Here is a 144179-nt window from a genome sequence, read left to right on the forward strand (position 1 = left end):
TCCTGTGTCACCTGCTCCAGGTGACCCTGCCTTGGCAGAGGGGTTTGGACTAAACAATATCCAGAGGTCCCTTCCAACCCTACGGATTCTGTGATTGTTTTCTAGGATGACACGGAAGGCAGGCAGCCGGTGCTGCCCGCACTGGCCGCTGCGTGCCAGGCACCGAGCCTAAGGCCAGGCTGGGTGAGCAACCACTGCCCGAGAACCAAAGGGGCAAAGGCTCCATCCAGGGCCGGGGCTGCTCCGACACTGGCGCCAGGCGGTGATTCCAGCGGCGTCGGGTTTCCGTGGCTGCCGCGGGAAGGGACAATGAGGAGCGGGGGCGGCCCCGACCCGGCCGGGGACGAGCAGCCGCTCCCCGCGACCCTGCGCGGGGGTACGGAGGTTGTTGCCGATTTTAGGAGCTCTCAAAACACGGAAACAGAGTCTAGTTTGGAAAAGAGACATTATTTGTTCTGCCCAGCGTGTAAGGTGAAAGTTTCCCCAGCTCAGGCACGCCAAGGGGTAAAAAGTCGCACCACTTATACAGTGAAATTCACATAATCCCGCCTATCTAATACATATTCCCCGCCTACCTAATGCATATTTATTTGGGTGATGTAATCTTACGCAATGCCCGAAACACAAGGTTCTTTCCTTCCTTAAGCAACTCCTATTGTAGAAGTTATCTGACGACATCGGTTACGTTTACAGAAGGTGAGAAAATCCCTCCTGGGGACAGCCAATTCAGCTCGAAGGCACCAAGGTGACCCCGGCTCGGGAGGCGGGCGGGGAGCGGCGCGAATGCACATCCGGGTGAGGAGCGCCGGGACCGCCGGGAGGGGCAGCGGGAATCGCCCCCCGCCGCCTCCGCGGGGGCCGCCCGCCAGCCCGGACCGGGGCAGGCGCTGCTCCCGGCGGGATCCCCGCCCTGCCCGCCCCGGCGATGCGGGAACGGAGCTGGGGGCGTGCAGCGGGCGGTACAGCCCGGCCGGAGAGGGGGTGCGGGTGGTCCCGGCCAGGTCCGACTTCACTTGCCTTCACTTGCCTTCACTTGCCTTCCCCTGCCTTCCCCTGCCATCACCTACCTCACCCTCCTTCACCTGCCTTCACTTGCCTCCACCTGCCTCCCCCTACCGTCTGCCTTCACCTGCTTTCCCCTGCCTTTACCTTCCTCCATCCTCCTCCACCTGCCTTCTCCTGCCTTCACTTGCCTGAGTCCTCCTCCAAGCCCCTCCCTGTGCCACAGCACAGATACCCATGTGCGGTGGTGGCTGTTCTTAGTGATGTGGCGTAAGGGTCACTGCAAAAGGGGATTTTAGAAGTAGTTTAGAGGAGTAGCAGGGGCCTGCCTGCTTTCCCTGCACCAGAAAACTGGTATCCCTGTCAACAGGAAGGTGAACCCTGTGATTAGTTCTCTAGCCCAGAGGTTGGGAAGTCCTGGCTGTGAGTTCTCTGTTTCTTCGCTTTCCGAGACTGAAGTGTACATGGCCAAGTTTTCAAACATTGCCCAGAATCATTAATTGTGGTGAACTATCTAGTCTGATTTTTCAGAGACGCCTAATATCTGTTACTATAAATGAAGTTAGGTGTTGAAGTATTCCTGAAGATCTCTCTGAATCTTCAGGCACCTAAAACACTTTCTACAAATCTGGTCTTTAAACAGATTAATTTTTGAGGCTTCTGATATGTATGGTAGGGTGGACTGTGTCTTCCTGATACCTCAGCACCTGAGGAGAGGCTTCAGTGGGATACTCTTGAACTCTTACTGCAGCTTTGGTTCTTCTCAGGATGCTACAGTTTATAAGCAATTTTCCTTTCCTGTCTTAGCAATTCCTTTTTGCCTATGAACTGCACATTGTGAGTGCATCTTTTGGCACCTCACTGCAGTATTTTAATGGAGCTTTGGGTAGTTTTTGTCACAGTGCTTGAACACCTCTCTCAATAGACTTGCTTAATTATTTTTGCTCTCGTTGCTTTCTGGTCATTTTGCTTTTTGGCTGTTTTTCTTTCTGCTCTTCCATGTACATTTTTTAAACCTGTGACTTTGTTCTGAGTACCTCCACATCCATGGATTGAATGTCTAAAGTAAATGTTGGTGCTGTTGTTGTAAATACTTCACTGTCGGTTCCTCAGTCCCTAATGGTCTGCTGACCATTCTCACACAGTTTGCAGGACAGGCAATGTCTGTTAAGTGCAGTGGTGATCTTCCTGCTGGTAGGACTTGAAATAACAAAATCACAGTACTGTTCAAATAGGTGATGCCTGAATGCTCAATGGATAGTAGATAATCCCAGAGCCTTTTTCAGAACCTCTTAAGGAGATTCTTGAGAGTCTGGTGCTATTTTGAAAGGGAGAAAATTAAATACAGGAGACTAGGAGATTAATCTATGTGCTCTGTGCCTCAACACGTCCTTGTGAAGAACTGCACCAATAATGCCTTCTGCTGTTAGCCTGGGACATTACCTTAAAGCTGAGAGGGTGTCTTACTGTAGCTGAGTTTAGGAGGTGGATGGATTGTGTACACACCACGTCGAGACGAGCATCAAAATAGGATCTGTCACCTTTGGATATGTTTTTATCCAAATCGTTAACTGATCATTGCTATAGTTAAGTTTAAGGCTTCTTTCAAGTTTCATTCTACCTAGAATTATTGAAAACTGAGCATACCTGGGGACACATTTGCTTCTGTTGTGGTCATACATAAACTTCCTCAAGGCCCTTGAGAGGAAGCCGTGTGAGGAGCAGCTGAGGGCACTTGGTCTGTTCAGCTGGAGAAGAGGAGACTGAGGGTAGAGCTCACTGCAGTTACAACTTCCTTCTGAGGGGAAGTGGAGGGGCAGGCACTGAGCTCTGGTCTGTGTGGACCAGTGACAGAACATGAGGGAATGGTCTGAAGTTGGGTCAGGGGAGGTTTAAGTTGGATATTAGAAAAAGGTTCTTCCCCCAGTGGGTGGCTGGGCACTGAACAGGCTCCCCAGGGCAGTGGGCACAGCACCAAGGCTGACAGAGCTAAAGGAGTGTTTGAACAATACTCTCAGGCACATGGTGGGATTGTCGGGGATGGTCCTGTGGAGAGTCAGGAGCTGGACTTGATGATCCTTGTGGGTCTTTTCCAACTCAGGATATTCTCTGATTTTGTGATTTGGAGACATTGATCAGTCCATGCCCCACTAGAACTCTCAGTGCAGTTCAAGTTCTTTATATTAATTACAGGCTCCTTCACTGTTTTCTGCATGTCTTTGACACCAGGGACTGTCAGGCCAACTTTATGTTTCTTTCCAAGTGACACAACTACTGCCAGAGTTTGGTGAAGAATCTTGCTGCCTAGACGCTGTTGGCTGTTTCTGTGGTGTCAGGCTGATGATAGCTACATTGATTTGGAAGTGCCAAAATAGAGTTATGCTGGAAAGCATACTTCTGGTCCAGAGGAATTGCAATCTTAAGGGCGATAACTGGCATTCTCCAAATGTTTACAGAACTGCTGAGACATCTAAGTATGGTGTCTATCTGAGCAGTTGGCTGGGTTCCTCCTGGCTTACTGAAACCCCAACTTCCAGGAAAGCTTGCAACACCAAATGGAAAAAAGTTTGTGGTATGATGGAAACAAGCTTTTCGTGAATCTTTAAATGTAAAGTTCACACCACCTTCTTGTTCATGTTCATTTGAGTCCATCCAGGTACACGAGGTTTGTGTCTGATATGCTTGGGTGTGTTTTGTAATCTGCTGTTGTCCAGTTGTGCAGTGTTTGATGCTTGAATGCCCTTTACAAGAAAGTTCTTTCTGCTTATGTAAAACTGATTTGATCATAATAATGAAGGGGAAAAAAAATCTTCTTAAACCAATCTTGATATGTTTTCAGCTATGTTTTTTCTTCTGTGTTGGGCTTTTCCCCCAGCACACTTGAGGTTTTGGGCTGCAGACTAAATTTTAAGTCATGCAGACTTAAAACATTAGACACTTAAGACATTTAAGTGCAGTGTAAGTGGCAGATTATCTAAGTGTTGCAGGGTAACTTTCAGATGTATTTTATCACATTACCCTTCTTTACTTTGTTACTTTGATATTTATAATTGTAAAAATGCACCAGAAATTCAAAGTGCAGGGGTTGTTTTTCTGTTTTGTCTCTCTCGTACTTCTAAGGACTTAAGATTTATGTGGAAATAATCTTTGCTTGTGTTAGTAAAAATAAATACCTTAAATTTGAGGGATGGATTTAGCTTTTCTGATAAGTCCTATTGCAACCCCAGTCTTCCCTTATCTCTTTGCATCCCTTAAGCAAAGATACCTGCTCTCCAGACCTGAGTCCCCAAAAGTGGTGCTACTTTTACAGATGGGAATTAAATGAATTCTGGGAGTTCTGTCCAATCTTTCAATGAAACCATTAAACCATTAAAAATGTAAATTCCATCATAGGGTATGCTAGAAGAAGCAGAATTACCCATAAATTTCTTTCTAAGCAATCATAGAGGACCTTTCGAATTAAGAAAAAAGTGAATTGATTTTTTTACTTTACATGTACAAGTGGTGATGGATATTTCTAAAGATATTTTTAGGGATGTCATTTTCATTGAACTCTTCTGCAGTTTTCCAGCAGCTGGATGTGGCATCTGTGTCTACCTTAAGTTTGTTTGCATACATGACACTAATATTTCCTGTGATCACATTGTTACAGACACTGTCTAGTAAACTTTCCAATCCTTTGAATCAGAGCTAGATAAATGGGCATAATATTTATAAAGCCATTTTGAATCCTCAGAAAGAGAAATATTTATCCTACCTGTATAATGCCAATAAAAGACAAACAGGTCATTTGTCATTGAAGTGATAAAAATTCAGGTTTTGTGTATCTTTCAGAGAAGAACTGGGAAATGACATGAGTTTAAGTTGTTGATTTCAGTCAGTATAAAATGTCTCTTCTATTATATTTGCACAAAGTTTTAAGAAAATCAAGCATGTCTAAACTACAGTGCTAACTTAGTACAAATAAAAAGATCTGAAGTCTCAGGCATTTTATGGAACTCTGAGGTCTTTAAAAACCGTCACTTATCGAAAATTATATAAGGTTAAATTCTGATTTTTAGGGTTCCCACTAGCAACTCTGGTAATAGTTTTCACCTCTTTAGCACTTTTCTTGACCAAAGAACCAAATTTGAATGTTTTACCTAATCTTTCTGAATCTCCCTATCTGACCATAATACTCAAATATTAACTAGTTAGGTACGTTTGCAGTTGCAGTGAAATGTTGGTCAAGTCTTGACCAATTTTTCCACCTTCAAATAGACTCCAGGAATATTGCCTCTCATTTTAGTGCAGCCCTTTTAGAAAAGATGGCAAATTTCTGTGCATATATAAAAACTGATTTTAGGTGACTATGCAACAGAAATGTTTGGGCCTTTTTGTTTGTTTGTTTTAGGAAAAAAGTAATTAAAATAATTATGCTGGTTTAAGGGGTGGTTCCAAATTTTGACTTTTGCTTCTATTCATCTTTCCTTTGGATTATAAGGCTGTAGCAGATGTGTACAGGACAAAGCAATCTGTACAGAAGGGTGGATTACTTGTAATCCATGGAATACAGTTGGAATCTGGCACTAAGGGCTGACAGCATTTAAAACTATTTTCTTTGGAGAGTAAGGATATAGGGTGTGCAAGCTCAAAGGTACAAAACATCCAAACTCAAATTATTCCAGTAGTAATTGTAGCCTTGGATCTGTTACTAGAGCTGTTGATTTTACTCCAACAAAGGGGTTTAATGTGCTATGTTTTTTCTAGAAGAGCAGTTCACAGTGGCATCACTATCAATGTTTGAATATGCTGACTGGTTGTGTTTCAGGTTTTGTATATATTGAAAAAATTGTACTCTGATTATGAAGTATTGCATTCTTGAGAGCTCTTGTGTGACAGCACAGCCATACCAAGGCACTGTAGTCTTTTAATCTGAATAAAAGCAGAAAAATACACAGTTTGCAGTCATCTCATTCAAGTAACAATAAATATGTATGAAAATGGAGTGAAAATTTTGTGTTTATTTCAGTATGATCATTATGAGCTGAAAGGCATGTGCTATGAGGAGCAGTCAAGGACTTTGGGTTTGTCCACTCTGGAGAAAGGGAGGCTGAGGGGTGCCCTCCTTGCTCTCGACATCTTCCTGAGGCGGAAAAATGGGCAAAGTGGTGCTGGTCTCTTCTCCAGGATATCCAGTGACAGGATGTGTGGGAATGGCTCTAAGCTGCGTCAGGGGAGTTTTAGAATGAACATTAGGAAGCATTTCTGTACTGAGAGGGTGGTCAGACACTGGAACAGGCTCCCAGAGAGGTGGTCAATGCCTTGGGCCTGTCAGTGTTCCAGCGGCGTTTAGACAATGCCCTTCATGTACTCTAACTTTTTCTGAGCCCTGAAGGGCTCAGGCAGTTGGACCAGATGATTGTTGTGGGTCCCTTCTTGCTGTAATTGTTCTGTTCTATGAACACTCTGGAGAAGAGATGCAGCTGTGGGTGAGGACACTGAATACGTACGAGCTGAAAGGGTTGACAGATACTTGCCCTAAACTATTTTCAAGAAAATGACTACTGTAGATGTGTTTGCTGTTGCACATGTCCTTTTGTGCAAACTGAGTGAGGGCAGAAGAAATATGTAAGAAGATGGGCAGGTTTAGAGATGCTTCATCTGTTGTTACATACCCAGAATAGGTACTTGCTTTCTGGGGAAGCCTCATTAATCCCTGCTGAGGGCTTTTTGTCATGTACAAGGGGGTCTCTCTGTCAGGAACAGCTACTTTTAAAGTTCTGGAAACTGCTCAGGGATTGCCCTATGCCTTCATTGGGCAAAGCATATTCTTCAAGATTATGGCATGTAGGTGCCTCCCACAAATGAAGAATTGGGCTTCTGAATTCTCCATCCACATGAGATGTGTCTGCTGCAGTGCTGATGAAAGCTTTGGAAATGTCAATGGATAAGTGGGCTTTCTTTTGGCTTTTAGGTCAGCATTTAACGGAATGGTAACATGAAGTCAACACAATTCTGCAGTACATAATTATATAAACTGATCCCAGTTTGATTCAAGCTATAGGGTAAAGCATTAGGTAAAATTTAAAGGAGGCAATTTTTTTTTTCTCCCACACAAATACATTCTGAGATAAGCTGACTCCATTTTAGAAATGGGTTGTGGAGTCCCACAGAGTCAGTAGTTGTTTCCTGAGACTCTGGTGGATCTCAGTTTTCAGTTTGTTAGTGTAGAATGTGCACTTTCTGTCAGTGTTCCCAGTATGCTTTGCTAATGTGTTTATGTATCATTAGTGTTACTACTAATAAAGTAATGAAATGTTAAATCAAAAAATGTAAATTTTTTATTATTTTTTATTAAATTTTATATTTTTTTAACTAAACATAAAAAAAGAAAAAAGTAAATTTAAAAATATTTAGCCAGTTGACTGTCTTGTTAAAACTTACAGGACCACTTATGTTATAGAGAAGCAGGATATGGACTGTAATTTGCTTTTAACTGCCTGTGGAGATACAAGAAAGCATTAGTAGGATCATATCATCATTGAGGAAAGGCTGAGAGAACTGAGATTGTTCATCCTGGAAAAGAGAAGGCTTCAGGGTGACCTAATTGTGGCCTTCCAGTACCTGAAGGGAGCCCACAAGGAAGATGGAGAGAGACTATTTCCAGGGGCCTGGAGTGACAGAACAAAGGGGAATGACTTCACACTGACAGAGAGCAGGTTTAGATTGGATATTAGGAAGAAATTCTTCCCTGTGAGGGTGGGGAGGCCCTGGCACAGGTTACCCAGAGAAGCTGTGGCTGCCCCATCCCTGGAAGTGTCCAAGGCCAGTTTGGATGGGGCTCTGAGCAACCTGGGATAGTGGAAGGTGTCCCTGCCTGTGGCAGAGGGTTGGAAAGAGATGATCTTTAAGGTCCCTTCCAACCCAAACCATTCTGTGATTCCATGACTGAAATTGTTCTAAGAGACTTTGTTTTTTAAGTTTATTTTTTTCTATTTTTGATGCTCATCAAGTTTTTATAATATGGTTGTAATGAAAATGTTCACAATATTAAAAACCAGATAAATGTTGCTGCAGAAGGTATAAATATCTCTCAATCAAATAGAAGTTCTCTTTTTATGGAATAGAATGAATAATTTGCTATTGGTTAAATATAAAGGAAATGGTTAAATGTAAACAAAATAGTTAAATATAAGTTAAACAATATAAACAAATATTTTATGCATAAGATGAGAACAGATTATACTATGATTTTATAATTAGATTTCCAGATTGGGTTGTGTCTGTTGTTGAGACAGTTCTTTATTTTCTTGTAAGTGTATACCTTTTGTCTTGTTTGGTTCATTAGCCCTTGTTTGGAACACCTGGATTTCAGAAGGGCAGTGTTTTTCCCTCAGATCTTTGAAAGTCAGTTTTTGTTCCTTTTCCATATTAGATTTGCAATTACTGTGTGAGTAGTAGTAAAAAAACGGAAAGGATTTGATCTCTGGTGTGGTAGGAATTTGTGGCCAATGACAGTCCTGTTATAAAAATGCCAGTCTTCTGTGTGGCAAGGAAAACTTTCTATGCTTCACTTCTAGGGGAATTACAAACTGACTTTAGAGAAGTGTTTGCTAAGATGAATTTAGAAAATATACTCACTATTGACAGCTTATTTTTTTTGATGACTTTTTCAGTAAGATAAAGATCCTGTGTCATCAAGCATGGATCAAAGAAAAGTATGAGGACAGTTGGTACCTCTTTGAAATGTGTTTTATGCCTTTCTATTCTCTAAACAGCAGCAGTCTTCATGTTTGGTTAATGGTGGCTACTCTTAAATCAACTGCAAAAAGTGAATATAATTCCCTACAGTGAAGCAGGTTGCTTAACCTCACCTTAAAAATAGTTTAACATTTAAAAAATAAACTGAACAAACCCCATTCATCTGAGAAGCAGAAACTAACCATGCCTTGTAGCAACTCATAAACAGTTTGCACTCAATAGACAAGATTATGAAAGGATTCTCTGTAACAATGTTACTAGCCTTAAAATTAGAATTTCATAAGTATTTTTTTTTGTCTCCTTCCCTTGGGTTTTTATTCGATTGAAGTAATTCAGCATTAAATTTGAAGATTCAAAATACAAAAGTTCCAAAGGTTTGGAAATGGTTTTGTGATGCCAGGTTGTTGTAGATAGCTGAGGGACCAAATTTGAACTTCAAACAGGGAACATAAAAATAGTACTTATTCATTGCTAGTCAATTCTTTTCTCTTCCAGGCCTGCAAAAGGGCAGCTTTTTATACAGTGGAAAAGAACACTGACTGTGATTTTCTGTTAATATTTCTGAAAACCCTCTGAGATAATTTGTACCTAGAGGTTATTTAGTGGTCATTCATATGATAGCAAGTCCTTAACTTGGTTTGCAGTGGAAAACTTAGATTAAAGTGCAGAACTGCTAAACCAAAACTGAAGTGTTTTGAACATTGATTTAGAAGCCCAGATTAACAATACACTTTTGAAATTGCCTTGATGTCTATGTAAATATGTATAGATCCCCTTGATAAGTAAAAATAAATGCTAAATTCACTCTTAAGCCACTCCTGTCCTGCTTTCTGTTAGAGGTCCTATGGAATGGTTTATTTTTTAATGTTTCAGAGCCAAAGAAGACAGTAGACAACTTGTATGCAGCGTTTGTTCCTAATTGTATTTACTTTCGTTTTTGCTACAGTAATGTCTTGCACAGAATTGGCTGTTTGGTAAATAAGAAGGTGGTTTTGAACCATGATGCCAATGAGAGAGCCTTTTATTTAGAAGAAGTATTTGGCTGTAAATTAGTTTCAAAGACAACAAATTGTGAGGAGAAGAATAAGAAAGAACCATCTTTTCTTATTTTAACTACAGTTGACATCTTCATAGAATGAGGGACACTAATAAATATATGTAAAAAAATAATTAGAAAAAGTTTGATCTGTTTGAAACCTGTCATCTAATGCCATGAAGACATTTGGTTGCTGACAAAGCTTTCTGTACATGCTCTAGATTTTGAACTTCTCTTAGCTTGTAAATAAGTAAATATAAGTTCATTCTGTGTCTCCCTAAGGTTTCTGAAATAGGTGAACAAAGGTAAAAGCTACCCAATATTCTGTGCATTGCTGCCAAAACTTGGTCTTGTAGTTCTTTACAGCTGAAATTTTTCCTCATTAAATACTTTGCCAGAACACACTGCTAAAATTGATTTATCTTGAGGTGGGCTCGAGAGAAATATTGGAATTGTATTACTTTGGACTTGTTTTAGTATCCATTTATATTAAATACCTACATTTTTACTTAAATATCTTTCATTTATTGCAGAACACAGGATAGGGATGTTTGGGATTTTTTTTAAATTTCTGAGGAAAAGAGATCTACAGTCAACTTCTTTGTGCTAGGCTTGCTTTTCTCAAAACTTTAACAACACTTTACTATGTTACCATTCCTGAGCTTAGTGTGTGTGTATAGAGAGAAATAAACTGGAAATCCTGTCTCTGAGGATTGGAATTTAGTGTAGTTTTAGATGGAAAACAAAATATTTTAGCATACATTTGCCAGTTAAGCTTTTGAAAGGACTTTCCATGGGGTGCAACTTCTGAAATAGTATAATAATGAGCTTCTGAAGAGGTTTCCATGTGATGTATGCCACAGTCGACTTGCTTTTAGTTTATAAGCTGCCAGAGTGAAAAATCAGTATCTTGGCCTGATCAACCATAGATTGAAGAACAGTTGTACTTGGTTTGAAATCACGGAGTTGTTAGGGTTGGAAAAGACCTCTAAGATTGTTGAGTGCAGCTGTTAACCCAGCACTGCCATGTTCACCACTAAACCATGTCCCTGAGTGCCACATCTACATGTCTTTTAAATACCTCCCAGGCTGGTGAGTGCCCCGGGCAGTCAGTGCTTGACAATGCTTTTGTAGAATAATTTTTTTCCCCTAATATCCAACACAAACCTCCCCTGGGGCAACTTGAGACCATTTCCTCTTGTCCTGTCACTTCTTACCTGGGAGAGGAGCCTGATCCCCACCTGGCTACAACCTCCTGTCAGGGAGTTGTAGAGAGTGTTGTCACCCCTGAGCCTTCTTTTCTCCAGGCTAAGCATTCTCAGTTCCCTCAGCCACTCCATTCACTGGCATTTTGGGCCCAGCCATCCAGGCAGTTCCTTTACCCAGCAAAGAGTGCACCTGTCCAAGCCATGAGCAGCCAGTTTCTCCAGGAGAATGCTGTGGGAAATGGTGTGAATGATGTTACTAGAGCCCAGGTAAACATCCACAGCCTTTCCCTCATCCACTAAGGGGGTCACCTTGTCACAGAAAGAGATCCCTACTTTTAGATGGGAGGTACATTTGCTGATGTCCAGTTAACATGTTAAAAGCTTAATTAGCATAATTACCTAGTACTGCTGATAAGTGATTGAAAGTGGCTCTGTGAGCTCTTTCACCAGCTTCCTCAGTACCCACAGGTGGATCCCATGCAGCCCCATAGACTCGTGTGTGTCTAAGTGGCATAGCAGGTCACTGACCATTCTTTTAGATTGTGGGGGTTTCATTCTGCTTCCTTTCCCTGTCTTCCACCTGAGGGGGCTGCGTACCCTGAGGACAACTAGTGTTGCTATTGAAGACTGGGGCAGAGAAGGCATGAAGCACCTCAGCCTTTTCCTCATCCCTTGTCACTATGTTTCCTCCTGCATCTGATAAAAGATGGAGATTTAGCCCTCCTTTCGTTGCTGATGTGTTTATAAAATCCTTTTTGTATTGTCTTTTATGGCAGCAGCCAGATTAAGTTCTAGTTGGGCTTTGGCCCTCCTATATTCCTCCCAGTAGAACCTCATGACATCCTTGTAGTCCTCCTGAGGCCTGTCTCTTCTTCCAAAGTTTATAAACTCTCTTTTTTTTTCTCCCTCAGTTCCAGTTAAAGCTCCCTGTTCAGCCAGGCTGCTCTTCTTCCCCAGCAACTCATCTTTTGGCACACGGGGATGGCCTGTTCCTGTGCCTTTAGGGTTTTGCTCATGAAAAATGTCCAGCCTTCCTGGTCTCCTTCACCCTTTAGGACTGCCTCCCAAGGGACTCTGTCAACCAGGCTCCTAAACAGGCCAAAGCCTGCCCTCAGGAAGCCCATGGCGGCAGTTCTGCTGGCATCCCTCCTAGCTTCTCCAAGGATTGAGAACTCTGTCATTTCTTGCTGTGCCTCCAACCATCACATCTCCCACCAGTTCTCTGTTCACGAACAGCAGGTCCAGTGGGGTGTCTTCCCTAATTGGCTCCCTCACCAGTTGTGTCAGGAAGTTCCCTTCCACATGCTCTAGGAACCTCCTGGACTGTTTCCTTTCTACTGCATAGTATTTCCAGTATTTACCACTTACACCTGGTAAGCTGAAGTCCCTCACGAGAATGTTGGCAAGATGGTGAGACTTCTCCCAGTCCTTTATAGAGTATTTCATCTGCCTCTTCGTCCTGGCTGGGTGGGCTATAAGAGACTCCCACCAGGATATCTGCCTTGTTGACCTTCCCTCCAATTCTTACCCAAAACACTCAACCCTATCACAGAATCATGGAGCTGTAGACAATCTGACATACAGGGCTACCCCAACACCTCTCCTGCCATCCCCGTCCCTTATGATGAGTTTGTAGCCATCCATTGCAGCCCTCCACATGTGTGAGAAATCCTGGTTTTCAGTAAAGTCTTGTGCCCTATGATGTGTTCTGCTTGTGGGTTCTCATGGGAAAGTTTGGTTTACTTCTTTTCAGGTTTTGGGGTTTTCTCTATTTTTTCTATTTTCTTCCTGGACATTTGATTAGCACTGATGTACAGCAGCGTTGTAAATTGACTGTGGAAAGGGTCTCAGAAACCGAGTTTAGAACCACTTTTGTTTAATCCACTTAGAAATGATTCCTACAGAAATGTAGTATTATGAATGATAAAATGAGATGTTTATACTCCAGGATCAGATTAATTTTGTCATTAGAAAATAAAAAATAGTTTCTGCTTTAGGATTTTTGGGAATACATTTTTTTCTAGTTATTGGGTGCTTACAGCCATATAACTTTATTGATATTGAAGGTACCTGAGATTTGATGAAGTTATCCTTATAAATGAATTCATGAACTGCCTTTAATGTTTATAAAGAGGCCTGACTTGCCCTTTATTGGGGTTGAAAGAGTAATATTGGTTTAAGAATCACATTTTCTTTAAAAGGATAACAGACAGCAATTAATGTGGTTGAAAATTCAGAAACGTAGGCAAATTGGCAAATTGCATTTATTTTTTGGAAGCTATTAAATTTAAATTGACTGTATGCCCTGAAGACTTTGCTATACATAGATCCTTTTTGTTTTACTATCTAAATGTAAGTGCATGCTTCTCTCTTAATATATATATATATATGTACATACACATATGTTGCCCTAGTGCTGTGTGCACTGCTGAACAAAGAAGTTGACTTTTGGGTTTTGTTTTGTGTTTGATTTTCTCTCTTTTTTTAATTATAGCAGGCAGAAATGAGGTAGTATAAATGCTTAGTATTTTCAGTGTACACTTTCAGGAGTAAACCACCTTTGTCATGCATTTGAAAGGGGCCAAGGGAACACTGTTAGAACATGAACTTATCAATAAAAGGATTCAAAATGTTTTTACGAGGGTAAAGATATTGACCTGCTAGAGTGCCATAATGTATTTAGGAAGATTCTGTGTTTAGGAAGGATTTAGTAGGTTACTTTATCTAGTTCTTGTGATGTGAACCGTATTAAAGACATGTTTTTAGTAAAATGGATGAATACTGAGAAGCGAGAATGCTCAAATATAGTTTTAAAAAAATTCAGTCACTTTTTATTACTGCTGATCTACATGGTATATGTAAAACACAGTCAGAAACTGAGTGATTCTCTTTCTAACATATTTGAATATTTTTTATTAAAAAAAGAAAAAAGTTAACAAAGTTCTTGCAAAAGCAGAATGCATTTTAGTTTTAAATGGTCATCTTCTGGTAACAGCTGTGCTTAAATTGTTCAGATTTCCTCGTAGTGTAAAATACACTGTGATCTGACTACAGTGCCTAGTTTAGAAGTCTAGATAAAAAATAAGAGTTTTTATTTTTAAAAAAGTATTTTTTAATTTTAAATTTTATGTCAGCGTTGAATCCCGTGGAAAAATGAGCACATGTGCATTTAACCTGGTTTAACTCTCCATGACCATGGAACACATGGAGTTAGTAACTGATAAGGACAGAACACTGACAGTGTCTTTCTTACAGCAGGGGCTACTTATTAATCCTGTCCTGGTTCCTCCATTAGGTTTGAACTATAGAACCACGCAGTAAATAAAAAAGTGAGGGAAGGGTGAAAGAAGACCAAAAGTTTACAGAGTTGAATTTAGTTCTAAGTCTTCAGGCAGACTGCACCTCCCGTTCAGGATCCTGGTGCCACCAAGCCAGGCTTGGATTTCTTAAAATTAATTTGGCATTTTGTATTAAAAGAAGGGTTTTCTTTGTTCCTATTTAGTTTTATGTTTTATGATAGTAATTTTCTGTATAAGTTGTGCAGTCAGCAATATTTGTCCTGGAGACAATAATAATTTGATTATAGGAGTAATCTAACACGCTACTCGTATGTGACGGAAGATGTGATTGTTTCTGTTGGGTTTTTTTTAATAATTGTATATTTTGGAAGGTGACTGGATCAGCTGAAGTTGTTAATTCACATAGATTTTTTTTTCCTAATTGTATATTTTGGAAGGTGACTGGATCAGCTGAAGTTGTCCATTCACACAGATTTTTTTTTTCCTCAAAGTCTCTACAGAAAATTATAGTTATCACCTGAAACTTTTAATTGCCAAATGCTATTTTTTAATTGCTATTGAGTGTAAGTGTAGGGTATTAACAGTTATTGTTCAAATATTCAAGTTTTTTCTTGCTGACTTCAGCCAAGCAAAAGTTGCTTTCGTTGGGAATTTTGCTGACTGAGGACTGTGTAATTGCACAGTAATTAATGTAGTTAAAAGATATCACTCTACATGTAGCTTACACTGTGAAGCCTGAATGTTCTCCTGGTTTTCTCAGCACTGCCAGAAGGGATACTTTTGCATAGTGATTTCTGGATAAATTTCAGTAGTTCTTTTTAAACAGTGCTGGTTTCAAAAGCCATTAAGCTCTGTGAATATATAAGGCCCTTGTTACCTTAAATAATTCCATGCATTCTCAAATATATTATATCCAATTTCACTATGTGCATATATAAATAAGTAAATGTCCTCCCCAGTTTGTTATTATTTTGTTCTTTTAAATGTATCCTACATGCATAGCAGTTTTATACTCTAGGATGGATATCTGTTAGTCATATACATTTATTTCCAGTTTAACAAATGTCTTGGAGGGTATGAAAAATTGTGATTTAGAATAAATTGCAAGGGAGAAGGAACAATTGGTTTCTGTTAGACTGGGAAGACATGGGGCATTTTGAATTAGGCCCAGCCTGATGGCATATGGTGCCTACCTTCATAAACTTTGTGCATCCAATTTGTTCTGCATCTTAGCCATGAGGCAGTGTATGTTTTATGAATTATTTCAGGCTTTTGGGGTGTGTGCATGGTACTGCAATATGGGGATGGACGTTCTTACTCATCCAGACCCCACTTTGCCATCAATGCCATCATTGCTGCACAGAGCAGTTCCTGGAGAAGGCAGCGGCACTTTGGAGTTGATCAGTGTCTGCTTAATGACATAGCAGAATATGGGCATTTTTTTCCTATTTCTGGAAGGATCTGCTTGCTAAGCCTTGTTATATGATGATACTGTAACTGATAATAAAATTGAGGAGAAGTTGTGCAGATCCTGGAAAAAAATTGTTGCTTCTACAGCATGCTCGGCATGTTCCCTGCCTGGTCTGTAGGCCAGCTGGGGAAGGATACAAAATTAAAGGGATGATAGAATGGGTGGAGAATCTGGCTGGTACCTTGTTGTCTGTTTGTTTGGGAGTGTGGGGAGTTTAACTCTTTTTGAATGAGAAAAAACTTTTTCTTGATTGTTAACTGATGTGTAATATCCTTGATATCAGTGCCCTCCTCACATATTTGGTGCTGGTAACTTGCTTGGACCTCTTAGAAAGTGTCTTCCTCTTTCTGAAATGGGCGTGGTAGTGCTTACTGGTCCTTGTCAGAAGCTTTAGGACTAGAGGAAGAATATTCCAGAAATGCGTAGTAGGTATAAAGAATCAGCCTGGAGAAAGAAATTATTTTAAAGCATTGTGTTCTGATTAAAAGAAAAGGATTTAGGTGTTGAGCCCTAATCCCATTTTCATGCTGACCTGATCTGGGATCCCTGCTCCCAGCTTCCTCAGTGTATAACAAAGGCATAGGTGGCAATCAGCCTTTTCTGTGAGAAGTAAATATTTGGTGTTTTTTTATTGCAGCAGACATATAATTATGATAACATCTGTTTGGTCAAAGGTCACGTGATGAAAGTGTTGTGCTGCAAGCTTAGGAGTAGACCAAAAATGAAGAAGAAAAAAAAGAAAAGTAATGTGCACAGACATTCTGGCAGTAATGTTTTATGTTGGGAAGCACATTAGCATTTTTATTTTACTTGTTTATGAGTTGGGAGTTGGGCAATGTAAAACCTTTTCAATTTGCTTCATAAGAACCATATGGAAATGCATTTCAAATCACATCTTGAGTTGGTTCTCCATGAATTGAACCATATCTTCAGGAGAGTATGAAAAAATCAAATTAATCTGCTCAATATGCGAACAAAAAGTCGTAAGTCTTCTTTTTAAGTATTAGTAAAGGGAGAAAAAAGTGCAGCGATGGTGCATTCTTCTTTCTGCATGGGATGGATAATGCCTGGTCTTTTCTGCTTCTAACAGTATGTCCAGAGCTTGCAGAACAAAGGATTAGAAGGGTTTTTTAAATGACCAGTCATGTTTTATTTAGTTTTTCAGATTTAACTTTCACAGAATCTGATTTTCTAGTGGGTGATTGATGGGAAACAAATATTATTATGGTTATTTAAGGTGTTCTGTTTCAAGACTAGAACTGAGTCATAAAATCACTAAGGTTTGTAAATCTGAGACATAATCTTATTAATTTTGATAATATCATCTCACCTCAGAGAAATAGCTTAATATCTTTTTTCCTGCCTCAAATTAGTACCATGTCCCTGTGAGATCTACTGTACTTTCAGGGTTTGGAGGAAGTGAGGGGAGCAGTTTTCTTAATTGGAAAAGTGAGTCTTCCTCTCCATTAGGAGACACACAGTAATAATAAAGGAATGGTGTATATTTTTACTGAGTGTAATTGCTATCACATCCTGTTTTGTTTGATAGAGGTACCATGTGCAACTAGTTTTTTTGGAATTTTTGTTTGGGTTTTTTTCCCCCCCAAGTGTCCGTGGTCACCTCTCACCATTTTTAACATGAAGTTAGAATAATATGCTACAAACTGACATTTTGCAGTTTTTGCAAACTATCTATACACAAGTTAAAGGAAAAAAAAGTCTTTTTCATAATATTTTACTATCAGGTCTACTGAACATCCTTTATCATTGGACCTTTACTATTTTATTTTCTTTTTAATTAAGGGAAAGATTCTTTTTCTGGTGGTGTTGATTTTTAGCATTAGTGATTCACTCAGCACCAGATTTTCCTAGGCAGTGCATCATGCCAAACCCCTGGTATTATCCCGTGCTTTGTTTAGTTGGGTTTTCTAATTCTTCTTTTCCTATAAAGAATATATTTCTTCTTAATATGAAAGGTCTTGGACGCTCTTTTAATAACATTAATGACATTTTTTAGTGCAAGTTACCACACATCCATATGAGCATGTATTCAAAGACTTATGTTTTTGTTTGACATGTTGTTATATATTAAATTGTGTTGCTATGATGCTCTTACTGTTACTAAGATTGTGTCAAACTTTCTATTTTCACATACCTGTTCTGTGACAAAGTTCCCTTGAGGCAGAACTTGGTGGCCTTTGCTCTTGTAAAGCTTCTGTCTTGTACAGACACCTCTTTTTATGTTCTGTTAAAACACATTACAGTGATTTGCAGGTAAAAAGAATTAATTACATTTAGTAACATTGGATATTAACAGAAAAAAATGGAGAAGCAGAAATATTTCAGTTGTTAGTCTGAATTCTTGAAGCTTAATAATATTTTAAATGGGAATGCATTTCAAATACCTGTGATGCTTCTATTTTACTTTTAAACCCTCAGTTTCTTAAGTTTATCAAACATGAACTTTAGAAGAAAGACCACTGTTTTACCTAGTATTCCCAAATCCTTAACAGTAGGTGTTTCTGTGCCATTTATCTATTTGCTTCTAAGTAAAAAGATTGTGTTTATGAATAAGCACTGTACAAAAATTAAGCATATAGTTGGAGGACTCACTTGCATGAACTGCTTGGAACTGATATCTAGCTCTTCTCATGAGAGGGAAGCAATAAATAGCGAAGCAATAAATAGCAAAGCACTGTAACTATCAAGGCAAAGAGGAAGATACAGACTGAGGCTACTGAAGCTGTCTCAAAGAGCCATTCATTCATTATGAAATGTTAGACTTTTCTCTTTGAAAAAAAATTGTTATTTGTAGATATCCTCGTATATTCACAGTCAAATTGTGCCATTTAATGACTCTTAGGGAGGGTTTTGAATGAATTAACGAAGTATTTTATTACTTCCAAAGAAGAAATATCCCCATGCAGTTTTTTTCTTGTCAAGACTTTTTTAATGCTAGAAGTTCACCTCAGCATTCTTCAAGAAACATTTCTGTTGAGTACAGAGAGTAAAACATTTTTTCTTTTGAAATCAGGATGAAAATATATCATAGAATTATAGAATCAGAGAATGGTTTGGGTTGGAAGGGCCCTCAAAGATCTCATTTCAACCTCCCTGCCATGGGCAGGGACCCCTTCCACTATCTCAGGTTGCTCAGAGCCCCATCCAGCCTGGCCTTCAACACTTCCAGGGATGGGACAGCTACAGCTTCTCTGGGCAACCTGTTCCTCCCCGCCCTCACAGGGAAGAATTTCTTCCTAATATCCAATCTAAACCTCCTCTCTGTCAGTTTGAAGCCATTGTCCCTTGTCCTGTCACTCCAGGCCCTTGTATGTGAATAGTTCCTCTCCATCTTTCTTGTGGGCTCCCTTCAGGTACATTTCACTAGGCTTCTTCTGTTTTGGTCCCTGCAACAGTGAAGATCCTAGAGGTACTCTTTCCCTTTCACGCCTCTCTCTTGAAGTTGGTTCATTTGTCGTTAACAAACCCAATCATAAATGATCTGGGACAGATGTTGGTAGTTCTTAGTACAGTTCAGCTGAAGAACAATCTCAAAGATGGATCACTTGGGTTTTTCTAATTACACCGTTCTAGATAAAACTGAGTCATAGAATCAGCTGGGTTGGAAAGGACCTCGGAGATCATCAAGTCCAACCCTTGATCCAACCCCGCCATGGTTACCAGCCCATGGCACTGATGCCACATCCAGTCTCATCTTAAAAACCTCCAGGGACGGAGAATCCACCATTTCCCTGGGCAGCCCATTCCAATGCCTGATTACTCTCTCTGTGAAGAATTTCTTCCTAACATCCAACCTAAACCTCCCCTGGCAGAGCTTAAGACCATGCCCTCTTGTCTTACTGCTGGTTGCCTGGGAAAAGAGACCAACCCCCACCTGGCTAAAACCTCCTGTCAGGGAGTTGCAGAGAGTGATGAGGTCTCCCCTGAGCCTCCTCTTCTCCAGGCTGAACAGCCCCAGCTCCCTCAGCCTCTCCTCATAGGAGTTGTGCTCGAGTCCCTTCACCAGCCTCCTTGCTCTTCTCTTGACCTGCTCCATTGAAATATCCATGGAAGGGACATTTGGAGGTTTTCTAATCCAAACTTCTGCTTAAAGCAGGTCCGGTTAGAGCAGGTGGCTCAGTGCCCTGTCAAGTTGAATTCTTTCTGATTATCTTCAGGGATGAAGAGTCCACTCTGTCCCTGGGCAGCCTGTTCCAATATCTGGTCAGAATTTTCACTATTCCAATTTCTGTCCTATGGATTTTGTCCTAATCCCTGTGAGATATGAGAACAGCTTGGCTCTGTCTTTTAGAGGATTGTGCTCAATTTATGCTTTCTAATACAATGAGAATACTTAAAATATGAGAGTTTTCACTCTACCAGTGCTCAGGCATTTGCCTTTGTTGTCTGATCTCTCTGACCTAGCATATGACAAGTCATGCTTTTCTTACCTTTTTTTTTTTTTTTTTTCTTTGGGTGTAGAATACAAACACAAACTAATTTCCAGGGCTTCTGATCTGGAACCAGGATTTCAGAGATTGTTGATCTGGACTTGATTAATTATAAGTATTGTCTGGCTGTACATAACAGAAATGTTTAATTCCAGTTTAATTCCAGTTGAATTCAAGCTACTTTCTGAGGTTTTTTTGGAGGTGTATGGAGAGAAGGCTTTGTGAGAGAAGGGGGTTTTCCTCCAAGGCATAATATGTTTGAATTGTATCAGCTTCATCAGAATTCCCACAGTAGTTTATGTACATTTTGTAAGAATGTGTTGCTTTGGAAGTAAAAAGATCTTTGTGATATGGAAAACTTAATGAGGGCCATTAGAGAAATTTAAAAATTAGTTTTCTGTGTGATTATTTTCGTAATGAAGCAAAAACTAGCCTTTCTGTGTTCTGGTCACAAGAAACCAATTATGGTGAAGACTGAAGATGTAGGAAGGACTCTATATAAAATCTTGAGTTAATGCAGTTGTTAGAATTGTCTTGAAAAAGTGTCTATAGATTGTGCAAAAAAAGAAATATGCTGAATAATACCATATTTTTATACTTCTGCTGGAGTTGATAAGATATTATTTGAACTCATCTAGAAAGAAGAAGTTGGCATTTTTTAAGTAGATGATTCTTAAAGTTGTGAGAAGCTGACAAAGAATCATGGGCTAAAATTTAAAAAAGATCCTCAGTCAAGAAGTACATTCATTACTCTAATTACTTATGTCAATAGGTAACCCTCTGAAATTAAATCCGTATTTGTCTTGTTAGAGATTTTATTTTGTTTCTTTCCCCTGGCCATGGATAGATCTCAGTGACTAAAACGTTGGAAGCCAAAGTATACAAACCTTTCCTCTATTCAGCCTTTAAACTGAAAATATGTGCTAAAAGTACCACTGCGATACTTGCAAAGTCTTTCCTGCTGGATGACACTGACGGTTGCACAGGGAATCCCCATGTGGTCCATGGGTTGTGGGCTGGTGGAGAGACGAAAATGGTACATGCATGTGGTGGATTCCCACCTCAGGAAACACTCTGCAGTTGCCCTCTGCAATTATTGCTGAATCACAAGCGGAGCAGCATTTCAGATGTTGGCCTCGGGTTCACACCTGATTATTGATCCAGGAGAAAGCATGTCTCTCCCAGTTTATATTCATTCTTTCCTGTGCATAATTGTACACCATGTGTTTGATGATTTTACATGTACACAGATTTCACAGAACGTGGGTTTTCTAGTTTTATGAGTTAGTTTCTTCTAGGATATCTCTGAGGAGGTGCCAGGTCTTGAACACATTTTCCACACAAGGCTGTGGTGGTGGGGTTTTATTGTTTTTTCTCTCCTGTGTCTGAAGTGAATTTGAATACTGGTACCTGCCTTCCCTGTAGAAGCTCTCAGAGCCCATTTTCCTCTTGTGGGTAGAAGTGGAATTCTTGCTTTCTTTTTTGAATAGCTGTGTCTGAACTACAAAAATGAAGTGGACTTGGAATCTCCACTTTATTGTTTTCTTCCTGATTTAAGCACTGTTTAAAAAAGGCAATAGTGTTTACTGAAGAAGAGCGCCCTCAGCTTCTAAACCACAAATTTTTGTGGCATTGGTTTTGAAGATTATCTTAATACCAGTTTTTGTGGAATTTCTGGGATTTTTTGTCATATTAATTCAGTACTTTTCAGACAAGAATATTATTTGTCAAAATTATTTTTATTCTAATTTCTTTTATAAAGGCTATATACTGCTAAAGAGAAAGGTGTGTTTATTAGTGTTTAATAATATGCTATGATTCTTTGTCCTTTGAAAAAAGGCTTTTTAAAGTAACAGTGTAAAGGCAGTTACAGAAGTCTTACAGATTGCATAAGATGGTCTTGTTACGTGAAATTGGTACAAAGGCCACAGTTTTTGCTGGTACTGTTTTGCTACTTACAACACTGGTATGTAAAAGTAGAGTTAAATTATTTTGAAATTATTGATGGTGTTGAGTGTGGAATATCACCTCATAGGATATAGAATCTTACATGCTTCTTCCAGGTTCTGGATCTTTTGGTCAAGGGGGTGTCTCTTGAGAAAAGGACTAAGTGGTAAAAAAAAAAATGTTGTTATTGGTTTGTTTCTTTTTTGGTTTGGTTTTGTTTTTTTAATTTCAGGTTGGGTTGTGTAAGGTGTCCTGAGGTGCTTTCCAAACTAAATTTATTCTGTGATTTCTTGAATGTTGTATTGGTTTATTTGGACTGGGAAAGAAAATCAGTTACGAAGGGCCAGACTTTCATTTTTCTTAAAAGTACCATAGCTTTCAGTTGAATCAATTGTAATATAAGCAACTACTGCTGTAAAATAGTTGGATTTGCATCTGCTTTCTTTGATTTTATTAGAAAGGTTTTAGTATTATTAGAATTTAGTAAGTGTTTATTAAGTCAGTACTGGCATTGAAATCATAAAATAATTTAGTTTGGAAAAGAACTTTAAGATTATGGAGTCCAACCATTAACCTCACACTGCCAAGCCCACCACTAAGCCATGTCCCCAAGTGCCACATCTACACGTCTTTTAAATACCTCCAGGAATGGTGATTTAACCATGGCCCTGGGCAGCCCCTTCCAATGCCTGACAACCCTTCCAGTGAAGAAATTCTTCCTAATATTTAATCTGAACCTCCTCTGGTGCAACTTGAGGCCATTTCCTCTTATCCTGTCCCTCGTTCCCTGGGAGCAGAGCCCGACCCCCATCTGGCTACAGCCTCCTGTCAGGGAGTTGTAGAGAGCGAGAAGGTCCCCACCTTAGGTCCTTTTCTCCAGGCTAAATGAACCAACCTCACTTCCCAGGAAAAAATCAGTGACATGTTCTGCCTTGTCTTCTTTTTCCCCATAACCTTGAAGTATCTTCCTTCAGTATGTGGTTGGGAATGCTTCTGTCATGTATTCAGGGTTGCTACTTGCCATATCACTGTGCCTTTCACCATGAGAGCTGACATGTTCTAAATTCATTTTAATTTCCATTATGCTCTACATTCATATTCTGGTCTTTCTTGGTCTGTGTAACCTTTGGGATATATGTATGCTGTAATAAAATTTTCTAATTAATGACTTAGTAGCTACTATAAGTTTTTAATATGCCAAATGCTTATCCTGCAGCTGTAATTGATATAGATCAGGAGAAAGGTCTGTATCAGCTGGGTAAAAAGAAGAAAATTTGTACCTGTCTTAAAATTTCTAAGAGGTGCTTGAAGATTTAGTGGAAGACCCATGAGGAAAAGTACATGTAAGCAGGTTAGAACTTGGTGAAACAGAGATTTATCATCTGTTCTACTCTTTATCACAGAGGTATTGCCAGTATACACACTTTCTAAATCACTACTATTTTATTTTATTTTATTTTGTTTTGTTTTGTTTCATTTTGTTTCATTTTTTTTTCATTTTATTTTGTTTAATTTTATTTTACTTCATTTTATTTTATTGTTTTGGTTTGGTTTTTTTATCTCATACTTATCTTGGGTAGACTCTTTGGAGCCTGCAGTTTCAGCCAAAGATTTATTCTTCAAATGCTGTGGTCTATGTCATGTCCAGTGAAGAAACAGCTAATAAGCATCTCCTAGATTGAACACTTTGAATGAAGTATTTAATAAGGATGAACACAGAAGTAAAACTGATAAGTTGTCATAGGTAGGGGTTACCCACCCATGGGCTTTGCCAGAAATGCAAATGCAAATGCCAGCTCCACACACACTGTTCTGACAAAACAAACAGCAATATGCTCTGTAAGTTGTTCCTTTAAAATTCTGCCTGTAAGTTTGCTTCAGACTCAAACTTACAGGCCAGGTGATGCAGCATTCAGTTGATTTTACCTGGAAAAATCAGTTCTTTTTATTACCGAGACAAATTTAGACTTGATTATCAAATAGAAGATCAGGACTTGATTAATTTGATTTCTCACTAACCAGAGGTAGACATGAATGAAGAATTCTACTTAATTCAACATTTGGTCTGTCCGCCACTTTTACCTTTTGGATATAGAGAATACTGGGATTTCTCGTGGGATTACAACATCCCATCTCCCCTTAACAGTTGGAATGGGGAAGAGGGGCTTTTTTTTCCCCAGCTTACATTTTTCTGTCTTATTCCTTGTGAATTGCTCTTGATCTTCCTGCATATAAAAATATGATTTTGGTGTGCCTTTTACATCTCATGATCTGTGTTAAGCTACTGGTCAGGCTTTAGTGACTGCATTTTGCATAGAAAAGCTTGCAGGCTTCCCAAATATGCCCAGCTATCTGAATCCATTCATCATGCAGCCTTACCAGCCATGCAGAGGGAAGTCTTGAGCAACCTCATTTGAATGTGGTGTTGACCCTGCTTTGGGCAGCAGCTTTGGTTGGATGACCTGTTGGTCTGAATTTTGGTATAGATTATCGTTGCACTGTGTGAATACAAACTCGTTGATAAAATCTATGCAAAATGCAGTGTCCTGCCTAGTCATTATCCATGGAAAATTTCCTCCTTTTCACAGAGTGTGACTGGAGATCTCGAGTGTTTTTGGACACAACTGTCTGAGAACTGTAATGTTTTGAAAATGACCTGGGCTGGATGACCTACTGTGCCTTTTCCAACCAGAATTTCTGACTCTGTAATTTTGAGGTTGACTTCTTGTTGCCCAATTTTACAGTTACTTAATTCCAGTATCAGGCATATTTCAAGAGACCACATTTAGTCATGGTAAGACTGTGTGGGTTGTTTTGTCTTCTTCTGTTATTTTTTAAATCCTGAAGATTGTCAGCACTTAATGTATTCTTTCCTATTCCGGTGCCACAAATAATGTTCCAAGTTTGTGAGGAAAGAAAAGTCTGATTACCCATTTTGGAATAGACGATTGATTAAAAGAACTTGCTCCTAAAATTGTTGCAGTGGGGTGTTAGGCTAGTTCTGTTATTTATTCATATCAGAAATGCATTTCCATCATGAGAATAAGGGGTAGAAGAGAGAAATTATGTATTTGGTTGTATTTTCAGGATTGTTAAATTTATCATGTTAAATTTAAAATTAATTATTCAAATATTTTTTAGGTCTAAATGCACATGTGCTTTTGAGGGCTCTGAAAGCATCCCATTTGAAAATAGGCTTGATTCAATTTTTTTTTCAAAACAGTTCTTTTAACATTGGTGTGGCCCTTTTCCCTTCTCCTCGCAGAAGGCACCCTTTTTATGCAAGAAGGTATCATAATTTTGGAAAGACATCTTCTAGTAAGAACTCTTGCGCTAACGCTCTATGGAGAGAACACGTCAACCTTTGAGTTTTTGAAATGCCTTATATTAACATCCCTCAGGATTTAATCTATGCATTCTATCCTAATCTGCTGCCTGCATATTTGTGATACTTGCTAACTTTGCCAGATTCTAGTATTTTTAGATTTCAAATCAAGATTTCATTTTGGTAGAGTAGAAACTGAGCTTTGTCTTTGAAATCAGAGGGGTGTGTACATGAATTAATGTTTGCTATTTGTGTATGTATAGCATTTATAACCTAACTGCTTGAGGATCCCTTAGTCTAGAATTCCTGTGGGATTTCTGAAGAACTGGAAATTGGAGGATTAACAGTTAGGTGTGAAAACACCATTGATACTACAGAGACTTGATTGGAACCTGTTTCTCTTTTGTTCCATTTAAGTGATAGGTGGAATAATTAATAAATTATTCATGTTGTTACAGCCACGAAAAGTCTGTGTTTAAAATTTGTGGAGTAAGGTAATCTGATGTCAAAATAGCCTTGGGATTGTTACCAGACTTATGAAAACTTTGTTTGAAATGCAATAAAAAAGATGATGGATTCAGTAACAGGTTGTTCTCCAGTTTTTCTTCTGCCCTACATCCTTTTTCTCTATCAAAAGTTCTGTTTTATTTATACACAGGTTCTTCTAAATTTTCTTGTAGAGGAAATGGAAATCCTCACAAGTATTTAACATATAGTTTGCTTACAGGGCTTGCTGTCCTTTGTTGCCTTATGTCAGTGTTGTATTTGAAAAAAAATCAAAATAGTTAATCACTTCTTAGAACATAAGTTTTCATATTTTATATTTTTTCCTTCTAAAAATTTTTTGAAGCCTCTCTATCTTAGCATACCTTTCCAAAATTGCTTTGATTCCTGTTGTACTCCTGTAAACTTGCTCCAGTTTGTGTTTTTAAAACACAGTGCTGAATGTATTTTCTCTGGTTGAGACATAACCAGTTCTGAGATGATGGGGATAATGTCTCCTGCGCATTGTGGAGAAAATGTGCTTTGAAGGAACTTTGTGTGGAGCCTGTAAGACCTGTTGATGTGATACATAGTGTATAGATAAAGTACCTGTTTGCCTTTCTAAAGGCTCACTTTCTCCACCTGACTGCTCTGATTGCTACTTGATCACTGTGTTTTGCAGTAATTATATAAATCACCAGCCTGGTTTGGGTGGTATTTAGTGGTAGGTGGCATGAATACATTGACATTCTCAGCTTGTGCATTGCTGTCTGCTTCAGCAGTCATGTTCTGTTTGTACAGCTTCCATCACTATCATTTGTGTACCCAAGTGCTATTTTTTTGAGTTATATGTTAAAGTTCTGAATGTTAATGGAGTGCATGAATGTTTGACCAATTAACCTTAACATTGATGGGAAAAATACCCAACTACCTTCTTTCTCTCTTGAAAAATTTACCAGCACAAAATTCAACCAACACAAAGCCAAAAATTCCTTGTTAGTCCCTAAAAAGATTCTTAACTTTTATACCACATGTAAGTATTGAACAATACTTTTCTTTAATTTGACCAAATCTGTCTGCTAACACAGTGATAGTGATGATTTTTCATAGAATCGTAGAATGGATTGGGTTGGAAGTGACCTGAAAGATCATCTAGTTTCAACTCCTTGCCATGGGCAGGGACACCTTCCACTGTCCCAGGTTGCTCAGAGCCCCATCCAACCTGGCCTTGGACACTTCCAGGGATGGGGCAGCCACAGCTTCTCTGGGCAACCTGTGCCAGGGCCTTACCACCCCCACAGAGAAGAATTTCTTCCTAATATCCAATCTAAACCTTCTCTCTGTCAGTTTGAAGCCATTCCCCCTCGTCCTGTCACTCCAGGCCCTTGGAAATAGTCTCTCTCCATGTTTCTTGTGGGCTCCCTTCAGGTCCTGGAAGGCCACAGTTGGGTCACCCCGAAGCCTTCTAAGTTCATCAGTGAGAACTCGGGAATTAATTAGTTAAGCTTTGGAAGATGTTTGAATTGAAATCAGTCTTGGTAGTTCATTTCAGCAGTGGATGTGAACTGAAAGTGTCCCCTTCTGGCATTCTAATACATCCATTTGGAGATTTCCTCCAGATCCTTTGAATTCTTCTGTTTCTGAGCATGTGTTTTCTTAGTAATAAAAGTTTATGCAACCTATAGTCTGCTTTAACTGAAGTCAATTAGTTTTATAAACATTTTAACATTCTGTAAAGACCATAAAGGTTTTTTGGATCATCCTTCATTCACATATCAGAATTTTATATATATATATATAAGTGTATAGTTAAATATATAATACCTTTCTTTGAAAAGCTTTGTATATCTTGAGTTACTTTCATTAGCTGAGTAACTTAGCCCACATTTTTGTAAAAGGAACTGCAATTTGACTATAAATATATCAAAATGCCACAGAATTCAGGGCTACAAGTCAAAAATGCTGATCAGTTTGTAAAATCTAAATCAGACCCTCCATGAAACCTAGGGAAGGACCTCTGTGGTAGCAGAAGAATTTCCAGAAATTCACCACAGTCTTTTTCCAAGTTGCAGTTTGTTCTGATGTTGCCAGACAGCTAAGAAGAGATGGGAAAGGCAGGAAATCTTTTTGGATTTAATCACAATGCTGATTTGGAAAAGCAACTTCACAATGGAAAATATTTTTATATTTTAAATCAGAAACACAAAATTATACAAGATACATGATAGATCATATTTGCATTAAATCGGATTGTCTTCATCATGAATGAAGATAACCCTTGATTTTGGAATCTGGTGGTCAGAATCCTACTTCCTAGACATTTTTTTTTTAATATATATCCAAACTAGAATATTTGCTGATTTTAGTACCATTTGTTGAGGTCCTGGGAACTTGACTGCTGTACTTGAGATCAATAGATATAGCTTTTAAAGGACCATCTTTCTATTTTCTTATATTAGAAAGCTTTTCCTTCATTTTTGCTTTCAAAAGATGTTTGACAGTGGGCAGTGCTTATGTTTACCCTTGAAGACAGTCGAATTCTATCATAAAATACCCATTGTTTTGCATTTAACTTGATCATTTAAAAAAAAAAACTTCTTAACTGAGATCTTCCAGTTCTAGCCCTTGCATCCTCTGTGTGAAAAAGTTCTTATTTAGGTCCCTTGGTGTGTTGTAGGACTTGTAAATTATGAAGATTTTGGGTAATGTGTGGAGATGAGGACTTGGGTGAAGGACTGTATGCACTTCTAAATGAGTGGATGATGAGGTGGTTATGCAAAGCATATAGATGAGCAAGGTAGCAGTTGGATCCAAGTGAAGGTCTTTTTTCATCTGTCATGTAACTGAAGTACAAATAGATAAATCATTTTGTCTTTTGGCTGCTGGTTGATCATAAAATCAGCACATCTCTCTTACAAGGCTGGCCAGTGAAATATACCCACTTTCCTGCTGTGTGGAACCCTCTATTGCTTCATACTGATGGGCTTTTAGGGTTTGATCACACTGACTTGCTTTACCCAAGTCTGTCCTTTAAAACTAACACCATACCTTTGGTTTTGCAAAGCTTTTATTGCTATTTTACAAGTAAAGGCAATATAGCAACATAATGGTTTTTTTTTTCTCTTTTTAAATCAACATTTCTTCTATATTCTAGTACCAGTTGAAAGATGGATGATGATGACTTTGGAGGATTTGAGGTATGTTATTTGAATTACTTTATTTGGAAAAAAAGCTTATTTTTAACTATTTATATGGAAATTGATTGTAAATGATTGTAAATGTTTTGTAAAATTTTTCTAATCATTTCTTCTTGTTCCTAGGCAGCAGAGAGTTATGAGTTTGGAAATGGTGAAAAGCAGACCACATCCCCTGCTATTGCTTGGGCAGCATTTCCTACAGGTATTGATAAAATCACTGTAAAAAAATCTTAATATTGTATTGCTGTTCTTATGTATTCACTGTAAAAACTAGTGCCCAGAAGGGTGTATATACACAATAAAAGAATAGCCAGAAGTGAAAAGTTGAGCATGAGAATGTTCCTGAGTAATTATTTTGGGCAGCTGCACTTCTCAAAGTAAAGTTTTCTTGAGGAATGAAAGAGAAGTACAGTTTATCCAGCTGAAAAGAAACAGATCTTCTTTATTCAAAGGATATCCTTTACTTTGGTGTGTGGAAGATCTGTTGCAAATTGTGGAAAAAAACCCCAAAAAGTAAACTTGAAAATAGGACTATGATAGAGTCTTCTACGTTCTTTGGGGAAGGAGGGATGGATGAGAATCGTCTTTTTTACTTAAGCAGTTTATAAAGTTAAAAAATATATTACATAACCTTTATCTCAAGAAGAAGTAGAAACATTATGGAGCTACTTGTATTAATTTATACAAATGCCTGTGGCCCATATGAATTTTAAGAAATTAATGTAAGTTCATTGATGTACAGTATCAGTAGAACTAGAAGATTGAGGAGATGTTACTGATTGGCAGTTGATTTTGTTGTGGTCTAGATTTTGCTGTTTTCACAAAGAGAAACATCATTTTAGCAGCATTAGGGTGAAAACCAACACAGTTTATTATTTGTTCAGGAACTAATGATTTGTACCTGCTATTGCATTATTATGCAGAATAAATTAAACAAAGTAAGGCACGAATTTTTCTCAATATGAGTTCTCCATAAGTCATGTTCTTAGAATGTTTTTACTGATTTATTTCTGGCACTACTGGCTTTCATCCATTACAGAATAATTGCCTTTATGTGTCATTGAAATAAAGGAAAACATAATGATGAAACTATATTTTTTCAAATAGCTTTATTATTCATGTTGTCATTTTGACTATTATTACTTCTTAAATTCAATAGCATATTTGGATGTGCTTAGTAAATTAAATCCAATATAACTGTGCAGTGTCTGCCTCATGAAGTCTATTTTAAATCTTATAAGGTGTGTAGAATTCAAATTATTTGTACTAACACAGAAGTTTTTTGTATGATTGTAAGTGACAGAGAAGTCTTAAGGTAAGTTATACCAAGGTATTTTAAGTTTGTCAAAATTAAAAGAAAAACACTTTTATTCAGAATATTTTATTACTGCAAAATCTTTAGATGACTTTTTCATGCAAATGTTGCTGTGAATAAATTAATTTATTGCAAGAGGCAAGATTTTAATAGTCTTGGTCGAAATGCTTCTTAGGCATTGACTTGTAAATTAATGTTTTTAGTAACAGAAATAACTGAATTGTCTGCGCAAGCTATTTATATATGAGATGTTCTTGTCTTACCCCAGAAATTTCTCGGTAAGGTTTGCTGAAAAATTCAAATGTATTATGGTGCTATTGAGATGATTTTGATAAATTCGAGGTGTGATGCCGTTATATACACACAAGATGTTGTGAGCTCTCTGGAAGAGGAGTACATTACTCATCTCATGACTTTCCTACATATCTGATGTTTCTAAGTTGTAAACCAAAGCACTGAAGCCTGTGGCAGTATTTCTCAGTGTGCAGGCAGAAATCAGAGATTATTTCTAAGGCCAGTTTGACCAATGAACAATAAGTTTATTTGGAATTTCCTCAGGACTATCAGACTTTGACTTGCTTACTGAAGAAGTTGGAGGAGATATATCACACCAGGGCAGGGTACTGTGTAAGAGTATTTTGTTGTTATGATCAGAATGACTGTGTGTCACAGCAGTGGAGCAGCACTGAAGAGGAGAGAATCCTTTAAGTGGTTCTGAAAACCCAATAACCATGTTGGATGTGCTTCAGGAGTGTTGTTTCAGAGTGGTGTTAGCCTGGTCCTGTGGGCTTGAGCTCCCAGTAGCTGTTGGGAGTCAATCAGGTAGTTTCATCAGAGGCAAGTTTTTGTTTCAGGGGTTGTGAAACTGTTCCATTTTGGTAACTAAGGTGTGGTGAGCAGGAATGACTTAGGGGTCGTCTCTATAAGCGAATTTTGAGCTGTACTAAAATGCTAATGCAATTCACCAGTATATACACAAGAGGAATGAATTAAGAGAGCTTGAATTACAGCCGTAGCACGTGTAATTCTAGGAATGTCTAATTTACGAATATTTAACATTGCTGAAAAATGAAAAGGATTTGTAAAAAAGATGTTTGATTGATACAATGGAGAGTTGCCACCTTTTCTTGTTTTCTGCAAGGTCATGTATTTAGTTTAAAATTTTAAACCCCGATGTTCAGAGGTGGTCACCACTTGTTACTCCTCATTTCCTAGGCTTCATTTTGACAACTTAAGAGGTGGAGATTTTGTTTCTTTTTTTTCCCGTCAAGTTGCCAAGCATTCATTACTATAACTAGAATCCCTGAAAGCTCAATTTGATTGTAGAAGATTCCAGATTATTACCTGAAAAATGGAGTCTTATGTCTAGTATTGGATACCCGAAAATATGTGAATACCAAAAGTTTTAATTTCAGTGAGTCTCCATTTTTCATATGTACCCAGTCTCAGTTTCTGTTTTCACTTTTGTGATAAATTATTTATATGTGAACTATGCCTGAGCTATGGTGATCCTCACTAAAGGGTGAGCACTGACATCCAAAGGAACAGTGTCATGTCAGATTTCCATGTGAGTTGACAGTTTTAGTAAGAGAATCGCTTGCCTGCTCAGTGAGAAATTGCCTGGTACATTATTTTAGTTGTTTTTCCATCAGATGGGGATTGATTTAAAATTGAGATTCGGGGTATTAAATGATAGCATAAAGCAGAGACTTTAATGTTTGTTTAGAAACAAAAAGATTATCTATGTCACTTCACTGCCACCTGAACTAACTGAGTAGGTAATTGTTATGAGAAGCTGCCTTTAAAAGCAGACATTTGGATTGGGAGGGGAGTTTTACTGATATAGTGCATAAAGGAAGCTGAAAAAGTCCCATTTCCAATTCTGAGGAAGAGTTTTGTGTTAAAGGTGCAGTTGTGTCCCAGATCTGGTTTTTGGTCCTGGTTACTGAAATTGGTTCCTCTTCTGTTTGCTGTACTGTCCTCTAGGCCTTTCAGCCAAGTTTCCATTTTCTGCTGCACTGTGATTTTTTGGGGTTTTTTTTTGGTGTTTCCTTTTTTTTTTTTGGCCATATGTCCCAATCTACTATCACTGCAATTAGCATACTCATATTTTTCTGCCTCACAGTCCATTTTCTTTCTTTTTAGTAGGCGAGGTTTGCATGTTCCTCTATGTTATACCTGAATCCTAGAATTGGAGAGTAAAGAAGATGGGACTGGATCCACAGATTGATGTGTCCTTTTGAATTGTCCTTTAGGCCAATGTTTGTGCTGTGTACTTGTGCAGCATTCAACAGTGATATGAGGAGGTTGAGCCTTGTCCGGGCTAGTGGCATCTTCTACATTTTACCAGAGTTGTATTGATGATGTGAGCTGCTTTTCCTAAAACAATTGCATATACTTTTTTTGCCTTCTGCAAAGGCACACCTGTAGCTGAACATATCAAAGTTTGCAGGACTTTGCTGTTAAATTAAAAATGTATGCCAAGCTTTCTCATCTCCTTTCTGTTTATTTAGTCTATTTAGTTTATGTCCTTCATAAGAGCGCTCAAGTTTCTGTTGTGCTGGGTTGATAATGATGATCCACTGTTCAGGATTTTTATGGCATAACTGGAAATTGGTATGGAAGAGCTCTCAGTCCAGTATTAATTCCACTGAAGTTTTATTAGCTAGAGAGTTATTTACCTCGTTATCTTTTTATATCATATAACATATAAAACTGCTTGGTAAGTTTTTTTTAAGTGTGTCTTGGTTTGTTTGTGTTTTCTAAGACAGTTGAGGATTTTTTAACTTCAGAATTTATGAAACTTAGGAAACTGTAAGCATGGTTTTTACACTTGACTTAGACTGATTAAAGATCATGCGGAAGCTGAAAGGTTGTGTGAATTGAAAGAAACAAAGTTGAAATGGATCCTTTTGATAGCAGTTGTCTTCTAAAACCTCTGTGTAAATTACAAGTCTAAATTTAGGGTGACTACGATTTTGAATGTCCTCAAGTTGATACTACTCAAAACCACAGGCACTTTGTATGGAATTATTCTTCAGTGCAGTTAGATTATATGAGGTACATAACATTACATTAGTATGACTACACTTGTTGCACAGACTCCAGAAACAGTTAATTTTTGAGTGCTTCTTCATATTGTGTGTGCTTTCTATTTCTAGTACCTGAAGTCCACAGATCTCCTGATGTTCTTCTGGAGCACTCTGTGCCTTCTTCCTGCCTGGCTCCTTCTGACTCATTCATTTTATCAAGTGATAATGTGGCAACAGCTGTTCAAACAGCCAACAGTGTGATAAATCCAGCTGTTCTTGAAGAACAGGTAAACCCACAACTTTTGAGCTTCAGTATGGGAACTCACGTATTTAATATGTTAGCATTGTATCTTTTCTGTGCACATTTAGGTTGAAATGCCTTCTAAGGGCAAAAGCTCCTTGGATTTCTGTGACGAAGACTTTGAAGTAAAATAATTTTAAAATTGTTTATAAGACCTACAACTGGGAGACACTGCACTGTACTTTGGTATGAACTGTAAGAGAGACAAGTGTGTTAGAGTTATTAAAACTTACAGGCATGCTGATAGTGCTAGGCATGCATGTAGGAAACAACACCAGGAAGGTTCTTTCAAAAAAGTTTGTTCCTGTTAAAACTGTAAAGATTATAGCTGTACATATATGCTATACTTGTATATTTTCTTGTGATTTTAGGATTAGAGAATTAACATTTAATCTTTACTTATAATTAAATTTATTTTTATTTTATTTTAATTTATTTTTCCCCCATTACTTTTAAAGTTGGTTTTTTTAATATTTTTTTGTGTGATCTGACATTATCCTAGTTGTGCAATCTTAATCTCTCTTTGTGGCTGCACTACTGCTGAAAAATTATCTTTATTTCTTTTTTAGGGGTAAAGGTTTTAGCTTTTGACTAAACTATTAGATGAGCATGGAAGGGAAAAAAAAAGTTTTGCCTGGAGATTAGCAGAGGAATGCTGGATTGCTGCAGATGAGAATTATATAGATTTACCCTCTCAAGTGAATCTTTCATTGCCACTGATTGCAGTGACACCTATTTGAACAAGTTTATTGATTATAAACTTCCTTGTTTCAGGATGTATAGTAGTACATACTTGAATTAGAAAGTACTTTTGCCTCATTGTGAACTAATCAGTACTTTGGGCTAATTTGCAAACCTTCCTTTGTTTCTTATCCTTCAAGTAGTCTCATCAAGTCTAGGGCTACTCATGGTGAAAACTCAATTTCACCGTTAAGTCAGATTTCCATTGTCTGACCATCTATAAGCATTTCTTTAGAACTATACAGAGAACTTGTACAAAATACTTGTTTTGCTTAAACTGAGTCTTTTTTTTTTTTTTCCTTTGAGGAGCATCTGTATGTTTACATTTCCAGAAAGACTGGCTAGTACAGCTCCAATCGTCCAGTCTTAGGAATGAATTAGTTACTGTTTTGTATTTGTTCCCAGCCTAATGTTCTGAGGAAAGCCTATAAAAAGCAAAGAGATGTGCCCAGATGCAAATGATGTCAAAGAAATTTTCTTAGAAATCCAAAAGTTGTGGATTTTTTTCTTGAGAGGGAGGAGTGTTTATTTTATTTTTTTTGACTGATACCAACCACAGTAATTTTCTGTGTTGAAGGCTCTTCTTCTGCCTCTCTGACAGAGTTTGGATCAGTAAATTTCTATTACTGGTAGAATGACCAAGACATGCTTTCCTTTAGCCACCACAGGTCCAAGTCCTACCCTTTTTGATTTTGGCTAACAGTGCATCCTCTCTTGGCTAGCAATTTTAGCTTTTGTGTTCTCTGGAAAGAGCACTTGGGATATTCCAGAATACTAAGATTTATTTTTTAAAACTAAAAATTAACTTACTTGGGTAATCTTAATGAAAAATAAGAAATACACTTTTTTACTTCTGACTATGTATTTGTATAAATTCTAGTTGTAGGCCATGTTTCAGTTTTTCTTGTCTTGTTCTGTTCAGCTACTGACATACCCATGGTTCCATAAAGTCTCTCTTTAGTGCAGGAAGTAGTACAGACTAAAAAATATATTAATAAGTTTTACTAAAGGGAGAAAAGGAGTTCAGAGCATGTCCTTTAACATTATTTTAGAGATCAGACTTTGCACTTAGGATTAAACAAGAAGGAAAACGGTGGGCATAAAATTATAATAAAATATACCTGTTCGAGGGGAATGTTAGGAGAACTGTATTCTTTTATATCTGTATCTCCAGGGACTCTTGAGGTTTCATGTAATAAAAAAGCTTCACCATTTTAGGTTCTACGCTCACAATTTTTGGCGATGCCAAACTCTAATCTTTAGGACTCGGAAATAGAATTAGCACATTTGGCTTCTCTTTGCCAAGGAGAATTCAGAGCACAAACTGCAGTTTCTTATGTGTTCCTGTGCAGTCAAGATCTCAGCTGCTTTTGTTTGTTACTTTCTTTGAATTATTTGAGAGATAGTAATTTATTGAAAAGTCAATACATTATCTGAGTGGGATAAAAGGTGTTAGGGAAGTGGATTAAATCAGATCAATCAAACCTCTCCTTAATAAACACATTGAGATGTTCCTTTTACCACCCTTACCCAAACCTCAAGTGTGTTTGGCTTTCAAATTGTTGAAAAAGTGGTAGCTGAATTAATTTACCAACTTTTTCCTTTGAAGTTCCTTGGCTGCAAAATAAACAAGTTTTTGCCCCCTCCTTTTTATTATTTTTTTTTAAGAGGGAAAATAAAAAGCACTGGGTTTTTTTAATTATACCACAAAGTATTTTGAACCTCACCTAATTTATTTTGTGCTTTTCTGAAAATATAGGCTTATTATCAGTGTTTCATCTGGTTTACATTGTGGATTCTAGAAACCTCTATTTCAGTTCTTGTGCTTCTACGCTTTACTGAAATAGCATTAACTAAATGTTGTAAACATCTCCCAATTACTCTTATTTTGTTAATCTATCCTCAAGATGAGATTAAAAAAACCTTTTATTCCCTTTCTGTGACTGCTGTTTGCAGCCTGCATTGGGTGAAAGCATGGAGTGACTTATCCAAGGAGAGTTTGTTTCCCTGTAAACCTGATGTACTGAAATTACTCACTTTTCTCCTGTGGATTAGATTCAAGCAGATATTCCAGTCGCCTCTTCAAATGTAATTGAGGGCAAGACTTTAGTTACATCAACCACTGCTTTGATTGATGCTGAGACACAGAGAACAAATGAAGCGAAGAGCTGCCTTCAACAAGCTGTTGCAAACCTAGAAATCAAGCTTTGCACTGCTGAAGAAGAAAAATTGAAAATTAAAAAGGTGTGAATAGTTTTTTTTTTTATTAGAACAGTTGGCATTTGTATGGGATTAAAATATGGTTGGAGCTGGCAGAGATTTGAAATTCATTTTTTGGTAGAAATTAGCCAAAATCCAGAGAAATTGACCCAATTTAGACTCATGTAATCATAGAATTATTAAAGTTGGAAAAGACCTCCAAGATCATCGAGTCCAACCTTTAACCAAACACCACCTTGTCAACTAGACCAGAGCACTGAGTGCCAGTTGTTCCTTTACCAACTCCAGGGATGGTGATGCCATCACCCCCCTGGGCAGCCCCTTCCAATGCATGACCACCCTTTCTGTGAGGAAATTCTTCTTAATGTCCAACCTGAACCTCCCCTGGCACAGCTTGAGGCCATTTCCTCTTATCCTGTCACTTGTTCCCTGGGAGCAGAGCCCGACCCCCAGCCTCCTGTCAGGGAGTTGCAGAGAGTGAGAAGGTCCCCCCTGAGCCTCCTTTTCTCCAGGCTGAGTCCCCCCAGCTCCCTCAGCTGCTCCTCACAGCTGACTTGTGCTCCAGACCCTTCCCCAGCTCCATTGCCTGTCCCTGGACACGCTCCAGAGACTGGCCAGAGCTGAACATAGGACTTCCTTTTTTTCATGTCTGGTGTCTATTTTAGGCTAAATTTTTCTAAATTTTCAAGATTTTATTTTTTTTTGTTTGAGGGATAAAAAAATAAAAGAAAAAAAAAACGGACAAGTGTTCTTAGCATGGAGCCATGTGGTTTTGGTTTGTTTGTTTTTTTTTTTTCTGGGAGCTCTGGTAGCTAAATTCTTCATATTCCTTCCAACAGGAATATAATAAGAGCACCAAGCAGTGTTATGTCTGACACATCTGAGTTGGCAAAAGGTCACTGAGGCATGGGAGAGTGAGTTTAGTTTCTGCCATTCTTAATACTGTTTCTTGATAGCTCTCAAGGTTTGCTGGGGAAGGAGGAAACAGCTTGTTGGAAACGACAGTGAGGTTGAGGAACTGGAGCCAAAGATGAGGAGGACTGCAATGGGCTGGTTTTGCTGGGAATTAAGTGTATAGAGGGAAGTTGGGAGGGAAGGATGAATACAGACTGTAAGAGGAGATAGGTTGAGAGCTAAACTCTGAATTGAAGAGGTAATCCATAATCTGTTTCTATCTCTACAGTGGAATCAGAGACTTATAATCTCTTGAACTGTTTTTATGATTTTGTCCCAAAGCAGGGCTGAACTAAGCAGACCTGCTCTTTGTGTCCTACTTATGACCCTCTCAGTTGTGCCTTTGTTTGAATAGCTTTGCTGTGACCTGGCAGGTCGTTTGTTTCTATAGTGGCTTCCTGCACAGCTTCAAGAAGTTGTTCTGGAGCAATTGAAAGGGTGCCAACAACTTATGTATAATAGGAATGAGTTTAGTGGGAACAACGGCTGCATTAAGGAAAAATAGTGAACAATTTTGAAGTTTATTGACAGCAGTGTTATTCTCCTTCCTCTCTCTTGGTTCATGTTGGGCAGGCTTCCAGACTGGCTCTCTGCAAGATACCAGGATATTTTAAGATTTTATTAATTTTGGAGATGTAGATAGAGATCTACATAGGATTTCTGCCTTTTTAGTGAAAACATTTACTAACAGTACATTTAATATGCTGTTTTTGAAGTGTAGAAAGACAGAGCAAGATACTAAAAATGTGGAAATAATTGGACTAGAATAGAATAGTTGCAATGGGAAGGGATCTATAACAACAGGTCCAGCTGCCTGTGCCCTTCAGGGCTGACCAAAAGTTATTGAGGGCATTGTCCAAATGCCTCTGAAACATTTACAGGTTTGGGGCATTGACCACATCTCTGGAACCCTGTTCCAGTGCTTGGCTGCCTGTTGGTAAAGAAATGCTTCACAGTGTTCAGTCTAAAACTCACCTGATGCCACTTTGAGCCATTCCCATACATCCTGTCACTGGATACCAGGGAGAAGAGACCAGCACCTCCCTCTCCACTTCCTCTCCTCAGGAAGCTGTGGAGAGCGAGGAGGACACCCCTTAATCTCCTTCTCTCCCAGACAATCCCAGTGACCTTGGCCACTTCCCACAGGACATTCCTCATACATAGGACATGCCTTGGCTTTTATAAATGCCTTAAACTTCTTTAAAATATTGTCTCAATCTAAAAACTGCAATGAGAGTTTTCTTGCACAACCCTTAATCTCTGTGTAAATTACAATATAAAGTGTCATAACACTTCAGAAATTAAATTAGTTGGAATTATTAACTGAATCTGTGTTTTCACAATCCTCAAATGTTTGTAATTTCATGTATTTTATTTTTCAAACATTATAGGAATTAGAATATTTGCTGGAAAAACATAGTGTTTTAGAAATGGATTTCCTGAAGGAAAAAAAAGAAAAAGTACCACATCAAGATCATTACAAGACACTCCAGGTAATTTCTTTCTTGTAGTATCTTACTTTGTTTTTCAGGGGGGTTTTGTATAGAGTATGTTTATGTCCAACAAATATTTTTTTAAGTATCTATAGTCCTGCTCCAAAGCCCTTTGAATTTAAAGAATTTCTAAGGTTTTAAGATCAGAGTCTGATTCTTGACATTACTGGGAATACAGGTTTAAAACCTCTCTTGCCTAAGTACATTATTGTAACTGGGATCACTCATCCTTCTTATGATATATTTCATAAAATGGATGAAAAGAAAAACACTTTGTATGATGAATGTGTTTAACAGCATGACTTAGGGTGTTCTGAAGTAGCCAATTATTTGTGATGCGTCACCTAATCTGAATATGGACCAGTTTGTGTTGCATAATAAAAACCTGTAAAGTGTCATTAGATGCTAGACAATGCAATTAAAATTGCTTCCATTTTTAAAGTTAACATCATTCATTAAATACATGTGTGAAATCACATACAAGACAGATTTTCCATTGAAGTTTTCAGTCATCTCCCAGTGTTATAGCAGGTCAAACAAAATTTCAACATTTCAGAAATTTCTGTTGGTAATTCAGCTTCACTTAATTTTTTTTTTGCTGCTGGGGATGGTTTTTAATTGCTACTGCATTGTTTCCTTTTTCTACTTTTGGGTTGCTCTAGTAATTTGTATTGAATTCCTGGTGGCAGTACATCTTAGGATTTACAGTAATAAAATCATGTAGTACTGATTTTTCATTTTTTATGTGTAACATCTTACAGAAAGAAATGTTTGCTTAGCTATGATATAAAAGTAAGGTTTGCTTAAAAACCTCCTGATTTGCTTAAAAACCTGCTGATACTGGCTAATGTTTTTGATCATCATGAACAATAGTGGATTTGATGTTTTAATGCTTTTACTCTGCTCTTCAAGCAGAAGTACTTAAATAGTGGAAATGTTACTGAGGTTTACAAGTATCAGTCTGTCATAACTCTTTCAGTCAGGTACTACGGTTTTCAAAAACAGCAATAAAAGAGTCATAACCTTTAATTTACTCTGTAGAAATGCTCAAGCACTTCCTCTTGTTGCCTTCTGGATACAGACAGAATCAAATCAGAGCAGGAAAGTCAGTCATGCTTCTGAGAGCTGACTGTTAAAGTTGCTTTCATGAGACCTGAATATTGGATGTCTTCTTTTAGTACAGCTTGAAGTTTCTTTTGTCTTGCTCCTTTGGCTCCTGCAACACGAGGGTCAGCACCTGTGGCCACACACTGAGCAGATCTGGCAGCTCCCTAGAACAGATGTCTGTCTTGCTGGCTTTTCCTTTCCCAGTAGAAACAGCTGGATATTAGTGCTGTTGACTTGAAAAGCTTAAAAGCAGACTGCAGTGGTGACTCTGGCATGGCTTTGGGAACTCTCAGGATAAGGTTTCCAACAGAACTGATTTTGGCATCCAAAGCTGTAGGTGTGCACTGACTTAATTCCTTTTAAATTAAATTGCTATGTTAATATTTGAGTATAATGACTAAAACAAAGGCCTCAGGAGATGGTTCTAACTGGCTTTTACATGAACATTCATTATTTCGTTCATCTTTATATTTACTAATTAACTGACTCCCAGCACTTGTGACAAAGGGAATTCTCAAAAGCTGCTTTGGAGATAATAGAGCCAGTCAGTTAATTGCATTTTTAACAAGGTCTCATATTTAGATAAGACTCTTTTCTTTTCTGTGAATTTATTATGCTTAGTTCTGAGAGAAGATTTCATTAATCTTTGTCAACTAAGCCAGTAATTTTTTTTTCATCTTTTTCTACTGATTTCTACCTCAGTCAAGGATGACAATTTTGTTTTCAGGGTTTTGTTGTCACAAAATTGCTTCAATAAAATATGTTTTCAGGGGTTTTTTTTGATATGGAATCATAGAATCAGAGAATGGCTTGAGTTGGAAGAATTGTAACTAATAGTCATAATTATTATTCCTAATCATGGGAGGCAGAATTCCAAGTCTTTGGTATAGTGTTAGCATTTAACCAATGGATGACAATGGAACATTGCCACATTTGTACTTGTGTAAAACCAAAAAGTAAAAAGTTCTGTGTTTCATCTAAATAAAATTAGCTTTTAAAAAATCAGGATTGAACAGACCACATAGTATTTTCACATTCTTAATGTCGTTTCCATATGTTACTACAACAACCAGAAACAGTAAAGGGGCAGCAGTGGGTTCATAAATAGAATAAACAAATTGGTATTAACTAGTATTACAGAGTTATTTGGATATTTAATGCAATGGTCTCTTTGAGATCTTGAACTCATATAAGCTAGTAAAATTGGAGTTATGATTCCCACATTCCTGATTCAGTGTTTGTAGTATTTAAGAGGCAAAATAACATACTTTATTTCTAACTTCTTTGCTTACGAATTGGAGCTGAGTTAAAATTGCTGTGGGAAGTGTAATTTTAGGGGTTTTGACTTGTGTGCAGCGTTGCAACCATAAAGTTGCCATGTTAACCTTATAATTCCTTGCTTGTTTTAGACAGGAAGGAAGCAGGTGCAAATGTGTCTGACTTTTATATTTTCTTTGTTGGTGTGTCAGTCGCTTTTTTGATCACATGGTCATATATATATGTTCATCCCAACTTTTAACACCAGCTCCTCTAGATGTGAGGTGCTACATATTTTCAAGACATTTAGAGCTAGTAGATAATAAATGTTTTTGACTATAATGCAGAATTAGTGGTCATTTTAATCCTATAAGTCTGAAATTTTGCTGTAGCCACATTACAATATGTTATAGAAATGAACAAAGGCTGCATTTTAAAACTACTAAACCCTAATTTTTACTACAGTGAAAATCCATCAATAGTGAAATGAACATTCCTGCTTAGTAGGTGATGTTCTCTTATTTGCAGAACAGTGAGGGAACACTTAATTTGTGAAGGGAAGACTGTGACTGGGTTCTAATGCTCTGAGTAGGAACTTGATTCTTTGGACAGATTGTTAAGCTGATAAGACTTCTGATGTTTGGTCTATCTGCAGACAACTGGTTTGGATGATTCACTAAGAACTGGATCATACTTTGCTGTTTCTCTGATTTACCACACAGTCACATTTGAAGAAATACTGCATTGCTGCTGGAAAATTCTAGTTGTGGTTATACACATTTTTTCCCATCATCATCCCTTTCTGGAACTTAAACAGGCTGGTTTTTTAAAGAACAATGTTGTTGATGTGGTGTGATCCCTCTTTTTGAAATAAACTCTTTTTTTTTTCTTTTGTCAACTGACTTCTTCTAACTTAACAAATCTATAGTTGTTTTAAAAACAGCAAAATAATTTTCTTTTGGAAACCTTTGTTTCTGTTCTGCCATTGTTTTTTTTTAGGGAAAAATCTTCTAAATTTTTATTGAAAAAGTTACTTTAATGTGCTTATTATATTTAGCACTATTACTGTTATTGCAGAGAGTCGTGATTGGAAATGAATTAGGTTAGTGTAATTTCACTTCAAATAACAGTTTTGGGTGTAAAAAAGCAGGTCAGATAGGCTCCTTTTTTAAGTGGTGTTTTAGAAAGGTAAGAGAGGAAGCTTATACTGAAGAAAACATTGACAGATCAGCACATAATGATCCAAAGAAACTTCACTAGGTCATGCAATAACACCCAGATGGGATTAAAGGGAATGATAACTTAAATAAAATCATTGCTGTGTTAGGTGTTATTACATTTATTTATTTCTATAACTGTTGATATTTGGGGAACTTTTTATGTGAGTAGCTGTACAAATGTCACATTTAAATTGTGCAGCTTCAAATTATGAGGAAAAGACTTAAAGTGCAGTTACATAAAGACAGGAAAGGTAAACGTGAGGTTTTGGACTTGTTTCTTCCCTCTTAATTTGGAGGGAATTTATTTTTATTGTGATTAATATTGCATCTTACTTTGGGGGTTTTTTAAATATATTGGACCCATATATCACACAAATTCATATACACCAGGATGCATACTTGGGTGTGTCTGCCTCCTTGTTTTTGAAGATGGTGCTTCCACATCCTTTTTATGTTGGAGTTTAGTGAGGAGCTTCTTGTTCACCCATGCAGGCCTCCTGCTGCCTTTGCTTGACTTCCTGCTTGTCACAGTGAACCATTGTTGAGGTTGGAGGAGATAATCCCTGAGTAGGAACCAGCTCTTTTGGACCCTTCTTTCTAGGATTGTGTCCCATGTCCCAAGCAGTCCCACAAACAGACTTCTTTCCTGAAGTCCAACATTGTGATCCTGCTTTTTGCCTCGTTCCTCCCCCTCTCCTGAACTCCACCCTCTCATTGTCACTGAAGCCAAGGCAGGCTGCCATCGATCTTCACATTCCCAGGCAGTCCTTCCATGTTTCTAAGGATCAGGTTCAGTGGAGTGCCTTGGAGATTGCTGTGTTAGGAAGTTGTTGTCAGTATGCCCCAGGAATCTCCTGGATCTCTGTGTTGTCCCTTCAGCAAATAGTGGGGTTGATGACATTCCTCCCGAGGACCACGACCTGTGAATGTGAGGCTCCTTCCTGATCCCTGAGTTCTTCCCTGATCCCTTACCCCAAAACAGAGCTCCAGGCATTCCAACTCCCCTGTCACATAAGAGGCAACACGCTGTCGTCGCCTTCCTGGTCTTTCCTTCCAGATGAGTGCATTTATGATTCTGGAAAAGGTGTTCTGCAGGAGATTGGAAACAGGTCTTGGAGGTAGGTGGTTTTTATGGCTGGAGTACTAGAAAATGTATGTTTTCTTACAAAACTAATATATGACTTACATCCTGTTAAACACCATCTTCTAAGAAAATATTTAGGTTGGTTTTAGGTGCAGACATAGAGGAGACAGAATGCTAATAACAAAAAATAGGTGTGAAAAAAAAGTTTATGTACTGTACCTGCAAACAAATTTATAAATGAGATTCCAGGAAATTTCATGGGTCACAGCAGGGTTTAAAATTATGGAACACAGAAAAAGGGGGAATTTCAGAAAAGACACTTTAACAGATAGCAGTGCATCTTTTTGCTGAACTGGGAAAGGTATTTATGGATATGGCAACAATCCCTTGCCCACCTCTTTTTCAAGTGAGTGCCAGATACCTCACGTTTATTTATTCACCTTTAATTTTTTTTAATATTACTCTATGTACTCTTCTTTCAGACACTCATTTTTATTCAAAGTCTTTATTTATTAGTAATTTCAGAGCTGTTTATCTTTTGGCCTGTTTTTTTCCCCCCAGTTTTGATGTCTTCTTTCCTCGAAATTATTTTTCCAAATATGAGGAAAAATAACTTTTTATTTCTCCTAGGAAAAGATTCTACTCTCTTGCCTTTATGTTTTCCTCTTAAACTTCAATTCTTCTTTTATTAATTATTTTGTTGGTTTGTTTCAGAATTATTAGAAGATTGGTTATAAGACTAAGCATAGTGACTTTGTTTTTAAAATATTAAATTTAAAAATTAAAAAAAAAATGTGTTCAAATATACCTCTCTTATGCTGCTGTGCTTTTACTTAACAGTTTTGAGATCCCTGACTTGCCTTATAATCTAGTTTTCAGTTACAGTCATGAAGTGTGCCTAGCATTTATACTTTTACACTTACGTGCCTCCTTTCACTCCCTGATTTTAAAGATATTCAAGAAATTGGGCTTAAACAACTTTCATTTTCTTGATGTGCAAGTAGGTATAAGTAAAACAGGTTTTTTTTGGAATCAGTTTTTGTGTCATGACTGCTTTCTGCCTGTCCTGACCTGTTTTATGCCAGTGTATCCTTGATTTCTTTGAATGCATTTGCTGATTTATGTTTAGTGTGTCAGAAGTCTGTAACAGCTGCTGCCCATCTCCATTTGCACGTTCGCAGCAAGTGTGTTCAGGATGATTAATCTTTTTTATTTTTTTCTATTTAATATGGAAATTCTAATTAAAACAGTTGTGAAATGTCTGGGTATATGTAACACTGACCAGTCGGAGTTCTTTACCAAAAAGCTTGTCTTAGCAAGATCTAGCTTTTGTAGGAAGTGTCTTACTGGATTTTTGAGGGGATAATGAAAATGTGCAAAATGTACTCAAAATTAAGAAACCTGTGTAGAGTAAAACTTGGATAATGGTACTCTTAAGACAATGCTTGTAGTCCAAATACCTGTTACTTGGTATAAACTTCCTTTAAAAATGTCAGGAACAGTTCCAAAGCAACTCCATGTCCCTGGATCCACTCAAGTCCTGTTTGTGTTCAGTGTAAGTCATCTGACACATTGTAATTATTGTGAGTACTTGACCACTGCTTACTATGAAAATAGTAAATCTTTGCCAAATTAGTCACAATTATTTAATACCTTTAACAGCATTTTTTTATTCAGTGTTTATATACTTGGAAGAAGTAAGATGCACAGCAAATATTAAGTTGATATTTTGGGAGAATTTTGAAGAATTGTCTCTTCATTGCCCTTTAACTGTTAAATCATCTGATTTGGTTCATAGTTCATTAATAAACTTTGAATGGCTGCAGAATGCAGCTAACTGTATTGCTGAACATTTTATTGCCTAATTAACCTGTTACACCTTTGAGTTTTTCAATCTGTATTAAATTTGGTATTGAAGCAGTGATCCATTGAAATGTATAATTTGCAATTATTAAGCAAATTTATTTGTATAAACGTATTCTAATCTAACTAATTCACACATTGGAAGTTATTACACAACCATCAAACTCTTGTGACTTACATATCAAAGTTAAATTTATTCTTGCATTCTCAGTTACCTTGGAAACTTACTTATTAATTATGTCTTTAAGTTTTAGGCACTTTTTACTTGAGTAAACTGCCCAAATGCTAATATATAGGCAAAATGTCAACAAATAACTAGTATTTTAAACTACTGCAAAGACATCTAACAGGTCACTCCTATATAGTTCCTGATGCTGAGAAAGCAGTTCCAGTGGTAAAGTATTAGTTATTGCAGTGAGCACAATAGAATATAAATGTAGCATCAAGGTTTGAAAACTACCATCTGATTATGAGAAGTTTTAAAAGAACAATAAAATAATGTTTGGGAGGTGGTACAGATAAGAAAAGGTGTAATTCAGTTCTAGTCATATATCAACATAACTAAACTGCTGTTCCTTTTTTTTTTTCCTTCAAATAAAAATGCATGTTTATAAGGTCAAAGCAGTTTTCTAGTGTATATTCTTACAGTGATTATTTTTTGTTTTGTTTACAGATAGCCATAGTAACACAAATTATTTTTAGTTACTTTACTGTCGCTGCTCTTAAATTAATAAATAAACAAGGTTTTGCCTTTTTATAAGTTTTTTTCGTCATTAAAGGCTTAAAGGGTCCAGAACAGCATGTGACATGTAAAATAATCACGTACTTAAACTAATGAGAACTTTTTTACTATTCTTGGCTGAAGGTTTATCACTGAAAGAAAACTGATATTAATGAAAACTAGAATATCTGTTCTTAAACCTGAAGGATAGTGAAATAAAACAGACTTTCCTAGTTCCTTAAAAATAAATCTATTATTCAAATGTATTGCTAAACAGATACAATATTTTGGTTTTGGATGCACCTTACAAATCTGAGCATTCTCAGGCAAATAATCGTTTAGGATGGTCAACATTAATTTCCAGAAATAAATATTATAATGGAATTATGAAAATGGAAGTCTGAGTGAGTAATGCTTAAAAATAATGTAACATACTGCAATAAAGGACTGAGAGAAATTTTGAATTTTTTTTCATGTATTATAATTTTCTTTATATTTTAACAATAATTTCTGCTATTAAGTGTGCACTTAATGTACTTCATTTCTGTTTAGAGAGAACAATCCAAGTTTCTGTGCTGTGTTTTCAAGGGCCTGAGTTTGTAGTCTGACTTTTGAGATAAGTAAGAAGTGAGCATGTCATTGAAAAGCAAATTCCCATTGATCTGACAGGTAGAAAATTTGAAATAAATTTTGGTTAATTCAGGCAAGCTCAGAAGGAAAACTTAGTTTGTGTTCATAAGCAACATATAGTGTAAAACATTCTGAACCTCCCTTACATTCAAACTGTAAATTGAAGAAGTACTTTTTATGATTAGAAGTGAATGGTTTATGATTGGCTCTTTAAGGAGATATCCGTTTCCATGTTTCTGAGCTAAACCATCATTTCAGACAGTGTTTGATGCCTGCTTCTGCGGCACTGTTTTGTGAAGTATTTGGTTTAAAGAATTAAATAAAGCACAACCCTGAAAAGAGGTCACTAGAGAGGACAATTCCTGGGTTTCATGTGGAGTGTGATCATATCTCTGCCCCTCGGGAGTTCCCTTACCTGCACAGAAAGCCCCGGTGACCCGTCGGAAAGCAGCTGCATTTCAGCTGGAGTGGTGAGGAGTTCCTTAAGTGAATGGGACTTGGACTCATTGCTTATAAAGGTGCATTTTAGCTCTGTGTCACTTTAACACGTCCACTGTTATTGTTTTAAGATAGATTAGGCTGGTTCTACATATCCTATAATGTTATGTGCTCTGAATATGGTGACAGTTGTTAACTGAGGAAAATTATTCAGGCCTTTATGATATTCAGCCAAAAATGCAGTGGACATCTCACATGCAGGGCGAAAAAGGATACTGTAGCTAACAAAGACTACAGGAATAGTCTGAAGAAATCTGATATTTCCCATAATATTTTCATTAGAGAGTTCTCACATGGATAAGGGTCTAGTGGCACTTGCCCTCCTTTTTACATCGTTTGTCTTTACTTGCACATTCTTTGAGAACTGATTATTTATTAAATAAAAATAGCAGCTCTTTGAGGCATGTTGCAATTCCTGTGACAGTATTTTATCAACTTTCAACACAGTCCTGTTCTGTCACCACCAATTAAATTATCATATACCAATCACTGCCATAGCTGACAGATCTTCCATTGCACAAAAAGAAACAGTATTTTTTAAGGAAGAATCAAATTTTTATTTGGGTTCTTTTTTGATATTTTGTATTCTTAATTGCTGCTGCACTACTTTACATTTTTAAATGTGACCTCCAGTCCTTCAAACACCTTTACATATGCTTAATAAATCTGCGTATATCCAGTTGAGGAAGGTTATATTCCAACAGGATTTGCTTTCCCTTTTTGAAAAGACTTTTAGCCAAGAGCCTTACTGTAAGCGATGTTTGTGCCCCTCTGAAGAGGGGAGCTGCTCAGAACAAGAACGTGCCTTAATCATGATTTTTCTCATCTGGATTAGCCAATTTGTGGGAGGTCTGACGTAGTGTAAAAAACTCAGAAGCTTCAAACCAAGTTAAAATACAGCTAAAGCTTTCTGTCAAATTCAGTCTTAATGCTACAGCCTTTTAAGATGTATTTACATTTTAATTTCTCACATGCAACAAAGACAGACTGAGTTTGTTTCTGCATCCTTGCCAGCTGGCTTGGCTGAAAAGGAACCGAGGGACTCTCGAAAGGGGCGGTGTTTGTAAGGTCTTGGTGTGTGAAGTTGGAGGAAATAATATTTGTGTCCACATTAGAACCCCTCTGCTTCTCCCTTGCACTCTTTCAGCATCAAGAGGGTTCTTACTGGGGGGCAGGGGTTTTTTCTGCTGTGGGATATTTGGTGGGATTTTTTGGTTTGGGGTTTTTTTTTGGTGAGGGGAGGTTGGCTTTTTTTTGTTGTTTTTTAACTGCGGCATATTGAATAGATTAAAGAAGAAGCTATGGAGTTACTTTTGTTCAAAATAAAAAAATTCAAAGATAAGAACCGTGGTTTTACCATCATTGAAGGGAAGGACAGAGGGAGGAGTGCAAGAGTGTATTCTAGAAATGATGTAATGGCAATTGTGAAAAAGATCTAGGGAGTGAGTAAGTGTTAGATACAGCAATGGAAAAGGCAGTCCCTGTCTCAAATTTATGCATTTGTCAATCTTTCTTACAATTTCTTTTTTTAAGTGTTAATACCATCAAGATCAGTAAGTAAATGGAGTATATAAAATAAATTAAACAGCCACATCACTGTCGAGAATCTCAAGTTGTATTCTTCATGGAGTATTTTTGAAAAAGCACAGGTATATGTCTAGTTTTGTTGTTTACACTATAGCTTTAGAATTTTGAATATTTATCTGTATGAATCCATTTGCCTTTAGTGACCAATAGTAGGACTTGTTAAAAATAGATGACATGGCTTAATGATCTATAATTTTTAAAATCTAACCAGTCTGTTTTTCAAATTGCAATTAAATTTAAAAAAAAACAACCAACAAACAAAAACCCAACAAAACACCAAAACCCAATTAAAATCCAACATAACTTTTAGTTACCTCTAAGTAACTTGAGGCATTATCAATCTTGCTGACTCCTTTGTAATGTTACATCTGATGTTTTCTGGCCTAAATAATTAAAAAAAAAAAAGGTTAATTTTTGTTGATTTTGACTTTGGGATTTTGGTGAGACTGCTTTTCTTTGAGGAAGAGAATAGGTTAAATATATCATCCTTTTAAGAGATTGGTTAGATTTTCCACCTACTCCACCCCCAGAAACAAAGCTTTTCTCCTCTGGAGTAAGTTTTGCTTTTAGTTCAGTAGCATCCATGTTTCATGGAAAGTGAAATAGAGCAATAAATAAATGCATGTTAGAGTTTTCACATGGGAATGCTCTTAGGTGTCCAGGTTCATATCTGGGCTCCAAAGTATGAGGAGGGTGTCGTGGGGGGGCTTCAGTGTGTTGTTTGTTACAAATACTGTAGAACTGGAACTTGGTTGCTGACAGGCAATTAGCTGTTGTCATCGTCTTTGCTAATCAAGCCAAAGTTTTTAAACGCACATTTAAGAATTAAATACTGTCATCTTGTATGGTCCATCTTACATGTTGCTTGAAAAGGAGTCAAGCAAGACTTTCTTCTCTCACCTGAGAGTTTAACATTATTTATTTGTAAGAAGTGTGAGTTTAGTCACCCCAGAGATGGGAGGTGGTAAAAGAAATAAGCCAAACCAGGCTCTCATGTGTCAACCAGCACAACAATTGAACTGATTTCAGGGGTCCCTCTCAACTGTGCATATGCAAATACGTGGAGTCTGGGAAGCGAGGAGGAGGAACTGGAGCTTCATGTGTTATATTTGACATCGTTGAAGTAACTGGGATGTGTTGGGGTATGTTGTGTGGCTGGATCTTTAGTACAGATGAGTATCAGCTCATTAAAAAGCCATGGAAGAAAAGAGTTGTCGTTCATAACAATGAGCAGCTTCAGACCAGAGAGTCCAGGAGTGATGAGAGAGCTGGCTGTCACTGTGAGAGAGTTCTGTGTCACTATGGGAGACTTCTGAGGGAAGTCTCTGATTATTGGAAAAAGACAAGGAAGATGATGGATGGATCCATGCTTGCCAGCCTTTTGGGCTTTGGGAATATCATGGTGCAAGTGCTTTTGGCAGTCATTTCTGGGCACATGAACAAGGTGATTGGCAATAGCCAACATGGATTTACCAAAACATAAATTATGCCTGACCCAGCCAATTGTCTTCTGTGATGAAACACCTAGAGAGTGGATGAGAGGAATGCAATGTACATTGTATAACTTGACCTCGATCTGGAGAAGGCTTAGAGGGAACCTAATAGCAGATGTCCAATGCCTACAGAAAAATAGAGCTAGGCAGGCTCTGCAGAGATGGGTAGAGGAAATGATGATAAATTCAAACATGGGAAGTTGCAACTTGGTATAAGGAAAAAAATATTTAATGATGAAGATAAGCACTGGGATGTCTTAACCAGCGAGGTTGTGAAATCTCCATCCTTGGAGTTTTTCAAGGTCTGACTGGACAAGAATCTAAACAATCTGGTTTGAATTCACTGTTGGTCTTGCTTTCAGAAGAAGGTTAAACTAGATGACCTTAAGAGATCCCTTCCAACTTGAATGATTGTGTGATTTTGTGATTTAATACTTTGGTCATAAACTGAGAAAAATAAATATCCCACTCCTAGTCACTAAAGTCATAACTCCAATCCAGGGGATATTCCCCAAGCTGAATTATTTGGAACATTTTACTCCAAACTGGCCTACCTCATTGCCAATTAAGGGCAGGGTCAGGAATGCCTGAACCAAAATCTGATTAATGCAGTATTTGAAATGTTAAACTAGTCAGAAAATCAGTTACTGTAAATCTAAATCACTGTTGTATGGAATATAACATTTTTGATTGTTTTAAATGTATCTGCCATGTTAGAACAGGAGCTTGTACTATGAAACCTAGCCTTGATTTGATGCTCAGTTTCCCAAACTGTTGATTATTTTGTCTTCCGATCTAAATTCTTGTCACATTTCTATTCTGTATTCTAATACAGAATACATTTCTGTATTTCTAAATACAGCAACTTAATGAAAAGATGATTACTTCTGTCTCTGGTTGTCCTGCAGGCTCTGTCAGTTTTTTTTCAGCTTACATATCATCCCCTGTGTTCAGGAAACAAACAAAATAAGCATTTGAAGCCTTGAATAAACATGGCAGCCACTTTGTGTTGAAGATGCTTTGCTTGTGCTTTGATGGGAAAATAGCTGTTGATCATTTAGTTTTTCAGATAGCATATCTGCTTTGGAATGTTTTTAGTGTTCCAAAATGTATTTACAAACCAGAAAAAGAAGATTCAAGGAAGAGGTAACTATAGCACCACTGTTTGCTTCTGGAGTTTTGTATCAAGAGGCAGCCAAATAAAATAGTTCAGATACTGAAAATGAAAAGGAGATTCAAATGTAAAGATATAACTTATCTTTCTGTTGATTTTGTGCTAAATAGGACTGTTTATGTTATAATTAAACTAATTTTCTAGATTGCAAAAACAAGGAAGGAGGAAAACAATTCATTCTTTTCTTACATTGGAAAAATGTCAAAGATATGTTAATCTTAAAGTCTTACGATGAGTATTTACATACAATGAGGCTGTGAGTTCTTGTTTTATGTCTTCTAGAATTAAATCCTAGGAAGCTTTTATTCATGCTTAAATAACATTTTTGCCTGCATGCTTTTGAAGATACTGGGCTGAGTTTCAAGTTTCTCTGTAGTTGTCTTGGGATTTTAAACACTTTAAAAGAACTGAAGGTGTCCTCTAGGAATGTGCTATGAACATCATTATGTTACAAATAGTACACCTCTATGAAAATACAATATACATTGCCTCATCATCCAGATGAAGGTATTGAACAGAATCAGACCTAGCATTTACATCTTGGGTATACTGCTGGTTTCTGGCTGGTCTCCTATTTATAGGAAGAAGGAAAACTCTCCTAGTGTTGTTTTTTCATACATATTTATATATAGTAATAAAATATACTGTAGTAGAGAACTACATATATACTGACATATTTTTAAATACATGCAGTATATAAAATTGTGTTGGGTATTGTAACTGGCTTCAGTATCAGTAGCTATTGATGGCAGCTGGCAACCCTTTCCAAATTAATATTTTGTTCTTTATGAACAATAGTGGAATTTAATTAGATCTGAAAAACTGATGCTTTTCAGATAAGAGACGTGAGAATATCCTAATGAAGGCAAGAATTCCTTTCATGCTTATTGGGTTGTTTAATGGAAGCACTCTCCTGTTGGCTTCCCTGGGATTGCTCTCCTGTTCACTCTTTCTTCCTTACTTTCTTTTGCTATCATATCCCATCATTTAGATTATATGGGAAAGTAGGAAAGCATCCAGGGCCTAAGTTGCCCTGGCAACTTTATCCCAAAGAAGTAACTATCTGTATAATATTTTAGAAACTTGAAGGCAGACAGAGAAAGCTTCTGAGCCAAGTGCCCTGTGCTATGTACCATATCATACAGTTTTGCTAGCAAAATGTATATTAATGCTAAGAACACTGAGTATTAATTAACAGATTGTTCTGCATGTGTTTTAGCTCTTGTTTTTCTTATTTAATGTCCTCTTCAGTGAAGAGTCTCTGTTCACATCCTGTAGAAAAAAACAAACAGATTTAAATTATATTTTTTCTTCATAGAATATTAATGTCTTAAATATGATAGGGTAGAGAGCCATGTTATACACTGCAAATACTTGAAGAGTGGTATGGGAACTATAATTATGTTTCAGTTTGGGGCATGTACAGGCTCTTCTGTACTATTTCCTTTGCATAGTTTTTCACATTTAATCAGTCATAATATCTCCCAGCAGACTGGTGTGTTCACAGTCACTCAACTCTGGCTCAACCAAGATCTAACTCAGCAGGAAATGTCTTCACCACTATGTGAGGCAGTTGCTCATGAAAGTTTGCTTGCTACCTCACTTCATTATTCACTTCAAAGTCTTCCATTGTTATAGTTCAGGTATAAATGATACTTACTTGTATAAAGTAAATCATACTACCTCCTTGGTTCCTGTGGTGAGCTTAAGGTTTTACATACTGCATGCTTTTGGTTATGTAGGGAAATCAGAAATCTTTCTCTCCTTCCTGTATTTGTCCTTATCTTTAAGTTCTTAGCTGAATCTTTCACTAGGATGTTGACGATACGACCAAAGTGAAAATATTTGCTTTGCTATAGACCTGGAGACACCCCTGTGTTTTAGTTCTGGAGAGCTCACATTCTTATTTCACGTGAATAGAAATAGTGACCAATCTGTATTTTATATACAATAGCACACTCTAGTGTGTATATTAATTAGCCATTATGGGCTGATTGTCATTATGTTTAACTCAGTTTTTCATTGATTTAGTTCTGTTGCATTCATTATTATTATTTTTTCTCTGTACTTGCATGAATTGGAGGAAATATATATATCTTCAATTGATATATTAATCATAATGATTAACAGAGTCATTATGATGCTGACTGTTACAATTTTTTAAAATGATGCTTTGAAAGAAAGATGATTTTGTGGAGATGAAAATCTCATTGTAATGAGAGTCCAATATAATAATTATCAAAAGATACTTTGATATGCAGCCACTTCTTTCTTTTCAGGTAGCTGTGGTTGTTTGCTCTAATTTGTAGTATCAAGACTCTTTTGATGCTGTTTTTGGCACGTGTTAGGCCAGTGACGCAAAATAATGTTTCTAAGCATCCACTTTAGATAATGCAGTTGCTTTAAATTAACTGAGGAGAAAGTGAGACAGTGAGTACCCTTTTTTCCAGTTTTGTGTGTGGTTTCATTTATTGCTGTTACAATCTGTGTGCCATGCAGGCGTGCCAGAGCAAAGGTTGGTGGGGAATCTGTTCAGAGTTTGTGCGTGGAGCGCATTTTCCCCCAACAATTCAAGACAATCTACTTCTTAAAACATTGCAGAAAGAGGTGTCAGCTTAAGGGTGAGCAAATATAATCAAATAAACTAAGTTTGAGGTCTTTACTGTCTTCTTCCCCAATCAGACCTCACAAATCCTCTACTGTGGATCTCTGCTGAGAGGTGTTGCTCCTACACTTCCCAGTACATGCAGACTCATGCCTGGCATTTCTGCTGAAATGTTGGATGTTAATTGAGAACCCTGTTTAAAATGTCTGTACTAACAAAGGCTCACTTAGATCAAAATGATTCAAATAAAAGATATAAGAGTGCTAAGGCTGTTGTCAGGCAGGGGCAAGCTGGAGGGAGGGTGCTCTGTAACCTTTCCTGCTGTCACAAGGTTTCTCTGCCCCATGGTGTCCTTGGGAACTGCTCCTCTCAGGAACTCACCAGGCGTTTGGATCCATCTGCCTCTGCAGTGGTTTGGTTCACAGGGGTCTAACAGAAGAAAAGTGAAGTCTGGAGTCACTTGAATTTTAGATTGTAAGAAAATTTTGAAAGTTCAATGCCATCTTCTCATCCTTCTAACTTAAGTTTTTATTTGATACATCTCTCAAGGTACATGCATTTGGTAGCAATTAGAGTGTGTATTTTTTGAATAAATTGTTTGCAATGACATGTTTTCTCATATAAGAGTCACTAAAAACTATTGAAACATTGATAACTATTGAGCAATTAATTACCTGTTGCTTTCTGACTGTGTGCACACAATGCCTCATTCTCTTTGGGATGCTTATGTTAAATTACTTCCAAGCTTATGTTAAATTACTGTCAGTGTTTTGTGTGATATTCTGTCCATCAAAAGGCACAAGAGGAGGGTGGAAGTCCTCTGAAGATGGTTTTACTTCTTAACTCATGTTTGATTCCTTTCTTAAAATTAAGAAATAAAAATATGTTTAATACTGGGACCTACTTGAATTTAGCATATATATATCTAAAGAGTCAAGCTGTGTTCATTTCTTCATGAAAGATACCAAAAAATGAGAAAAATAATTGGTATTTACTCTCCTAGTTATAATTGTTATGTCAGGTGCTTATGTTGTATATAATCTTCTCCATGTTTTTGTACAGGAAAAGCATAAGCAGGAATTAGAAGACATGAGAAAAGCTGGACATGAAGCCTTGAGTATTATTGTTGAAGAATTCAAGGTAAATGAATTGCCAAGCTGACACAATTTTCAAATAATGTTATTGTAATAATATATATGACTTCCTACAGTACAAACTTATTAGTATACTCTGCTTGTTCTGGTTGCTCAACCTCTTTCACTTTGAGACTGTCTTTTCTGTTTCAATTTAGACTGTTTGGTCTGAAATCTTGCATGACATGTTTTCTCAGCCTGCACTTTGGGAAACTTCAGCTAAAGTTGGTTAGCCATTTTCAGTAAGGAAACTTAAAACCAGAACAAACCAAAAATGCTGTCAATTGTGGTGAACTTTGGTTTGGATTGCTTATCACGAATCCACATGTTGGACCTCCTCAGTCCCAAGAGCTGCACTTTCAGGAAAGCCGCATCACAGAGCAATTCAGCAGGTTTTTATCAATGCAGCACTAAGAGAAGGAGTTATGGATGGAATAAGGCTGAATGTGTAATTCTTTCATGTTGTTTCTAGTTCCTGTCAGATAGTGACATAAATGAACTGGGTGTTACCATGGATAAATCCATGTCTTTTCTTCTGTTATGGAAACTATCTAGTAAGAATTCCACAAGTATGTGTCCGTTAATGCAACTTATACTAATTTCATTAAAGGGAATCTATCCAGAAAAAGGCTTCAAAAGTTTCCATTCCTGAGAAAAATTAGGCATGGCCAATGGTGGTGTCCCACTTCTCCATACCTCCCTCATTTCACTTCTTGAAGAGAATTTTTCTTTTCTTTAAGGGAAGGTTTCTTTTGCCTTACTTCTTTGGGGACCATTTTGCAATAGAAGTTCTCAAAGGGAAATTTTCTTTGGACTGTGCTACTTTGTATGGACCACTGAACATCTTCAATATCAGCATTTTTCATGTCTGTTCTGTGCCAGATGTGTAGAAAGTATCTGGCTGTTTCTTTGTGAACTTGAATTTTGAAAAAACCTGTGAGCAATTGGTAATTGCTGGACCTATGTTTCCTCCTTTTTTTTTCTGAAAATGCAAAAAAAATTGTGAAATGCAACATTTTTATAGTACTGAATAAAAGTTTTGAATGTTTTCTAGATATGATTTTTCACCATTTTAATGCCTTTGTGTGAGCTAACGAAGAGTTTTGCATGGGTGATACTGGCCCTTTTAAGGAATAATTTCTTCATGTGTAGTTGGGTAAAGGAATATATTTATGTGCCATATGGATTTTTGAAAACTATTTTGCCAGTCAGCAGCAACTGAGAAGATCTGATATTCCATCTGGAAAATAAGGATTATGTTTTTCAGTTTCAGTGATTCAGCACAAAAGATTAGAAAGTTAATTGAATACTGTGTTTCTAAATATTTATATTCAGTATGTTTTTTCTCATAGAATGTTTATATTCAAGTTATATAAAGGCATTCTTTAATACCAGGGAATGATGACATGAATGTACTTCATACAAGCCTTTCTGATGCCTCATGTGCTTAGTTGCCATATTTTGAGCACTCTGATGAGAAATATCAGATATACCAGCCTCCAAGTAAATTACTGCAATCAATATTCTCTGCAAACATGCAGCGACTCATTCTTCAGGGGAGCAAGAAAAATCAAAAAAGATTGCTAGGTTTAAAAAAAAACACCACAACTATTTTTGTTGGTTGTTTATACTTTAATAACCTTTTCATTAACCCTTTACCATGTACTTTAAAAAAAAAAAAATAGCAGTGAATCATCAACGAAGTCACCGAAGGGAAAAAGTGAGCTCTAGTTTTGTTTGAGAAAATAATCTCGTGGATGCTTTTAAAATGTTAATTCATGGTTAGTATTTCTATGTGGAACAGAGTTAAGATTTTTTTTCCCCTTAAATAAATCAGTCAAATGTCTTTTTGTAATTATAAAAATAATATTTTGCATTTGTGGGACTTTTTAACTGCTTATGTCTTTAGGAATTTATTCTGTTTTTCAGACATGTTGGCAGTTAGTTAGATAACCAAGTAAGGAGTCCTACATGTAGCATTTGTTTAAGAATGTAAAGTTAATTTGACTAATCCTTGCAGTGAAATACATAATTGTGAGATTTACTGACTCTTTTAATTTACTAATGATTTGCCATACTTAATTTTATGCCAAAATATGTCTTCTTTAGGATTTAAGGCTGTGTTACACTAATACGTATCATTTATAAGCAGAAGTGATTTCCATTTTTGGTAGATTTTATACGTACTACTTAATCATTCCCAAAATTACCTTGAGTGTAGAAATTCACCTAAGCAAGTCCACTGAATTGTTTAAAAGGTACGGAAAGGAACATCTTGCCTATGATGAACACAGTCTTATTTTGCATTCCTTGGGGTTTGGTAAAATGAACTGATGCAGATTATTCCAATCAAGGGATTGCTCAGGCCCAAATTAGGTTCTGTTGCAGTCATGACTGTTGGAATTCTGACTAATCCTCTCTGATACCAGTCAATTATACTTTTGTAATGCTTCTCCAAGCAGACTTGACTGAATGCAATGCCCAACACTGGTTAAGGGTAGCTGTGTAAAAACATGAACTCCTCATCATTAGCCCCAGGAAATAATCCCCAGAATCCCATAAACTCCAAATCCTCTAATTTAGGTATTGAAACTTTGACTTGAACAACAGTGGAAAAAAGTTGACTGACTTGGGTTTTCTGTATTCCTGGCATAGACAAGTGTTACTGCTGGTAGATTTGTGAAAGTGCCTTTACTTTGGTGTACAAAGGAAAAGAGGGTTGCTATCGTTTCACTTCTGTGTAAAAGGTTGCCAAGTTAGTAACCAGAAACTCACAGTTTTTTTCCCTTTAGAGCTGATTGCACTCCTTACAGACATAGTGCAGCAGACTTCTGATGTTGATGTATCTTTCTACGTTTGAAAATGGGTCACACTTTCTGATAGTAACTTCCTTGTATTTTGGGCAGTGATTTGTTGCAAAAGGAACAGGATTTCTCCACACAGATCTTTCACTGGTATGGCATCCCCAGGCAGATCAGGCGCTCAAGTTTGAGGCCAAATGCTCTCAATTCCTACCCTTGCTGTAGGTCCTTCTTGACATGGCAGCAGCGTTGAAAATGCAGCTTACACAAGCAGTCAAACACAGAATGATCTTGTTTCAAGGACCTGGATATACCAAAGCCCTTAGAATTATTGCAGTTGTCTTTGGAATATTCACTTGCTCAGTGTATTGGGAAATCCACTTAGAGACCATGAGATGTTTTGTAGCACAAACCCTCAAAAGCCTTGGCTATTGTTAAACATCTCACATTCTTATCTTTCTTTCAACAAATAAACCACTTACAACGTAGTCACAAAATTTGTATTAAAAACACAGGAAAACAATTAAAATTAACTCAGCGTTCTGTGTAGGCCAGGTTTCCCCTTTTCATGTTTACCTAATTTTGTTTAATTTCTGTCCTTCATGTCATTATTTTTTTAAACTTTTATCCCTGGTAATTAACCACAGTAAAGAAAAGTAAATGTAGATCTTGGAAATTATGCTTGTGGGATCACGTCACATTTTAAGATATTTACCACAAGCAACATAAGAATTTCTTCTGTGCTTGTTTAGTCAGGCTTTTGTTCTGAAATTGTCATAGTTCTGTAAATAGGGGAGTTAAGAGTTTTAATCTGTTTTGTTTATATTTCTCACCATATAAAATATCCTCTAATGTAAGCTTTAAAGAATATGAGCTTACAGGGAGGTGTATTTATTAGATGATTTTTATTTCCTTAGATTATTTTAGGCAATTATTAGTTTTCTAAAAGACTGCTTGCATGAATCAGATGTGTGTTTCCTTTTATAGCAATTAACTTTAAGATGCAAAGTTCCTTCCAGCTCTTGCTGCAGTAAGAGTTTTGTCTGTCAGTTTTCAGTGTTAGGTGGTGGGGATTTTTCAGATTTCCAGATTTGCAAAGTATGGAATATGTGGGGGCAATCAGATTGTCTTTCGAAAATATTTGTGTCAATAATAGACCTCTGAACTGAAAGGTTACCCTCTAATAAACAAAGGAAATTTAAAAAGATTTCATTACAAAAGAAGTTAATCTAGAATCAGGATATCTTTTTTTAGACATAGTTTATCCCTAGTGAGGGAAAGCTCTGAAATGTGGCCAGTTCTCAGCTCTTCAAAACATCATCTTAGTTTATTAAGTTTCCAAGTTGACATCCTGGCTCAGAAAGTACTGACACATGAATAAAAGGATAAATTCAAAAGTTGTTGCAAGGGTTTGTATTTCACTTCCAACTTCTAAGCTTGTTCATGTGCAAGTCACACTAGAATTCAAGTGAGCCTTGAATATAAAACAACATTGTTTTTTGTCATGAAGAGCTGATGGCTGGAAAAGGAGAGATTCCTTGTGATTTTTACAGTATGGGAGTGCTCATGTATATCAGTGATGTACTATGAAAGTCTCTCTACAGAATTCAGATAAAAGCAAGGTGCAATCAAGTCTCAATCTTCCAAAGATCTGGCTACCAAAAATATTTTACTATAGATTGAAACATCTTTATATTTTCAAAGTAGTTATAAAAATTGCAAGAAATCTCTCCCTCCCCTTTTAGTAAGGATGACTTTAATATGTGTTTATGAGTACGAAACAATAAATACAGTGTTAAATAGTATAATAATAGAAAGGTTTGATTAAGAGTGAGTTTGCAGTTTGTTTCTGTCAGGAGTCTGTGAGAACAGTGTTTTGTGGTAAATAAATCCTTTACACTCACATGTCAGTAAAGCTGAGCTATGTAGATAAGCCCATCATAATATTCAAAGTGTGAGTTGTTGATCCTTACTGGGATACCACAAGCAGTTGAAAATGAAGCTGAGATTTTTATACCACTTTGCAAAAAAACACATTGCCTTTTTCTTGTATTTTACCCCCTTTAATGTGTAGCACCTAAATGGACATGTTTCATTATCACTTGAAGGGAGTCTCACCTGGAAATAACCCAATGGTGAAAATATACAATATCTTGGGATGAAGTGGATAAATTGAATTCTGTAGAAAAAGACATTTTTGAGAATCTTTTAAATAGTTTTATTTATGTAGTCTGTATCCTAGCTCATAGCTGAATTATAACACAACTAGTTAAGTGTAGATTTTTTATTGAGGTAATGTATCGTTTCTGCAGGTCAGGAAAGAATTTCAGTTGTGTCCTCTGCTCTGTTTTCTCATTCAATAAGTGGTTAACTGCATTTCACCCTTAAATAAAGTAGTAGAAGGTAATTACTGGTGGAGACAGGTTGCTGAATTAGATGACTCATTGTCTAATGCTATGAAGCATAAAAATTCTTATGTTCTATTGCTGAAGCTAATGCTGACATTTAAAATAGTTCATATGTTTGACGCAGTATGGTAACTTTACTTCTCATTAGTAATTTTATTTTTAAAGACAACTAGTTTTGGTCACCCTAACTCAGCAGTTTTGAAGTAAAGAAGATGTTGGGTATACTGGCTTGTATTTAGTTATTTAAGCAACTTAATGATACTTGAGCAGGATATTCTTTTGGGTTGACTAAGGGTTTTGATGCAGTGCTTTTAAGTAGCATTCTAGAACATAATCCAGTGGCATGTACATCACAATGCTGGTTTCATGCTGATGTTACGTGTGGGTTTTTCAAACAATGCTGTGCATCTGGGAGGCCTGTGTTTTGCATGGGTCAGAGTTACTTTTATACTGTTTTTCAGAACAGATAAGAGGGGGTAATAAAATCTACTTTTGTTTTCTTCTTGACTTTTTTTCCTCATTAGCTTTTTTCTCCAACAAGAAGAGGGAGTTGAAAGAAAGAGATTTGGTAATTTGTTGCTCTTAGGGAATTTGGGAAGAATTGGGGGTAACGATCTCTATTTTGGCTATTTAATTCAAGAAGGATTCTCATAAATTGTAGCTTCTGGCCATACAACAAACTTTGGGTAAGTAGCTGTGGTTTCAATTCCCAGTAGAATGAAGACAGTATGCACTAGGGCTGTGCAAATAGGGTTGTATTAAAAGTGGGCTGGAGGGTCTGTGCCATGGTTTCAGCAAAACCACAGTCATTGCACTTCTGCTTTTTCAAGTATGAGAACAATTTTTGGAGATGATCTAGTACCCGATACATAACACAACCTGTAGAAATATGGGATAAATTTTTGTGATCAGTTGTCTTTTCTAATATTTGAACTTTTGGTCTCATATTGGGTACAGTACAATGTTTTAGTCTCTGGTCTGCAGGCAGGGATGCAGTTCTCCAGTATTCCCACCATACAGGTAGTGTGCTGTGAATTACATTCCAGGGCTACTTAATTCTCTGATCTTTGCTAAAGCATGTAATTAAAAGATGTTTATTCCCTTGAGGATGCCCCAAGGTGATTATGGATCTTATTATGATGGCTGGATCTAGTTTCAATTCAGGGTCTTCTAAAATTATTCTATGGTATGAAACTTAAAGCTAAGGTTAGTTCTTTATCTGAGCTCAAATAGGTTCAGACTAATTTACTTAGTTTACATGGTTTAATTTAAAAATATTTTGTACTGTCATTTAAATCTGGGAAGATTTTTCTAAAATTGAGGAAATAATGGTTTCTGTAATTTTCATAACCCATCACAAATGAAACTAAAATGAATATGAAGACTCTGTAGAGAACTTATTCTTAAGTTGTTTCAGTCTCTTTGTTCTGTGAGAAGCCACCAGGCATTTTTGAGTATCGAAGGAAAAGCAGGATCAATTCTCTGATAGCTTTTTTGGGTTAGGAGAGAGATCAGAGAGTGGGGAAGAAGCAGGATTTCTTGAGTGGTTAAAAATGTTTCTGATAGTCGCAACTGTAGAAGATGACTTGATTTGCTGTCATTGTTGTCCTACAAGTCCTGTTATTTGGGCCATTCTCTGGGAGCAGCCACACTGTTCCTGTTAAATGTGAGCATCCATGTGTTACTACTTAGCTTTCCCGTTGACAATGTGAATTTGTTCTTTAAAAACCTCCTCAGAGTTGGTCATGAATATGTCAGAAACAATCAACAGAAAACTTAAGACAGTTTGGTGATGGAGTATAATGTGCATTGGGAATATGAATAATTTCCAAGTGGCAAAATAGCAAGTAGAACATAGAACTTCTCCCAAATAAATTCTAGCATTTAGATTACTTTGTCATACAGCTAAAACATATTGTTTACAGACACTAGAACATGTTCTACCTCCCTCTCCTCCTGCAAGGATCTACAAGGTTCTAACACATTCTACAATTCAAATATTGTAGAATGTGGATATGGATATTAGAATAAGAACTATAATCAACGAATCTCGGAAATTTTAGTTTGGCTTCATCTGTAATGGTTTGAGAGCTTTGTGAAAGTCAGGACTGAGGCAGTATGAAGGCTCCTAATTTTTCCTTTTTGTTAAATTCAATAGGCTTTAGTCCTGTTAAGATGGGAGGAGCATATTATGACTTCCCCATCTGTGGAAGTGTGCAAGACCAGGTTGGATTGGGCTCTGAAAAACCTGGTCTAGTGGAAGGTGTCCCTGCCCATGTCAGGGGATTGGAATGAGATGATCTTTAAGGTCCTTTCCAACCCTTAACATTCCATGATTCTGTGATTCTGTGATGACCCTTGCCACCCAGTGCCAAGGATGTTCATTGCACGATACAGAGAAGGATTAATTAATTAACAAGAGCACCCATATTGAAATCCTACCTTTTAACTTCATGCAACAGGTGCCATGGGCTACATTCTGCTGTAACCTTATTGAAATGATTCAGTGAGCCATTAAAAGGAGCCTGCTTCAAGAATGCCAGCTTGATATCAGGTCACTGGCCATAGGTTTGTGGAACATTAGCCCACCAGGGTAATCATGTAATTAATTAAGGAAGAAAGTGGTTCTTCAGCATTGATAAGAATTGTTGCCCAAAATAGCAATTAATGACAAGATTTTAGTGTCACTGTACTGAAGAAAGTTAGAGATGCCTATCATCGAGTAGCCAAATGTATGTTTTAGTTTAGTGAGTAAATCACTAAATTATTTTTTTTAATTAGTAATTTGAGTAGTTGATTATCTTGAAATTTTCCAAGGCTTTGGATGGATATCTTGCCCCTCTTCTGTATTTCTCATCAAGAAACCTGATTCTTGGAAGTACTGTGCTACATAGGAGGAGTTTCCTCTCCTTCTCCTTACTTGGCCAACAAGTGGAATAGTCAAAGGATCGGTCCTGTGGTCCTATTTAAACTGTGTTACTAGTTGTGTATGATAAAAAAGAAGGCTTTTGTTTCTAAAAAGAAAAATAGTAATAATAAAATAAATTTAAAAATTTAACAACCTCTACATGCCATCCAATGAATAATAATTATTTCCTTGAAAACTGAAAGTTCTTTATGCCATTTAATAGGATTTTAACAGTTGCCAGTAAAGTTTACAGAGCAAAGTGCAGAAAGTGACTAAACCCTTGGCATGAGCAAGAAATGCCATTGCAGCTTAATGACAATTCTGTTACTGTTTTACCTAATATCAGAATTTTTTATTTTCTTTTGTACCAGTTACATGAAACATTTCTTGCCACAATAGTTTTGGCAAAAAAAGAACCCATACCCCAAAGTACAAGTTTAATTTGTGCCGGTGATATGTGGCAATTCTGTTTTATACAGAGTGAGATTTAGTATATAAAGTTTCATATATAGAAGTTGTACTTCTTTGAGAAGTGAGTTTATTCCTATTGCTTGAATTTCTATCAATAAAAGAAATAAATTTAGTTGGAAATAAATTGGCTTTTTTTGAAAGTAAACTTATGGTTAGAGAAATCCCATGCAAACACCAGTAAGTGTATTCTTACACTTTGATTAAAGCATATGTTAAGCACAATTTTTAACCTTTTAAATCACTGAACTTGTGCTGAAAACTGCTGCCATACTATAACAGGACTGAATAACAGCATAAGAGGACAGTTAGTGGAAAATTTGAAAAGTTAGTTCAAAAATTGTCAGAAGAATTTAATTTTTTTTATACATTTCTGGGTTTTATTTTAAAGTATTCAAAATTTTATTTAATGTGTGTCTTGTGTTCCATGAATGAAATATATCTCTGAAATAAAGACTATCTGAAAGATGGGATTTTTTTTCTTCGTCTGCATTTAGGCCAAAGGTCTGTTTTCTGCAAAACTTACGTCTGTTTTAACTTACACAGTCATTTTGACTACTTCTCTGTATGGATTACTAGTTAAAAATAGTTTGCTACGTTGTGTATAAATAGCCTGAAGAATATTTGAAAAGTGGCATGGATATTTTATAATATTAGGGAAAAAGACTTATGTAGCCCGAGTTAAGTAAGCCCTGCGTTAGAACGGCACCGTGAGCGTAATTCCTCACAAACAGTAACTTGGTTTTTCGCGTGTCTTAAATTTTTGTCTCTCTCTTTTTGCTTTCAGAAGTTCTGCAGAGTTGAGCCAGGCGTGTGTGAATGCACACATGTGCGCACACACGTGCTCACACGCAGAGTTCCTAATCGTAGCATGTCTTTGTTACTGTCTTGGTACTCTGACTTTCCACACTTCAACTTCCACTGCTTCACATTTGAGTGTGAACATCCTGGGGGGGCGTTCTTTTATGTTTTCAGTTACTCAGAATTTCCATCTGCTTTTACTTGACTTGTGGTTGTGAAGATCATGCTTGGCCCATGGGATCTTACACAGTGCCGAGAGGATGTGGAGTTTTGTCAGCCAGGGAAATATGTCTGGCTTTTTTTTTTTTTTTTCTTCAGCAGCTTTCATATGCTTCTCTTCTTGTGTGGTCCCACTAAACTGAGTATATTTAACAGAAATACTCTCCCTCTCTATCTTCTGTGTGCTGCTGTCTTTTAGGCAGTCTGTATAAGAAATCTGAGATCCAAAAAATGTTAGTCCTGACTGAAAATAAGGTAGTGTTACACAGAAAGGTACTTTAATAGTTGCACATTCCAAATTTATAACAGCATTCCACATTCTGGTTATGGACAAGTCTTAGTGGATCTGCAGTTACCAATAAACATCCCAGTTATATCTTTCTTGAATATTCTGTGCTTTCTTTTTGCAGGCACTGCTACAATCTACAGTTCAGCAGCAAGAAGCAGCTATTGAAAAGCAGTATATACTAGCAATTGAAAAACACTCTCACAAATGTGAAAAGCTTCTTAATGCTCAGGTATGGATGTGCACATGCAAAAACCTTCATGATTTTCTCTTAGTTTCAGCTCTTTTCTGTTTGAAAAAAATATTAACATATATGATCCCCAAAGAAAATAATCAATCTTTCGCCTCGAGTCTTCAGCCTACCAGTAAACACAATTATTTAAAAATGCAAAATAAATAAGGACTCTTCATCTGTATCATTGAAACCTGCTTAGAGGAGACTCAAAAATTTTTAGCACTGAGAAAAAGTCTTGGATCAACTTAATACTTACTCCTTTAACAGCTGCCATTTTCTGTAGTCTCGGAGAAACCATGCAGTCATTTTTAATTTATGTAGTTAAAATGCAGGATTTAATTGTAAGGCATTTGCAGGAATTTTTGATTCAAATTTTTTGATAGTTCTTTGGTGATAGACACAAACATCTGTTGTCCACCCCTATTTTTATTTGATGTAAATCTTATCTAAAAAATAAAAAACTAGCTATGAGGAATTATATAATATCCAGAAATACTATATTCTATATATATAATAGGTGTAAATTGGTTCACTTACCATGACTTGAGTAAAAATACACTGCATAGCAAGTGTTTGAAATCACATCAATTGCTGTTGAGTATCTGAACAGCAAAACCTGTTTTGCTATCAATAGGATCTTGGTTTGACTTAAGTACAGCTCTTGAACCAAAATAATAATGACCATTAGTATAAAAGTTTAAAAGAAAGAAAAAGCTAATATTCTAATAGCACCCTGAAGGTGTTTACATTGCAGTTTACAGTTACCTTTTAAGTACTGTTAGCAACAGTTCAGCTAAAAATACAAAGGATAATATTTTTTTTTCCATTTTCTTGGGATTTATCAGATCTAAATGCATTGAAAGTCCACTTGAAGCACTCCACCATTTCCAAAAGTGTTTTAAGACCATTTGACTGTTCTGACCATATCAATTAACTTTTAATGCAAGCATGTATTAAATACAAAAGCATCTGTGTAAACTGATGTAATAATCTGGAGAAATCTACTCCATTGTGAATGAGGAGTTTATTGCACAGAATTACAGTTATTAAATGCTATGCCTTAAAAGCAAGTAAAATTAATTTTAGGAAAATGTTTTGTGTTATTGAAATGAACATATCATTTACTGGCTTGATATCTCTTTCTGAGCGTTAAAAAGCAGTGAATCTCATGAAATCTGGAAGTCTTCTCATAGGAAGACTTTTGAGAGTGCACATATAGATTGAGCAAAAATTTGCACCCGTGATCTGTTACATTTGCATCAAAACCCAAAAGAGCCACAGAAATGTGTAAACATGTACAAGAGGTTCAGATTTACCTGGGGAGAACCCGGCAGTGTAAAGGAACTGTTGTGGTCTTAGGATGGGAGAGTAGTTATGACATAACAGAGTGTCCAGTTCACATCATGTCGACATTTAACACCCCTTTGAATCTCAGAATACGTTTAAATTTTATTCACAAACTTCCAAGTCATTTCTCGTTCAACTAATTTAAGGTTTTTCACATTTAATTGTTACATGAGACTGGGATTTTGAAGCCTAATCAAATAGACAAGTCTGGGTACCGGTGGTAGAACTATCAGGTTTAAATAAGTGGGATTTATACTGGCAAATTTTGTTCACTCGTAAATCTTTGTTGGAAGAGATCTGAGAAATGGGTACTATGGTTTTATTCTTTTTGAATTCTTAAATGTATGTTTTGATGCTTGTTTAACATTTCTTTTCGTTCAAATCACTTTGTTAGGTGATTTGAGATTGATGACGTTACTGCTAATGTTTACACGCCAAATAGCTTAATATTCTGTTATGGGATTGTACATGCATAGCCACCTTTACATGGAGAGTTATGAGTATTTGTATCACTATAAAGAATATTTTTTGGTGGAACACAAGTCACACACTGCAAGTATCTTCTCTAAGCAAACATCACTTTTTTTTTTGTTCCCTTCTAATGCTCTTGCCTTACAAGCAGTATTTTGCCTTCCAAGTTTAAGGCCCATGTAAAACTTTGTCAACCCACATAATTTTTTGTCCTCATTTTCCATTCCTTTTAAATTTCCTGCTGTTTTATCTCATGTGATAAATCCTTTCTCATGCTTCTTCCTAATCTCATTTTCTCTCCTGAATTCCCATACCTCTCCCTCCCAAAAGTGTCTTCAAGAAGGAGGAAAGGCTGTTTTTCTCCTCTTGTCTTTAAGCTCTTGTTGGAGTTAATTGAAGTTTTTGATTTTTGAAGATTTATTTTATCAGGGTGTTGTGCCTGTGGTGGAGATGCAGGTTAGAATCCTGCCTAGAGAGGGACCATCCTGCCAGTACGTTCAGTGTACAAGGCCATGTTTTCCATGACAGGGAAAAGTGAAAGGCCTGGTTCTGTGGTTCTATTCCAGTTTCCTGCAGGACAAACACCTGCAATTCATCTGGGATTGTTATGTGTGAAGCTTGGCAGCACACTGGCTAATTACAGGTAACATTATGGATGATGATCACTGGAATGGATGCTTCCCAGGGAACAATCTCCAGGGCTGCTGGTTTTTTCAAGGAAGTACACTCTTATATCAAAAGCAGGGCCGGGGGGGGGATTCTACTCCTCTGCCCTGCTCTGGGGAGACCCCCCTGCAGTGCTGCCTCCAGCTCTGGGGGCCCAGCACAGCAAGGACATGGAGCTGCTGGAGTGAGTCCAGAGGAGGCACTGAGATGATCAGAGGGCTGGAGCAGCTCTGCTGTGAGGAAAGGCTGAGAGAGTTGGGATTGTTCAGCCTGGAGAAGAGAAGCCTTTGGGGTGACCTAATGGTGGCCTTCCAGTACATGAAGGGAACCCACAAGAAAGATAGAGAGAGACTATTTCCAAGGGCCTGTAAAGGTCCTTTTCAAGGACAAGGAGGAATGGCTTCAAACTGCCAGAGAGCGGGTTTAGATTGGATATCAGGAAGAAATTCTTCCCTGGGAGGGTGGGGAGGCCCTGGCACAGGTTGCCCAGAGAAGCTGTGGCTGCCCCATTCCTGGAAGTGCCCAAAGGTGGGTTGGATGGGGCTCTGAGCAACCTGGGATAGTGGAAGGTGTCCCTGCCTGTGGCAGGGGCGTTGGAAATGGATGATCTTTAAGGTTCCTTCCAACCCAGGCCATTTGGTGATTCTATGATGCCAACATTTGAAAAAGCAAACCAGGCATTCTTGTGACTTATTGAAGGGCTCCAGTGTCCTAATATCCCTAATCAATGAATAGGATAAGAGAACTCTTCTCCTCTGTGCTAAAAATTAATGTCATACACTGAATTTTTAGGAAAGCTATGCATGTCAGTTTTACATTTCTAGCTTTTGAGGATATCAGAAAATGTCATTGGAAAACCCATATGAGTTTATTACAGGTTTGGGAATCACAAATGTCATCCTTATTTTTTTTCTGAGACACAAACATTTGATGTTGCCTTCTGAAAATAACACCAACTTTGATTTTGTAGTTTAACTCACGTGCTATGTGAAAATACATGCTGAAAAACACGATCATAAAACTTTTTAATTGTTTTTTAATACTCGGAAATTTCTCTCACTATTCAAAGTAGATGATGTTAAAAATGGGACTATATAAAGGTAGATTTTGAGATAGATTTTTTTATTCTTCTTAAAACAGTCAATGATCTGTGTATTAAAGTAAAATAAAGCGTTAAATACTTGCACAAAATCACATTTATGATAAATCATTTTCCCTTTATTTATCTTGCACTTTTCTTTCCTTATCTTGATGGTCTCTTTCCTTACTATCTTCTAAACAGTGTGAAGCAGGAGTTCTTGGATGGGGAGGGATTAAAATATATGTGAAGTGAGTCTCAGAGCACACATTTCCATCTTAAGTTATGACTTGACGATATTCCTGATTTCCTCTATGTCTTCCTGACTAAACAATATTAATCAGAGGTACAAATGGACATTCTGTATAGTGTTTTCATGCTTGAACGTAGTTAAGGGGGATATATTTTACTGTGGTCCTTAGTTATGTTGGTCTCATATTTTTCATTTTGATTCATATAAAAGAAGAATGAAGAAAGGACTAGAAGTATTTAGTTCTGTAGTTCAGTTGCATCCTTTTTTGGGCTGAGCTGCTTTTTTTCTTCTTGGTTAACCCTTAAGGTTTTGCCTTAAGGATGTGTGGCCTGCAGTTTTCCTCTGTGTAGAGTATAGAGCATATGTGTATATTATGTGCTGAATTCTTTTCTGTGGTTTAAGAAGCCAAAGGAGTGTAATTGCTGAGATAGAATAGTACTGGGAGTGTCACACAAAAAGGAAAGTACTCAGGAACTCAGTTAAATGCTTCCTCTGCACTTTTGCACATTGGTATTTTTCGTGATGATTTTATGTTATGCTGTGAAACAAATCCTGGGTTTGTGGATGCAACATTTAAGGTAAGTAGTTACCCCCATGTCTTTAATTCTTTTCCACGCTATCATGAAGCTGGCTGTCATTTGTATGACAAATAGTAGATCAAAATCTGTTGGATGGTGCATGAAATCTTTTGCCCTTTTTTTGAGGCACACTTAGAGAAGTACTGGTTTATCTTCAATTTGAAAACAATTTGCTGGAAGGTCAGTCAGAATAGAAGTTCCATTTGCTGGAACTCAGTTTTTTAAAGTTTATGATGCTTTCAAGAACTGCTTGAGGACAAGCAGAAAACTGGAGTGACAATAGTCATGAGCTGCTGGAATGTGATAGGTACCATTTTGGTGTGTTTTGCATAACTTTTTGTGAAAACTACCACTATGTCCCCCCAAAATTCCTAAAATGTAAAATGTAAAAAGTGATTTTCTTATATAGCAAGTGATTGTTTGTATGGCAGAGAAAATGTTTATTTCATTCAACTTAGTTCCCTAGTCAGGAGGTATAATTTTCTATGATTTCAAATATTGTTTTTATATCTACTTATAATGTGCAGCATGTGTCTATAATAATCCTTATTTTATGAACTTTGATTTTTTTTTTTTTTGTCCTCTTGTAAACAAAAGAGATTCTGTATTTTTCCCATCTGTAGGTAGTAATTGTGGAATCTATTTAATGCCTGATCTTGAAGAGAGCATATGCAAACTAGATTCTTAGAGAATTGTGAATATTTGCACTTTTAGGAGACATTAGCCAATTTTTGCAGTAAGAGTAGTAAATCCAGACTTGCAGACTGAAAAAATGAGGACTGTGGTGGGCATAACCTTTCTGGTTCATTAATGCCAACTATGATAGCTTTGGAAATTCTTGAGAGTACTTACCATGTCCCCTTCTTTGGACATTTCCTCTCAGTTCTCAGAAATCTCATAGTTTGCTGCTGTGGAAATATCTGTTTATTCATTCCCTTCAAAACCAAGTACTTCCTATCAGTCATTCCTGTTACATTTTCATCAAAGTCACTTCCACATAATTCATCAAGATGTGTCTTTCCAGGTCTGCTGCTCTTCTGCCAAGAGCAAAGTTACACTTTCTCAGAACTTCTCTGGTAGTTCCTGATTATGTATTATTTATTAGAATCCTGTTCCCAATTTAAGTAATTTATTCCTAAATTCATAATACCTCAATGTACCTTCGTATATAGAGAGAATTAAAATAAAAAGTCTGATGTATCTTTGCTCTGTGTTTTCCTTGTATATGTGTTGACTTTGTATCCAGTATTGCTCAGTATTTACCTCCCAAAGTAAAAGTCACATTGCTGAGGTCCAAAAAGGCATATCTATTTTTATAAAAAAAAAATGTAAACCCTTAAGAGGGTCCTTTAACTTCATTTAAATATGCCCACTATCACATGCTAGTTGGAGGATGATTTTGCAGTCCCTTTGCCCTGTTAACTCAGCCAAGGATACTTTCAGAGTCTTGACCAAAAATCTTATTTGGAAATTACATTTGCTTTCTTGGATTTGTCAAGTTGCACTTGAGAATAGCTCTTTAGAGTGATTTTTTTTTCTCCCCTCTCTGTCTTTTGCTTATATAACTAGCTACCCTGAAACCTTCATTACTTGTTATGAATTTAAACCATCAGCTCTTGTCAATACTGAACAGCTAAGTAATATTAGTATGATTTTTCTCCTCAACTATTTTTGTCAGCTGTTTTTGAAAAAAAAAATTGTTTTTCTTCTGTTTTGCTGTCTTCCATTACTGAACATTTTGCTGTTTATATTGCTTGTATTTTAGGAGTTCCTTTGCTTTAAGTTTCCTGATAAATGGACCAATTTGGTGAGAACTCATACAGGCTGTGAAATGAATTAGATAACAAAATAGAAGGAGTAGTTGATACTTTTTATTCTTCTTCATATTCTTATGAAGTTCCTTATCTCTGTATCCTCAGGACCTCAAAGTTTGTGGGTTTTTTAATAGTCTCTATTACTATGTACTCTTTCCAAAAAAAGTATTTTCATTATTAGATGCCTTTATATAGCTTCTTACTTTATTTATAAAAACAATGAAGCACTTACGCAGCAAAATGTTTTAAGCTTAGTTTCAACCTCTGATGTGCCTCAAATTGTCCAGTTTACACACTCTCTTTATGATGCTGAGTGGAACCCTGAGTACAAGTATATTCTTAATTATTTTTTTACTGCTATTATAATTTTTCTTTATGTTCACTATTGTTTTAACTTCTCTGGTTTAATAATGTTTTACTGATTCCTGAGCTTTCTCTTAGAAAAGCTTTGCTGCTTTGTTGGCCCCTTGGACCTCAAACTGGCAAAGAGATACAGTTCAACCGTGCAGTAATAAGTTATAATTTGAGGAAGTGGAAATATGTAACAGATGTTGGAATTCTTCAGGCAGATTTTCCACCTTGCACTGCCAAACACTCAGATGCCACAGATAGTGAGGACAGTGTAAGAAACCAGTTACAGTTACCAGATCTTGTCATTTGACTTAGACAGAGTTTAGCAGTGGGGAAGAAAAGGTGCAGTATAAAAGAATATGCTGCTGAATGTAGCCAGTCTTTTTAGAGGAGCAGAAAGTTACTATTAGTGTTTAAATAAGGTTGCCTTTTCTCCTCAGGATAATATTTTGGATAGGATGTAGAAGCGGGAATATTTTGATAACATTACAGCATCATGATGCTCTAACTGTGTGTTTTTGTTGCGTCACCTTCCTCTCACACAGATAATACTGTTTCCCATGACTTGTGTTATTTCCTCCTGCTGTTAGGTTCCTTCATGAGAGACAGAAATAAAAGTAGGACTTTGTTAAAATAGGTGAACAGATTTGAATTGGTGAGTTCTTAAAAAGCCCCATCCAGTGGTTTGTTATTCTTGCTGGTGAATGAAGTGATGAAACATCTGCTGAACGTTTCTGAAGATAATTTTTCCCACATCTTGAGGGACGGGGATAGTTCTGTGCTCATATGTAATGAAGGTACCAAAAAAAAAATAAAATACTGGAGATGAGGTTATGCCTGTTTTTTTTCTATTAAACTACTACAATGCAGTTTCATTAGATTAAAAAGTTCAGTAGATATTTGTGACAAGAAAAACTGGTCATTCACTGAGGGCGAGTTGGACACATCAATGTCCCAACATACTGTTTTTTGTCACAATGTCATTAAAAGAAGGTTCCAAGTGTCATTTCATTAGTGTGTGAAAATTGTTTCCTCAGATGAAAGATCTGTGAAAGAAGGAAATACCATTAATTTGTTGCAGTGATACTACAAATAGTGCAAGATATTTTGGTCCTGTTTAGTATAAGGATATTCATATTAACTCTGGTTGTTCTGTGATGTTCTTTGCTGGTTTGTTTTTGAATTATTATCTAGCTGACTACTATAAGCTATGAATAGCAGCTAAAAAAATGATTTTATCCATGCAGAATTTGGTGATCCATGCATGGTGATTTACTCAATATTGAGAAGGAACCAATCTGCAGAAACATAAATTGGATGCCCATTATTTTAGCAAAATAATTGTATCCTTATTTGTGGATGAAATCCTATACACATTTCTTTTTAAATGAAACAGTACAGGACCCAGAAACTATATTTTAAGAAAGCATTTCAGTTCATGCAAGGCACCCTATTTTCTGTTTAACTTTAAATTTGTAGTTTAGGATTAATAGAAATATGGAAGGAATTATAACTGTACTAAATTAGAATTTAGTATTAATAGCTTTAATGCAGCATTTTACTTGTAAAACAGCTCATCTCATGCATTATTTCATTCACTCCATGAGTTCTTAAAATATATACTATGTGATCCTTCAAATTTTACTTACCTGAAAGAAAAAAGTCACGATTCTTCAGAAATAAATTGAATATATAAAAATAACAAAATAGTCTGACTAGTTGCTATTGTGATTAAATCTGTTTACAATGTCTTCTGTGACTCACATTCCAGGAAAAAAAAAAGAAAGATTTTTTTGATTTCTTTTTTACAGGAATCAAGAAAAACCACAGGACCTCTGTATTTATATTTGAATCTACATCAAACGATTTTCATTTGGAACCATTGCCTAGAGAACTTCTTGCAGGGAGGAAAACAGTATAACCTATTTTTGAATGCCTTTTGTTTTAAGTTCATTTTCACAAGACTCTTCTTGACTCTCTCATGCTACTTTCCAGAGAGTAGGTTAGAAACACTAGTATTTCTCTCCACTTCGGAATACCACTTTTTAGAAAAGTTTGGGGTTTTTCTTCTTCTTTTTTTTTTTTTTTTGGAAATCTCTTATGTCTCACCGGGTCATGATGTCCCAGTAGAATTTGCTCTTCAGAATTTTTTACAGCTCAGAATTTTGCACTCTTAACCCTATACTCCCTGACTAAGGGATAAAAGGAGGTAACATAACTTTTTAAGGAAGAAGAATAAGAGTGCTATGCTATGGAAATCAGGTAAAGTCATGCATTAAAGAGCTATACAATTTTTTGTACCTAAGCTAAAGGTTTTTTACGTCTCTCTGACTATCTCTACATAATATTCCACTATCTACTGGGCCTTACAGACAACAGTGGGAATGTGCAGCCTTGCAAAATTGCACTGGATGAAAACTTTCTTGTTGCTCTGGAGTTTTCACTGAGATTTATTTTGGTCTCACACTGATTTGTGCATCATATTTCCAGTTCAGGACATCTTTTATTTTTCATCTATAGCCATAACTTTTATCAGTTTCCATTTTTATAATTTTTTTTACCTGCTTTCTGGTTCTTGGATTGTTGATTGATAAAGGAAACCCTCAATTCAACTTCCATTTATAAACTTCATGGACAATGTCTGACAATCTGCACAGGTTAGGTGCTTTTTTCAAAATGGAAGGCTCCATGAGTAGGTCCTCATCACAGCTTTCATAGGAAACCTGGAAGAGACTTGGATATTTTTAATAGGACTGTTAGGTCTGATGAACTCATTATTCTACTTACAGGAGGCAGATCAATCTTTCTTTAAAGCTTTTGTTAGGTTTACTTTTTGAAGCATAGGCAATATTCTCTTGACACATTTGTCAATTGTGCCTATCCAGGCACAATTACCAGGAGACCTCCAACGTGGATGCCCAGATAAGCCTAAGAGAAAGTGGCCTCTCCAATGCTTGGGAATCAAAATTCAGTGTATATGTAGCTCAGAGTGGTACTTAAAGTCTCAAAGCTGTTCCTTTATTCCTTTAATACTGTCTAACAGAGAGAGGAACATGTTCATAATTCTTACCTGTGGAAACTGGAAATGCTGAATGAGATTGGTCCATCTCACATCATTCCTATGGCTTTAATTAGTGATGAGAAGGGAGAGGGTTATGAGATAAGTTTGCTTAGCTGTAGGCATTTAATTTGGTGTGTACGATCTTTAATTCAGCAATGGTTTCTATGGTTAAGAGGCCTTTACTATAGTTCAACAAAAATCTACAAGCCAAGTAAATGAACCTAAAACATCCTATTCCTGTTAGCTAAAAATACAAAGGCACTTGAAAGGTCTCAAATATGTAAGTGCTGAAGTGAAACTGTCACCTTCTGTTTGTTTTTAACCTTCAACTCCCTTTAATGAAAGTCATCTGAAAAACCAACTGAGGAAGCACTGACCGTATATAAAGTTCATTGTGGCCATTAAGTCCCAGACTCCGAAGTCATTCTTCATACATCTAAAAATGTAACCTACCGCATGATTCTGTGGTATAGTAACTTCTGGGAGGGTATATAGATTACTTTAAAATCTGAAAGCAAAGCTGGTTGCCCTAATTAAAGAATAGTTCCAGAGGGGCTACAATAATTTTCTATGCAGAGACATTTAAACAAAGAGCTTGGAATTCTGTTCATACATTCATTAATCATTTCCTAGAATTACTGCTTTTTTTTCTAAGTCGGTCAAACTGCTGTTATTATACAGAAATACTAAAATTTCTCTCATTGTCAGAAGAGGGAAGGCACAGAAACCTTTACTATCCCTAATTTCCCAGATTTCCTGCTCAAGTGATATACGTAACCAAGATCCATGAACATGCCTTTGAGAGAACTATGCTTTGTAATGAGGAATTCAGATGCATTGAGGTGCATCCTTTTTTAGAACATGGGTTAATAATACCACCAAGCTTGCTTTACATCATTTTTGTAAGCACAACTTTCAAGGAGATTCTATGGCTCCCTATGAGGGCTGATAAAACTGTGGGGCATAGTACCTTGGGAAAAAAGTGCTTGATAAGTAATTAAATTGCATGTTAATTACATGCAGAATGGAAGCTTTTATGTCATATCCATGCTGTCTATGCCATATAGGCTTTCTGGACTCAAGACCTGTTTCAGGGAGGAGCAGTTTGTGCAATATTTTATTCCATTTTCTCTGTTTCTGGTTACTTATTTTTTCATCTAATTTATATAATTTAATAGCTTAAGGTATGCTTCTCTCTGAAAAGCAAAACTGACCCAATAGAGATTCTGAAGCCGAATAAACAGTTCTCCCATGTATTTGTGTAGGTCTAATAAAAGAGATTTTGCTTTACAAGGTTTTATGGACAGCTGTTGCAATATTTGAGATGATACATGAACTTTTGGAAGTTCAGATATGGAGACAATCATCTATGGGAGGATTATTCCACATGAATAAGCACTTATATTATAATAGGAAAGGACATGCCGAGCTTTTCACAAGAGACTTACAGTTGTGAAATGCTAAATTTTGTATTTCCATGAGAAGTAGGGATGCTATTTAATGTAAAGTAAATTGCATTGAATTATGGCAGAAGTCATTAACTGTTCTTTTGAAAGCACTCTAAATATGCTCACAAGTACTTACCTCTGTTATCTTGAAAAATATGAACTAGCGTGTTTTTATAAACAGATACAATTCTTAATAAAATTCTTACTCATGTCAGTGAATTCCACAGATCTCCAAATGTAATACCATTTAGATCTAATCTACCAAGGGGATAGGAGAGCCTTGCTCAGTCAAACTAATCACAATACAGTCACAGCAGCCTTCATTTTTGTGGTAATTGTTTACTTACTGCGCAACTTTTTTGTAGTTAGAAGTCTCAAGCAAAAGCAGTAAATTGAATTTTAAAGATTCTTTACTGTGGGGTGGTAAGAACTGGCAGAAGTTGGTCAAAGAAGCTGTGGCTGCCCGATCCCTGGAAGTGTTCAAGGCCAGTTTGGATGGGGCTTGAAGCAACCTGGTCTAGTGGAAGGTGTCCCTGCCCATGGCAGGGGGGAACTTTAGGGTCCCTTCCAACCCAAACCATTCTGTGATTTAGTTGTGCATTCTCTTTGCAGCAAGGGAGATCAGGATTTTTCAGGTGTCTGTATGATAAAAAGTTTTGATCCCAATATCTGCATTTTTCAGGTTTGTAGGTCTCCCACAGGTTTATGAAAAGTGAACTGCTGTGCATGACATGGAGGGCTGTAGTCATAAAACTGTTTTTATCAGCAAGGAGGATTAACATTAGTTTTCTCCATTGGCCATGTATAAATATTCTATATTGTATTAATGCAAATGTCTGCATTGTTTCAGGACTTCCAGGATGGGCTTGGATGTCTTCTTATACATACACGTAAAATAAAACTTTTAAACTGCCCTGAAGTTTAAAAGCTGAAAATTGTGGTCCCATTGAGAATGTTGTGAAATACATCTTGTAGCTGACCCACTATGGCAACTTGAAATGTGGCTACAGTCTTCATATTTAACCTAGAAATCTGATGGTCAGAGTCAAACTGGAATTATCTGGCTGATAGGCTTAGTCTAGAAACTCTCATCAAACAAGCTGACTGCTGTTCTTTTGAAGGGGCTTTAAGGATAGAGGTGATTTTCTCTGACAAGCTCTCCTTAGAAACTCCCCTGCTGATTCTTGACAAGCAAATAAAGATTCAGTCTTTTACTTGACGTTAGTAAGCTTTGTGGATATATCTGAGAAAATATTTGCGTTTGTTTTATATTGTGTCATTGTGAAATAACACATTTGTGCAGTTAGTCAAGTGAAGAGTCGTGGAGATCATTCAGGTAATAAAATCCATTCATTTTTTCACCTTTGAATTACTGGAAAAAAGCAATTTCTGTAAGTGCTCTGATAGTTCAAGGTAATGTCTGAAAATACTGTGTCCACAAGAAAAGTGAGCTACACATCATTAAGTAGAACCATGACTTTCACTATTCCTTCCACAGGTGTTTTCCATTAGAATATGTCTGCCACATTCAGACCTATTTTAAGTAAATTCACAAGGAAATGCCTCTTTACATGTTTATCCTGGAAAGGCAGATAGGTGTTTTATTTTATAAAGCAGTCTAGAAGTTTTCTATTCTTCAAATGAAAAAATATTTTTCAGAACATAGTAGTGCAGTTTGGTAATGTATTTCTAACTGCCATTAGAGACACTTAAAATTAAAAAATAATAAAATTTGTAAAACAGAAATGACTGTTTATTAGAAATTCTGGTGAAAGGGGTATTTGCCTGCATAATGTTTGTGTAAAAAATTTATGTTCTTTATGTACACTTATTTTAATAAGAACTCTACTGTAACACTTTCCTTTTGGTGATCTTGTAAAATATTATTGTGTAATGATGCTGTACTTTAAGGTTATGATATATCATCTCTTAAATAGCATGTAAAAAAGTGTACTGGCTTGCTAGAAATTCTCTCATGACAAATACCTAGCATCAGTCATTTCCAGTAATAATTTTTAGTTTTGAAAAACAGCTTTGCTCTTACAGACAGAACCTGTATCTTTCAAATGCTCTACTTTATATAGTGAAAAAAACCAAATATGTGAGTTGTGATATAGACTACATGGTCACTTTATTTCAGTGTCCATTTTCTCCCTGGTTTTCAAAGTTCATGATATCACAAATGGTTGAAAAGAATACATTTGTCTTCTGCTCTCTATACATATAACTGAGATGTAGTAAAAGCGTGATTTAAATTCTGCAGCTGTTTAAAATATTTAAAGTTTTGTGTTGCTTAAACCATCTGTATCATTTGGGTGTGTTGCTTTTTTCGACTTCTTTCCTAATACTCTTCAGACTTAGAGGATATATTAGATATTCAGGAAGCTAAATATTTCTTATTATTGTATTTTTTTCTTTACATGAAATCATTTAAAGGAGTGCTGTTTATGTAATTTAACTTAATCTACATTGAAAGGCATTTTGTAAGCAACTGAGAAACCTTGGATGAGTTTTTTGCATCTGTTTTAGTAGCAGACTGTGGTTACAATAATATGAATGTTTTCTCCCAATAGCATCAACGGCTTCTTGACATTCTGGAAGCAGAGAAGGAAGTCTTATCAGAAAAGATAGAAGAAGCTTTGATGCAGCAGTCACAAAAGCACAAGGTATTGCTTTTGTTTACAACAAAAAAAGAGCGATCTGATCAGCACCATGGAGATCATTGGGAATGATCCTGTCACACTTATTGACAGGAAGAGGAAACTTTCTTAAGCACTTTGACAGTTTGAAATTATTTTGAGCCACTCCTCTGTTGTGTATTGCAGTTTAATTTTTTATAACATTTGCAGGAAGTGCTGGACAAATGTTTGGATGAAGAAAGGCAAAGAAGTAAGGAGGCTGTGGCAGCTGCTGCCGAGGTATCTCTTGTTAATTTAGTAGATGTGCAGTGTGGATTCCACGTGTGTCATTAGAAACGCCAAGTTCAGCAACTCGTTTTTATTTCATAACCAGATTTATCAAACTCTGCGTTCTCATCTGTGTTTAAGAGAAGCTAATTCCATTAGTCATGAACATACCTGCTATATCCTATGCCTTGATACAGAGAGTCAGTGTAAATTCTGTGGGGGATAACCTCTCAGTTGTTTATGACAAGAAGTCACAATATTGCATTTCAGGTATTGCCATCACAGAAATATCTGGTTTTGTGGTCTTTCAACATCATTGCATCTCGATTTGAAGAGCTGGGTAGGAGGTCGAGTGTTCATCTTAGTAAGACAATTATCATTGTGTCTTACTTAACTTTTGTTAAATATGGTTGTTTTCAGTGAGGAGAGAACTATTTCATAAATCATTAAAACAGGGACATTTTAACAGGTTTTCAATTATTTTATTTAAGTGGATGTTTGACTAAAAGTGAGTATTCAGTTTTTAAAATATGATTTCTTCTGTCTGCTTCATTAGTAAGTGCATTGGTGTTAGGACAGTAATTTTGTAAATGTGAAGCTATCTTTCATTTCTAATACTGTTGTAGAATCCAGTTGCATGTAATGATCTGGGAAAACTAGTGATGTATATTACCTAGTGCAGCTCATAAGGCTATATTAGAATTTTCTGTATATTTTTATGTGTATTATATGAACACTAGCTGAGCACCTCTCTGAATAACATTCGATAACACAAGAAACATTTGTTACATGGTTGACATCTACAGGACAATGTGTATAGTAGAATACTTTGATTTAATAGAGCTTTTTAAAAAAAAATATTGTATTTTTAAATATCTAAGTGAAAAATCAAGTGCCAGTGAATTGCAAGAAACAACTTTATTTGTAAGTGGAGGTATCTGATGAACATCATATTTTTTGCCATTTCTGACTTCACTTGCCCAGATCTATAATCACCTCCAAGGGGCATTGGAATGACCCGTAAGATTATTAAAATTGAGGGGTTTGCAAATGTGGGTTTTTGGCCCATATTTGCTTATTTTGAACTTCAGTTTGCCATTATTTATTTGTAGATATTATGCAATAGTTATCATGCTGATAGATATATCTATGTGGCTACTTTGCCTCAGAAAACGCTCAGACTTTTGGCACTTCAGATGTTTGTAGGTAAGAACAGGAATATCTCCTACACAGGAATATCATGGCAGGCCCATGGTGTGCCTACTTTTACGTGGGTTTTGTTGCATGATTTTTGTGCTAAGCAAACTAGTTATGAGATATTGTAGTTTTGGTAGAGGGGAATTTAAGAGCCTTACTTGTAACTTCCTTTTCCTTTCTGTAACTACACAAGTCATTGTCTGGAGGCAATACCTGCTTCAGACAAATTTAAGTTCATAGTTCAGAAGTGAAAATGCTCATGTCCAATATCTTATCAGCTCGTAGACCTCATTAGGAGAAGGTAATGTATTTGAGTTAGGCACTTGTGTTGGGTGTGTTGGTCATCTCGTTGTGCCTCATTTGTTTGAAAGGCTGAGAAAGAAGCAGTGCAGGAAGCTGTTCTGAAAGCAGTAGAGGAGGAGAGGAGGAATATGGAGAAGATTCATGCAGAAGAAAGAAAAATGTGGGAAGCAGAACGTGATACTCATAAAGAGAAGATTGCCCAGGCTGTTTCGGAAGCCATGGAGGAACAAAGAAGGCAGAATCAGGTTGGTATATTTTACCCTTCCAGTGGACCTGCTTTATGTATTTTATTTTTGCATTTCAATGTCTTCCAAATGTTGTGGTAGATTTTCTTGTGACATCTTGTCATTCATCAGTGCACATAGTCGATCTTTGCAATGCACAGCAATCTTTTTAGTTTATTTTCATCTAGACTGTTGTATGGAGAGAGGCTGACACGTAAAGAATAAAATTCCTGGGACACTTAGAGGCACACAGATTGAAATGAGATAAATCATGCCCTCTAAATGCCTGGTTTTGTCCCCTGACTTCAAAAGGAATCAACTCAGAGAGTGGCATTTGTGCTGTAAACCGTTTGGGTGACTTTTTATACCCGTGGAAGAGTAAAGATGTTACATGTGTTCCTTATAGAATATGTACAAAATAAGGAGAGTGTTATAAAAATCAGAAACCTAAGCCAGTAATGAACCAGAATTTCTAGAGTTACTGATTAGAGAGGTGCTTCTATAAGGATAATTGTATGTCACCTAATACAAAATGGGAGGGACATTCCCAACATTGCTTTTAGCAATTTTAGGAATTGCAAATTAAATATGTTATAATAGCAGTTAAATTACTATTCCAAAAGTTGATTTTCTAAGTCTCTGATGCTGGAAATGTATGGAGGAACAGCCTGTAAATTCACTGATTTCTTGGTGACATACTCGAATGTTACAGTCATCAGAATTGTAAAGAATTTTTGTTTCATTCACATGTTGGAATTTGACATGGCTATATTTTATGTACTGAATAAGAAAAACAAACAAACAAAACAAAATAAGAGTTTAGAATTTGGAGTAAAATAGAAGTAAAATAGCATATCACACAAATTTAAAAATTAAGTCCTTGGAAACTGATCCCATTTCCCTTTCCTGTGTTAAACAGAATTATTAACTCTACATAATCAGCTGCACGAAAAAGTTGGTTTTTGATGCTATGCCAACATTATATCTGTTTTGCTACATTTCTAATGCAAATAGAGTGATTTTACTTTTTATATGGCTTCTTTACTTCTTTTGAATGTAAAGTTATCAGGTGGTAAGATGTCAGTTTTTAAGACTTCCAGTAAGCCTTCAGGCACTCAAACTCTTCTTTAGGACAAAAAGGTAAACAGCTGATTTCAAAGATAAATTTGAGCTGAGAACAATTGCTTGGGGTTTAGTTAGATACAAATCATTTTGACTCTCCAGAGTGAGAATTGATACCAGTGGTGCAGAGAACCTGTTGATAGAAGGGAGAGCAATAAAGCAGTTTTTTACTACAGTAAAGAAAAAGACAGTGATTTTTCTGGAACATGAGGAGATTAACATGAGGATGATTTTGGTAATGGAAGTTTGAGAAGGGTTTTGATGGATCCTGAAGCTTTTTGGTGAAGGAGTCCCATAGCTGGGTGCAGGACTGCAGCCAGGGTTCCATATTTCTGGATTTGGGGAGCATGTTAAGTGTCCCAGGGGCAGGAGAGACACAGACTATGTTGATGTAGCAACGTGGAGGTGTTGGAGAATGTTGGGATTAATTGTCCTGTAAATATCTTGTGCTTTATGTAGTCTTGTGTCGTTAATACCATCATTAGTTCCATTTCTTTTAATACTGAATAGCTCTGACAACTTTGATTGTAACAGGAATACTTTCTCTTATTCAGTTGTAATAAAAAAAAAGTAAAATAAACTAAAAAAGAATTTAAAAAAGTTTCTCCTTTGAGTTAGGTTCATTTTTCAAATACCTAACCTATTTTTAATTAGGGAAAAAGGCAGATTTTTCTTTAAATTTCCAAAATTCTTTCACATAAATGTATAGTATTATGAAGTTACACTCTTCTATTTTGTTTTCTATAAGATTTCTCTTTCTGGAGCTGTAAGTGCACTCTTGACTCTCTTGCAATTGTCTAACATTTTAGACAATGAAATATAAAATTTGCCTCATTTAATTCTTGATGCTCTGCTGTGTAATTCTTTATGGTTCCTGCTTCAATATTGTCACCCCATACTGTCATGTTTAGTACCAACTAATGCAACAACTTAGTGCCATTGAATCTAAGTGAACGTGCAAAATAATCTTTATGGTATCAGACATATAAAAAGAGGTTTAAGAGAAGTATTTTTATTTCAAGAGAATTTTCTGACTAAGCCATGATTTTGGAAATTCACACTAGGAAAGGGAAACCTGACTTGTTTTTAATAAAGTGTCTCTTCTTTTAGTTTATCTTCAGTTTATCACCAGAGGAAATAATCTGTGTGAGAAAGAAAAGATATTTTTATGTTGACTTCTCTGTCTTGTTTCACATGAGTAATTGTCATAGAAACCTAGATTAAAATTTTATTTTGCTATAAATTAATCTGAAGAGATTTGCTTTACTGATTTGAACTAAACCAAAGAAATTAAGCATATTATTAAAGACTTTGCTAATACTGTTAAGTCTGTGACATTGAAAGATCACAAAGGGTCAGTGTAGTCTTCTGCAAACGGGTGTGGCAGGATGGCTTTCAAAATTTTTCAAAATTTTATTATTTGCTTTGAGGTGCAAACCCATTAAAGAAAAAGGCAGTGTCATATGCGTGGGGCAAGAGTTGATAGAAGACATATTTTAAAAACTACAGTACCATTGTGTATCTGCAGAACATTTAAATTACGAACACAAGGGAAAATAAAAATCTGTGTTATAATGGAATTAATTTGTTGGCTTCTCCTTTACTTCCTAGACCAGAAAAACATGATTAGGGGTTTTGATTCTTTGTTCTAAAGAAGTAATTTACTATCCACTAATTTCCTTTATAAAATAAAATATTTTGGGTTTGGAAGTTATATGGTTATGTATGAGAAAGCAAAAGGACAAAACCCCACATTAAATATGGTAGGTAGCATTTCTTAGGTCAGGCAATTTTAGCATAAGAGCAATAAATCTTTCAAGATCACAGTTGTGCAGAATCAGGTAGTGAAGTTTCCCTTCATCTTTTAAATAATGTATTTAAAAGAAGAAAAGATGAATCTACTTTGCAGGGATGATACAGGCATTTTTTTTAGACTTTTTTTTTGTGGTGTTGTTGCAGAGTGGCCAGGAAGGAGAACAATCGTGGATGCAAATCTGGGAGTTTATGCAGATTGCTTCTACTTGTTAGATATTCATGCTTGACAAAACATTGTCCTAAAAGAAGTGTTTGTCCTTAGTCAGATAGAGGTCAAGTCTGCAGATAAGGAGATGCTACTTCCATGAAAGATTTATTTTCTTAATTGAACATTACCAGAGAAAATTCTGGGGACTTGGAGACAGTTTAATAACTAAATCATGATGAATATCAAATATTTTTTTTTACCTAATATGAAAAAGCAGAATAAAGATAAATTTACAATGAAAGTAGGAACTAAGACATAGTGAGTTAATATTTCAACTTGATGGAACAACCTTGACATATCCCCTTCTTTTTTTTTCTTTAAGAAATTAAAGGATTAGAGTAACATGAATATTGCATTTGTTCTCATGAAAGCTTTGACTGTTTCAGTGACTTGGGCTCTTTACTTAGAGACATAGGATTTTTAATTAAGTTGAAGGTATTATTTTTGAAACCTTTCAGGTCTGAAGGGATAAATGAGATATTTTACATCACCAGGGAAATGGCAAAAATTTTTTAGAGCACTCTCGTGAGGCTGGAAGGTATTAAAAGTCCAGATTACTTTCCTTTTCCCTGAGACTGGCAGCATCTTCAGATTTTATACACATGCTATTCAGGTGCTTTGTGCTTTTATTAAAGAGTTATTTGGTGGTTTGTTGTTTTTTTTTAATTTAGAAGAGTATTCTTAGGTTTGGGAAAGGTGGGCTTGCATTTTAAATCAGGAGGAATAAGCTCTCCTTGATAGAAATGAGTAGTCTTTTAATTAAAGATAATGTCTTTTGGACAGAAACCTCATGATCCTTTTCCAACATATTGGAAACTCATTACAGATTAGGAACTCATCTATTCAGCAGGGCAGATGTAGCCTGGCATGTCTCCAGTAGTTTGTTTTCTGTTTTCCATACAATGTATTGTGTTTTTTACAGTGGCAACTTCCCTGCAAAGAGAGTTTAATGTGTCTGGTAGTTGTCAGTGTTGAGAGGAATACCTGGGGAAATTCTTCCAATAGGATGTTTTTTTCTAGAACACTTATTTGAATAAACAGTGTGTATCCTCTAGATAAGGAAAAATATAAAAGGTAGTTTGACTGAGGCAGAAGCATTTCCCCACAGAATTCTAAATTGCAGGGAAACTCCTGGGGTGCAACTATAAACTTCAGTGAAGAAAACAATGGACAATGCTCTCTATTGTCATTTACTTTACTTTTTTTTTACTCTTTGAAAAAGCTAAAATCCAAAAATTCTTTGGGGATATGGGAAGATGAGATCCATACAATTTTGAATAAAGTAGAAGGATGCTATATTGTATTTATAATTTGTGGGCAGTGCAGAGTAGCTGTACCTCCCATAGCTGTAATGCACAGAGCTCTCTGCATGGCAGTTGTTATCATTTTACGAAGCTAAATACTCAGTTACATAAAGGAGGCAAAATTGGTGGTGAGGGGGAAAGAATTAACAAAAGAAGCTAAAGCACCACTATATTTGTTTTAAAATAAATTCATTAAAAGTAAAATGAAAGCTGGCAGCTGCAGGGTGAGCCCTAGAAATTTAAGTCTATCTCATAGCTTGAAATTAGTAATTCTGCTAAGGCAGTTGAAGCAAAGAATCACCTTTGTCATTTCCTGAAGGCTTGAATTTAAAATACTGTAGATAATCTAGTGTAGTTTACCCTAATTCTCAGGGGGAGAAGAGCCTGAGTTCATCATTGCCATAATACACACAGCAGATCCATTAGAGACTCAAGTGTTCTGAAGGCTGCAAATATTTAGGGGGAAAAAAAAGAACCTTTAATTTATTAAAAGAACTAACATAAACTCTGCTTCCTCTTGGACATGAGCAAAAGCACTAAGGCAAAATGATCTTACCAATGGGAAAGTACTTCAGGAAAACTGAGGCTGCGGTGTTACATCCAGCCAAGCCACAACTGAGATATACTGAGATATACAAGGAAAAAATATTTCTGCAAGAAAAGTTAACTAAAAGGCCTATGAAAAAAAAGGGAAAAAGAGAAGTGAACTTCCCAAAGTCTATGCTGAGTAAATCTCTAAGCGTTAAAGACAATTGAATATGTCCACACTTCCTAAGGTTCAGGTGATGGTGTTTTTAGCAGAACAATAAATTTGGAATGTATGAACTTGGAATGTATTAATAAAATTTTAATGGTAAACACATAGGTAGTTGAAAAAAAAATATTCTTTAAAATATGTTTAATGTTTTTTATGAATTTATGAATACCAGTATATGCCATTGCTTAGAAGGTAAAAGCAAAACATCTAGAACACCTGGTGCTTAATCTTAGAGGATGAATGGCTCCTTACCTGCTACATTACTAAAACCTTTTTGGTTCTTATGCTCATCTGCTTGAGGGAGTGCTTCTCTTGATAGTTTTGGCAAGCCTGAATCAATTGTATTGAAGGTTTCAAGGGTTTCCACACCCAGTCATATGTAAGGGAATAAAAGATATCTAAGTGAAAACACAAAGCCATTGTTATACCTAAAGAACCGGGGTTTGTTTCTTTTCTGCTAGTGCTAAAATTAACTGTCAAATTTTTCTTGAAAATTATTATTTGTCTAAATATTTTCCCTCATTGAGAAAGGTTGAGAACTAATAAGTAAAAAAGCTTTTCTACAAAGTTATTTCCCACCCCAGCTTTCAGTCAGATTTATTAGCTGCGGAATGGCCCTTTCTTAGCCCTATAATGTGTAAAAAACACTTCTCTTTTTTTCCTGCATCAAATCAGTAGTATATATGGAATATTTTGATGGATAGTATAAGGGAAAAAATAAAATAGATGGGGACTATACATTTGTCTTGACTTTTTATTTTCCAATAGAACTACTTTTGCAGATAGATTCCTTGTCATATCATTTTTTAGGTGTCAAAACTATGGAATTTTGTTTATTGCCCCCACAGACTCATTATCTTAAAAAAATAGAGAACATGGCTTGCAAGTTCATGCACCTTTCCTGATTTTGAAATCTGTGAATTAATTTCATATTGCGTATCTACTTATTTGTCTTAATTTTTTTTGTTTGTTGTACACAGTAGTTTTGTTTCAGATCTAATTGTAAATATAACTGTTTACTGGGTGCTGGGTATTTAAGCATCAAATGTGTAGGAGATGACATATCATATCTAAAAACATAGGTACAGTTTTCATCCAAGCTCCCACTTTTCCTATATTTTTATTAATGCATCTTTTTTTTCTATCCTAACTATAGGTTTTCCTTTCAAAATACTGCCATAATTATAGTTATAACTTTCCATCCCTTTACTCCATCACTCTTTCATTGTTAAATAGGCTATAAACTGCTTTTTGTCTCTGCTTCAGGGTTTGTAGTCTCTTTCTCATCATTAGTCACTATATTTATAGTATTTGTTACCAGAAAACCAACTTTTACCCATAAAATATTCATGATATTGGCATTGCTTGCCCTTCTTCTGTGATGCTTTTTGACTTGGGAGGATTTCCATGTGACATACAGTATTAATTTCCTTTCCTTCTCTTTGCATCTATGATATACAGAGCTTTGAGGACATTGCCAGTTAAGTGAATACAAAATAGTTTATCAGTGTCTCTTTGTCCATTTGTTATTTGTTCCATCTTTTACAAGAGTTGTAGAAGCTGATGGAGGAGTCAGATTGAAATACTCCATTTATTCTGTTTCTGAAATACCCAGAAAAATTACATATTTTGTAATGTAATTCCAGGAACAACTTTTTTAGACTTTGTAGTATTTTGATGGGGTGGGAGAGTGTTAATCTTTGGAAGAAGAAAAGGTATTTTTTCAGCAACAGGCTTGGACTATTGTAACATTGCTCTTCATGTCCGATATCTAGTGGATTCATACAAGAAGTTGTTGAGTTTTTTCTCTATATCTTGATTCCTGCCCAAATAGTCAGTCGATAATCAAATGATGTGCTGGAGAAGAACTTGCTCTTCAAAGGACATCTCCAATTTCTACTGCCTTTACATATTGTTCACCTTTCAGTGGGAGTGTTTGCTTGCATTTCTCTTGAGAGGATAGCCAACCATTATTTCCAGTTTCACTTTCTTCTTGGTTTTTCCGCCTTCTTGCAGAAACATTAGTGTGGCCAGTGTTTATGGAGACACTTTAAACGAAAATGTTGTGTAATCTTGAGCGTCTGAGGAATGGCACAACTTAGGAGCACTGAGTGGAAAGAGGTCCCTGCCATTAGATGAGTTTATTTTTTAATATGCTTGCGAAGTCTGGAAAAGGCACAGTTCACTGCATGCAGACTTTAACCATGTCTGACTTCAGAAGTAGATTGTAGTAGTTATAACCACAGACGTTATAATTTGAGGGTTACTATTTTCTGAAAAACCACAAACATTGCAGTCTGTGGCTGCATTTCCTAGATAAAATTTAGTACTGCCACCTGATCCTTGTGTGGAAACAAAAGAATTTTCCTATAAATTGCAAACCAACATATGGCTTGCTTTATTTTTAAATAATGACTGGAGTTCTGTGGTATATACAGTACAGTGTTTTTTTCTTTCTGTCTTCCTGCAGATTTATATATTGTGACTGTGTGGTTGTCATTCCTAATATATGGTTGAATATGATTTATCAATTGAGTACTTGAAAAAATACTTGAGTATTTTATTTTTTATTAGGTATTCTAATCTTCTAACTGGTGTCATGACAAGCACATATATACAGTCATGTAAAGCAGCTAACTTTGTGACTATAATTTAGTACTCCAACCTCTGATCAAATACTAAACAAAAACCAGGGTGTGGGGGGTGAAAGAATTGCACCTCAGTTGCACTTCAAGTGCAGCTTGTGGAGTGCTCTTCCCCACCTTCTTATGGGAAATGAGGTTTTCCCATTTCCTGGACTCTCACTAACAGCCTCAAATAATGCTGTACCCTCTTTAGTTAAAGATGAAGTAAGGGCCAATTTTTACCTTTGCAACTGAAATCTTTTAGGATAAAATCTAAAGGTAAATATAGCATAATAGGAAACAACAAAGAAAGAGTTGAAGTAAAAGTAAGCACATGCTGACAGGTGTACATGCAGTGAAGACTGTTGAACAGTAGTAATAGGTAGCATCCAAGTTTAAATACCTTTATATAGTTGATATTTAATGACAGAAATAGAGCAAAGACAGTGACTTTGAGTACTTAGAGAAGAGTACTTTGTGAAATATTATATAGAAGAAGGAGTGAGGGTTCTTTTCACAGAAGGAAAAACTAATATCACTGATTAAGGTCAGAGGTACCTAAATGAGCTGACTAGGAAACTGGGTGTTGTATGATGGTTGTGCTTTGAAGCCTTCTGAAAACTGGATGAAAGGGATAAAGGAGTTTTCTTTCCAGTTTGTTGATATCAAAGCAAAGTTGTCTTTTGATAATCTTGAGGGGTCTGTCATTGTTGCACAGGAGTCAATGTTTGCCCATTTTGAACTGCGAGTAAGGGACAGTCCAAACCGAGTCAGTCAGTTCAGTAGTGTTGTCAGGTGTTCTAGTACCTGTTTTTTTAAGACATATCCTGGAAGAAGGCTGTATATTTTATGGTACTGTTTAATTTCTCCTGAATTTAGCAAGCAGGGTAACATTTAGATGAGAAACAGACATTCAAATCACAGAGAAATAGATCCACATGATTCATCCTAGAGTATGGTTGGTGAAGTTTAATCACCAAAAAAAAAAGTGTTGTGGAGAATTGCCAGCAGGCTGGGAAATACAAGTGTTGGGATGAAGCCCACTAAAGGACAAGTCTTTTTCTGCAGTCCTATGAGGGTGTCCAGTCTGATGGCTGCATGATCTGTCTGTTGACAGTAACTGCTGGGATGATTTTCAGATGGTAAATATAGGTAATCAGTATCTGAAACAGTGAAATGTTTATATATTTGGAAGATATATCAGTATTTATTTTGGTTAACTGGAATGTGGTAGATGAATCATCGAGTCATTTAGGTTGGAAATGTAAGGTATAACATATGCAGGTATTCTTCCCAAGAATGCCAAGGCAGTGGAAGGAATAATAAAAAGGTTTATTTCAGAGGGAAGGACCACTTTTTAACAATGCTGCCCTGCACACCAGGCCCCAGGGGAAAAAGGCAAGGCCCCGACTTCTCCAAGGCTTTTTGTATCTTCTCTCTCTCCTCCCCCACCATCTCTGGCCCAAGGAGACCTTGTACGTGTCTGCAAATATTTTACCACTCTGCATACCAGGGAGATGGCTTGCTCATAGCTCTCCCTGAAATGCAGAAGGAAGGAAAAAAAAAATCTAACCCATTTGAGAAGGCATTTTACAGTCTTCCTAAACAAAATCGAATTCTAGCTTTCCGTCACAAATTCTTCCAAAATTATACCTCTCCCTACAGAAAAAACCCTTAAGATCCACCACTAAACCATGATCTCTTAAGATCCACCACATGCCAAGTCCACCACTAAACCATGACCCTACGTGCCACATCTACACATCTTTTAAATACCTCTAGGGATGGTGACTCCACAACTTGCTTGGGCAGTCTGTGCCAATGCTTGACAACTCTTCTGGTAATTTTTCCCAATATCCAATCTAAACCTCCCCTGGTGCAACTTGAGGTTGTTTCCTCTTGTCCTGTGTCTTGTTACCTGGGAGAAGAGACCGACCCTCCCCATCAGGGAGTTGTAGAGAGCGAGAAGGTCCTCACTGAGCCTCCCTTTCTTCAGGCTGAGCCCCACCAGCTCCTTCAGCTGCTGCTCCCAGGACTTTTTCTCCAGACCCTTCCCCAGCTCCGTTCCCTTCTCTGGACACATTTCAGCCCCTCAATGTCATTCCATCAGTGAGGGGCCCAGAACTGGACACAGGATTTGAGGTGTGGCCTCACCAGTGCCCAGCACAGGGGGACAATCCCTGCCCTGGTCCTGCTGCCACACTATTGCTGATCCAAGCCAGGTGCCATTGGCCTCTTGCCCCCCTGGGCACACCTGGGCTCACGTCCAGCCGCTGTCACCAGCACCCCCAGCCTGTCCAGAGCCTTCGGCAGGATTTCTCCCAGTCTGTGCTGAGCCTGGCCCAGGTGTAGTACCTTGTACTTGGACTTCCAGCCAATTCCTTATCCACCCTTCAAATCCATGTCTTTCCAGTTTGGAGATAAGGATGTCATGTAGGACCATGTCAAAGACCTTACAGAAGTCTGGTTAGATGACATCAGTTAGTCTTCCCTTGTTGACCAGTGCAGTTGCTCCATCATAGAAGGCCACCAGACTGGTGAGGCACAACCTGCCCTTAGTGAAGCTGTGCTGGCTGTCTTAGATCCCCTCCTTGTCTTCCAGGTGCCTTAGCATTGCTTCCATGAGGATCTGTTCCATGACCTTCCCAGGAACAGAGGTGAGGCTCACTGGTCTGTAGTTCCCCAAGTCTTCCTTTCTGCCCTCTTTGAAAATAGGAATGATGCTTCCCAATTCCAGTCTCTGGAGCATCTGAGTCACCTGAGCACCGTGACTTTTCGAGTATGATGGATTATTCAAACTTTTCTGAACTGCTGGATGATGGGAATATATAGAAAAATCTAATATTTATGCTGTAGAGTGAGGCACTGAAAAACAATGAGGGACTTGTCTGAATTCTTAAATCTTCAGTTCTTTGGAATTTCTTGGTAAGCTAGGAGAACCTTTAGATCTCCTTATTATAAAACCCTACTATAAGATTTTCTAAGTATTCTGAATTTGCCAAAGGAAAAAAAAAAGAAAGTAAAAAGTTAAGGCAACTTCTTTATTTAACACTACAGAAGTAATCAGTAATGTTTTATTAATGATAAAACAAGTAAAGATATATTATATTAGAAAATAACATTTTTATCGACTTCTTACTCTAGAAATAAATAATGATAACAAAGAGTAAAAATTAACATAATTCTGGTATGCCTTACTCATTGCCTCCACAAGATGTTATACAACTTTGCTTTCACTGTTACCCATAGCTGTGTGTTTTTCAGAGTTTTAATACTGGTCTTAATTTTAGGAACTTGTCATTGGAAATGGAAAAGAATTCTTTCAAGTTTTATTTTTTTCTTGCTGTATTAGACTAGTCTTCTGTAAAGGTATTGCTGGTGGTTTCTGATTTCTTGCATTTTGTTAATAGACTTGTAGAATTTAGTTGTATTTTTATTTGGATTTTATAGTCCAAATATCTATTTGGATAATATAGTGTTTCAAGTATCATATTAAGGATACCTTTTTTATCATATTGAGGATACTTTAATTGATTGTAAGTATTTTATTAATGTAAAATTATCTATATATTAAGATGCAGCACCTTATCAGTTCTTTAGTGTGCATTGAAGACTTTAATGGGATACATGATGGGATTTTTTTACGTTCTAATACAAGACAGTATTTTGGGACATTTTGACAAATAAAACTGGCATGAGAATATAATTACAAGAACAGCATATTTGTGTAAAATGTAACTTTCTGCACTTTTTTTGTTAGTCTTGCCAGAGTTCTGTAGTGAAAGAAACCTTTTTCTCAGGATTTTTATTTGGTAAACTGAATTAAAATAGAAAAAAATTATAATCACCTTTCACAACTATGGTTTTCATATGTGCTGGATTCCAGAACAGTGGGGACTACATAGTTTCATATTTTAAATTTGGCATTTTAGACAATTTCTGTTATAAAAATAGCCAAAGTGGAGTTTTGCAGAAACTATTCCATTTTGGCTGAAAAGGAACAAACAGCCAAAGGTAAGAAAAAGAACTTTCTTTTTCAGTTGAAAGGCTTCTACTGAAGAGACTTCTTTTAGAAATGGAGTTTTATACAATTCAGTGGTGATATTCATCTTGTACACGAATAGCATATTGTAAAATTCTGATCTTAAATGTACAGATGAATTATGTAACTTCCTAAATATCTTCTACTTCCAAAACCTTAGAATTCCACCTGTTCTCCAGCCAACCTTCCTCTCTCCCACAAATCAAAGTTGTAAATATGTGTCATAAAATGTCTATATTACTCTGCAGTCAAGCAAACCTATAAACAAACCTATGGGTAACAGTGTTATGTCTAATCAGTGAAGAGTAATAAGGAATCCATGTATATTTACCTCTCATTTTCTGCAAATTTTGATTTAAAAAAAATTAAATGTGTGTGAATAAATACACTAGAAGTCCTGTTGTGACCCTTTTTTTAACCATTGGGGGTTTTCCATCATTTCCTCCTTAATTCTGCAGGTGCACCTCTTGTGCTTCTGCTACTTCCAATTTTGAATATCTAGGACAAAAGCATAGGAATTGCCAAGGCCACTGCCTGATTTCTGAGACACTCTCCATCTCCCTGTCTCAAGAATCTCCCTGACAAATCATTTAATACTATGTGTTACTATTTTTACTGGATGTTTATAGTTTCTGAGAATGTTAGGTTTTCAGGATTTATAGGAATCTCAGTTTGTCACTTTGTTATCCTGAATCTTGGAAGCAGAACCCTTTGGCTCAATAATGTTGTTACTTATTTCATGAGTGGCTTTGGGAACCTGGGACTTAAGTTTTGGGGCAGTGACTTTAGAGGAGGAATTTGTTTTCTGAGTTGATAACCAGATAAGTTGTGCTGCAGGTGATAGAGATGTTTTAAGAAGTGGCTCCTGGTTTTCTCTACTGTAATGCTTTTGATGTAGAGTAATGCTAATTTAGAGGCAGGGCTGGGTGGGTATCCTCTGTTGTTTTTTTTACTGCTGTGTACAGAATGTCCCTGGCAATTCCCAAAGCTTGGACACAAACTTTCTGGTTATAGTTTTGAAACAAACTTTGGTGTTGTGGGAATGTTTCAAAGCTGCATCAGGGGATGTTCAGGCTGAACATTATGAAGCATTTCTTTGTGAGAGGGTGGTCAGACACTGGAACAGGCTCCCAGAGAGGTGGTCAATGCCCCAGGCCTGTCAGTGTGTCAGAGGCATTTAGAAAATCCCTGGTCAGCCCCGAAGGGCTCAAACAGTTGGACCAGATGATCTTGTAGGTCTCTTCCAGCTGAAATAGTCTGGTCTAGTAACAGCAGCTAGTACATCCCTGCCATCCCTGCTTCTGTTGGAAAGTAATACCTGTACTGCTTTATTTTTTTCTGCTCTCAGGGAACGTTATGCATCTATTAATACACTTTTAAAATTATTATTTCTCTCTTTTTTCCTCATTTATTTTGCCCTTCGCTATTTAAAATACTGAATTTGTAATTTTTTTTTTAAAGATTCTGTGTATATTTAGGATGACTATTATTGAAGAAGGAGAGTGGAGGTGATAATAATTTTAGTAGGAAGAAAAGAGATGACCCTTATTACATTTGTGAAAGACTTGTTACATTTACAGTTAAATGTTTTTCTTTTAAAAAGGAAATTGTCAAGGAAGCATTAATGGAGGAGCAGAAACGAAGTGAAAAGGCAATTGAAGAAGCAGTGAAAAGGACAAGAAAGGAACTGATGGAATATATTAAAGAACAGAAAAGGGTGAGTTACCAGTGGCTAATGGGTTTCACTTCATGCAGTGAGAAATTGGTAAAGTCTTAAAATGCACAAGAAAACAGAATCAGGAGTTAGATTTTCAGATCTTTCACTCATTTTTTCCAAACAATTTGTTATTATGATATATTTCTTTTCATATATATATTTATAGACCTTTAAATTCATTCAAGTCAAAAAGCAGAAATTATAATTTTTGTTAAAATTTACAGCATTTCTTTTTACAGTAACAGAAAGACGGGGGCATAAATACAGTCTGTCAGATTCAAATTGTGATCTGAGTTCAGTTCATTGAAAACATTTCAGTATAACTAATAGATGCTCTTTTATGTTAACAGATGATTTATTGTGCAGTTTGCATGCACAAAGAAGTCATTAACTTTTCCTCTCAACCCACATTGTAAGGGTATATGCAGCCTGAAAATGTACTGGTATTCTGTTGAGAATGATTTACAGTCAGTGTATTCTGAAAGTTATTTTCAATTGTTCTGTTAGTGCTATATAGTGGTAGTTTAATGCTTGTGTATAAACAGTAAAATGTAACTTGAACTTTGTTTTGTGTTCAGTTGGAGGAGAAAAATATAATACATTTCTCCCCTTTGAAGCTCTCTATAAAAACATAAACAAAAAGTAATTTTTAAAAACCTTTTTCATACAGCAGTAGCAGCCCGAGGTACAGTTTCAGTATTCTCAATAAATAAAATCACTCTACTTGAATTTAATTGGTAATGTTGTCCTGAGAAGGAAGTAGAAATAATGCATTTGGCCACTGCCTCTGTATTCCCTGATTTTATGGGTTGAGTAGTATTATGGTAAATAGGGTTTACCCTCAGAAGTTTCACTCTGCTACTAGTGGGTGAGTGCTTTCCGTAATTCTGTGTGGAGACATTTCCTTTTAGCAGGATTTGTTTTATTTGCAAAGACATTTAAACAGAACCCAGTGCAAAACATGATCCATAAGGATGTTTGAGCATAGCTGACGTCAGCTATTGACAAAGGATAAGCTGTGAGGAAGGTGAAAGTAGGTCTACTATTAAAATAACTTGTGTCATAAATAAATTGGTCAATAGGACCTCTTGAGCAGACCATCCAGGCCATCTACTGCAGGCTCCTCACTGCTGACAGATCACACCATGTTGAATTGACAGTCATTTCCTGCAGATACTTCAATAGCAGTTCATCTGTCCTTAATCTCTTGGATTTCCACTTTTGCTAGGAATGGAATTTTACCAGAATGCACAGAGTTGGAGCTCATTGCCATTATGTCATTGCCTGGCTGCTGTTTACCTGTCTTGCCCTCGTGAAGTTTTCGCAAAGCGTTGAAACAATGAAAATATCATCTTCAAAAAAACGAAATCCTCTTTGGTTTATCCTGAAGGAGCATAAGTTCCATTAATTCCCTAGAGTTCTTGTATACCAAAGTGTTTCAGTCAGTTTTTTTTCTCATATTGATCAATTGACACATATCCATTCATTTAAAAAAAAAAATCATCTGGATTTTTCTGGCATAGTATTTAGAAAGACTACCTGTATTTGGGAGTGAAAGATGTATTTAACTTCAAATCATTCGGCATAATAGCTTTTATATGATTACATAACAGGCAGAGGAAATGGACCTTGGTCAAAGCCCATGTACCTGTAAGAGTAACAAATATAGTTTATGGACTATGCTAAAATGTAGCAGCCTATGGAAGGAATTCCTAGAAAGAACTCAGGGTAAATGCCTTGTTTTCTTCTCCGGGATTCTGTGACCTTTGTTGTCCTTTGAGTGATGGGGTCATCCCAGTTATAAACTTGCAAAGGTAACATACCCTCTGTACTTTTCATTGTTGTTTTGAAAATCAGTTTGTAGAATCTTTCAAACCACAGGACATGGGCACACCAATGTTTGTACCTGGTTAACAGTGATTAAGTGCTTCAGAAAAGGGGCCATAAACTGATTCTTATCCACCTTGTTTTCTAATAGTACAAATTACATTTCATCAATATATCAATTTTCAAAGTAGCTTGTAATTGCTTAGCAATTTATTTATTAAAGCTTTTTTTTAGTAAGTGTTATATAATTAATAAAAAAATTAACACACAAATACTATTATAAAATAGTTGTGATATCAGTTTAAGAAATACAATTGTGGTTTTGGCAGTTAGAGTTTTGCTGCAAATATTTTAAAATATTAATGAGTATTTACAGCTGTATTTGTGCTTGGACTCTTGGAAGAATTTCCATAACAGTTTATAGAAGTTGGATCTGGCAATGCCACAAGATCTGCAGTGCATTATAAATGTAGTCCAACATGATATTGTAAATAATAGTAAATAAATAATATTAATCTTTGCTTTGAGTTGGAAAGGATTGTGAACAAGTCTTTTTAAAAACAGATTGATCTGATAACTATTTGTAGAAATCATTTGTGTCAACACAACGTATAGATTGAAAGTAAACCGTAGAAAATTCCTGTTGCATTTCCAAAAGTGTTGAGACCTACCAACCATGAAACCAGCATATCAGTGATGTATATAGAGCTTAACAGCCACTTAGTGAAAAGAATGGACAAATGCAGGGAATTATTTGAATTAGTAGAAAGTTACTTAACAAAAAACAGGAATATCATCGTGCTAAAATGATGGCAAGGACAAACCTACCTTCCTCTGTATTGAAATGAAAAAAGTCACTTAAGCTGGCAGAGAATTAGCTGGCACTTGTTTTCACCTTCAAATAAAGAACACTGCAAGTTAAAAAACCCCAGTAAACTGGGATAGAAAGAGGTGTTTTTAAACAATAAATGAAAGATGAGCCATGCATTGTCATTGTACCATTTCATACTTCAAGTATAATCCCAAGTTTTTACGGATATACAGCACTGTATTGGCAACAATTTAAGTTATATACCACAGTCTTTAGTTTGTTTTCTCCATTCTATATTATATGAAGAATTTGATACTAGAAAAATGGTATTTTTATGTTGCCACAGGTAACATCTTAAGAATCTGGGTATCTAAGACGTGAAGGAAATTACAGTCAGGAATTTCATTATTATTTCATGATTATTTTGTAACAGCCACCTTTATGAAGCATAGAAACTGAACTAGAGTAAGACTGTTCTATCTGTTCAAAGACATCTTCTATACCTATCAGACTTGTAGAGGTTTATATAAATATTCATAACACGCTGAAGAATTGTTCTAAGTCAAATTTGAATACACCTGCTACAACTATTAGCCACACTTGCTTTCTCCAGAAAAGATACATCCACATTATGTCCAGAAATTTATCTTTATTAATTGCCTGAAGGTATATTTCACCATGTAGAGTTGCTATGCCTGTGTTTGCACATAAGTGTCAGGAAGGCAAAACAATGCTTTACCTTGCTGCTGGTGGGGTGGGAAGTGAGGGGACAGAGGTGAAGTGAAGCACACAGGTAAAAAGGAGGTGGGCACTGAAGGATGACTAAATGGCAAGCCACTGCTTCCACTTCTGTCAGAGAAATAAATGTTATTCTTGTTTTGTATCCAGTGCATATATGTGTGCCACCTGTATCTGAGACATGGATGGAGAGAGAAGCAAAATCTTACAGTCTGGTTAGAGTGAGATAAGAGTAAGAAAACTATTGTCCTTGAGAATCCGTTCATTTTGATGTAAGCTCAAGATTCACTGAAGTCATTTGTCACTATCGTCTTTTGTTGCCTGATGTTCACAGTCCTGTCCCCTCTGGCCCTGCATTATGGTCCCTGATATCTGACTGCTCTGGAAACATCCAGTGCTGTGACAAGCCCCAGCACATTAAGTGGCCCAAGATGTACTAAGTCCCATAGTCCAGCCCTTGAGGCTCCCCATACCTGTGGTAGTAAATGCTGGGGAGCATTTACCAGCTTGTTTAAAAATTCTAGTGTTTGGTTTTATACTGAATGTTTGTGAAGGTGTTCCCTCTTATTAGGTGGAACAGCTCTGGGTTTTTTCAAGGGTTGATAGTTTTGTTTTGTTAAAACATCATGCTGACGTGGTGGCATACATGCACATGTCTGTGTGTAGGCTCTTACATGTATGTGTGTGTATAGACTCACACCTGTATTTATTGCCTGGGGATCAGGGCAAGAAGTAGAGCCTAATGTCCTGTAAACTATAGCCTGGGATGAGAGCTCCAAAACCTTGATCCCTGGACTGTGAGACATAGATATAGCAGTTCCCTGTACAACTGTAGTGCTCTTGGAATATTTTTGCTTAAAGACCTGATTGATGGTTACATGCTGCTCTTTTAGGAGGATAAAGAAAGGCTGGGCCTATCCCTGCTCCAGTTCGTGTGGACTTCACGTGGGGCCTTGGCCCATTCGCCGAACACACTTTCCTTTAGTTTGCTGGTCCTGAATAAAGTGAATATAAACATAGCTTTGTCCTAAAGTGCAGTTTGTGAGCAGTTCTGAGGAACTTTCATGATTGTTATTTGCTTCTGTGTGTGATGTGATTACAAGGTTGACTGAAATTTCAGAGGTATGTTAAAAGCATTCCAAATATGTGAGTGGAAGAACAAGAGAAGTTTCCTCTATTTTATATGACTGGCAGGGATGATTTTTTTTATATTATTTACAGATAGAATGCAAAAAAAAGCCCCAATTTAATAAAAACAGTTTTTCAATAATTCAGAAAGTCTGAAAATATTGAAAGCTGTGTAATACTGATTTAAAAAAGTATATGTGTGTATATCACAGTCACCTAAAGAGTCCTACCTGAATTTTATATATCCAGGTGTGTTATTAAAATTCTAATGATCAAAGTAATTAATTGGTCACTACTGTACTTCAAACTAAGATCTGTTTCCAATTATTTGCTGTTAGAAAGATCAGGAAATTCTTTACTCTGCTTCATATTTTTTTTTCATACTTAAACAGTGTTCAGAGTTCTTGTACATAATCTGCAGATGTTATTTGCTTTTTTTTTAAAAAACTAAGCACTGTCAATTCTTAAAATCACACAAATTAGGAAGCTTTGTGGCATGGAGGTCTACAAAAGTATTCTGTTGTCCAATTTCAGTGTTTTATTTTCTATGCTACATGTTGGAAGTTGTTTATAAATCTCATAGTTTAGTAATTTACAACCTATTCATTGCAATTCAATGCTTAAAAAAATAGTCATTCAATATGTTATAGTTTGAATATTTATAGCAGACAAAAATGTAGTGGTCTAATGTTATTGTGCCTACTATTTATCTACTTTTTAATTTTTAATTTAATTTGCTGTGCAGAGAAGAAAATTAATTCTTGAAGGTGGCATTCATAGAACAAAGTAAGTCACGAGAGAGAGTTTCCTACCAAATAAATGTTGTGCTGAATAGGTTATTTAAAGAAATTTTCTAAACTACAAAGATTCACTCCATGAGATAAATACTTAGATTAAACATTTCTTATAGTTGTAGTTTCTGAACCAACAGAGCCAGCCAGCAAGAAAATTTTAATTTTTCCTATTTACATTGGCATTCATCTTCCCTCAGGAAAACGTACTGCTTGTTTTCTGACAGCAAAACTAAGTATATTAAGCAGTCACGTTTTATCTGCTCATTGTAAACAGCTTTCATTGGCTTTAAAGGGCGTATTTTGACCTACCAGGGAAAGCTCACAAGTGAGGACTTGAGTAAACATCTGAATGACAGACTTGTTTTTGCAGCCCCTATTTCCCTGAAAGTCAGACACTTGTCATAAATGCACTCCCATCCTGATTTAAGGGACAGAAACTGGGAGCAACGATGTCACCATTACAATGAAACTCACTGTACTACTGTGTGTTCCCATATGGTTTGTGCAGCTGTGCCTCATAACCTTTAGAAGAAAACATAACTAAACATTGCATTTCTCTGACTAATGTTTACCAAAATGTAAGTGCACACTTCAGAGTTGCAAAAGCTAAAGAGTCATGTTTTTGGGGTTCAGTATGTAATAGATCATTTCTTTTCTGATATTGTGGAAACTAAGGACTATTTCAACAACAGTATTTATATTTAAGGGTCACTGGCAAGCTGGTATAAGCTGTGTCTGTCTTACAGTAAAATGAAGAAAAAGCCAAGTTTTTCTCTTCTGAGTCTGCATAGAGAAATCACTCCCTTAGTTTGATAATAATACAGGTATTTTTGGAAACTACAATTCCAGGCCCATTTCCTGCTTCTCTGACCAGGTGCTTTCTGTGCAGCTTTGTCCAGCCAACAGGATGTGTGGGAGGTTCCTCCCTCTGTGGAACCAGAATTGGAATATTTGGAAAATACTAGTTTATCCTGATAAAACACCTTTGTATAAGGTCAGCTCTTCTTGGGTAAGACCAAGGCATACATTTTCCCAGTTTCAGTGGGATTATTCTGGAAAGAAATAGGTATTTACCATTTGGGGAGGAAATTGTGCATTTCATTCTGTGCACAGATATATTGTAGAAACAATGCTTTTTAAGGGAAGAAAAATAGCAATCAATTGATCAAAGTGATCAAGACAGCAGAAAATCCCTACAAGTAAATCAGATTAACACTGCTAATTTTCCCCATGGCTATCCTTGTTTATCAGGGTTATTTTTAATAGTCTACTGGATTTATGGAGTGTATTTGTGTATTTTGTATGTTTATTTTGTCTGAAGCCAAACAACTAGACCTTTAATTTCCCTTTGGAGTAGGTTTCTAACTGATACACTGTCTTTTTGGTTTGGTTATGGTACAAAATCCCAGTTCATTTTTTTTTAAGTGCCACGTATTACATTTCATAACTAAATATAGTCATCCAGATTTGATTTATCATGAATGCAGTTTTAGAACTTTCTTTGTTTACCTTTGATTTTGTAGATGATCTACAAAGCCCATAACATCTATCTCAAAAGCACCTTTACCAATATAGATTGTGGAAGGTGATCTATGTTTCAATTGCTGCTAACCCTTGTTATCTGTGTAGGTTTTTTTCCTAATATGTGAAGTCTTTTCTTTGCAGGTTCTTCATTTTTTAATATTCTAAGAGAAGATTTTGTGATGAAAACTAGTGTCTTATATTCAGTTATTTAAGGTAAAGAGTGCATGAAGTTCAAGTTTAATTAGATTTATCCACCTTGTTAAAGAAAGGCAGGAAATTCCTTTGGGTTGTTCAGATTGTCTGAGAAACTGTCTGTAATTCACTCATGAACATATGAGAAGATATGTGGTAGTTGGTCTGTTATTCATCCATCAAAATCATCACAGAAAATGGTCAATGAAGTTTGTCTTTAAAAAAATCAGACTAAAATTCTCCCTTTACATATCTTAGTGCTGCAGTTGAAAGAAAACTTTATTTTTTTACAATACTGGCATAAACACTTAGCATATAGATCATACAGTCTTAATAAGGACCTTGTAATTTATAACCCTTTTTGTATGAAGAACTAGATCAAATTAATAGGGAAGATCAGTACAGTAGAAGAGAAATAAGATGTCTGTCTGGAGGCTGAAACTGGCTATGACTGTAAAAAGGAACTTGAAAACAATGTTATGACCAGAAAACACCTTCAAACATCAGTTTAATAGAAAATAAAAAAGGTTTATTGGACCCTCTTGTGAGACAGATAAAATTCCATGTTTTTTTCTTGCTATTGATTTGTAATTTTCTATTTACAAAGGTGACATCTTTCTAGAAAAATCTCACCCACACACAAGTCTTCACGCTCATTGTTGTAATTGTGGTGTGTTGCATATTAAGCAATTTTTTCATAGCATTTTGTCTTCCTGTCCAGCTAAGAGCTGACATAGAGTTCAACTATTGATTATCTATATTTTGTCTTTCCTGGAATTATTAAATTGGTTGCTTTCTAGACTTTTGTGATATAGGTATCTCTGTTTAGCTGAGAATTCCCTGACCTTCTGTTGTTGACTGCACCTTTGCTTTCCTCTCTGTGCTTCTATAGGTGCATGATAGTTACTTTTTTGATACATCTGCTGCTACTGCCAGTAACCATTGAAACTCAACCAATTATTCCCTTGAAATCTGACTCCTGATGTAGCTTTAAATCCAAGAGCTCAGATCCTTGAAGTGATAATTACATGTAGATCATAAACCAATTCTTCTACTTTATTTATATAAAGTATGCCTAAAGTTTTTAACTGGGCACATCCAGTATTTATTTTCTTATAAGTAAATTCGCACAATTATTCACTATTTCTAATAAAGTATATATTTGTACAACTGACTGGCATGATGATGGAAATAAAAGAAGAAACCTCCTTACCTCTCTTTCAGAAATGTACTGCATGTGAATGTGAAGTGAATGTACTTTGAAAGGCTTCTAAAACAGCTACTAATGTCTCAGATTGAACAGAAAAGAACTGTTCCCAGTACTACACTAACTTCATAACTAGACTGTTAATTTTTTATTATATATTCAGGTTTTCAAAATACACGGTTGACTTTTTGGTTCCAGGAGGAGTGCTGGTGTGATCCATGTTGAGTACTGATGTGCTTGCATGGTTAAAAAGTGTTTGCTGCCAACTGCTTCCAGCTATTGCTTAGAACAGGAATAAGGATCCAGCACTCTGCGTTCTTTCTAATGACGTACTCCAGGGAAGGCACAACAAACACATAGCACCTGCTTTCAGACCAAAATCATAGAACCACGGAGTGGTTTGGGTTGGAAGGGACCTTGAAGATCCTGTAGTCCCAACCCCTCCCCATTGTGGGCAGAGACACCTTTCATTAGATGACTCAGGGCACCGTCCAACCTGGCCTTGAGCTCTTCCAGGGATGGAGCATCCACAACTTCTCTGGACGACCTGCCCCAGTGTCTCACCACCTTTTGATTAAAGAAATGCATGAACTCTGCAAATAAAGGTGGAGGGTTTCTGCACAGTGGTGTAGGTTAGGCCATGAATTGATGCCTACTTTGTCACACTTTTGTTATTCATATTAAGGAGCTGCTTCTAATGATAAAGCTTGGAATTTGGTTTCTTGGGTAGGCAGACTAGACTATGTTATATCTCATATTCTTCAAGTTAACACTGTTAGTAGTGGAACAAGTTCTATTACAATTCCTGGAACACTCTTTCCTTTGTCTCCTTGCTGAATTGGTAGCTTCCATTTCTCCTGTGACAGGAAAACTATTGTTAATCTCTGGTTTGATTCACAATCTACTCTCAGAGTCAGATTAATTTGCAACCCTGGTTTTCATCAGGGATAAGTGTATTTTAGAGCAGTGATTATATGAGATGCTCCATACATCCCCTGTAGATCCAGACTGCAATTTTTCCTGTATAGGGGATAGTACCTATGTAATGAGACATAGGTCTCATTACCCCACAGGTAATGATGGACAGGATTATGATGGGGTTATGATGGACAGGATTGACCATTCCCTTCTTGGGCAAGAGGTCCAATTCCTTACCTGGGACAGAGGCTGTATCTTCCATTTCATCTGATACTCTCAATCCATCTATGAGGTGAGATTACAGAGGAATACTGCCAGAGACTCAGGAGAGAGAGAGAGAGGGAAAAAACTCCCACCTTGAATGCAGCGTATTTAGGAAAAGAAGGTGGGAATAAGAGAGATAACTTAAACAGAGACTGATAGAAAATGTTCCAGTGACAGAGTTCTGATATTAGTGTATCTTACAATTGTGAATAGGAAGGATCCCACTGGCAAGATTTGTGTTACAGATTAGTAACTTTCATGTATTGATCCATTTGTGTTAAGTCACTTGCAAAATCATGGATCAACACCAGAGAATGTAGTTGTGAACTTTTGGAGGTAAAGCTTATGCCCATCAGTGTAAGCCAGTTATTATGAGAATTTTGATATGTGTCATTGTTTTGCAAGTGTGCCTGATTTCAGACTTTCAGCTTTCCTCTGAAGGTTTATTATTTGAAGACAAGTGCAAGTGGGAGAGGTTATGAAAATCAGTTTCTTTTAAGTTATTAATCTCAAATGAGTGATTTTTAATTTTTTTTTTTTAATACTTGTTATATTTTAATATGCCTTAGAACAAAATAGGGTGTCATTACCATTCTTGTTCCTGAATGTTTGGCTTGGCATTTGATGCAAGGCCTCAATTGCAGGCTGACGTGCCAGCAGCTGAAGCTGAAAACAAGACTGCGGTGGGCAAACTCAAGATTTAATTTCAGAAAGAGTGTTTATATTTTCCTTTGGGCCACATTAATGAGAGTCCAAACCCTAAATGTTACCACCAACACATTTTAACAGACCAGTTTCCCAGTTTTTAAAGTGTGGTGTCACCTTGAGTATTTTTCTTTCAACTTTTTCCCCTTCTTCTGACTTTAAAAAAAAGCAATGAAGCTGTACCATTTTTGGCTGAATTCAGTGTCATGTTTGGTGAACATAAAGTTCTGTGACATGCAACAAAGTTGAATTTAAAAACATTTAATCCTGTCTTCCATTTCTGTATCAGCTATTTGAAGAATTCAGGTTTAGGTTACCAATGCAACCCCTCATGTTACTACAAAACACACCTGCATCCAGCATGTGATGTAGGGGTCCCTGTGTTGCTGTCCTGAATCCTCCTGATGTCAGAACATCTGTGCCATGCCCAGGATGAACTTGTGACCAACAGGTCAGTGCCAAGAGAGACAGTAGTGATGGGGTCACTGAGAGTTCCGCAGCTCAGTTTCCTGCACCTTCAGCTGGGCCTGTTTTGTGGCTTTAATAGGATTAAAGAAACATTTACATTGAGGCTTTAGGAGCATTTTCACACTACTCCTTTACCCAATTCAAAGAGCAGTATAAATCCAAAGGATTAAGCAAGGGATTTATGGGAAGTTGTAGTGTAAGATGAGTTGGTGCACCTGGCTCTCCTTTTCTCCTCTGTGGATAAGGAATACTGAAGCAGTACTGCATGGGATGTGGAAGTGAACCTGGCATTTTTTTCCTGAACTTTTAAGTCTCTATAAGGTTTGAAACTATTGTTTCTAAATATTAAAATTAAATGAGAGTTCCTGATGGAGGGATATAGTATTTCAATTGATCGATCCTATTAGACATTTTTCTTTAGGGAGTATTATGGCACTTTTCTGCAGCTTTTCAATAGTGAAACATGATGCATTTAAGGGAATATTTAATTTCCTTGAAATTATAGTACTCTGTCTTTAAAAAATGGAAAGGGGAAAAGAATACAATTCTCTGCCACTTAGGTTCATTGAAATCCAAAGGAAATTGTTAAATAACCAAAATTATAATTTTCAAACTCTTTGAGTGATCACTTATGCTGATGAAAGCGATTTACTTGAAACTACATACATAACCTATTGTATGTTTTTTGCAATTACTTTAGAGTAAAACTGCCAGAGTCTGAAATTCTTTACTTAAGTTAAAACTGTTTTATATATCCTTTTGTACCTCAGTGTATAAATCTACAAAGACTGAGATTATGCCTGTACTCTTTAGTCAGGCGAGATTCCAGTTGAAACTGAAATCAAGTGGTGTTATTACTGAGAAAATATTGTGCTATCAAAGCCAAAAAGGGAAAAAATAACAGGATGAATTATAATGTTCCGCAGCAAGATGAGTGGATACTACCCTATTTCAAAGCTACTCTTGTGATTCGGATGTATTGTGTTTTTAATCCAATGTGTATCATTACAATTACTGCAAGAGTAACTTTGGATTTGGTCTGCAATCACATAATTATACAACTTGCTCTGTGGGTATAGGCTGTTCACAGGAATAAAGATTTGCAGTGTACACTGTACAGTGTCACCCAGACGTATCTGTCTGTGGATAGTGCTGTGGGTTTTCACATCATTACGTGATTAAGCAACACCTGAGGTCCAGGGGAAATGGAAAATGTCATCTAGGGTCCCTCTATTCTGCAAGTATTTGATAAGAAAGGAGAAGAGGCTTCTATATTTCTCTGTTGTCCATTAGAAGGCTGTGTGACAGGAGGAAGCGAGGCATCCTTACACACCTCTGGTCCCCTGTAAGTGAGGCTCTCCTATATTGTTCCTGATTCTTCCTTCAGTGTTAGAATTTTATACTGTACTTCTGAAAATGTGAGAATTGTAACCAGATCATTTGTTTGGAGATTTGGTGGTTTGTGTTCCGTACAACTTTCTCAAAATAGATTTTGATATTAAGTTGAGGAAACAAATTCAAAGTTCTTAATTAGTTTTGTGGAATTACTCATTTTTGCAATGCAACTCGTGACTCTTATCCAGAGGCATTTTCAAGAATCCTTTAGATAAACTCAGAGTAGGTAATTTAACAAAAAAAACCCAACAACAACAAAACCCAGAAAAATCTATGCATCCATGTGTGTAAATGAACATGAATACCCTTATTTTGCCATCCTAATGAGAAAATTAGACAGGTCAGCTGAATTTTGAAGGTTAAACATTTAATATTCTAGTAGACTGAATAAGTGAATCTTTTGAGGATGAGGACTTTGTGAAGTTTTGTCATTCCTATTAAAATAAAAACTTTATTCATTTGCTGTCTTTGTCCTTCAAATTCATCTATATTCTTGTAACCAGATTTGTATTTCACTGTCATTTCTTAATTTAGAATTTTGGAATATATGTAACTAGGAATTTTGCTAACACAACAGCAGTTACAAATTTGCTCTTTAAGTTAGTATAGTCCACATTTCTTTGTACTAGATGGAAAGTTTAATCAGTTCAGTATGATCAACTTGGATTAATTAAAGCTAAGAATATCATCTGCAATTTTATTTTCTTAGTCATAGGTCAACTTCTTGGCTTTTTCCAAGTCCCTGCTGTACCATTCTCTTGGCACCAAGGGAATCCCAAAGAGTCTTAGAAAGTTAATTACGGACGTGCTCAGCAAAGGCATTTTGGCATCCACCTGCAAGACTGTCAGACTGCAAAAGAGAACAGGCAATTGTTCCACTCTGATTGACTTTATTGTGAGTTCCCACTGCAAAGATCAGAAGATGGGTCACGGTCTCGGCCATCCCTAGATTTCTGTGATACCATTTCAATTACGTTGGAATTGAGCCCCAAAGAGACAGGGACAGAACACAGAAGGCCCTTTTCTCCTTTGTGTTTCTGTGACACGCAGGGGCAGTTTTGTGGTCTCTGGATTTGTGTTGTGAAGATCCAAAAATCACTCTCATCTTAATAAGATGGTCTGTAGAATTTCTCTGTCCATGTACCAGGATAGATTAGCTCAGAGTAATTGCAGAGCCACCAGGAAGTCCCTTTCCTTAGCAGATTCTATTGGCTGTATGGTTTTGAGGGGAAATTATTTTTTTACTTTGTTCAATGCACAAATAAAATGAGGAGATACCTTTGTGCATAAGGATGCATTATTCTGAGTGGGTTTTGCTACAGCTGAGGAATATTCAGGGTTCAGTGTTTGTTTGGTTTTGGGCATTTTTACTGCTTCTCATTTACACCCAAGTTCTTTTATGTGGAGATATTTGAGCCTCAGTAGTTTTATCTGCTTACTTTTTTTGTTGGGGAGTTATCGGAGATTTTTCATTGCCTGTTATATGCAGAAATTTTCAAGCTATTTTTATCCCAAGTCTTGCAGCTTCTTTGTTCCATTTGTCAGGTATGTCTTTTGCTGTTTTTAGCCTTCTGATGTACTTTGATTTGAAAAAGTAAGTGGGAAAGTTGGCCTTACCATATGTGTTTTGATGAATCTTTCCTATGATTATTTCCTGCAATTGGATTCCCACAGCAAACCCAGTGGGATCAAAATTTGAGACTTAATCAAGTTGTCTGTGATGCTTGAAAAACATGTAAAGTAAATTTTCTTACCTACAGCAATAGTAAGATTATAGAGATGAAGCAAAACGATGTGGTTTCCTGTTTACTTTTTTTATTCAAGTCTTTATCCATGTGTTAGAAATTTAGCAAGATGCTTCAATGACTTATAGTTAATATGTATATATGTTATTTCTCTGCTTTGGCTGCAGGCTACTGACTCATATCATTATTATTATTGTGGTCAAGTGTATTTTTCCCTCCCTTGCCCTTTCCCCCTACTCCACCCTGCTTAGCAACAGTTTCTTGTCCTTTTTTTTTTTTAATGTAAAATGAGGTATTGCTGAGTTAAAAAACTGCTCATCTATCTGTGGTTGTATGTCCTTCATGTTATTATTTCACTCCAAAGCCTTAATACAGATCTGCCTCTGGAAAAGCAGCAGAATAGCCAGTCTAGTAACCGAAGTGCTTTGGGTAATACACTATAACTGTGCTGTTGAGAAGTCTCCACTGGCTGATGCTTGCAAAAGGGATTTGGACTTGTGTGGAGCATAAAGCCTGCAGATTATTATGTTTTGCTGGTAATTTGTCTTCCTCCTTGAGAATCTTCTGCTTGTGGTGCTGTAAGTGATGACCTGCTGAGAGCTGTGGGTACTCAATCTGGGTCTGTTTTGGAACAAGGAGGTCTTGTCTTTGATAACATTGTTGCAGCTGCAGCTCTGTGAAGTGCTTCTCTAGCAGCTGTCCTGAATTTTGTTGCACTAGTTTGGGTTCAGATTTCCAACTGAGTTTTCCAGTAAAATGTGACTGTGCATAAAAATCATTATCAAAAGATTCAGTCTTCTCAATATTGAAGAAGTCCAATACTAAGTGTGGTCTCAAAAGTTTCTGTCTGAATGGCAGAAAATTAGTTTTGTGTTCCCTGAACCTTAATGCTTAATTACTTATCCTAATTCATGTATATGCTTGCCACTGACTTAATGCTAATTTTATCACGGATTCACTGCAGGCTGATTTTCTTTGTTTAATTTCTTTGTGTGAATCCATCAACTTTAATCTACAATGGTAATTTTAGAAAGATACCTGTGTTTCATGTGATATCATCTTTGCCTATGCCTTCAAGAATATACTGTTTCATCCTGTCACATCTTAAAAATTAAAGTTTCATTAAAATGAAAATCTGGCTGTTAAATCAAGTGATGCTCAAAACCAAGAGGTAAGATTTTTCTCATGCTACTTCAGTGTGTACCAAACTACAGTATGTTATTAGGGGACACTTTCCTTTAGAGACAACCAGTGACATATAGTGTCACAGTTTCACAGGAACCTTCAAATAGTCATGATACAACTCCAATCTCCTTGATGTCTAAGTAGACTCAATATAGTCTGACTCATTATGTTGTCTGTAGTTTCAACTTTCTTTATAACATTGGTTGTGCAGCTCCCAGCCTAAAGGATTTATTCTCTGTGATGTGTGTTATTAACCATCTGTTGTACTTCTTAGAGGCAAGGAAGTTGTGCTCCTGGTGAACCTCCTTTTAATGCAGGATCAGAAAGCACTCATGGCAATGGAATAGCAGTTATACAACTGTGGAAAGGTTTACCCTGTGGTTTCACAGTCATGCTCATTATTAGAGTAGGTTTTTTCAGTTTGTATACACTGCAAATGCTTTTGATGCAATAATTACTTCTCTTTTATGTACTTATCCCCCAAGAATGCAAAATACATTCTCTCAGTAATAAAAAAAAATTGTTCTTATTAATGCCTGCATTTGCTGTTGACTTTTCAGTTAAGCTTAATTAATCCAGTTCTGTAGATATCATCTTGGTACTGTAAGGCAATTCCGTGGGCATGACTCAACATGAGCCCATCAGATAAAATTTTTTTATTTGGTTTGATAACAATAGTAATCTTTGCATGTAGGAAGATTGCTGTTGCTTTTAACAAAGCATGGTTACCCTGGATTAGTTTGGAACATGTATGCATGCTTACAAATTAAGGAAATCTTTGCTACCAAATCTATCACCCAGCCCTACACTCAGGGTTTTCAGGAAGCATAGTCTGATAGTCTTCAGGCATTTTCCTGGAGAGATGGTAATTTGTGGTTATGATGCTCCACAGAGGCCCTGTGTAATCTCTGCCAAGTCATTTGTAGCCATATTAAAACAACATGTGAGGGTGCCCAAGACTGACTTGGGTACTTAAAAGAGTTGAAGATTAACAGAAAACTCTTGAGAATTTCCATGCTCCATGAGCACAGAGGGTCTGACAAGCCTGGATAGAAAGCACTTACAAATCCTTTATTTAGGTGCTATTTTTCTAGTTCTTTCTTCCATGTCAGAGGAGACATGGATGAATTTGGCCACATTGTGATTAGTCTCCTGCTCGTGCCTGCCTTGTGGAGGCTGTAATCTAGTGTGTCTCTGAAGCTGTGCAGACACTTGCCAGGGCCAAACACTCACCATTTGTCATTCAGCAGTTTTAGGGATGCTGTTCTCTTGTATTTCTGCATGTTTATCAAGAATCTTGAAATCTGTGTCCTAAAACCAGGACAATCAGATTGCTAGACCAATATAGTAGCAATTACGGTAACTCCACATTTTTAGTGTGTGGTGATAGTCTATAAATAATTTGGTCAAGGAACCCCATGTTCATAATCTGTTAAGCAGGTAGGTCACTCCCAACATTGCTCATGTGTTAATGCACATAAACATTTCCATTATTATTTTTGTGGGCTTAAAAAGTGCCTATTTTTCACCTTCTCCAGTAGTCTGAGCAGGTGCTGCAACCATTTTTAGTCCTTCATGCACTCAATCTAATTTCCTTGATTGAAAGCAAATTTCCTTCTCTTATTTATATGAGGGAAAGTTAGTATTTTCTTACACTCATGTGTCCAGCTGGGAGACTGGAGATTCTGAGTGGGTTGACAGGGTGTTTTCCCACCACCTTCAGAAACTAGGGAAATATGTTTTAAAGATGTGTCCAACATATGGTATTATTTTAATGATCAAGTTCAGAGCATAAAATCCTTAAGGTTTAGAAGTTGCAGCATTATTTATTTAAAGAGAAAAAAACATTTTCACATGGCAATATAATTTATGAAACATCACTCTTTCCTGGAGGTTGTCCTGAACACTGATGACTTTCTAATGTGTAGCAGATACTGTATAAATTACAGCCATGAAGAACCTTGTTTTTATATACTTAGTAAGTGTTATCAATAGTAGAAATTCACAGGTGGACAGACAAAAATGTCCTGTCCTGGGATTAACTCTAAAATAAGCTCTGCTACGCATATGTACCATATGGATCTGTTTTCCTTCTCATCCATTACAGAAATGAGAGGAAGCAGTTCATTGTTTCCTCATCCAACTCTCAGATTTGCAGGTTCCTCAAGGTAATAATTTTTTATATGGTCTACTTAATGTACTAGGGAATTTTTTTAAAGCCTTCTGTTGACTCTGTGGGGAGAAGTTCACATTAGTGCATTGGGAAAGAGTTCTAGGCCCATACTTTTACTAGAAAATATAATCATGTAGCTGAACTTCTGCAACTACAGAACATTTCAGGATCATGTCAGGATCACTCACTAGTGTGGGTTAATTAGGGGGAGGAAACAACAAAACCTATCTATATATCATAAAAATTGTATCAAACAAACCCCTTGTCTTTGGATTTTCCTCTAAGAGGGACATCTACCAATCAAGGTGTGAGAAGACATTTACAAGTGTGTAATTACACTGTAATGTTCTGCTGAACACAGGGGTTTTTTGGCCAATATCTGGTACAGTACATGCAAAGAATCCTAAGTTACAACAGTCCATTTCAAGGTTTGCTTCACACCATGAATTGGGGCAGGAGGAGTCTACAAAAGTTAAGGTTTTAATAATACAAGAAAAGCCATGATTTTTCAAAAAAAAAAAAAATTCTCTCTAAAAATGTTTAGAAAATGCCACAGTCATTTAATTGCAGTCATTTATTCACTTAGCACTGAAGTTCAGACCATTGTTTAGAAGGACCATAACTATATTTTATAATGCTAACTGATGCTAAAATTATTTTTAAAAATTGCATATTGTTACAATATGCATGTATTTAGGCTAAACAGAAATACCTAAAGGCAAATTCAGTTGCAACGTCAATGGTTGGCTCTAAACAAGCAGTTGTGTCACATCTGGATTAATTGCTCCACGAGCAACATAGGATATATTCAACATCTTATTGACTCTGTGGAATGATTCCCTGCACAGAGCAAAGAATGCCACTGACAGAATTTTTTAGTAAATTACTTATGTGTGTGAACAAATCAAGCATCAGAATAGTTTCTTCCTTATACTTAACTAACACATATTCCAGATCCCGCTGATTTCAAAGAGACTTGAATTTGTTCCTCTAGTCCTTAATAATTAAGTACATTAATACTTAGGAAAACAGTCTGTCATCATCAATGCTTTTTGTCTAATGTTCTCTTCTCCATGGACACATCCATCTAAGTGTTGATCACACAGTGCTAAGTATAAACTATAGAATAAAAGGAAATATTATTCTGGAGTCTTTTCGTAGAAGAATGTAAGTTCACTTTATTGTTAGTTTAGACTTATATTCATTTTCTGCAAAGATGTTTTTTGACATTATTAAAAAATCATAATCTGAGGTATGTTTGTTATCATTCTTCAATTTATATTTACTTTTTTAAAAAAAGGTTTTTAGTTAGTAAATTCATCTAATACAAAACCATATAAAATGAGAAATAGAAATTACAGTTAGTTTGCAAACAGCAAGTAGACAAAGCTTTTGTATATTTATCAATAATAAAAATATAGAGAGAAATTAAGACTAAATAAACTGAGACAAAATTTAACAAATATTGCAACAAAGTTTCAACTGCTTTTACCCTCAATATTAAAATGTCCTCTTTCTACTAACATTCCTTAGATAGGGGACAGGAAATATGTAGATTTGCTTATACTACTGAGTCTTTTGAAAAAAATGGAAGTATGCCAGGACAACGTCTTTAAATAATAACCTGTGGCTAATCAATATTCAGCTTCAAAGAATGACCTATTCAACAGCCAACAAGTAGCTATTTGTAAACAGTAAATGGAAAAGAAAATGGAAGGCCTTTATATTAGCCTCACTAACCTGGACCTGCTTAACTCCATCTTCAGAACCCATTCTCTTTACCCATTTTCTGTGTGTTTTCAATTCCCCAAAACATTCATTTTGCATTTGAAATTTCCTGTCTGCATGATTTTCTTCGAGTGACAAGGATACTTTTGAGGATTTTAAGTCTTCTGCCACTGACCCTCCCCCTTATATGGCAAATATAAACATATATATCACTGCTAAAATGTTTTCTTGATGTACTTCTTAGCGTATTTCCTAAGAAATCATCAGGACTAAAAAACTTATTTCTTATTTTATGATCTTAGGGAAACTGCTCTGCTTCACTAAATTATAGTGGTATGATTATTTTTTATTTGTTTTACAGTCTACATATGTGAGATCAGCTATGAAAGTACCAGTAATAAAAGTAAAATTAAGAGCTTTTTTTTTCCTCAACATCTTTGGCCTTTTTTACTCCTGTTAATATCACAGAACCAGAGTAGTGAGCAGAAGTGCATTTAATCCTCAGATGAGCATTTGAAGTACAGGTGAATTTTTCAATACATATTTAAATAAATGTAGCTACTATTTCTACAGCTGCAAATACATTTGGTATTGGAAAATGGTATTATCTGAAAAATAGTTTTGAAAAATACACTTTTAAACAGTTTATACAAAAGGGAAAATTATTGAGCCATATGTAACGTTAATGTTGCTTTCTTCACTTTTCTGGGTGAACTTTAGGTCACAGTGAAATTAATAATGGAATATATCTTTGCAATGTTGAGATCAGGATTCATCCATAAACCTTCAGTGCTAAACCTAAAATTATATTTTCCATATGATGTTTTATTACTTCCTAGAAATGGATAATATAATTCTGACATAATTTATAGAGTTCTGACTGGGTTTCTCTTCTAGAAATTTGAAATATTTACGGGGTTGGTGAATATTCACTAGAGGAAGATGAGCATGTATGCCACGAAAACATACCTATTTGCAGGTAGATATTGTAAGGGGAAGGTATGGAGGATGTGCATGTGTAGTTAATTGTATAAGAAACTAATTTCTGCTTTAGACATCAGCCCTGGAGACTTTCATTCCATTTCACAGAAAATTTGAATGACATGATTAAGCTAAGAAAATGTAGAACTAAGAATAATTGTTAACTTTGGAGTTTTTTGAGCTATGTGTGGATGAAGTGATAGAGGGGGAGATGAGATGGCTTAAAGGAAAACAGAGCAGCCTGGGATGGAAGCAGTTGCCTGGTGGCAATACTGTGCACCAGGCATGAGCCTTTTTTTTTATTTCCCAAGTCAAATTCTCGCATCCATTGATAGGAGTTCTGCTGAGGCTGTGCCTCCCTTTAGGTCAAGCCTTGCATGGCTTGAAGGCATGTCATCCTGGGTGGTCTATGGATGTGACTAAGGTGGGACCCCACGGCGTGTCTCATCCAGTCATCTTTAGCCACAAGGGTTTGTGGAACCACACCTAGACCTCAAAAGTGGACTGAAGGTTTAAACTGAAGGGAAAAAAAAACCAGCAGTGAATGTGTTAGAACGCCTTGCAAGACTCAGCTCATTTTTGGTAAATACAATGTCTGAATGACTGTGGGAATTTGAGGACTGTTTAGACCCTATGGAGTTCAGGAAGTGCTTTTCCCAATCTTTCATAGCCAGTTTCTCAGTAGGGTCCATACAAGTGCCTAGAGAGGCAACCTCTGGTTCTGAAGAAAAAAAAATCTGTACAGAGTTAAAAAGATACTGTTGACTAACTTAAAATAATGAAGTTCAGGACCATTAAAACTGAGCTAATTAAAGCTGTGCTAGTAGGACATAGTCTAATGAACTGGGAACTTTGAACTAATAGATTTCATATGGTGGAAGAGAAACATTGATTAGTAATAACAACAGTGATGGTAGGATGTAAAAAAATGCCCTCTCTTGGTAGATCTGAACCAACCTGATTGTATTTTTCAGTATCTATAAAATTAGAGCAGTTGGGTCGGTTGGGTTGTGTGAGTGCTCCATCCCAAATACGTTATTCATACTGATCACATTTGCATATGAGTCACATTCAGTTTGAATTTGCCAGATGTCCATTTATGTTTGTTTAAATAATGAGATCATTCCATGAGGTGAACAGAACCTAAAAATATAGAGGGAAGACTGTTTGGAAAAACGAGATTTAAAATGCCTTACTTACATATTTTCACATCTTAGGGTATATTATGCAAGCAGGAGCACAGCAGTGTTGAGGAACTTTTCAAAAAAACTGTGTCCTTTGCTAACAGTTAGTTAAACAATATATTATATAACAAAGCTTCATTGAACTTGTTTCTATTTCCCAACCAAGCCAGTTTCTCTGATAATGAGAATATTCTCCTTTTGAATACATTCAAATGTACCATTTTCAAAGCCAGCATCATTTTGTTTCTCGTTTTGTGTAATGTGAAGATCCCAAGTCTTTTGGGATTGTTTTGTCATTTATTGTAGCATGGAAGATTTTTAAAAGGTCTTGCTCAAGGCAAAACTTACTCATAAACTGAGCAAACAAGGGGGAACTGAATTGTGAAGTTTTATGTTATTGAATTTACATAAACTCTTAACAAGCAATAAATTTTTCTTATGCACAAATGGAGACTACCAACTAACCACTTGAGTTCAACAAAGACTTCCCAAATGTGAACTTAGTTCATTTGAGACTTTTAAAATCTTGCTAAGCCTAAAGAAATTCTGCTTTGTTCGTACTGCAGCCAATCACTCCACACGTTTACATTTACATTAGTACTTGGTGAAATAAATTTAATTGTATACAATTTGAGATTGCTACCTTGGTAAAGAAAGTTAACAGCAGCAAATCAGAACACACTTTGGTGAGCTACTTTGATCTCTTTAAAGCAGAATTTGCAAGGAAGGGCTGCAAGAAAAAAAAATGGAGCCAAAGCTCTTGGTCTAAGCTCAATGAAGAGTAGAAAATAGATAGAAATCTAGGAGTACAGATGATATAATACACAATAAAAGGAAACCAATGAATTTCAGTTTCTAAGCTCCACCAGCTGATATACCAGAAGCAAGAGAATCTGATGACATAATATGTGTACTGAAAGAGGTTTCTCATGTTTAAGACATAACAGATGATATTATGTGAATTGCACTATATCTTGCCCATTCCCCAAAGAAATAGAGATCAGAAGCACAAAAACATCTTCAAGTTTCCCCAAGCAAAATGTTCTGTATGTTTTGGACCAGAAAATGGGAAGGAGGCAAGGGTACATTTCAAATCAGAGGAAATGCACCATCACAGCAGTGTGTTTATTTTGTTCATTTGTTCCAGACTGTCCATTCTAGGTACAGCTTTCTTAGAGGTCAGTTTGCTGTTTCTGCCATTTTCACGTCAGTAGCAGCTGTTACTTGAATATATCAAGAACAGACTTTTCTGAAATTTAATTGAACTAGATCTGCTGTAAAATCTGCTGTAAATCAGTGGGCAAGGTTCACATCAGGCTGTGCATGGATCACTAATGCCTGCTTTTGCTGAGATGCAAAAGTTTGAACAGCAGCTGGAAATTTGTAGAAGTAGAAGCCCAAGCAGACCAGGTTGGACGGGGCTCTGAGCAACCTGGGATAGTGGAAGGTGTCCCTGCCCATGGCAGGGGTGGTTGGAACTAGGTGATCTTTAAAGTCCCTTACAACACAAAACATTCTATGATTCTATTACTGAAGGAGAGTTTTATGATTGTGTGGCATCTAGAAAATACACGTGTGTTCTGCTGGTGACTAGACTTGACACATTCATCTTTGTTGAAACAAGTTGCCAAAATATTCCAGCTTCCAGAACCTGCTTTTGCATGTTAGAGCAACTTACGGAGCAGCAAAGCACAGACTCATATAAATGCTTCCCTTTGTGTGTTAAATCACAGCAGTGCAGCTTTATCCTGAGTGCATTTTCAAAGTGAAGTGCGAGCTGTCCTAACTTTGCCTTGCATTCTGTGTTGATATGTAAAAAAATAGTTTGTTATAAAACAAAATGTCCATTCAAGTGATTGTTAGAGCAACTAACTGGACTGCTGATTGAAAAGTATATATGTGCAGAGTGATACCACAGGATCAGTTTTTGTTTAAAGCTGTAATTAAAGCTGTGAGTGTGAGGTAAAAGAGGCACGATATTTGAAAAGCATATCCATTTGCCATCAGTCAAGACATTGCATATGGTCTTGTGTTCAGCAGTCTGACAGAAGTGCTGGACTTCTTCAAAATTCCATTACTTCCTTTCTCTCCAGTGGTATAACTTTTATGCTACACTACCTTTCAGTCTCCCCCTGTGTCATCGTTATGTATGTATTTGGTTGAATTTAAGGATAGTCATGTTGAAAACATCTCTCAGTTGTGATATTATCTGTTGGACATTTGAACTTCAAAATTCAAATGGAAGGAATTCTGCACTGTGTTTCATGTATTAATATTATGATATTAAGAAAATTCAAATGCTTTTCAGTAAACCCTATTTTTATGTCATATATATGACATATAACCTACTAAGCCTTGTTATGGTGTTCTTTTCTTTTTTGGTGAGAAAGGAAGGACTGTTGTCTTTACTGCAAGTAAGTGTACAGTTCACATTGTCTGACAGTAGGGTACCCAATAAAATGTAGGAGTAAACAAAGTAGACAGAAAGTATTACAACTTTTCCTCTGGGAACTATTTAAACATGCTGCCATTTAAATTCACAGTGGGCTTTGAAGTTTTGAATATGTGGTTATAAGTAGTGGCCATTTTAAAGCAGAAGCAGTATCTTTAATAAAAGCAGCAGCTGTAATTTTAAAAGATTCCGGGGGGATTTTCCTGGTGTGGCAGCTAGGCTGTTTAGAATTCTTAAATACCTTGTGCAGCATTTGACAACTTTAAAGGTACTCTTAGCCTTATGTACATTTTATTTTGAAGAAACTCAAATACTTCATTGAGAAGTTATTACTAAATTGCATACACTGAAATTACTCAGGTTCTTCTGTTGTTGTCACATTTGATTGTTCAATTGTTGTTGTTTAATATGGTTGAATTTTTGCTGAGAAACCCTGACGTTTGTTTCCAGGTTTTTTTTAAAGTTGATCTATGTTTTTTTTATTATTATTTATTTCTACAGCTTGATCAAGTTGTCCGTCAGAGAAATCTGCATAGTTTGGAACTTTTCCTTTCATGTGCACAGAAACAGTTAAACGTTTTATTAAAGGAAGAACCAACCACAGAGGAAAACAGAGACTGACATTCCCGGTACCACTGATACAGTGTGATCTGTGAAGCTGCAAATCTCAATTCAGCAAGTGATGAATATATTCTAATCTTTTGGGATTGTATTATTGATTCAAGGTTGATCTGAAACTATGCTTGATAGAAATGTGTGGATGATGTTCTGTTATTTATTTATTTGTTTTACTGCTATTATCAGATTGCAAATATGGAAGGGGAAAAAATCCATGAGAAAAAAAAATTGGGGTTTTTTATGATTTTGTTTTCATTACATTTTCTAGTAACGCATGGTTGAAGTGTTAGGTAACTTGTAGCACTGATGAAAACATTTCCCTGTTATGTCTGTTTTAAATTTGGCATCATGCGTTGATGTGATTCATCGTTATTTTTGATATTTTAAAAATTTGTGACAAACTTACTTGAATATTGATATAAATCCATCTCTATTTCCACAGTATATACCCAAGTCCATTGCCTCAGGTGAGCCTGAGGAGCTTATTATTTCTTACTATTTTTGATGTATAACAGAGGAATCAATGCTGAAACATGAGTGTTGTCAGGCATTTCTTTAATCATTTATAAAAAACTTCAGCTCTGGTAATAGAAAAATTTAAAAACTAAACAGTGCATCTTTTTAGAGTAGTGCAAAACACTGCCATAGCCAATGTATAGTATGTATTTTATTTCTGTTTTACAGAGCTACTTCAATTCCAAAAGTAATTTTCTCATGAAATTACGATTAATGTGACTGACCTCAGTTTCAGGAAGAAGATGTATGTAATTATGTGGAGACTGATACTGCACTGCCTCAGTGGAATTTCTGACAGAATAAGGAGAGCAGCTTGCTGACCTCAGATGCCCTTTCTGAGTGCATGAAGGAAGTAGGAAAGCTCCCCACAGACATTACTGGACTTCGGATCAAGTCATAGGTCTTTCTAGTCTTGCTAACAGCAGATGGAGTGGAATTTCTGTGCCTGCACTCTATTGATTGTAGACTTTGGGCCTTAGTTTTAAAAGAGTGCTGAATGAAATAAGGGAAAATAAGTGTTCACGCTTAGGTATGTAAATAAACTAAGAGTGATCTCTCTTATGGTGAGCTTGTGATTCAGTGGGGGACTTATGGGCATTTTTTAGTGTGGTTCTTGTTATTCAGCAGTACTTTGGGGTTTTTTGTTTGGCTGGTTTTTTGCACCAGCAGTCACTATTCATAATTGCTCTCGTAGAGCAATAAGGAAACACCAAATGGTTGCATAAAGTATTTGACAGTATGAAATATGTATTACAGAAAGTTTAGAATTTTATTTAAATCTTTTTCTGTGCTTCGTTTTTGTAATCAAAGCCAAAGGTTTTGTCTTCTGTATACACAAAAATACCCTGCAAATGGATGAAAATATGGTCTTATTTTTGATACTTCTTGATTGACTGATCAGTTTCTATTTTTTTTGGCAGACAAAAAAAAAAGGTGTTAACAAGTCATCTACTTATTTATTGTTCCTAAGCCAGTGAAATTCTTGTCTTCGTCAACTGCACCAAAGATGACACAGATGTACACATGGATCTTTTTGTAATGTAGAGGCAGTATCAAATGAAGTAGGTTGTCTAGTGCTGTCTCACAATAGATGTGTACTTGTGGAAATGTGGTATGAGCACATTCCTAGATGAACTTGGTTTTACTTCTAGGCCTGGACATGAGGCACTATTCCTTTTTACTAAAGATGTCGGAGTATTCCCCTTGAAACCAGAGCCTTAGGAGTCTATCAGCATTCTCCTAATAAAGAGGTTTGTATTCTGACTTGCAACAGTATGTAAAAGCACTTTTTGGAGAAGCTTACTAAGATTTTGCTGTCAACTATGGTATATCTTTCCCATTGGAACATCGGGTTGTTTAATCTCAGCTCTTGAATATTGTGGTTGTCACAGAGAACTGTAGGTATTTTTTTCTTACCTTTGACAGTTTTAGTCCTTTAGTCTCCCTCTGTTCCCTGCAAGCAAAATTGCACACTAGACCACAGAAATAAAAGATCATATTTGTAGCTCGACTTACATTTGAAACTCCAAGTCTCAGAGGAGAAATTTAGTTATAGAGCACACACAGACCTATCCAGTCTGCGAGCTTTGGAGCATGCAGTAACTTCCACCTTTCCCACATTGCATCCAAAGCTTTAAAGCTTGGTTTTATTTTTCAGTATTTCTGTATAACCATAGGATAATACAGTTTGTGGAAATTTGGGAGGAGGGAATCGTAGAATCAAGGAGTGGTTTGGATTGGAAGGGACATTAAAAGTCATACAATTCAAAACCCCTGCCATGGGCAGGGACACCTTCCACTATCCCAGGTTGCCCAGAGCCCCATCCAACCTGGCCTTGAACACTTCCAGGGATGGGGCAGCCACAGCTTCTCTGGGCAACCTGTGCCAGGGCCTCCCCACCCTCACAGGAAAGAATTTCTTCCCAATATCTAATCTTGACCTACTCCCTTTCAATTTAAAACTAGGAAGTTTGCAAAACCCAGTCTAGCTCCTAGAAGGTGACATCACAATTTTATTTTATTCTTTTTTTATTCCTACATACAGACTGAAGAATTACATATAAGAGAAAATAACATGTTCAAGGTCTACAGGGTAGAACTATCTGCCTTTGAGGTCTGGCTGACAGTGTTACTATTTTGGCAAGACTGTAATGGGAAGAACAAGAAACCCTAGAACTAATCTTTAGAATCAAAATGCAAGAGCTAGATCACCAAAGCTCAAATAATATACATGATATGATTATGTACTTTATATTAGGAATAAACCATAAATCTTGTTATGTAAAGGCATGGTTTAAACAATCAATTTTGTGCATTAGTGTATTAGAAGTGACCTAAAAGGCAAGGTGACAGAAGATCCAGTGTATAAAATATTTCTGTCGTTGGTGTCAATTGGGTCCATTCTATTTTAACAATTCTACTTGAAGCTCTAGAACAGAACAGTGTGATTTGTAGCTAATAGTTTACACTAAGTTAATACTGAATATTGTGATATCATACAGTCCTACACATTTGTGTTACATTTCTGTAGGCTTCTGTTGGCTCCCTATCTGCTTCCATTACAGGATTCTAGGTTGGCTCTGAGACTATGCGTGTACAAGTCCTTCACAATGAGGGAATCATTTGCCACAAGTTTTTTGTATACTACCTCTACTTAAGATATGGGAATATTTGAATTTTTGCCTTGCTATAGGAATCTCATTGACAAATTACACCTGAATGCCTTGAAGCATTGAATTGCTTCACTCCGTCGTTAAGCGGCAGAACAAAGGAAAAGCAGCAGGTGTCATTCCAAAGGCTGAGATCACATTATTATTTTGAGATTTTTGGGCATCTTTATATTGGCTTCTGATCAAAAGTGTGCCATGTCCTGCCAGCTCAGTAAATGGCAATGTTAATTCCTGACTGTCTGAAATTGTCCATGCAGACATGATCTTAAAGAGCCTAATTCCTTTTCACACTAAAACCCCCTTACAGCACTCTAGATCTTCTTCCCCTGTGTATTTCCTATGTCCACATATTTGAGTTTACAGATTTTTCCCTACCCCTTGGATAACAGGAATATGTGATAAGATTTTGTCTGGTTTCCTGGCAAGAGATAGCCACCCACAAAGATTGTTCATCAATGGGACAGATATAATTTACGCTCACTTTCCGATCATGTACAGTGTCAGTGCAGTTATCAAATGGACTAAGTGCAAATATAAAATGAACTGGGTTGGGGCATATCCAATGCAGCTTCCAGCTGACTGGCTTTCTTGATGCCAGATGGGGAAATGTTAAGGCACAGAGCACAACCTGGTCTAACTGGCCATGTGCATCTTCCTGCTTTCCCATTTCATTGCACTCCACACTGAGCTACCTGAAGTCCATAATTTCCTTTGTCTAAATTATCACAGAGTCTCAGAATGGCTTCTGTTGCAAGGGACTTTTGAGATCATCTCATTCCAGCCCCTTTGCCATGGGCAGGGACACCTTCCACTATCAAGGTTGTTCAGTTCTATCCAACCGGGCCTTGAACACTTCCAGGGATGGAGCAGCCACAGCTTCTCTGGGCAACCTGTGCCAGGGCCTCATCACCCTCACAGTAAGTAATTTCTTCCTAGTATCTAATTTAAACCTACTCTCTGTCAGTTTGAAGCCATTCGCCCCTGTCCTGTCACTCCAGGCCCTTGTAAACAGTCTCTCTCCATCTTTCTTGCAGGGTTCCTTCAGGTTCTAGAAAGCCCCAGTTAGGTCACCCCAAAGCCTTCTCTTCTCCAGGCTGAATAATCCAATTTCTCTCAGTCTTTTCTTGTAGGGGAGCTGCTCCATCCCTCTGATCACTTTGCTGTCTCTCCTCTGAACTCTCTCCTACAGCTCCATGTCCTTGCTGTGCTGGGCCCCCAGAGCTGGAGGCAGCACTGCAGGGGGGTCTCCCCAGAGTGGGGCAGAGGGGCAGAATTCCCCCCTGCCCTGCTGTCCACACTGCTTTGGGTGCAGCCCAGGGCACGGGAGGGTTCTGAGTGCCAGAGCACACGGCTGGCTTACACTGTTAAACTCCACTGCAGGAGTGACCGACTTGTGGACGAGACCGTCTTAAAATTTTTTACCTGGCTGTTCTGAATGCTGTATAGAAAGATTTTATGACATCTGTGGCATTAATTTTTCATCAATGGATTATAAACATGCCGAAGAAACATTGGACTGGAAAGTGCTTTTTACATGGGGACAATTCTAGCCTTCAATTCAATGTGCTTGCAGGAACTGACAAAATAATATTTTCTTTTCTGTGATCTGTTCTTCTGAGATATTGTTCTTCTGAGGCTTCAAGAAGGCTCATCTGCTAGCATCATTTAAGTTGTCTTCATTAATTTTTAAGCCTACGTAAAACTGATCCTGCTGCTGAAGTAGGATCATATTTGAACAGTTGAACAGTCACAGGGAAACCACCCGAGTTGTTCTCTCAAGTTTTGTATTTGCTGAGTTGCTCAAGTTTTGTATTTGTATCACCTTTCAGTGATAGGACTTTCTTGTGATAATAATTATTATTTTCCTGTGGTAATATAAATAACAATACTTTTTTGTGATAGATGTGGTATCAGTATTTTATCCCTGTCTTACATGCTGTGTAATTATAACAGTTTTAATGTGCGTCAGAGATTCGCATTTGTTTATATTGCCTGTAATTCCTCTCATTTCAGACTTACAAAACCAGCATTTTTTAGATGCATTCCATTGTCCAGCAAGGATAATACAATGCACAAAGAACGTGTTACTGAATAAAGAGTCAAACTATTCTACTTCTTTTCAGATGACATTTTTAAACAGTTTGACAGTAAACACTAGGAGAAAAGTGAGATGTTTATTAATATACGTATCCTAAAAATATTATTATCAACAAAATGCTACAAATGTATATTTTTTTTTCAGATTTGATAGTCAGTCTGTATGAATAGGTATAGATCACTATCAGATGTCAAATCATTGCCATTCATTGTCTTTCTTCAAGTTAAAATATTTTGTCTTCTCTCAAAAGCTGCACCCCTCTCCATTTAAAAAGAAGCTCATCCTGACTGATCCCTGCTACAGAATACTGTAGGAGGCCCTTAAGCCAAGGGAGAAAGACAACTGAATGAATTTGAAGGGTGTTTCAGTTCTTGTACTACTACCAAATTAGGGCATTGGTTAAGTCTTCACGTCGATTGTGCTGCATAAATTTTCCTGAAGATGACTGGTCATGGTGATGCATGGTCAGTCTCTATTTTTGTGGCTATAATTTTAAAAATTCCGTTACCTAAACATCCCACTCTTTTACTGTGACCATGGATTACATATTTGGAGCATGATTGTGGAGCGCTGGCTCCCAGGAAGTCAGTAGGAATTCTGCTGCTGGTTATTTGCAGTAAATATTTCGTCCTTCCTCGCATTTCTTGCGTTTGGGACCACAATGAATATAATGCACACAATTCTGTCTTTGTATGGCTCTGGAAACATACTGAGAAATTATATCAAAAGCAGATTTCATGATCAGTTCTTTGAAAAAAATGTCAGCACTTGTTCTGTTCCTGGAATAGAGGGGAAGGCAGATGAGCTGTTGTCTGAGACCTTGGTGAGGGAAAATGTGTCTCTCATTATTACTATACTACTGCTAAGAAGAAGGTCTCATCTCAGAAAATAGTATTACATGAGAATCTTTACTTCAAAATTACATCCAAACAGCCAAAATAAAATAAAATAATACAAAATAAAAGTTTAAACTTTGTAAAGCTTGAAAGCATTGCAAGGGTGACATGTTGCAACCCCAAAACATTAGGCTGACAAGTGTCAATAGAGGTTCCTGAGCATCCTGGACAGAATGTTTTGGGAGCTTCTCTGGAGGAATGATGCTCACTGGGGATACTACTGTATCAGGATGATGTACCTAGTCTTGCTTGATTTCTACTCTAATATTAAAAACGAAGCTATATGCACAATGGAGAAGTCTTTACACGTCTGCCAAGTAAAATGGAAAGGGATCCAGATGTTGTGTCCAAAGATAACATTTCATCTAATCATCTTCTTGGGAATACAAAATGTATTTGGGTCTCGAATGAAATAATTTTTCATTTGCAGAGATTGGAATAAAAATTCCTGTAAACTCCATGCAGCAGTGAAGAAGGTCTACAGAAAACTGATGGTCACACAGCTCATGAATTACAAAACTATACTCAGAAGAATGCAAATTATTACAAGGAGGGTGAGCATGAAATTGCACTCAATTTGACTATATCCATATGTAATACATTTTCAAGACTAATTTTCTTCAACAAATTTTTCAAAGAACAGGTGAGTTGAAGGAAGGGATGACATGGTCATTGTTCACCATATCTAAGAAAGATTCAAATGGATGATTGTTTGATTTATCGTATGTTGGGGCCAAATGTTGATATTTATTCCCGTGCATAAGCATCCAGAAGTTCATGCTGGTTTTCACAGAGCAATCATATAGCCCACTCATCTGTAACAATTACATGCTTTGCTCCTATTTTTCCTCTCAGTTAAACTACTAAGTGGATTGAAGTGTTTTATATACCTCGTATACTGTTGGTGTCATGAATAATTTAATTACGTCCATCTCCAGGACAGAGCTCAGAAATGCCAGTTGACAACTTTAAAAAAGTTTTTCTACGTTATAGTGAGAATATAACATTTTCTACATTATATATACACTTTAAAGACTCTCTGTTGTGGAGTTCAATGCAATGAATATGTTTTTTTCTTTCAAGAAGACAAAACTGGGGGGCCAACTGGTTTGGTTTAACTAATCAAGAAACCCTGTTGGTCAGTAATGTTTTTCACAGTGCTCTGAAAAAATATTATACTATTATGAAAGACCCTAGAGTAATCAACCAGAACCCATGTGTTTGCTGACTTGCAAGTCAAAGTTTGCTAGTGGATTTTACTCCTGCTGTTAAACAACAAGACCAGGATTTTTCTCATTGTTTCTAGCCAATGCCCTGCTTTCTTGACAATGGACCTTTGTGGGAAAATCAGCTATACCACCCTCAAAAAGGATTCTGTGACAAGGAAGGAGAGAACCACTGAAAAGTATTCCAGCCTGCAGTACAGCTGGGAACATGGTGCTTCCATCTCCAAAGATGTCATCCTGTCAATTCCTCTGGCCAAATTTATTGTTCTACTCCAAATTTGCAGGGAGAACTCCCCAACTTCCATAGATTATAATGCCTTTTGAATCTTGGAGGGAAATGTTTTAGCACACTTGCACGGTGAGGATACATCTGGTGCTCAGCAGTGGTTCTTCACATACTGTGCTGCTGTATTGGCCTTTTAACATTGAATTTTACATGGCTGCCTCTTGTGCATTGTGTTAAACTCCACTGAAAGGAAACTGAATGTATGGAAAGATCTCGAATTTTGTATTTGATTTCATTAGTGAAAACTGCTGATATGTCTTTCCATAGAGGAAGAGGTTGCCAGTACTGCAAAACTTCCAGCATTCTTCTAATTACAGGTATAGTGTGGATTTAGTGCATGTTTCAAGCACCAGTCCCATGCCCTCAGCGCTTAAAATTGGCTGATGGGACAGAATTCCTCAGAAGACTGGTTTTCATCCTCCTCCTCAATTTAGACATTTGGTGTTTTTTTTGAGAAATGGCATGGCATATCATTCAGCTTTAGGTTCTGCTTTGGTAGAGAGGTGATGTATACAGTTCTTTTGACATGTCTGAGGAGCTGAGTACTTTCTCCCTTTGTGTTTCCCTCTCATTAAATGAACTGTGAACTAGGGCCCCAATGTATATGTGTTTGACAATGCTATAAAACCCTAGTCAAATATTATAATAAAATATTCCAAGATCTTCCTTTATTTTTGAAAGTCATAGAGTGGATTTTTTTTTTGTCGTTTTAATAGTAAATAATCATGCTCTTTTAGTGTGCTTTATGGTTTTGGACTCCTTAACCTCCAGGCTTCACACTGGAAATGCAAGTGCTAGAAAACCTTTTTCCTCCTTTATGAGATTTAAGATTTACAGGGCCCCAGGAGGTAAGGTGTTAAAGAAAACTTCAAATATTGTGATAAAATCCCCAAGGGAGCAACCATGGCTGGAATGGGGTTGCTCCCCTGAAGGAGGGTGTCACACTTCTGCCCTGCTTCTTCTGTCCTGCTGTTAACTTCAGTTTCATGGTCATAACTTCACTCACCCCTCAGGGTGAAGGTTTGGAGCTGGTTCTCAGGTTGGCTTTACACTAATGCCATCTTCATTTGTGATCCTACAGTCTTACTAATGAGAAAACATAAGCATTGTGCCATTCTGTCAAGTTGTCCTACATCATATAACCTCAAAATTCTTGGCAAACAATTTTTATTATACAGAAGGAAAGGAATAACTCTCCTTCCTTGAAAAAAATGGCCTTACTGTAGGATACTCTAGAAAACAGAGGGACTTAGCTTTGTCTAAAACATTGGTTGACTGCTTGTAATGGAGTTACTGGAGCAGTAGCCTCTGTGTTCAGTGTATGGAGTCCTCATTGATTCCTGTTGACAGTCTGCCACAAATGAGAATAAAGTCATGCAGACCCTGAATCAGTAATTCCCACATTATTTGGCTTATTACATACCAAACTAACAGGTTGCTAGGCAGCCTGGACACAGATTAGGCAAAAATGTGGAAACCACCATGTGCTCCATGTGTCACATCTCTGTGGATGATCCTGTTTACAGGAAAGTTTCTTCACGTTAGAAAGTCCAGGTCTTACCTCATTCCCATACACAGTAAAACTTGATAAAATGTGAAGAACTGATATGGTCAAAACATATATTTGCAGGACTTGAATCTCAGCAATTGTATTTTAAATATGATTGCCAATGAATAGAAGGAGAGCTTGGTACTGCTTAGGAAGTAATTTTTTTCTTATTGGTTACCCTGTGGATGTATCTAAACTAAGGTTAAAAATAAAGAACATAAAAGTGGCTAATCACAGGTTCTCAGCAGAGATAGAAGTTTTTAAAGCTTATTGTATCCTCATAGAAGTTCATTAAAGCAAATACAATGCATGGACTTTGACCCATCAGAGCACAGAGTATCCTTCCCTCAATTACCTGGAAAACTAGTAGAAAATGGCTGGTTCTCATTGTACAAATCAAGACCAAAAGGCAGCTTGTGTCTGTGAATGGAAAAAAGGGGAAATCTGTGGAAGAATAATGATCCATCTGCATTGTAAGAAGTTTTTATTTAGTACTGTAAATAAATAATGATTTCATACTGGGCTAAGACCAAGTTAATAATGTGAAATATGAATATTCTTTTTTCCAACGCCATAATATTTGGCATGTAAGATAATGTATGACATGGAGAGTCATTTTTATTGTCCTTTCTAGGTCTGCTGCTACACATTTCCTAAGGAGAGCAGCACTGCAGAGGGCAGGAGGAAGGTGAAACAAATGGCTTACCATCAATAGCTTAGAGGAACATTAAAAACAACTAGGCAAACTTGCTCAGAATGATCAGACTTTCAGTGTTTCATGGGAAAAGCCTGTCTTCTCCACTTCCAGATCAGACAATGGACTGCTGTGATAATTCTGAGCCATGTGGATTTTACTCATGTAAGAGTCTGCTCATTTCAAAGTGAATTCAGTGCCTGAGAGTTACCTGGTAAGTGAGGCAAAAAAGCAATGATTGCAAAGAGTGGTCTTGAGTTATCAACATCCAGGGTGCACTTTCTGGACTAGTGAATGCTGTGTGTATATCCCACAAGAAAGTAGTATCAAATACTAAAGAAAAATGAAAAGCATCCAAGAAAAAAATCTGTGTAGACATAAAGACAATCCAAGGCCAAAAAAATGGTATAGGCCAAAGCTGCGATAAGTGTGATATAAAAATAGCAAGGCTAGGCAATTGTAACCAAGATAACAAACATGCTGGTAGACTTCAAAAAGAAACAAGTGTAAAAGTCCCTATTAATTTGCAATTCTGCAAATTCTCCGCAATTTTTTTTTTAAAGATCCAGTGAATCCACCTGCACAAGATATAACTGGTGATTCAGAAAAAAAAAGTGAACTTCCAGACGCTGGAACTTTGAATTTTATAATAATAGAACAATAGTAAATCCATACTGTATTGGGTGTTGGTGGCAAGGTTTTGGTGAAGGGGAGCTGCAGGGGCTGCCTCATGCCAGACAGTGTGTCCCCACAGGGGAAGCTGAGCCTGGGGAAAAATCACATGGACATGAGGAGAAATTGTTTTAATTTTTGCCTTTCTTTCTCACCATCCAACTCAATTTTAATTGGCATTAAATTAAATTTAATTTCCCAAAGTCGAGTCTGTTTTGCCTGTTGACAGTGAGATCTCCCTGTATTTACCTCAACCCATGAGCTTTTCATCTTATTTTTCTCCCTGTGTTCTGTTGAGGAAGGACAGTGAACCAGCAGCTGGGTGGGCATCCAACAGCTGGCCAAGGTGAAGCCGCCAGACATGCACTGACACTGAGGTCTCAGTGACAACTTGTTTAAGTGGGTACCTGCTCCAGTCATGTCAACAGGGCTGGAAAACCAGTGCGAGTATCCCATAGGTCTTTCCTCATCTCACACCTTGTTATCAAAAACTGGAAGCATAGGAATGGAAAGGGAGGGAGAAAGAGCACAGTCTACAGGAAGAGGTTGTCGTGCAGTGCCAGTGCCAGAGGAGGGACTGCTCTCAGGACAGCAAGTTCTTCCTTCCTAAGCACCCGTTTCCTGATGAAAGTCCTGGCAGTGCGAGAGAATGGCAAACAGAGAGTTGGGTGAACTCCACCAACGTTGAGATATTCCATCCCGAAGGTTAGGAGGCTGAATGAGAGAAGACAAAATAAGGAAACAGCAAAGCTGTTGATAAGAAAGGAACGAGTAGCACTGGGAGCTGGCACGAGAGAAGTCAGCAAAGCAGGGAGTGGACTAAACACAGGAGTGCAAGGGTGTGATAATGGAGGTCACAGAAATAGTGGAGTGAGCAATACTGAAAAGAATGAAAATGGTGGTTTAGTGAGGGAAAGTCTTGACGAGACTAATCAGAAAGAAAAAACAAACAGTGACCACTGAGATGCAGAGCTAAGGGTTGGGGTGGGGACAAGGAGGCAGGGGACCAGGGAGGGGAGGATGAACTTCTGTGTAATATTTGCTTCCACACATGCACTGTTAAAGCTGGAGAGTGGTGCTGAAAGAGATTTAAATAGATTTGATTTCCTGAGCTTGTAATGAGTCCATGCACTTTGGGTTTGGCTGAATTTTTTTCCATTTTTATTCCTTTTTTTTTTTTCCACAGGAAGAAGTAATAATATTTTCAAACCAACTGGTTCTGGTCCAAATCAGTTTTAGGATTCTAGTTTGGGAATGATAGGATCAAATTCTCACAAGCCTTCTCAGGAGATTATGGCCCAGCAAAGATTAAGATATTTCTGCTGTCTTGATCTGGATCCAGAAATTCTTTCCACTTCTGAGCCTGCTTTCCAATGAGTGCTGCTAAGGTGTATTGAATCAGAAGAGTAGATTCCAAGCAGTTGTTTTTCTCTCTCCTTTGTCCTCTTTTCTCCTCCCCTGTCCGAACCCCCACCACTCACTAAAGTTTCACTCCCTCCTGTCTCTACGTTGCTGCCAAAAAAAAAGGAAAACAAAAACGTCACAGCTCTTCTGTTTTTTTAACAGGATCAGATTTTGAGGCTTTGGTTTTGTCTCATGTCTATACGAGGTAAAAAACACTGAGTTTGTTTTTTTTCCCCAGCCTTAAAACCTGATGTTGCTTTGGGTTTGTGGTATAAAGAAGATTAATGTCCTCGTATACTCCCAACAGCAAACATTCTCTTTTCTTTTGCGTTCAGTTTTTTGCACTGATTCTGCAGAATCACACAACGTACTGGGTTGGATTGATAGCCAGTCTTATGCCAGTATGATTTTTCCCTATTCTCTTAAGTGTTCCTGCTGACTTCTGTTTTCTGATGTGTTTTTAGATTGCCATGGTGTCAAGCAGAAATATAATTGTTGGTTTGTTTTTTTTTTAATCTTCTGTCAAAATATTTCACAAGGTACCCCTCAGTTTTCAAGGCAGGAAGCACCAATATCTACACACACATATGGAGATCCACACTCATCCATCACAAATGTCACATCCAGCTAATCATGCAGTCTGTTTAGGAAGCTGTAGTTGAAGGCAGAGGAGGAGTTTTGAAAATCAAACCTTGCCTGCAGAGTTGCTTGAGCAGTGTGACTCACTGGGTAACCACTGTAAATAAATTAATTTGTGCCTCAGTTTACTGCACTGTAAAAATAAAGTGCAGTTAAAGCGTTTAGAAGATGAAATACTGTTCTGAGGACATACTGGAGTGCTTTATAATTCAGGTGACCATTGATAAGTGTTGTCTTGACTGTATCTCCCTCAAGAAATAAACAAATTGGTGTTTGGAAGGCTGCCATTCCTAGTAGCCACACACTCAGAACATTCCTCCTTCTCACTTTGTTTGAAAGGGACTTTTCAGCTGTTTTCTTTACACTGGAAAATGTGAAACACAAAATAAGCATGAAGCAAAAAAAAATTGCAAATGAGTGCTAAGAAAGGTAAAACTGTTGGGATTTTTTTTTAGGAAACATTTCCTCCATCAAAAAATCTGTGCCTTCTTTTTATGGGAGGAGGTAAAAAGCAAGGAGTTGGGAGTGGGGGGAAGGTTGCATGTAGCTGTAATGATTAAATGTTAGCTTTGTGTCTTTTTTTTTTTTCAGCCTGCTAGGAGCTATGTACCATGGTGATACATAAACAAGAAGTGACCAATTATTCATGTGAAAAGAGGCTTCATGAATCACAGGAAAACAGTAAATTATGTGGAAAAGCACATTTCACACTCTTTTCAGGATCTAATTATGAAAACATGGAATGAGTATAATAACTATGCACATTCCTTTTAATAAGAGTTGGGGGTGGGTGGGAATGATTTAGTACTGCAATGATTTGCAACAAACTCTTTCTTCTCTTTTTGAGGAGCAAAAAAGCCTGTTTTAGCTGCCTGCTCTGGTGTGGCTCCTTGAAGTATGTGCCAGGTGCATAAATGAAACTCTGGTAGAACCGACCAGCCTGGAGAAGGTCAAGCCCTGAGATGTGTGTTGTTTGTTAGCAGAAGCTCCAGCAGAACACCAAGGGAATGGTGGGTGCAGTGCCACCCGTTAGCTGGAGATGAAATAACTATTTAAGCAATGCAGCATCTCTGTCCACCAAAGTGCATTTTTGCTTCTTTGGTGGTACATTGTAGGGGAGGAGTTTTTCCAAGTACAGAGGAGGAATCCACTCCAGTTGACAGCTTGCATTGCAAGGGTTATTCCTTGCTTGAGGGACTGACATTCCAAACTGCTACACAGAATGTCCACTGGCATGAACACTCTCCCTCACTTTCAGCCTGATCTCGCACTTGGTTCTACCTGAGGGTAGAATGGGGCAGAAGTAGAGTCCCTTTGACTTCATTCAGTCTCTCTGGAATGGCAGATATATCCACTAGCCGCAGAGAAGGCTGTGTGGCAGGAGAGGTAATGCAGGCAAATAGCTTTTAAGTAGCAAATAGCTGTTTGCCCTTCTGCTTTTAATGATAAAAAATCCATCTTTGCCTTCACTGCCCAAGGCTGCTTGGCTTCATGACCTGCTACAGAAATCTATCACCTGTTTCATTCCATGTATACATTAAGCTAGTAATAACAGGTAGCCTCACCAAACTGTGCAGCATCTCCAGCAGTGTTGGAGCTGTTTGGTTCTCGGGTGTTTTGCTGATGTTGTGTTAGAGATTGCTGTGCCCACACAAAACATTTTTTACAGAATGCAAAGTGTCTGAGGAGAATCTGCTGCTTGGAAAGCCAGGCAGCAAATCTGACATGACAGAGTTCATGATTCTGAAAGGGTCAGGTCACTCCACTGACTTGATGAGAAAAACCAGACAGCCCTTAGCAAGGGATTTAAGAATACCTTTTAATTAGCACCTAGAATCCATAAGAATGAGGTCAGAGTGGACATGGAATACATAGGACTTGAACCCCATCACTTGACATAAAGTGATAAAAAGAAATTATTCTAGTCTTAAGTCAGAATGCCAGCAGTTAGTAACACACAGTTTCTGGATGTTGGAGCCCATCAGAGTGAAAAATTCCTGTGCAGAGATGAAGGCATATTGAACTACATGTAGACAGGATAATCAGAAAGTGGTCAAACTATTCAAGTCCTGCTTTCATCTTGTCTTCAGAGTCTGCACTTCTCACTCATTCTCTGTGCCCTGGATGGCCAGCCACGGTTTGAAGAGCAGGGGTAAAGTTCCTTCTATCAAAGGAAATTTATTGAGAGTTCACATTGATTTTGTTTTTTATTGGCTTTGTCCAGGATGAAATAATAGTACAGGATGCCAGTGACTAGAGGATCAGTCCGATGACATGACCTCCTCTGAGCTTAGAGTGGATGATGAGAAAAAGTGAGAGGAGGTGTTGGTTTATGCTGGAGGGAAGGAGTCCTGCTGCTGAAAACACTCCCCACATCAGTGGTGCTGGCCATTATGTTGGGCCACAAATAGGGTAGAAAAGAGCCAAGGTGCCCATGGTACCTACTTGACTTTTTGTTCTTTATCACCATTCATCAGGTGCGACGTCACATTTAATATTTTCCATTTGCTTTTGGTCAGTATGGTCTGGTACTGCTCAATAGCAGAAACCTGTTGATTCTGGACTGCTAACTACTACTGGCTGGCACACCAAACTGTAGGGTGACTGAACTGTGGTGGAAGACGGACAGAATTGTTTCCAATGTACACCTAAGGAGGCCCTCAGTAAAGCAAACATTGATTTTGGAGAAGGGTTTTTTTTATTTTTTTTTTTACCTATCTACTGCCAGCAGGCTGTAAATAGGATCCCTATATTTTTCTCTGTTGATACTAACCCACATTGGAGCTCATCAGCAGCCTTCAAGCCAGTAGAAGTTGCTGAGCACTGCTAGAAGCCACACACACCTCGGAGCAGATGAGGTCCTTCCCAGTTGTCACGGACTGGCTACAAGGAGCAAAGGCGCTGCGGGCAGCCCTGCAGCCCATGGGTGGCCTGTGACTGCTGGTTCACTGGGTTCATCTTGCCTTCATGCCCTAACTCCTGCTATTATAAATCATATAGGTATGAGTTTGTTCCTGGAGCAACTTGTTTGCCTTATTTATTTGGAAAATTTCAGTAACTGCACTCACCACAGCCTCTTTTTCTGCTGCTGAATTTGCCATAACGGGCTCGCTCAAGAACGCTTCGTCTTAACAGTGTGTGATTTCCCCTTCTGATTTCTGAACCACATACTGAATAGATGTGCTGGTAAACTGTGGTAAATACATTTCCAGATAAACTAATGGTATCTCAGAAATGACCCACTTCTCTAGAGACAGAAGCCACAGATTTGAGGCACCCTTAGACTGAAAAAGAGTTGGACGTCCTGTCCCATTCCCCTCCTCCCCAATTTTAAGATCAGTGAAACATTTAGAACAGAAAACAATCTATTTTTAGTACAATCACACAGGCACTCCTGGTTTTATTTATATTTAAATTAAAACCAGCTTTTAGCCCTTCAGCTAACCCAGAATGCTAATGTTATTTAAGAAAAAGGAAAAAGAAAAAAAAGTTTTAAAATAGTTAAATAATTAGTTTGAACCTGGCATCCCACACAGCACCCTGTCATGGCTACTGGGTTTAGAAAGTTGGTGGAAAAACTAGTCAGATGTGCTATAAATCTAGAGAACAGTGGCTAGCAGGGTATGGGTTACAGGAGGCATGTGTACACTTTGTGGCAAAGAAATAGTTAAAATTTTGCTTGGGCTGAGTCAAATGCCCAGTGGTGCCTGTTTGGAACATTTTCCTTTGAGTCATTTTGTTTGAAATGTAATAGATGGCTGGTCAATCTGTTGTTAGAGTCTCTGTAGTTGTTGCCTGGAATATTATTCCAAAATGTTTACTCCACAGAGGTGTCTCATGAGCGGTACCTCTTACTCACATCTGTCACTTTTTTTAGGAGGGGTAATTTGAACTTGCTCTGTTTTTTTGCTCACATCTCACAGATGTTCAGACCAGCACGGATGTTTCCTTCAGCCACCCTGTCACTGCATATGCATCCAAGGTGAATTCAGGGAGAGATTTAAAAGTGACTGAAGCGAACAGAGAGACAACTGTAAGACAAGTATATTTACAATAAAAAAGTATTTCCAGTACAACCAAAGGACCTGTGGAAAAGTGAAAGGATCAATGTTTCTGCTGTAAGGAGCTTTCAGTGAGAGATCCTGATCTACTGCAGGAGATGTTGTGGAAGTCAGTGAATGAAGAGCCTTAACAAAACAATCCCCGATATTCCCAAAATCCCAGGTTTGGAATGTGTGAATATGTTTTAGTGGATTTTTGGAAAAGCCTGATGTGTATGTGAGACAAAGGAGGCCCTGTGTGATTTATCTTTACACAGCCATCCACTGTGGTCCTTAAACAACTGATGTACTCCTGCCATAAACTACACACAATCTGAAACCAAAGGGTAGCCAAAAGGAACATGGGATTGGCATATTTGACCTAAAATTTCAGTGTGAGTTCTACCAAATTCTTTTGGTATGTGATGGAGAACTGGGGATTGTGCTGGTGCACAGTGCTGGTTTGAACAGAGAAGAACCATTGCAGCATGGGAGGCATCAGGACCTGGGTTGTTCTTTGAAATACACAGAGGTAGGTATTACAGTGAGTTCACAGAATCACTGAATTTTAGAATAGCCTGGTTTGCAAGGGACCCACAAGGATTATTGAGTCCAACTCCTGGCCCTGCACAAGACCATCCCCAAGACTCCCACCATGTCCCTGAGAGCGTTGTCCAAACACTTGTTGAGCTCTGTCAGGCTTGGTGCTGTGACTACTGCCCTGGGGAGCCTGTTCAGTGCCCGGCTACCTCTGATGGAAGAACCTTTCCCCAATATCCAACCTAAACCTCTCCTGACACAACTCTGGTGGTTCCTTTGGATCCATCACTGGTCACCACAGAGATTAGAAATCAGAGCCCGCCCCTCCACTCATGAGAAAGCTGCAGATCACAATGAGGTCTGACCCCAGTCTTCTCCAGCTGAACAAGCCAAGTGACCTCATATGGCTTCCCCCGCAGACCCTTCAGCATCTTTGTGGCCTTCTTCGGATGCTGGAATTAGCTGGCAGCTTCTGAGACTCAGATTCCACCTGTAAGGATTAACACACTCCTCACTGCCTGCTGGACAGGCTTTAGGACTGAAGAGTCGGCTGCTGTAGTCCCTCCAGATCTCCCTCATTTCTGCCTTCAGAGTGAGGTTGGATTGTGATCTCCTCTTCAATGTACGGATTTGGGTCTGATAGCTGTTTTGGGGACAAGATTAATTATGTGCAAAGGTGTGCAGGGGACTGAGGGAAAGTAGTGTCTTGCTATCCCTCATGGCATAAATAACACTTTATTCTTCTGATTTCTTAGAAAGCTCCTCAGCTTCATTTTTGAAAACACCACTGTTATGGAAGGAGTGAAGAACAATGTGGTCTAAGCTGTTCTGCCCAAAGGCAAATGCTGAGCAATGATACTGCAAAGGTTTTTTTCAAGATTACATACTATACCTCCAAAACACCAAATAGAAAACCTTCTGTCTCCACAATAGCATCCCACAAAATCTCAGCTGGTTGGGTTGATTGGGATCAGATGATCACCAAACTAGTTTGTCCTATTTCCATTCACTTACTGGCTTAAGCCGTTCTCATTGAGAGGTTATTTTGTGTACAGAATAAATTTGGTAACTGTTGCTTTCAGAGAAACTTTGATTTGTGCTTTATACCGGGCACTGAGTTTGATTAACTCAATTTCAGATGGTAAAGCACTGAGGGTGGGGAAATGTTCCCTTTCCCAGAGAAAATGATGTAAATTGCTCTGAGGGTTTAATTTTTCTTGTGTTTTTTAAAAACGCTATTTCTTTATGCTGTTGACAAGGATCTCATCTTGATGTCTCAGATAATTTCAAGCCCTTTGTCAACCTTCGCAGCTTTAGTGAATACCAATATCACACTTAACCTGGTCTGTCAGAGTTATAGTGTGGGTTTGATTTGGGATATCAGCTGGTTCAGCTGGCAAATGCTCCCATACCCTTTGCTTCAATGTCTGTGAGAGTTATGAGCTGCCTGTATTACAGAGGATCATGGGCTGGTGTTAGTTTACACAGGGACTCTGGCGAATAAACAGAAGGTCCTCACGTGAAAATACCATGGGAAGTATCAGTGGGAAAATGCTGGGATATCTCCTGCCCACCTTGAGAGTGATGGGGTGCTGCCAGGGCTGAGAGATACAAGTTCCCTGAAGTATCCCAGGGTCACATCATGAGGCTGTACTTGCAGCACAAGACTACAGCCCTTCTGTGGTGCTGTCCTGTGGGCAAAAGTTGGGATTTATAGAGGAGTCTGATACTGGGCAAAAAACTTGCATGAAGGCTGTGCTGTGGCAAGGGTTGTCATGGGTGATAAAGGACACTGACATCCTGAAAAATCCACACTTGAAATGAAATAGTTGTCTGCTTGGAGGATGGAGTGGCTGAAATTGCCTTGTGCTGGAAGGACTGCTTAGAGGATGAACACTTCCCAATCTGTTGATCAATGTCCCCACGGCTTTCCTTCTCTCCAAACACTTCCTTGTTTTTTTGTAAAACAATCAAGCAAACAACAGAAAACACTTCTGCTGTCAATTCTGAGTTTTAGCAAAATGTCTAGCCATTGACAGGAAGCAGTTGTGACCTCATCTGGCAACATATAAAAGCCATTCTAAAAATGGTGTTTAAAACAGTGACATTTAATTTGTATCTGCCAGAGAAGGACACACACAAACTTTGTTTAAGTATAACCTGATTTTCAGCGTGATGGAATCTGGAGATGTTTTGACATATTTACGTTATGTAATGGAAGTGTTGAATAGGAAGTGAGAAGACAATTTTTTTCTGAAAAAAACCCCTATTTTTGCTTACATACCCAGATAAAATTTAAAACTACGGTAATGCTCTTACTCCTCTTTTCCTTTCCATAGTTTTGTCCTATGTCTCTGTTGTTTACATTCCAGTTAATTTGAGCGAGCTGATGGTTGAAGTAATTTGCCTTGTTGTCCTTTTTTGTGCAAAAAGGAGCAGTATAATTTTCAATTACGGATTTATTAACAAAACATCTGAAGCTTCCAAGAGTCATTAGCAGGCAGAATGGAAAGATGTATCCTACGCATGCCACAGGATTACTTACCATCTCATGTATACCTAGGGAAAAACATCCAAAAACATGGACAACATCATTTAAAGCATAAATGTGACATTTTGGAAGAATATGCAAAGGACATAACAGCTCAAAGCTGAGCTTGGGTTGTTAGAGTGGGAAGAAGATGGTTCTCCTTCATCGTTACTTCCCCTGAGCTTTAACTGGTGCTGACTTGGAGGTAGAGATGAGTTTGGGTGACATTTACAGCAGCTTAAGTCAACGCTTGAATAAAATTATTCTGGCCCAAATTCTCTTTTGAACTGTAGCGTTCACTGAGGATAGTGAGAGGGCAAAGCGTGTTTCTAGTCTCATCCACATCCATCCTCATCCATCCATAGCGCTGTCTACACATGACTCCAGATAGGTGGCAGGTCCTACAGGGTATGCTGAGCTTGAAGGGTAAAGAGCAACAGTAAAAACTTACTTAATTTTCTTATTCAGCTGTATCTCACAATATCTCCGTAACTCATTTATGACATTTGTGTTGTTATCACTGGATTTTAAGATAGGAATCTAACCAACGATTTCACATCTTCTCTGTGCTGGTCAAACCCAGCTCTCTCAGCCTCTCCTTGTATACCATGTGCTCCAGACCTTTTTCCAGCTTTGTGGACCCCCCTCTAAACTCTAGGTCACATATCAATATCCTTCTTACTGGGGCTACCAAAACTAGACACAATAGTTCAGATACAGTCCTACAACAGTCAAATAGAGGGAAAGGATTTCTCTGGACCCTCCAGCTACATTCCTCCTAATAAAGCCCAGGATGTTTCTGGCTTTCTTTGCCTCAAGGGCACAAAGGACCTTCATGTTCAACCTTCTGCCTGCAACAACCCTCAGATGCTTTTCTGCAGAACTGTTTCATACCTGTCAGTCATCCCCCTGCATCACTGAATAAGGCTATTCTATTCAAGATGCAAGACCTTGTGCTTTTTCTTGCTGAACCTCATCAGTTTCTTTCTTCAGCCTGCTCCTGCTATTCCAGTATTTTGCATAGCAGTCCTACCCTCCAGGACAAAGACTCTTCCTCCCAATTTGGTGTCATCTGCAAGCTTGCTGAGGGTACACTCCATTCCATCATCCAGGTCATTAATGAAGACACTAAACAGTATGGTCGCAGTATTGATCCCTGACAGATTGTCCTATTTACTGGCCACAAGCTGGACCACTGATCACAACTCTTTGAGCCCGACAATCCAATTTTTCACCCCACTTATCCAGCCTGTCTGGATTTCTCACCAGTGGTGATGACTGGGAGACTACAAGAGGCTGTTTCAAGGCCCTGGTAAAAATCAAGGCATTCAGCATCCCTCTTCCTCCCCTTGTCCACATGTCAGGCACCCCATCATAGAAAGCCATGAAGGTGGGCAGGCGTCACCTTCTCTTGGTAAATCCATGCTAGTTCCCTTTTCATCCTTCTTGTGTTTAGAAGTGGCTTCTAGGAACATTTGCTCCACAGTCTGCCCATGGACTGAAGTTATGGTGGCCAGCTACAAGTTCCCTGGATCCTTCTTACCCTTTTTGGGGCTGATGCACCATCTGCCTTCTTCCAAGCACTTGGAGTTTTCCCTAACTGCCATAACCTTTCAAAGGTGATAGAAATTAGCCCCCTCGTGACATCTTTTAGCCAACATCCTGTGCCGGATCCTTTAGCACCCTCAGATGCCCCTTATGTGATCTGGTAGGCCTGTGCACATCCAATTGGTGAAGGCATCCCCAACTCTTTTTTCTGTGGGTACTGACAGATTGTATCAGTAGGCTCAGAAACTTGGGAGGCCTAAGCACAAGTCTTACATGTGAAATATGAGCTGCAAATACATCTTTTTCATTATAGCTTGTCACTAGGTCCCTAAAGCCACTGAGCAGTGGATCCACACTGTCTTTACCCTTTTTTCCACTAATGTAAATACAAAACCTGCTGATTCTTACCTTCCTTGACAGTTCCAACTCCAGCTGAGCTTTGGCTTTGTCCTGACTGCATTCCTGCCCATGCAGCTCATGCAGACCTGGCATGTATAATCTCAACATTTTGCTCTTTGCTAGTGCTATCAGGTGGCAACAAGTTTCCAGAAACAGAAAATCCTGTTGTGACTCAGTTAATTCAGGGATGAATAAATGGTAGTCCATTTAAAACTGTAAATTAGTTTTATTTGTTTTGGTCTTGTATCTTCCACCTCCAAGGATTGAATCTGTTCCTCAGTTCAAGCCACACAGAGGGATTTTCTATGTATGACTCATGACAAGGAGTAACATACAGACCACAGCTAGTGCTGTAGGAGTGCTTTAATTTACTTGAGATGCTGTGAAATGTCACTCCTATGGCTCTATTGTTTTGGCCTCTGAGCCATTCAGGTGAAGTCTAAAGTGGGCTTGAGCATGCAGAACATGATCACCTTGAACAAAATTCATCTTGTGACCTGCAGTCCATAATCCGGTGTCCTTTGCAGTCTGGTTTGAGTTCGTCAAGCAAAGAGGTTTTCTCTGTTGTGGTGGAAGTCCTGCTTTGAAACAGCTCAGGAAGGTCTTAGAAAGGGAGCGGGATTGACGTGGACTTTCTCAGAGGGAGTGAGCTGCTTGACAGAACTAGGAACTGGTTTGGAATAGCAGATGAAAGGATATTATGATGTGTCAGTAAGGCAAAGGAGACCCCAGGCAGCTGATTTATATTCAGCTGTTAATCAAAAGTTCTGGGGAAAATCCAAGCCTCCAGAGCTTGAACAGAAATAGAAAAGGCTGTTTCCTATTATACAAGCACAAAAAGCTGTGCTAAAGGGGAAATCCAACCGGAAAAGGGCTTTTCTCCCTATCCAGCTTGTAGCTTGTGCTGGAGCAGTAAGAGGCACAGAGTGCTGGGCACTTTTCTGGAGTATTAACACATGACATGAGTATAGACAGAAATACTTCTTGGATATTCCACTTGGAAATCCCTTTCCACAATTGTCACTAACAACTTTCTATCGGTCCTGCTCAGGCCAGCTGTCACTTAAGACCCTCCATAAAGAGGATAAGGATCCTCTTTGACTTTAATGGTCATTGAATCAAGCCTATAAAACAATTTGACATCTGCAGTATATACTCAGGCCTTAATGACCCTTTTTCCCTAGGGCTACGGAACACCATTCTAACATCTGGGAACCTTGCCTTTACTGGTGTTTCCCATTTGATAGATGTTTTTTTAACAGATTAAAAAGCATAAGCTGCAGACCAGTTGGATCCTCACTTTCTGGGTTAGTTCAGGTTCTGATGCAAATCAGAACATCAAATAATCCTTTCCAGATCTTGTTCTTGTGCTGAGAACCTGGGACAGAGTGTGTAGCAAGGCATGGGTCCTTTATGGTCTATGGGAGCAGTATTAGATATTCCAGAAAATACAGAAAGGAAGGGAGATAACACTGTTACCTCTTAAATGGTAATTGCAGTTTATCTCTTTAAGCAGGTAAGAAGAAATGGTCTGTGGCTGAGTCAACATACCTGAAACCAAAAAAAGTTCATTGAGGTGGTTTGGATGGCATAACCACTGCATGTCCTTTTTGGCTTTCATCCTTTTAATTCTAGACTCCAGCAACTCTGAGAATAGTAAACCACTGCTTTCATCCACAAAAGCCTGACCATACATGTTCACAGCAGGAATTTTACCAGGTTTGTCATTCACTGCCTCTTTACATAACATCAGTGGTGAAAGGGAAGAGGAAGTAGCCTAAACCACTTGGACAAGCCTGGATGGAACCTCGCAGACTGAAACATAAAATGTCCACTTGGAGAAGAAGATGGGAGGCTGAGTGCATTATCAGTAGCAGCAGGGAGGGAAATACAAAGAGAAAGAAAGCTTCCCCAGCTCAAAACCTGGAGTAGTTAAGGCAGAGGAGAACTGAAAGATGATTACAAGAAAAGTTTAAAGCTTGGAGAGAGAAGAATACCTGATAGCTCTTTCCTTTGCTAATACCTTGGTCTGCATGCTACGAGTCAGTGAGACTGACTTGGGTTTTTTTTGATCCAATGATGCTCACAAGATTTAAGAGGGAAATGGCTTACAAGTTGGAAAATGGGATCACTATCATGAAATCATGACCAGGCCCAAAATATTTGGTCCTTAAGTTTCCATTCATGGTCTCTAAGACAGCACTCAAGCCACAGCAAGAAAAGATCTAAAGTGTGGTTTACCACAAACACTCCTTGAAATCCCAGCTAGCTGTCTGGCACTTTATGTAGCTCCCTTCTCACGTCTCCAAGCCACTCATCTATCTGCTCATCATGTTAGGAATGAGCAGCAGCCAGAACTCTCTCCATCTGGATTCTCGCATATGATTTTTAGAAAGGCTCCAATACAGACTCTATTTCTTTTCTTTGTTTTTGTTTCTGCTTTGTTATTTTTCCCATGTCCACATTCAGAGCTTGGGTGTTATTGTGGTTGCCTTTCTCACAATGACACTCTCCTAATTAATCCCTACACTTTACAAGCATCAGTGCCTGGTTTAGGGAACATGAAGATCTGGGATTTAGAGCATGTATATGCAAAACTGTGTCTGCAGTTAAGGAGGCAGCACAGAAATCCCTGGCCTAAACTTCTCTTTATGCAGGGATTTGCACCGAGTGCCAAACCAGAATCAAATTAGTTTCTTTAAGACTTAGATTTTCCCATGTTTTCTGTTACTGAAAGGTCATGATGTTTTTTAAATGTCTCTGCTGTTCCCGGGTTAGTTTCCTCTTTTGCAGCAACCTGTAGGGAAGTCATAATACAGTGTTTATGATGACATCCCTTTCGTGCTGTGGAAAGAATTTTAATGTCATGAATTCCACCTTATGACTGGAGAGATGGGCTTGAACTGGAATCTCACAATCACACAATCCCAAACTCAGTGGAATTTGAATCCCCAGCTGACCTTACATTTTGGGAGCCAAAACTCTGTTTTCATCCCTCATCTTCCAGTCTTTGAAGCAGTTCAGATTTGGGATTCTCTGGCTCAAATGCCTGTCTAATGGCGACTTCAGTGCCAGAACAAATGGGAAAGAGAAGACAGGAAACACAGAGAAAAACAGAACTCCTGAGTGAACAAAAACTAATCCGAAACTTGATAAAATAATAATCAACAATGAAGAACTTAGTTTTCTCTCTGTCCAACTTGCCCAAACACCTCCCTCTAATAAGTTCACTAGTGAAGAATTTGCTTTCTCTGTAGACTGGCCTTTCACCTACCCACTTGTGTCATTCACAGTGGCACAGCTTTTAGCACTTTGCCATACAGTCTTTTAGGCTCTAAAAAATTCCTGAGAGTATTTACAAATGGGAAAACCACGGTGTGGAGAAATTAAACAGCAGACCTAAGGTCATGCTAGAAGACTGTGGCAGGGAAGGG

The 144179-nt window shown here is 37.3% G+C and overlaps 1 protein-coding gene across 3 annotated transcripts; it reads left to right on the top strand.

Moving 5' to 3' along the window:
• The first annotated feature begins 614 nt into the window (after positions 1 to 614).
• On the top strand, positions 615 to 121296 carry CCDC91 (coiled-coil domain containing 91). 3 transcript variants are annotated; one of them, XR_005564277.1, is made up of 14 exons: positions 615 to 696; positions 29120 to 29162; positions 29286 to 29364; positions 33639 to 33796; positions 36607 to 36795; positions 39117 to 39218; positions 55520 to 55597; positions 65606 to 65713; positions 79357 to 79449; positions 79633 to 79701; positions 81258 to 81434; positions 94889 to 95002; positions 118923 to 120084; positions 120476 to 121296. XR_005564277.1 is itself a non-coding variant. In XM_027715904.2 (13 exons), the coding sequence occupies exons 2-13, from the start codon at positions 29133 to 29135 to the stop codon at positions 119040 to 119042; spliced, it is 1317 nt and encodes a 438-aa protein (XP_027571705.1). In that variant the 5' UTR covers positions 615 to 696; positions 29120 to 29132; the 3' UTR covers positions 119043 to 120116. The 3 variants fall into 3 exon arrangements, 2 of the variants coding, with proteins under 2 accessions (XP_027571705.1, XP_039239221.1); XM_027715904.2 differs by lacking the exon at positions 120476 to 121296 and having other exon boundaries at positions 118923 to 120116; XM_039383287.1 differs by lacking the exons at positions 118923 to 120084; positions 120476 to 121296 and adding an exon at positions 101966 to 102004.
• Positions 121297 to 144179: the final 22883 nt, after the last annotated feature.

Source organism: Pipra filicauda, unplaced genomic scaffold (assembly GCF_003945595.2).
Source record: "Pipra filicauda isolate LSUMZ 115617 unplaced genomic scaffold, ASM394559v2 scaffold300_size901280_pilon, whole genome shotgun sequence".
NCBI lineage: Eukaryota > Metazoa > Chordata > Aves > Passeriformes > Pipridae > Pipra > Pipra filicauda.

What these genes read in the sequence shown, in the direction of transcription:
- CCDC91 (XM_027715904.2), top strand. Translation starts at nt 29,133, where the DNA reads ATGGATGATGATGACTTTGGAGGATTTGAG. An exon ending in TTGGGCAGCATTTCCTACAG is followed by an intron (nt 29,365 to 33,638) that starts GTATTGATAAAA and finishes TTCTATTTCTAG; the next exon opens with TACCTGAAGTCCACAGATCT. An exon ending in CTGTGGCAGCTGCTGCCGAG is followed by an intron (nt 79,702 to 81,257) that starts GTATCTCTTGTT and finishes TTTGTTTGAAAG; the next exon opens with GCTGAGAAAGAAGCAGTGCA.